The 136,775-nt window shown below is 43.1% G+C and overlaps 4 protein-coding genes across 18 annotated transcripts; 2 read left to right on the top strand and 2 right to left on the bottom strand.

The window, feature by feature from the left end:
• The first annotated feature begins 617 nt into the window (after positions 1–617).
• On the top strand, positions 618–11,439 carry EEF1AKMT1 (EEF1A lysine methyltransferase 1). Of its 4 annotated transcripts, none has more exons than XM_042866962.1 (5): positions 618–668; positions 6,703–6,856; positions 7,683–7,765; positions 8,456–8,736; positions 10,219–11,439. In XM_042866962.1, exons 2-5 carry the CDS (start codon positions 6,707–6,709, stop codon positions 10,344–10,346), a joined length of 642 nt encoding a protein of 213 aa, XP_042722896.1. In that variant the 5' UTR covers positions 618–668; positions 6,703–6,706; the 3' UTR covers positions 10,347–11,439. The 4 variants fall into 4 exon arrangements, with proteins under 4 accessions (XP_042722896.1, XP_042722898.1, XP_042722897.1 ...); XM_042866964.1 differs by lacking the exon at positions 618–668 and adding an exon at positions 1,949–3,040; XM_042866963.1 differs by lacking the exon at positions 618–668 and adding an exon at positions 1,949–3,048.
• Positions 11,440–16,519: 5,080 nt separating this feature from the next.
• IL17D (interleukin 17D) lies at positions 16,520–18,202 on the bottom strand. The gene has a single exon (XM_042866965.1). The coding sequence runs from the start codon at positions 17,598–17,600 to the stop codon at positions 17,256–17,258; it is 345 nt and encodes a 114-aa protein (XP_042722899.1). The 5' UTR covers positions 17,601–18,202; the 3' UTR covers positions 16,520–17,255.
• Positions 18,203–27,302: 9,100 nt separating this feature from the next.
• Positions 27,303–61,818, bottom strand: IFT88 (intraflagellar transport 88). 11 transcript variants are annotated; one of them, XR_006178073.1, is made up of 25 exons: positions 61,600–61,818; positions 60,594–60,656; positions 59,491–59,547; positions 57,445–57,508; positions 57,284–57,353; positions 56,249–56,339; positions 54,653–54,757; positions 53,718–53,820; positions 52,943–53,057; positions 52,614–52,845; positions 50,934–51,004; positions 50,470–50,556; positions 48,731–48,830; positions 47,574–47,660; positions 46,744–46,930; positions 46,034–46,142; positions 43,704–43,854; positions 42,498–42,613; positions 40,874–40,956; positions 39,359–39,424; positions 37,500–37,606; positions 32,265–32,325; positions 31,469–31,673; positions 29,265–29,392; positions 28,272–28,355 (listed from the first exon to the last, which is right to left on the bottom strand). XR_006178073.1 is itself a non-coding variant. In XM_042866748.1 (24 exons), the coding sequence occupies exons 1-24, from the start codon at positions 61,687–61,689 to the stop codon at positions 27,574–27,576; spliced, it is 2,571 nt and encodes an 856-aa protein (XP_042722682.1). In that variant the 5' UTR covers positions 61,690–61,818; the 3' UTR covers positions 27,304–27,573. The 11 variants fall into 11 exon arrangements, 9 of the variants coding, with proteins under 9 accessions (XP_042722684.1, XP_042722682.1, XP_042722685.1 ...); XM_042866748.1 differs by lacking the exons at positions 29,265–29,392; positions 31,469–31,673 and adding an exon at positions 27,304–27,833 and having other exon boundaries at positions 28,260–28,355; XM_042866749.1 differs by lacking the exons at positions 29,265–29,392; positions 31,469–31,673 and adding an exon at positions 27,305–27,833 and having other exon boundaries at positions 28,260–28,355; positions 40,874–40,926.
• Positions 61,819–69,732: 7,914 nt separating this feature from the next.
• Positions 69,733–124,360, top strand: CRYL1 (crystallin lambda 1). Of its 2 annotated transcripts, none has more exons than XM_042867091.1 (8): positions 69,733–69,839; positions 71,824–71,931; positions 78,881–79,007; positions 95,825–95,986; positions 99,421–99,615; positions 109,015–109,120; positions 119,939–120,045; positions 122,057–124,360. In XM_042867091.1, exons 1-8 carry the CDS (start codon positions 69,808–69,810, stop codon positions 122,168–122,170), a joined length of 951 nt encoding a protein of 316 aa, XP_042723025.1. In that variant the 5' UTR covers positions 69,733–69,807; the 3' UTR covers positions 122,171–124,360. The 2 variants fall into 2 exon arrangements, with proteins under 2 accessions (XP_042723025.1, XP_042723027.1); XM_042867093.1 differs by lacking the exon at positions 69,733–69,839 and adding an exon at positions 70,560–70,593.
• The last annotated feature ends 12,415 nt before the right edge of the window (positions 124,361–136,775 follow it).

Here is a 136,775-nt window from a genome sequence, read left to right as displayed (position 1 = left end):
AAGCCGCACCCATCAGAAATGGCTGCACAGCCTCCTTTACCCTTCCATTCTTCAATTCTATCAGCCCTCTGAGCACTTTTTTTTTCCACCTAAAACAAAGCTGCACGGAATGCAGCACGCAGTCAGGTTCCTGTCCCTCGGTGTTGACATTCCTCCCCAGCACTGAGGTGGCAGTGCGCTGCCGCAGGGCCGGAGCTGAGCCCTCCAACGCTCAGCACAGCGCTGGGTATCAGAGCGCTCCAGCGGTGCCTCGGAACAGCGGCGCCTCTGGGCACATCCAGCTCTGGAGACGGCCGTGCGGTTTTATGCGGTTCATCTCTAAGCTGTGAATCGCTTAGTCGAGGTGAGGCTGTTTTGGAGCCTCTCGGAGCACCGGAGTTGCGGGAAGAAGGGCTCGAGCGCGCCTGCCGCCCAAGGCAGTCCCTCGGCCGGCTTCAGGCCGCGCTCCCCTCCTTGCGGGACAGCCGGCCGCAAAACAGCACGGGCCCACCGCCCGGGCGGCACGCGGGGCCTCCCCTCAGAAAGGGCGGGAAGGGGCGGGCAGAGCAGCGCCAGGCACCGCCCTCCTCCCGCGGAGCCGGCAGGGGGCGCGCGCCCCTCGGCCCACACGGCCGCGCGCGGCGCTGGGGAGGGGCGGGGCCCGGGTGCGCGGAGGGATCTGTCGGCCGGTGAGTGCAAGCGGGGCGGCGAGTGGTGCGGCCGCCGGTGTGCTCGTCCGCCCGCCTCTCGTCTGCCATGAGAGCGGGAGGGGCCGGGACCGGGCCGGCGTTCCTCCCGCGGTGCCCGAGGGCCTCTGCGGGCCGGGAGGCGCTGCGAGGCCGTGGGGCGCTGCGAGGCCGTGGGGCGGTGTGGGAGCGTCTGCCGGCGCCCGGCACGTTAATGCGGGGAGAGGAGGGGACGGGCGGTGCAGGACGGAGGTCGTACGTACGGAGCGATCCCCTGCGCTTCTGCAGCGCGGCTGTCCCGCCCGGCCGCGCTCTGCAGGCCGTCCGCCCCGCTGCAGCCTCAGCGCGCGGGTGTGGGACGCGGCTCTGCACGGCTTGTTGGTCACAACAACCCCAGGCAAACCTTCAGGCCTGGGGAGCAGTGGCTGGAAAGCTGCCTGGTGGAAAGGGACCTCGGTGCACTGATGGACAGTTGAATATGAGCCAGCAGTGTGCCCAGGTGGCCAAGAAGGCCAATGGCATCCTGGCTTGTATCAGGAATGGTGTGGTGAGCAGGACTAGGGAAGTCATCCTGCCCCTGTACTCGGCACTGGTGAGGCCTCACCTCGAGTGCTGTGTTCAGTTTTGGGCACCTCAGTACAGAAGGGACATGGAGGTGCTGGTGCAGGTCCGAAGAAGGGCAGCAAGGCTTGTGTAGGGCTTGGAGAATGTGGCCTATGAGGAGAGACTGAAGGAACTGGGGCTGTTCAGGCTGGGGAAATGGAGGCTGAGGGGAAACCTTACTGCTCTCTTCCAGCACCTGAAAGGTGCTTACAGCGAGAGAGGGGCTGGTCTCTTGTCACTGGTGGCAGGTGGCAGGACAAGGGGAAATGGCCTCAAGTTGTGCCAGGGTAAGTTTAGGTTGGATATCAGGAAAAACTTATTTACAGAAAGGGTTGTGAAGCACTGGAATAGGCTGCCCGAGGAAGTGGTTGAGTCACCATCCCTGGATGTATTTAAAAACTGTTTGGATGTGGTGCTCAGGGACATGATTTAGCAGAGGGCTGTTAGTTAGGGTAGTATGGTCAGGTTGTGGTTGGACTTGGTGATCATTGAGGTGTGTTCTAACCTGAGCTATTCTATGATTCTATGAAAAGCATATCAGCCAGGAAATGTTGGAATTATTAAGGGAAAAAGAGGGAATGCGGCAGAGAGCATAGTGTGGGAGAAGAGAGGAATGAGGGTTGATGAATACAGGGAAGCTCTGCTAAGGGACAGAAGCCAGGGGCTGTGGGGGGAGCAGCCCACACACGGCTGTGGAGTGGTGGGGCTGTATGAGGTGGGGTCACACATCAGTTCTTTCCCATGCGATAAGTGCCTGCATCTAGTGGATCCGGTAGCCATGTTCACTGCAAGAAGAGGTCGGGTTTCATAACGTGGAATTTGCTGCTGTGGGACATTATAGATCACTTTATGTGTATTTAAGGATACTGGTAAGGGTCTGTTAGAGAACTGCGTTCCCAGAATAAATCACTTCAGCCAGAAATGCCCTTCATGGAGAAAGATTATAGACCGGGAGAAGGCAGAGTGGGTCATTGTCACCTCTGCTTACTTGCCTTAGTCTCACTCTTTCCAGGACAGCTGGTTCTGGCTGTCTTCAAGATACTTCAAGAACTGCCAGCATCAACCCTTGTCTGCACTAGTGAAGCTTCTCTTTTGAACCTCTTGTTGTGGATGTTAATGAAAGTTCTCCAGAAATCCCAAAATGGAGCTGTTTTTGGACTGTGAATGCCCCAGGTTCACATCATCTTGTTCCTCCTTCCTTCCCAGTTTCGTTTTGTATGCAGGTTTGTCAGGCCTTCTTTTTTGATGTCCCCCTCCTGGGATCCCCCTAAGTGGCTGTGTGATGCTACCAGGCCCCAAAGCCTTGCAGCTGGTTGACAGACACCCCAGATGTTTGGGGAGTTTTGTTTCACTTTGGGAAGACCCTATGAAACAGATGCACATATGGCCTAGCACCTCTCAGTTTCTTCTGGCTGCACCATGCTAGGAGGATTGTTGTGGTTAAGTTACTTTGGCTGCTGTACTTAATATGCTTTGTCCTGTCAGCCCCTCTTGTGAAATTTGGCATTCTTGTACATTTGGCAGTGCTCAGGTAACTTGTCAGATCCTTGAGCAAAAGCTGAGCTTTCTCTAAATTGCTTTTCAGATTTAAAGATCTGAACACTTCAGAGGAGAGGTCTTTCTGTGTCAGGGTGATTTCTGTTTGGAGCAGGACCGCTGAGAGAAGTCTGCTGCTCTGTGTGCCTGCTTGGCTGCCTGCTGCTGGTGGAGACCTGGGCCTTGGATCCTTGCATTCAGCGGCTGGAACATGAACAGAGCCCCTTGCTTTTCAGGTAGCAAGGCACGTGTCCAGCTCTGGAGTAACTTCTGTCCCCTGATGGAGACTTGTTCACCTCCAGCCAACTCTCCTGATGCTGTATCGCTGCCCAGGTTTTCTTGGCACATGTTTCGTATGTCATCAATGACAGGCTCTGTGCCTCAAATGCTAATATGGGTGGCTTGGGAAAAATACTGCTATGTTTTATTCAGTTGCACACTGGCCTTAGTGTTATCTGTGCTATACTAGAACAGTCTTTTCTGAAGTTGCATGTGCACGTTTTGTATTTGTGGTAAGAGATTGCAGGAGCTAACAGCATCCTTCCTCCCCTCACAAAGGTTAACAGCACCAGTTCCCAGTGGCATTAATATTTCTTGGCCTTCCAGTAGTCTTTCCTTCCTCCCTTTAGTTAAGGGACATTTATTGCAATGAGATTACTTCTTCAGGGTACCATAAAGGGTGAGTACTGGAAACTGGCAGAGCAGTCACATTTCCCTCTGCTCGTGCGTGCATCACGCAGTATTTCTGCATTACACAGTTGATAGGGAAGCCTGACCTGCAGTCACGAATCAGGTTGAACTCTCCTCTGGCAGAAAAGTGGTAGTTAGTCAGCTGTAGCACAGCCTGGAGGTAAAAGTTCTGGAGGAGCAGCTGCCTGCTTTAAGAGAATTTTTGAGGTAGCTTTGTAAATACGTGTCCCACCTTGTGCTGCCTCCTGAACATCCCTCCTGAGTGGTGCTGCGGCTCTGGAAGGATTGACTGCATCTTCTGTAGTTGTGGGGTAAGCAGTGATGCATGGACATGCAGCCTCACCTGGCTGGGTGAGTGCGAGTTTCCAAGCTTCTGCTGTAGGAGCACAGGCACATCTGTGCACAGGAGCTGCACTGTATTTCAGAGTGCGGGTTTCCAGATGTCTGTATGTTCCTAACTATGGATGGACTGAATGTACTGGGGCACAGAAAGACTATGAAAGCCCTTAGGAATTTTTGAGTGAGTTAATTTTTCCACAGTGTTCCTTCTGACTTTATTTTGTCCCCACTTCAGGGCTTGGCTGTGTAAAGTTAGAGTATTCATACATGAGAGCTGGAAACCAACATTAAATTGTACGGTTGCTCCTTAGCCAAAGCAGTGGAGCCTTCCGTGCTGCTACTTCCACTTGACATTATTACCTCTTTTTCGTTGTTATTTTTTTAAGAGTTCTCACACACAAGCAGTGCATCCACCCAAACAGCTCAGCAGCCAGCAGGGGCTCAGCTGTGCATGGACAGGGCTCTGCAGGCACCTTCCCCTGTCCTGCAAACTGTAGGCTGTGGGGTGCAGTGTGTGGTGTTGGTGCAATTCTCTCTGCTCATTCAGTGAGTCAAGCTGCCCCTTTGGAGGCCAGCAGCATTCACATAACAGTAAATCAGACGAGACACATCACTAGCTTTAAACTTCGTATTCCTGTTGATCATGCTTAGAGGCACTGTGGGTTCCTCTGCTTCGTCCCATCCTTCCTCAACTTTCAGGGCTGTTTTTGGACTTCAGGGCAGCAATGTGTGGGACGGCTGTGTTTCAAAGTAGTAGTGCCTCCTGATCACTTGAAGCCAAAGGAATTTACAGGTCTTGTTCTCATAAACTCACTCACTGTAATAGTTCTACAATGCAGTTCATGCGCATGAAAACATCTTCATGCTGATGACCTGAGTCAGTCAGTCACTGCACACAATGTGTGTTCATTCGTCCAGGCTGGATGTGGCTCTGGGCAGCCTGGTCTGGTGGCTGGTGACCCTGCACATACAGAGGGGTTGAAACTAAATGATCATTGTGGTCCTTTTCAACCCAGGTCATTCTATGATTCAGAAAAGTGTTTCAAGTTGTGGAAGTGCTCCAAATAGGTGGGCCTCATCTGCCCACCTATCTGCCATGTGTTCCGAGTTACCTTTCCTTGCAGCCTCACAGTTAATTGCTGCTTGGTTCCTGAAGCTTTACTACACAAACCAAAAGGAAGATTGCTAAAAAGGGGCTAAAATAACGTGTAGAAAAAAAATGCCTCTACTTGTATGCCCGCCCTTCCACCAAAACAATGGATCTTAGCTTCTGTCAGGGAGAATTTCATTTCACGTGTATAGATTCAGTCTTTGCAAAGGGCCAGATGGGCTCATTGAGCATAAAATCAAAATTTCAGCATTTGACTTAAGAATTGCAAGTTTGCATCTGTTTCAGCTTCTTAGCATCAGAGCATAGATGCGTGCTTGCTTTAGGCATAACAGCACACCAGATTTCTGCATGTGTGACACACTTAATTAAAGAGAAGGTGAGAGATGAAAGGTAATTTGTAACGTTTGTCCCAACAAAAAATGTCCTTGTACAGGGCCACGATGCATGTTAGCAATATGCGTTGTCAAGCAGTAGGAACAGAAGGAAGTGCTGTGTCGTTCCCAGGTGGGCTGGCTTCAGCATCCCTCCATCCATCCTGCAGGAGGCAGGCGATGGGCTCTGCGTCGCAGCACCCCGCGTGCTGTGCCCTGTGCCGCCAGAACGGCACAGCAGTTGCTGCAGTGTGGAGGTGAGCTGTGGAGTATTTCAGCAAGCAGTGAGAAACGGAGCTTTAGGAAATGCCCTGAAAGCTCTGCAGGATGCACAGCACGGAGGGCAGAGCAAAGCGAGAAGGCCGTGAGCATTGCAGCCTTCACTGCAGCCAAGGATGGAAGAAATGTGAAGCGTATTTCCCCCTGGAAGTTAGCTGTGGTTCAGGGGGTGCGCGTTGCTGTGGGACCTCTCACATGCCCAAAGGAAGGGGCACATCTGCTTTGAGTTCTGTTGAAGTCATTGCACGTGTATGAGTTCGTGGAATGAGTGCAGAGCAAATTAGTTTCTTAAGAGAATAAATTCGAGTTTCACAGGCCCAATTGATTTCTGCTTGTCACCCTCGCTCCACGAGGTGGCGGTGCCTCTGCTGGGAAGGACGGAAGGCAGCAGCGCTCAGCTCCTGCCCCTGGTGCGCTGAGCGGCACCGCGGTGGCGCCCGGCTGACAAATGTCTGGCAGTGGCTCTGCTGGGTGGTTTGTACCTCGTCCTTCTGACATGAGCTCTGTCTGTGTTGGGCACACAAGACAGTCGTGCAGTGTTAGCTCATCAAAGCATCCTCTTGAGCATCTGGTCTGCTGCAGGTTTGTAGCATACAGAGGAGGCTTGTTAAAGTGTGGGAGGTGAAGTCGGGTGATCCTCGAACACTGGTTTATTCATTTGGAGTCAAAACTGTGACTTTACAACGTGGCAAGAAATGATTGACAGCTATCGTTATGTCTAGGAGGGAAGGGTAAATATTCCAAAGGATTTGCAACATCCATTAAAGCTTTTTTTCAGCAAGCTGATACAAAAGTGGTGTTTGGATGCAGGGTATGCAAAGTGTCATGACAGCATCCCTATAAAAATACAGACCACTTCTGTGTTGTGCAGAAAGGAAACAGCTCCTATATTCTCTCTGGAGACGCGCTCTTTGCATTCTGCCTCTGACTGGTTTAAAGCTGCTAAGCAGAGGAAGCATGCTGTGCCCTGTAAGGCTTTCCTAGTTGGCTGTCGTGGTGTCAGGAATGGTGTTTTTTTTTTTTCCTTGGGAAAGCAAGCTGTTATTAAAAGCTTCCACCATTGAAAAGGGTTAATATATATATTTTTTTCCTTCTGGGCAATGTCTAGGAAAATGGATGATGATGATGATGACGTTCCCCAGCTTTCATCCCATACATTGGCTGCCCTCCAGGAGTTCTATTTGGAACAGCAGCAGAGAGAGGGCATGAAGACCTCCCAGGGGTTTAATCAATATTCTGTTGGCTCAATAGAAGAAGACTGGGTAAGAAGCTAACCTGCAGCAAATGAGGCACATTGGTTTCACCAAGCTTTCTTTTGTGGGTAGATAATAAAAAGGCAAACACTTGAGGTGTTCCTAGAGTGGCCAGGCTGTTTGTGGATGTTAACACTGTAGGGTTATTCACTTTAAAATTAAGTCAAGTCAATTACATGAAGAAAGGGAATAAAGTTCCAGTTCCAAACAGAATCATCTGTTTGTTCACCCTCTGGAGACTGAACTCCAGCCTGGTGTGTGAGGGCAGTGAAGATTGTTCCCTAGGTTTGAAACAACACACTGTAACAAGAGGAATGTGCTTTCCTTCCACGTGTATTTCTGCTTGTGTTTAGTTTTTTGGTTGTGTGGGTGGATGCCTTGCTGCATTTTTTTTATCTCACAGACTGACTTTGTCTCTGAGTTTGTTTTTTTTACTCCTCCTGTTTCTGATCTCATTTGCTACTTTTATCCTTCATTTCCTTCTACATTGTTGTTTTTCAAGTTGTTTTTTTTTTTTTTTTCCTTTTCCATTGAAGTAACTCAATTTAAGCACATGTTTATTTTGCACTTCTGCATATTGGGTTTGAACTAACCCTGCCAATGATTGGTTCTCCTGCTACCATAGGTAAGTGCTTTAGAAAACACACAGTGCAAGCTGCCTGCTGTCTGTCCTTGGGTTTCAGAAGTAAAAAGCTTCTCTAGAAAATGTCACCTTTGTAGTTTGTGAACCAAGAAGTTGCAATGGATGTGGGTTTTCTTCAAATAGGGCTCTCAACCCAGTTGTTCACAATCAGGAGATATGATGTTGCTTATAATTGTGTGTTATTTTTCTCAGCAACTGAGCCAGTTTTGGTACAGTGATGAGACTGCATCGTGCCTGGCTAATGAAGCGATTGTGGCAGCAGGAAAAGGTGGCAGGTAGGACTTAATAGCTACCTTATGGGTTTAATGTGTCTTTTCTGTAATTGTTCCATTTATGCAGGGCGAGCATGCAGTGTAATTCATTACTTTTTGTACCTCATCTTCCTTTGCAGGAGGTTGCAGAAATGCCTTGCCATTACTTAATCAGTAGTTCTTACTGAACTTGTTCTGAATTGCAGTGAATGTTGTAGGCTCTGCTGGACAGAATCATGGAATCCATAGAGTTGGAAGGGACCTTTAAAGGCCATCTGATCCAACCCCTGCCATGAACAGGGACACCTACAGCTCCATCAGGAGCTCAGAGCCCCATCCAACCTGACCTTGAATGTCTCCAGGACCGCAGCATCCACCACCTCTCTGGGCAACCTGTGCCAGTAACAAAAGTTTACTACGGATCTTTTTTTCTTTTTTTTTTTTTCCCCTAAAAAATTCAGTGAGCTCCAGAGCACATTAATGACTTCTAATTCTTTTTTCTATTTTCATACATTTCTGCAGAACAGATGGAAAAACTTTTCCCTCTTAGTTCTGCAAGGATTTTCATTTGAAAACAAGTTTTCAAATTACCCGGGGCAAATGTTTAAGATGTTTTCCCACAGCAGCTCTGAGAACTTATGGCACTGTCCTTATTGTAATTATTTTTGTTGCCTTTTGAACTCAGCATTTTGATATTTTATGTGTCTTTTTCAGGATAGCCTGTGTCAGTGCACCCAGTGTGTACCAGAAGCTGAAAGAACAGGATGGCACAGATTTTTCCGTGTGTATCCTGGAGTATGACAGAAGGTTTTCTGTGTATGGAGAAGAATTTATCTTCTATGATTACAACAACCCTTTGAACTTACCTGAACATCTCCTGCCGCACAGTTTTGACATTGTGGTAGCAGATCCACCCTATCTGTCCGAGGAGTGTCTTCAAAAAACTGCAGAGACCATCAAATACTTAACAAAAGGAAAGATTCTGCTTTGCACAGGTACAATTCATAAGAATACGTAGATGGCCAGTAAGCTGCTCTTCTGTCTCCAAAGGCAGACGTATTCAAGTGAGAAGAATCCCAACTCAGTAATACTCATCCATAGGTAATTCTGGGGAGAATTTATGTCCAGAAGAGGGTACGCTTGTACTGCTTTAGTTCTGCATTTACTTTTCATTGAGGATATGTGTGTTGTTATGATTAAAATCTGTACCCTTTTCTTACTGTGTTATGAGTTTTACTGAATTGTTGAAGAACTGTTGAGATCCCCCTGCAAAGTTCCAAAACGTTTTTCTCTTGTGAAGGAGACATTCTCTAAGATTGTATTGACTGAAATTCTGGCTGTGTCAAACACAGGTGCGACTTACTGTAGAATTTCTGATTTCCTAAGCATGTCTGTAGCTGCAAATTTTCAGCTGCTGAATTTAGCAAGATCTAAGGTAAACTAAATAGAAAGACAAGTAGGTTAGCGTGGCCTTTGCCTGGTGAAATGGGATGGTTTCAGCTGAGTCTTCAAAAGAAAAACAAGAAAAAGACAACTTTTTTCTTTTTCTTTTCCATATCAGCTGCTCCTCACTGGTCAATATAGCAATTGCAGTGTGAACGAGCACTGGAAAATTCTGCCATCAGTTCAAATAATTGGTTCTTAGGCATCAAAATGCAGCAGGAGGAATTAAAAATTGGTGATTACAGCAGTGAAGCTGGAAGACTCACTGAGTGCATTTGCAGGCCTTGTTTGTGAAGATGCACTCCATAGCTTTAAGAAGCCACGAGCATCTGCCTCGGCTGCGGTGGTTCTTAAAGCTGTAGCCTTACAGTCAGACATCTGAAGACATTCAAGAAACTTTTGCAAAACAAAATCCGAAGGACAAAAACCCTCTGTATGTGCAATTCTGGGCAGCCAACCAAGTAGGCAAAACAGAGAAAAATGAAAATAACATGTGGACATAGAAAGTCTACTTCTTTGTTTAACTGTAAAAGACAGTCATGCATAAAAGTAGTTCTGAGAGATTTTTTTTCCTAAAATGGATAAGTGGGCCTTCAGTTTACACAATTTGACAAATACTCTTCAAGGAAACGATTTCTCAGCGTGGAGCCATAAATATCACACTGTGGTTTATTTAAATAAAATAGTATGTGTAATCTGTTTGCATTTCCCATGCTCCCCACCATGAAATTTCTCTGCCACGTAGCAGTAAGATGGAGTTTGCGTTTCTCTTTTCAGTGAAAGGGGCACTGATCTTACCCCTCTACCTATTTTCAAGAAACTTTGAGGATGTTCTTCCATTCTCTCATGCTTAAATTGCACAAAACTTCAATTGTTGAAGAGACAGTTAACAAAGTGACAGTGCAGCTGCTTTAAGTCTGTTCCCTAAAGAAAAAGGAGGCAGGCAATTGGGAGCTATAAAAAGCTAATAAAAAGTCCAAACATTCTGATATGGTTACTGTTGTCTCACCAAGTACCTGTTGTTTTTGGTGCAGGTGCAATCATGGAGGAACAGGCAGCAAAGCATCTTGGTGTGAAGATATGCAAGTTTATTCCAAAACACTCTCGGAATCTGGCTAATGAATTTCGATGTTATGTGAACTATGCTTCTGGACTGCACTGATTCTTGGGAGAAGATCTGGAACTTTCTCAGAAGATCTGGAACTTTCTGAGAAGATCTGGAACTTTTTCAATCAAGTTACTTTGTATTTTTTCTCAGTGACTCACAATGCTGAAACATTCCACTCCAAGCAGCATTTTCTGGGCTAGAAGTAACCAACACAGGATGATAGTGTTTCTCTTTTAAATGTGTGAGCATTTGCAAGTGTTGTTTACCTTACTTGTTAGGTAAGTGGGGACACAAACAGTGCAGGTTCTGCATAATGGAAACTTCTTCATTAGAGTTCCATTCCAACCAGTAGTTTTTACCACTGGAGTACTTTTCTGTGACCTTTCTGAAGTGATTTTAGCTGGTTGGCCTCTAACGCCACGTAGGTGCTTGCCTGACAGACATCAGATCTGTCAGCTGTGTCAGCCTGCTGACTTGGTAGCTAGCAGATGATTGAAAGAGCGTGAATGTTGGTCTCCCCTTTCAGAGCTGTTTGTTCTGAACAAGATGTGCCCAGATTCATTATCCAGCAAGCTGATGTTTTTGTAAAGAATAACTAAAGGGAAAACGCATCTCCTTCTGGGTAGGTCTCTCCAGTTGCTTTTTAGAATAATCAAAGATTTGCCAACTAAGATAAGACCTACTATCTATTATTGTCACCAGAGTGGCTTTAAAAAAAAATAAATGCAGAGGTTGTTTCACCTTTTATAAAGGTTTTTCAAAAATCCAGACTTTGTTTTTGTAGAAGATGAGATCTATTTTGTCAGCAGTTGTCACCATGTAAACCTGCATACATGTGTCGTGCTTGAAAAAAGTCGTGTTAAACATCTCTTTGCAGCAGTACAGTGCATTTATTTTGCAATACAGAATAAACATGAGCAACAAAAACTGATTAACTTGAAAAACAAACAAGAAATACCCAACTAGACTTTTGTATTCACTAGCTAAGCTTATCTCTAAATGTTGGTATAAACCTCACGTCTCCTTGAGAAAATCACAATAAGGATTCACCCCCTAGACAGAGCTTTACTTTCAATAAGAATGCTGTATGTAAGTCAGGTAAAATCAGCTTAAAATACAAAATAATTAATAAAAATGCCACACATCAGCCAGTTGTCTAAATCAGTGCTTCAGACCGTGTCCATGGATTCTCTTTGAATTGCTCCTATTGCTGGCTAGGGAATACTGCTTGTGTAGTGACCTGACTCGCACATGGGCAGCAGATCTCGAATCGCCGTGGATCTGATTAAATGCAGTGCCCGCATTTTCAGCGATTTCAATATTGATAAGCTAAAGATAATTTACAGATCTATCAAGTTTGTAGTTCCAAGAACAGGTCTTTTTTTCTGAATACCGATTTTCTTCTTGGTCTTCTGTTCCACAGACAGAAGTGTTAGGAGTACAACAGAAATTGTTGGATCTTAAAAGGCCGACGAGGTATAACGTTTGTAATAAATTCCTACTGTTTCTAACAGGCAAATATTAAATTTTATATAAAAGAGTTTGGCTGTATTTCAAGCAATTTCTGTCAAAGTAGGTGCTGCATTAAAAAAACTTCAGCAGAGATGGGATTGTTGATAGTAGGACCCTTTTAGAGCCAGTTTTCTTTAACCTCCTGGCTACACTACTGATGTGTTTTTGGGTGAAAGCTGATTCGTGAATTCCAAGGCACTCCAAAGTTTTTATCATCTGTAAGTATACCAAACAAAATATACGTACTTATCTTTGTGTAGCATATTAGATATTGGATTTGTGTAGAAGGCTAACGGAAGTGTTGCATCTACAAAATGAAGCACCTAAGTATTAGAAAATCTATTTTATGAAAGGGATAAGCTTAATTATCCTTTTGAGGCAAGAATTCTAATAACATAGAGGTCATACTCATCTTTCTGTGCATGTGTGCTGTTTGGATGCAGACTGTCCCATCTGTAGAGTAAACAAATGTGGAGAAATATTGTAGATGAAATATTTTTACAGTGCTCAGAGAATCGTGCTTCCCAAGTTGGAGCTAAAACTGGATCCTAAATACTCTTCCCAAGCCACTCTTGCTCTCCTCTCCGCTTTCCAGCAGATCTGTTCATGTCCTAAGACTTTTCCCCCACATTGTTTTCATCAGCTGCTTCCCCACCCTTTACAGTGCTCCTGAGATTCTTGGCACCAGTTTTCTTTCTTTCACTCCTGTTGGTTTCTGTCACAGGGCTGCTAATGGATACTGTCAGAACAGTGCCTGTGTGGTAGAGGAAGAGCTCAGCAAGGCTGATCCAAGAGTCGCTGCATGCCTATGGCCAATACCTGTCAAACCAAGTGATGCCCCTGCTGTTAAGCCCAGTAATACCAGAATTCTCCTTGAAAATTCCTGCCCACAGGTGACACACAGAGCTGGGCTTAGCTGTTTTCCAGGAGCCTGAGCCATTGCTGTTACGTGACCAGTTTGAAAATAAGAAAGCAAAGCAGTGTTAAACACGTAGGCATTGGCATAAATCACAGCTGTGAACTGTTTTGTGTTTATTACCATGCCAACTAGATGGAGGCAATGCAATATGAAGCAAATCCTGAAACTTTTAACTACACAGAGGCCTCAGATGGGACTTTGCTAATTTCATCAGGGACGCATTTGTTTTTCTTAAAAAAAAGTACAACTTTGAGTTGTACCAAGAAACCCAGTTTGCCAAATAACTGCTGCCTCTCACACAGTGGCCAGACAGCTTTGAAAAGAGGCTCTGTGAAGATGTGTGACTGCAAATGAGGGTACTTGTAAATTTTTGTAGAGGCAGTCCACAGAGCAGCCCATTATTCACCAGCTTCCTTCTCCCAAAGCTGGTGAGGATGGGCAGCTGCCCAAGCAGAGCTTGACTGGTGGCATTCACAGTGTTCATCAGTGATAGGTGGGAACTATTTTTCCTGTATTCATTTATGGGGAAGTTGCTGTGTTTCTGAAGCCACAAAAGTCTGTAGTGAATTTGTACTGTATGCCAATGCAGTAAGTTATGTAACAGCAAACATCTCTTTTCTGGAACAGGATTATCAGTGTCATGTAGCTCTTGGCTAGGTTTATTACAGGTCTCTCATGGATTACCTCTCTCTCGGTGAAGCTTTCAACATGAAGCCATTCTTCCAATGCTGCCAAGCAGCAGGACCTCTCAGTGCCACGCAGCCATGTGCCAGTACACCGTGTGACACCTGGCAGAGGAAACCTAGCATTGTGCACATGAAGGGGCAGGTGCCATGGCTATCTGCATTGTAACACATGACAGCTGAAGCCTTCATTAAACTCTAATTGGCATTACAGTGTTGTGCTCATCTCAGAGTCACACAGCCAGCCAGGCTTCGTGCCTTCGCCCCTCAGTCCAAGTGGGAAGCACCCGCTGATGCTGCTGCTCCATTTCTCCTCATATTCTGCAGCTTCCTTGAAAGGAAGTGCTGCAGAAACAAGTGGTAGCTCACACCACCCAGCAGCAATACGTGCTGATCTCCCTCCTATAGTTACAGCTGCTCCCTAATCCCAGAGAAATTAACAGGCAGTTATATGTTCTGAGAGCATGTAATCGCCTTCTTCCCTCTTCCCCTTACTGCTGGCAATCTTGTGCTTATTTGCAGCTGCAGGCCACTGCCTGGTTATGCAAACACCTTCTTGGAATGATGGGCCAGTAAACCAAAGCAAGGATCTCAGGATTTTCTCAGCCTTCCTGCATGATACGAATTTTCCAATGTATCTTAAGTGATACTACAGAGAAGAAAATAATTCCTTTACCAAGGATATTGTTCCATGTTTTGTGGCTCCTAATGAATTCCAGGGACAACCTCCTTGCAGGAGAAGATTTTCCTGGCACAACAAAAATTTTCTCAAATCAGCCACAGCTGCCAGATAGTTTCAGCTTTGAATTGTTTGCATTTATTGGGCCTGGAGTTGGTCCAATGAGGCATTTTGTGTCTGCCTTCTGTCAATAGTTTGTAAACCTCGAAGCAACTCCAATGGACTTCCCTCCCCCTGTGCAAATTAAAGGCAAGGCTACAGCAGCTGTAACCAGAGGGCTAAAAGCTGGAAAATGTCACACCACAGCTGAAGTCCAACTGATATAAATCCACAATGTGATGAAGTCTTAAAGAAAATGAAAAACAATCCAAACAAATGCAAATTACATTTAATACTCAAACTTTTCCACATGAGTAATGTGGAGAGGGTTTATATATGGAAGGGTATGATGAAGGTTAATAAATGTTTGCACAGCTAATAGTTCTTGATGTTAAGTATTAGGAAACAGTTGTTCAATCACAAATTATTACCAGTTGCTCACACTGAAACATAAACACCACTTTCAAGAGACACCTAACTGGAAAGCTGGATCAGAAAGCAAACTGGCTCAGCTAGAAAGCCTGTCATAGAAGAGAAAGAAGATTAAAAAAAAGGAAAGGAAAATAGCATGAGGTTGCCTGTGACCATAGGAAGCTTTCTGCACTTGTTGCACTATGAACAGAAGGTCACCAATATGCATAATCCATTGATCCACTGAGGTTTTGCAGTTCTCTAATACTTTCCTTTCAGCCATCCAATTCCTGAAGCTTTATGTAAGCTGAAGCATCTGTTCTTCTGTACTGACAAAACCACTGGTGTTCCATTTACCTGGTGTTAGCCCGTGATTCCCACAAACTCCCAGAATATTTTCCAGTTACTTGAAGAAACTCAAACTGATGCCATGAAATGATGGCTGCAGGACAGTTACAACAAAATGGGAGCTTTTTTTCTCTCTGTGTCACACAAATAAATCCACAGATGCTAGTTAACACATTTGTTGAAACATGGATCTGTGTATCAGAAGGATGTGGTCAGTCACACTGATTTTCTGGAGGACAGTTTTTAGAAGGAGCTTTGTTTACTTTGTTGTTGTTGTGGGCTACTTCTATTGTCTTTTGCAATGAACAATTTGTTCAGTATGTTATGGAGTCTGAAGCTCCATTTTCATCCTTCCTGAAATATGTGTGTGGAGAAAAAACACTGTGTTAAACAGTGAAACCTTTAAGGAACTGCTGAAGTATCATCTAATGCGTATTGATCTCTGCAAGTCTGCTTCCTTTTGAAACCCTCTGTCTTTGATTAGCACTTCCCTTTTCTCTGGGGATGAGAAGTTCTTCCACATTAGGAGGAAAGAAAAATGGCTCTATCAGCTTCAAGTATTTACATTCTCTGGAGAACAGGTGAGCACCTTTAATTGCTGGCGGCAGCGAGGCAATTAGCTGTTCTCTGAGTCCAATGAACACTTTGTGGCCTCTTTTGAACCTTCCTTTGAGAATCTCCTTGTGATACAAGTATCCACTCTGAGGAGACATGAAGCTAAGGTATAGTAATAAAAAACACATCTTTAAGAAACAGTTACATACTTCAATCTGACGATGGGATGGGAATCTTCCTTTTATTGGTTCCCAGAATTCTTGAAGTTCTTTTAGGCTTCTTAGACAGACTGCACTACGAAAATGCCATTATGCCATACTGAGCCATAAAGAGCACGATCAATGATTATGCATCAAGACAAGGAGTTAGCTGATTTTCATTCTCTGTTTAACTTGTTAATTCTGTTTAGCTCATAGACTTTCCATTCTGCATCCAATGACACTCCAAAGGCATGTTTTTGTGAAGGATTGAGACTTTGTCCTCCATGGCCCAAGCCCAATTTTAAGATTCTTGATGTAGCAAATGCCTCGACACATACTGTATTTATTCTATTTTACAACAATTCATTCAACTGTAAAAGATACTCTCTGCTGTTCATTTTGAGATTTATCTCACACTTTGGTGACTGACCTTTCTACAGGTTGTGGTCATGCAAGCTACCCGGTTAGTCCTTACCATCATTCTCTAGACTAAGTCAGTCTTTGGTCCCTCATTGTGGAACTGCAAGTTTTTGCTTATTGACAGTCTGTAGCTGAGTCTTGCCCCCACGTTCCTGTAAGCTGCAAGATGAAAGGCTGAATGCTTTTCTGCATGGCAGTGTTTCCACAGGTGATTGTCTGCTGCTTGTAACATGGGAAAACTGAGCAGAACTAATTGTGTAAGTTAGTTGTATTTAACCAGTTTGGCTTGGCTGTGATTCATCTCAATGACAAGAAAAACATTTTGGCCTTTCAACTTCACTGAACAGTTTTACCTCAAGAAACTGTTAAGAAGTTAACAGTGAATGAAATCCAACACAGAATTCTTGGGATCCAAACTCTGTTTATTCTAATGGATATTTTCCATTCAATTAGCTGTAGTCCACAATGGGGAAGTCCACTGCACCTTCATCACGTTCTAGCATGTTTTTTTTTTTCTAACCCTTTTGTACCCTTAGCAATTTGGTGAGTTTAAAAACAGCTAACTCACAGAAAGTTGTTTCATGAATGACTCCAGCCCAGTGAAGGTCCCCATGCTGTGCTGTATAAACAGACAAAGACATAACAGCAAAAAATGCTGCTTTGGGTTGACTTGACATAAGTCAAGTATTTTTAACTGTATTTTTAACTGATGTTTTGGCATCCGGACAAAAGCTATGTGATCTTTATATAAAAGTATTTAAAAGTAGAGTATAAGTGATTCCTGAATAATATCTACAACCAGCAGTCTGCTATAGCAATAGCTAGCATTTCTGACTATTGCATCATCTTCTAAAATTTACTGTGAATAAGTATGGATAAAATGTTCCATGCTAAGGAAAGGAAAAAAGCTATACTGGAATTTGCAAGAAATACTCACTTGAGCTACAGAAGTTCTTAATAGGAATTGTCATCGCTAATGATCTGAGCAACTGAACAGAATTTTCCATCCTATAACTGAAATAACTGTAAGCAGAGAAGCAGCATAATCTGATGCGTTTCTCTGCTGCGCGCAGTTTGCTGAGGTGGTGAAATAGTGACGTGAAGCCAATAACGCACAGACGACTCCTCCCATATTCTTCATTCCGACGACGGCTTGTTCTGGTTTACCAGCAACTTCATTTCTTGCTTGTCTATGCTGGAATTTACGCTTTCGGCCTCCTTTTCTGGCTCAGGCACACACGTGCAGCCCACTGGGATGGTGACGTAGTCTTCTGTGTACACATAGCGGCCCCCAGCGCAGGAGGAGGTGCGGCGGAGGATGACGGTGGGCATGTACACAGGGGTGCTGCGGAAGTGAAAATTCTCCTCGCCAAAGATCCCCATCAGGCAGCCCTTGCACAGACAGTATGCTTCAGGAATGTATTTAGGGTATCTTGTGGGGTCATATGAAATTCTACAGGGAAGCAGATAATAAAGATTCATTAGCGTCTCTCTGCATATTCATCTGGAAAACATTACTATAAAGTTATTTGACCGTAAACATTCATATAATGTTTTGGGGGATTTGCTGCCAGGATAAACAGCAGTAGTTGTTGCTGTCTGGCTTCTTCGTTGAAAAACTGAAAGAAAGAGCACAAACGACTCATTGAACTGATCAAGTCCTCCAGAGCCTGCTGACGTATGAAGTGACTGCCTTCCCAAAATGCAATTCAGGGGTTTCAACAGAGTCAGTCTTGCACTTTGGACTGAGTGAGAAACTAGAGTATTAGAGAAGACTTGGACACTTCCAAACTTATTATCTGCCTTGAGTTCTCAAAAATGCACTACAGATACTGTTAACATTCTTACTGTTGACATGATTATTTAGAATTATATAATTTAAATGGAATTACTTTGTACAGTTCTTTCTGCAGTAGTTTTTGCTCCCTAGTATGCCTAAGGTGTTCAGGGTTGTAAAGGTTCCTTCCTCTTAAAAGTAGAACTGAGCATTTCTTTGCCTTATTCACCTCTGTAGTTTCTGCCTCTTCCTCTAACCACATAGAATCATAGAATCACCAAGGTTGAAAAGACATCTAAGAGCATCCAGTTCAACCATCCACCTATCACCAAATTTCCCACTAAACCACATGCCTCAGTTGCCTAAACATTTCTTGAACACCTCCAGGGACAGTGATTCCACCACCTCCCTGGGCAGCCTGTGTCAGTGCACGACCACTCTCTTGGAGAAGTATTTCCTAACGTCCAACCTGAATCTCCTCTGGCACTATGTGAGGCCATTCCCTCTATTACTAGTTATGTGGGAGAAGAAGCCAACCCCTAGCTCACCACAACCTCCCTGCAGGGAGTTGTAGAGAGTGATAAGGTCACCCCTGAGCCTCCTCCAACAAGAAAAGGTGTGATAGTGTGGTTTCAGGTTTATACTGATCCTGATGGCCTTATCGCTCACGTTTTTAGCAGAGAGCAAAAGCTGGCACAGTCAGGTTGTTTTTTGAAATTAAAAAAAAGAGTATGAGGCACTAAAATGAAGTGTGCAGCCACAGTGCATATTGTGGTGACGATGTACTTGTTCCTCAGTTCTCCACCCCCTCTTCCTGCTTATACTGGAATTGCTGGGAAGGGCCATAACTTGGATTGGAAGAGGAGGTTTTTTACAATGAGGATGGTGAGGTGCTGGCTCAGAATGCTGCATCCTGAGACAGTCAAGACTAGGCTGGTCGGGGCTCTGCGCACTTGATGGAGCTGTAGGTGGCCCTGTTCATTGCAGGGGGGAGGTTGGATCAGTTGACTTTAAAGGGTCCCTTCCAACTCAAATGGTTCTATGATTCTAGGATCATTACAAAAACAAGAATTTTTCACTTCTATTTTTGCAGTGGCCATATATTCTGGATTCTTTATCTTTTTAAGAAACTTGATTTCCTTGCAGTGAAATGTGGCCAGTTCTTGCATAGCCAGACATCTGTGATGCTGCTGATAGGTTTTGCAAAGCTGCTCTGTCCCATTTACACTTGCTTACTTTCCCCAGGAAATACCTTTAAGTTATAGGATCTCACACCAATGTGCAATGAAATGTCTGCTAGCCAGCAAAAAGAAAGACAGTGAAATATGGTTGGTTCTCCTGTGATACATTCCTATTTCAAACTCAAATGTGAATAATTTCAGTGGCAGAATGTTAAAAACACGATATTTCAAGCCAGTGGTATTTCCTATGCTATATTATCTCTAGCACCTGGTTTATGATTACTGGAAAGCACAAAAATGCTTCTTGATGCAAACACTGCAATTTTCACTAATAACAAGAGAACAGAGTCAGCGGAATCATGGACTGCAACAAGCTTCCCCCTTCTGAATTCTCACATGGAAAAAGTCAGGCACAAATTAGGTTTTCTGGAAAGATGGTGTGGTGTGGTTTTCTACTGCCTGTAGTAAAATCTCTTATATTCCTAAGTGTGGAGTAAGTACCACTGGTCCATGAGATGAGGACTGAAAGGAATCAGTCACAAATGTGAAAATGAATCCAAAATGTAAATACAGTTTTGCATCCAGAGCAGAACTGGAGGGCTGAATGCTCTAAGTAATTAAATTAAAAGCTATACTGAAAGGTTCTGCATCTTCAGCTCAAATTTCCCGACAAAGACAACCTAATCATGCAAGTGTATTTTGTGTCCTTCTCTTGTCTTTATGCACAGATCATCAGTTTGTGCATTCAGCGACCACAGCCTCAGCTGCTGCAGGTTGATGTATCTTCATTATTCCAGTCACTACAAGTTCATTTTTTAAGTCTTTTGGAACAGGACAAGCATGTTTGACAGTGTTCAACAAATGGACAAAAAGTGTACTCCAAGTTCCCACTGACTCCTTCCTACGTGTGGTAGAATTTGCACCAAATGGGTGGACACAATAGAATTTGCCCAGAGAAGCTGTGGATACCCCATCCCTAGAAAATGTTCAAGACCAGGTTGGATGGAGCGCTGGCAATATGATGTAATGGCTGAATTAGAAACTGGCAACCCTGCCTGTGGCAGGGGGGTTGGAATTGGATGACCTTTGAAATCCCTTCCAACCCTAGGCACTCTATGATTCTGTGGATCAGGTGAAGGTGAAGGATGACTTGAGATCTGCAACTTCCCACAGCAGTGTCCCCTGTATCCTTGTGCTAGGTGCTGTACCACAATTGCAAACTACACAGACCAAGCACATAGATGCAGGCTGCCCCTGGCACTGAGCTCGAGTTGTTGTATGCCAAGCTATCTCTCCCTGGCCAGTGGTCCTCATCTGCAAATGACCAAGCAGGGAGCTGTATGGGGCTGCTACATTTCCATCTGCTGGAACAAGCAGCAGGTTTGTGCTGAACTGGAACTGCTAATGAAGTGTGACTAGTTCTAGGCTGCTTTTACTTACAGCCCTATGAGTGTCTTGAGAGCTCCCAGTGAAAAACAAACTTCCTGCCATTTATGCACTAAGCCTGGAAACTCAAGAGAGACCCTGCTGTCAGAAGCAAAACTCTTGCAAAGCCTTTGTCTCTCTTGCCCTGTATTGCTACTTCAGATGGAGTATTTTTTAATAATATTAGCACTTCATAGTCTTCAAGCTTCCAAATCCAGCGGTCAGATGCTGTGCTGGATTAGGCAGGCACGGCTAACTTCAGAAACCCACAGCTGGCGTTGGGCAATTCAGTTCCACACGCACCACGCTTACTACCTGCATATAGAACACACTGAGCACAATGCAAATGAACACCTGCTACAGAGATTTACATGTTCTGCCAAGGGTAAAAAAAACAGTTGTTAGCTCCTAATCTTTCAAGAGTACAACGGGACAATGATCTGAATGTCACACCTCCAGTACCATCCAGCTGCTGTATGGACGGGTACTCAGAAAAGACAGCAGTTCTGTGTCCCCCAGTGTTCTCAGCCTCAGCTGCACCTTTGGGCCATGCACACTGTGCCACACACAAAGGCTAAATCCTGGAAAAAGTCTTGGATAGGGTTCTTGCAAATCACTGGATTTTTATCTAAAGGAAAAATGTGTATGACTTCATTTCCAAAAGCGCTGTAGTCAGGTTTGGCCATGAAGACAGGCCAGCCTGTATTACTTTTATTAACATTTTATGTAAAAGTGAGCACTAAACTAAGGATCACAGAAACACAGAATCACAGGGGTTGGATGGGACCTTGAGAGACCATCGAGTCCAGCCTCCCTGCAAAAGCAGCTATCCTGTAACAGGTAGGTGTCCAGATGCGTCTGGAATCCTGCCCTTCTGTTCTGCACTGGTGAGGCCTCACCTGCAGTACTGTGTCCAAGCGTGGAGTCCTCAGTATAGGAGAGACATGGACCTGTTGGAGTGCGACCAGAGGAGGGCCACAAAAATGACCCAAGGGATGGAACACCTCTCCAAAGACAGGCTGAGAGAGCTGGGGCTGTTCAGCCTGGAGAAGAGAAGGCTGCAAGGTGACCTGGGAGCAGCCTTTCAGTATCCAAAGGGGAGCTACGGGAAAGGAGGGACAGATTCTTTCAACAGGGTCCGTGGTGAAAGAACAAGGGGAAATGGCTTCAAGTTTAAAGAGGAGAGATTTAGGCTGGATATAAAGAAGAAGAGCAGTGAGGGTGGGAGGCACTGGAACAGGTTGCCCAGAGATGTGGTGGATGCCCCATCCCGGGACACTTTCAAGGCAAGGCTGGATCAGACCCTGGGCAACCAGACTGAGCTGTGCATGTCCCTGTTCATTGCAGGGGAGTTGTATTAGATGGCCTTTAGAGGTCCCTTCCAACTCTAAGGATTGATTTTAGGAGTCTGTAAATACCTCCATAGAAGGAGACTCCACAACCTCTCCAGGCAGCCTGTTCCAGTGCTCTGTTACCCTTAAAGTAAAGAAGTTCTCCTGCATGTTAGTATGGGACTTCTTATGTTCAAGTTTTAAATGGAAACTTTCTTGAAAAGCAGAAAAACCAAGCTAGGCAACGTTTGAGAAAGGGACCAGATTGCACTGGACTTCACCATCAGATGAACATAGGCAATAGGAACCAAATCTCAAGGAACTCACTACAGAAAAGAAGTGTAAGATGGAATCCTAAAAAAATGGTGAGAAATTCTGCCAGTTATTTCATCCTACTGTGTTTCAGTAAACAACCTCCCGTGGAAATCGTTACCTCTATGCAGAAGTTCTTTATTATTTTGCTGGCAGTAACAAAGTGCTGCATGAAAAATAAACAAAGGAGGACTACACTCTGGAGAATCTGAAGCTCTAATCCTGTCTCTCAATTCATGAAGTGACCCTTTAGTAAAAAACGGGGAGGCTCCAAGAGAGACACAGAAGCCGTAAGACTTGGAAATTCAGAAATAGGCATGATTTCTTGACTACAGAGCTTTTGTAACTCTGCCTTTCAGTCCTAGGCTTGAACGCTATTATAGCCCTCAAACAGCAGGCAATACGGTCGATGAAAACAGCTGATTAATGGAACAGCACTTGTGCTAGGCAGCAAAGCTAATGGAATCTGAGCTCAACGCTGTCTCCCACATCTTTGTTACGAACCTTAGTGTGGGACAGATGAGTGCACAGTGAGAAGGAGTGAGAACTGGCTGACTGGCAGAGCTCAGAGGGCTGTCGCCAGTGGCACAGAGTCTGGTTGGAGGCCTGTAAACAGCGGTGTTCCCCAGGGGTCGGTGCTGGGTCCCATCTTGGTCAACATCTTCATCAGTGACATGGATGAAGGGACAGAGCCCCCCCCCAGCAAGTTTGCTGATGATACAAAGCTGGGAGGGGTGGCTGACACACCAGAAGCCTGTGGCTCTCATTCAACAGGACCTGGCTAGACTGGAGAATTGGGCAGGGAGGAAACAGATGAGGTTTAACAACAGCAAGTGTAGAGTCTTGAACTTGGAGAGGAATAACTGTATGCATCAGTACAGGTTGGGGGATGATCTGCTGGAGAGGAGCAGCAGGGAAGGACCTGGATGTCCTGGTAGACAACAGCTTGGCTATGAGCCAGCAGTGTGCTCTTGTGGCCAAGAAGACCAATGAGATCCTGGGGTGCATTGAAAAGAGTGTGGCCAGCAGGTCAAGGGTGGTGATCCTCCCTCATTTCTCTGCCCTGGTGAGGTCATATTTAGACTACTGTGTCCAGTTCTGGGCTCCTCAGGTAAAAAACAACAGGGATCTCCAAGAAAGAGTCCAAAGGAGCACCACAAAGATGGTAAAGGGCCTGGAGCATTTCCTGTGTGAGGAACGGCTGAGTAACCTGGTTCTGTTAAACCTGGGGAAAAGAAAACTGAGAGGAGATCTTAGCAATGGTTATAAATATTTAAAGGAAGGTGGGAGGCAAATGGGTGAGGCCAGGTGATGTGCAGCAATAGGACAAGGATGCATAGCCTCAAACTTGTACATAGGAAGTTCCGTACTAACATGCAGAAGAACTTCTTAATGCTAAGGGTAATGGAGCAAAAAAGGTTGTGCAGTCTCCTTCCGTGGAGCTATTCAAGACCTCTCTGGATGCCTATCTGTGCAATGTACCATAGGAAAGCTGCTTTAGCACGGGGGTTAGACTCAATGATCTCTTGAGGTCCCTTCCAACACATGCAATTCTCTGATTCTGAGCTTCATGCTCCCAGCTATACACCAAACTCCTGTGGCCATTGGGATGGAATTTCAGTATCAGGCAGACAAACTTGCATTTTACTCCAACTTCTGCTGAAATACCAATGGACAGCTGCTGCCAGCAGCAAGAGTTTGGACCAGACAGTTCATGGTGCAGTCCACATGCATCTCCTGTATGCCTGGGTTGTAGCATGCCAAATATGACTTAAGTCTTGTTAGTTGTGTAACCAAATTAAGGATCGAGTAATAGAAAGCAAGCTGCAAGCACAGAACAAAGACAAAGAAAGAATCCACACAAAGATCAGTACTTTCACCCAGTCAAAGCTAAATCTTTCACACTGAACAGAATGACAAACTCGGATTTACACAAGGAACAAGTTACACACTGATCTCTAAGTAACGTATTTGATTTTAATCACAAATGCTGATATGAAAAAAAATCCAGTTGACATGAGCTGAACTGACATGTGAGCAGAAGAATGACAAGAAACAGCATTCAACAGCTGGGAGCAGGTGTCTGGGGAGACGTGTAGGGAAGGTAAGTGCAGCCAGGCTTGATATCCTCATTATTAATGATCTGGAATAGGGAGTGTAAGCAGCATGTTAATGAGATCTGCAGATGGTCACAACAGGAACTGCTGCAACACCAGTGAAGACAGAATAATAGCATAGTACATCTCGGACATTAAAATGCAGGCCAAAAATAAAAAAAGATTTCTGCATGGAGCAGAAATCAACAGTACGGTATATCTTCACTGGCAGAAAAAAAGCTGGAGGACATCAGGAGATGCGGGAGCTGTGCAGGAATTCTCATGCAAGTCTGAAAGAGTGAAATTCACGTTTGAGGCGTGTGCCATTGTGGTGCAGAGGAAGCACAGGAACACAGAAACACCAAGGTTGTAAAGACCTCCGAGATCACCCAGGCCAACTGCTCACCTGTCACCCCTATTTCCACACTAAATCACATCCCTCAGTACAACATCTACATGGAGAGGACCACTTGCTCTTCTCACACAACACTGGCTGACAGCACTTCTGGCCATCCACCAAACAACCCTGGCAGTCCCAAGGAACAGCAGCAGGAAACACCTGGGACTCCTGCAAGATGAGCAAAGGGCAGCAATTTGTGGGGAAAGACTGAAAGAATTAAACGTAGGGAGGCTGCTAAAGTTCTCTCACACAGGAAAGAGCGGTACGCAGATCCTCACGATACCCTTGCCATGGAGAAGACATGGCCAAGATCGTGTCAGAGGAACTGCCTGTCCACTGACAAGGTGCACTGCGTCACAGTGCGCTTTCATGAGGGCCGCGTGTCCTTTTTGGAGATACACAACAGCTCTGAAGGCATCTGGGAGACTGCTGAGGGACTGAACGGGCTCAACAGCCGTCCTCTGAACATGGTGCAGCACAGCTGCTTCTGCGGGCGCTCCTCGGCTCTGCCTGCACAGCCTGTGAAACAGCAGGTTGTCATCATCAAAGCTCATCGCTCTTCATAAAGGGCAATTCTGTCCTGCACGCTTTCCAAACGCATCTTGCAGCGTCTCACAGCACCAGCGATGAAGGAGAAACGGGATCTGTGACTGGGCAGCGTTCTCTGTGAAGCACGAGAGCTCCCACTGAAAGGAAACACCTGCCCAGAGAGGCCGAGAATGGAACCCCCCGCTTTCCACAATGAGCCACGTTCTGCAGGCAGTGCTATTTGACAAAAGCGACGCACCAATACCTGAGTTTTGCAGGCGGGCGTTCATCACCCCGGGCGTTACGCACGCTTCGCTTCCAAAGCTCTCCGTCCGCTTGCTTTGTCCTACTATTTCTAACAGCACTTCGTTTCGGAAAGCCTGACGGGGCACATCGGCCGTGTTCCTCTCGGCGGGATTACCTCCCGAGGAGAAGCGGGCGGCGGCCGCGCCACACAGCACACGGGCAGGGCGATCGCTCCGAGGAGCCGTGCCGAAGGCTGCCGGACGTACGGCCGCACCTCACGCCTCGGGCTCCCACCGGCTCTCCCCGGAGGGCTCCTCACGCCGCCATCGCCCGGCACCCGCCCGTCGGACCCCCCCTCGGCGCCCCGTCCCGCGGCGCAGCCCTCGGGCCCGCCGCCTCCCGGCCGCCGGGGCCCCGCGGCACCCGCGCCCACCCGGAGCCCGGCCCCGCCGCCTCCCGGCCCCACCCGGCGCTCCCCCGCCGCCCGTCGGTCACCTGTAGGCCCAGGGCGAGGCGCTGCGCAGGCTGACGGGCAGCCGGAACCTCTTGTCGCCGCCCGGCCGGGCCCCCGCGGGGCAGCTGGCGTTGCGCTGGCGGCCGGGCGGCTCGGGCGGCTCGGGCTGCAGGGTGTGGTGGAAGGCGCCGAGCATGCCGGCCGCCAGCCGCCCGTACAACTGCTCCAGCAGCTCCTCGGGCCGCTCGCCGCAGCTCCGGGGCCGGGCCGGGCGTTTGGGCGCTTTGGCGGCGTCCGAGCGGAGCGGGAGCAGCGCCGCGCACAGCAGCGCCGTCAGCACCTGCAACGGGCAGCCGTCAGCGGGGCCGCCGCCCGCCGCCCGCTCCCCCCGCCCCCCGCGCCCGACCCGCTCCCGGCCGCGCGGCCCCCGCCCGCCGCCCCTCCTCACCCGGCCTCGCTGCATGGCGCCGCTCGGGCCGCTCGAGGAAGGCGAGGGGCGCGTGCCGCTGGCTGTCTCCCGGCGGAGGAGCAGCTGGAAACGCGCCCCGCGCCTCGCCGCATCTCCCCTGGCCTCGCGTGCCAGCAGGATCGCGGGCGTTCACGGAGGAGGCGAGCGCTCCGGCGGGGAGAGAGCCCGGCCCCGAGCTCGGAAGGAAACGAGCAGCGCGCGAACCGCAGAGCCCAGCGACGGGCTCGTGAAACACAGCTTTATTGTGAGGCGCGCTGGAGTCGGTGCGCATCGATCCCTCGATGATGGATAAGCGCTGTTTCCTCCGAGAAGGCAGCTAAGGCGCTGACGTGCTTTACCCCTCCACGGCCTCGCATGGAAACCGTGCCGCTGCGCTCCTGGCAACAGCTGAGCCCCATGTGCGCCCTGCACGGAGCGGCACGGGCTGCCCCGGCCTCCTGGCCTCCCGCCTCGTGGCGCTGCCCTGAGCACGTGGCGGTTGGTCACGCACCTTCATGGGGCTCTGTGACCTCAGAGCGATCAGATCCCTGCGTACACAGGAAGGGTGTTCAATACATATTTATTGGTTTGATCGACACGTATCCTAGGAAAGAGCGACGGCACAAAGGAGAGGAACCAACCGAGGGATTGATGAATTCAAGCTTTATTGGCAGACAGAGTTTGGAGACTGTCCCACAGGAACAGCGAGGGCCGGCGGTGCGGAGCTCTCCTCACCGATGGAGGGCTGCAGGCTGACACCAGCAGTTGCCGCGCTCCGGTCGTGTCCCCGTCCTGGCCTACAAGACAAAACAGCCCTCCACCACCACCTGTGCCCAGAGGTTGCTCACACTTGGTGTCTCCGGACACAGGTGCGTGACTGGGATGCAAGAGCCCCCCCCGCCGTCCCGTCTAAGATCAGCCCTAGCTCCTGCCTGTCCTGTCTCATAGCAGCCCCAGCCCCAGGCCCTTCCCTCCCCGATCCCTTCTCACTTCAGCTCCCGCTCCGCTGCTGCCCGCTCTGCTCTGGGCTGCTGGCTCGCCGGCAGGGCCCTTTATATACCCGCTGGGGCGCGTTCCACTGTTCTAGCCTTTGTGACACTGATGCCGCATCGCCATGGTGACTGAATAGCAGGCGCTGGTGGAAGGCCCGCCCCTCACCTGCCTGCATTGGAATCTTCGCTTTCTGCAGTTTCAATGCAGGAGTCAAATAACCCAAGCATCACTTATTTGTCACCGATCGTAAAACACACTGTAGCTTCAACTCCAAAGAGTTTCATAGACGGTCCCATACACACAAAGTGTTTCAACATTTATTTCTTTAAAACCTGGTACAAAACCACCCTGAAGAAGCTCTGCTTTGCTAAAAAGGAAAAAAGATTTTGAGTGGACCCCATGTTTTTCCGGAAGCAAATCCTCTCCTAGTTCTTCATCAGCAAAGTCATCTTCCTCTGTTCTTTTCCTTGCTGCAGTTTTAGGTCTTTCTGCTTGTGGGCCAAGTGGGTCTGTGTAGGAAGCGTCTGGGATTCAAACAAGGACATTTGAAACTGTTACCTGCAAGTACTTCTGGCTTGGTTTTAAACACCTCTAATCAAGCAGGAGACTGCTTTCTAACATGACACGGCTGTCAAGGTATCTTCTTTGAAATGCAGACTAGAAAGATCACTGAAGGAGAAGAAGATACCACATTTGGATTTTTAAGATCTTTTTCCTGACCAAACCTTGCAGCAGAAAAACAGTATCATTGGGCCACGTTCCTTAGTACCTACAGATCCTTTAAAGGGAGCTCTGAACAATGAAACTGACGGCATTCCTCACGATTATTTCATGGGGAAAACGCTTTCCTGATTGTGCAATTATTACACTGCTCTTCCAGTAACATCATCTTTCTCGTTCCCTTCTCTTTGAGGGTCTGGAAAATCGCATGGCATAAGATGCCCACTTGCCTATTGCTTTGCTGCTGCTGCTTTCATAGGGTTCACTTGTTCCAGGCAAAGCTTTCAGTCTGGCACTCAGCCTTTCCCCTTTGCTACCAACAGCATCTGGAAGGCAAAAAAAAACAGTGAAAAGGCAAGGAACTTGCTGTCATGTGCTGTGAAATCGTGATACAAGAACAACATAACCTCAGCTTTCTTTCCAACAAGATTTAACGAGACCATCCTTTCATGATGGAGGCAGTACTCAACTGTAACAGTAATTATTAAAACACAACAGTCACTGTGTGTGATGTTCGTTTGGAGTAAACATATTCAACTCTTTCTACTTCCAGTGCTGACATGTCAGTTGCTTACAACCTAAAGTAACATGCTGGAGCTAAAGTAATCATGATACACATTAGCATGGTCACGCTGCATCCACTTCCATTTATCAATATAAAACATTGGTTTATATAAAACGTTGGTTTAAATGGTTGGTTTTACATGGCAGAAAAATTAATAAAACAACATGCTGCAAAAGTAATCCTATCTTGGAATAATGCTATTTGAAGGAGTGATCCCTCTAGCAAAACAAATTTGTTACATTTCTGTTTGTCCAATTTAGGAAGATACCCATGCGTCCAACAATCCAGGCCATTCAAGCCAATATATTTATGCTTATACTTTAGAAAAATGCCATCACCTTCAATTGCAATGATGATTTTAATGCATCAGAAATTGAACATCACACAAAGGACATAGATTAGAATTTTTAGTTTGGCAGTCGGCCTTCCTGAAATGTTTGAGTAATGAAGCACACAGTTAGCCCATGCTTTTAAAGACCATAGAAGTTTCACTAAATCCAGAATGTACTTCAGTGCAGCCCTTGGCACCTTTCACATTTGGGATGAAGGCACCATCTTTGGAGAAGAAAGGGCTTTGGTTGCAGTTAACTAGCAGGGTTGGACTAGATGATCAGCAGAGGTCCCTTCAAACCCCTACAGTTCCGTGATTCTGTGACCCAAAAGAACAGACCTGTTAGTGTGGCAGCCAGAAGATGATGGAAAAACTTTGAAAACAATGCTTCCAAGCGGAACTTTTCACTTGTTGAACACAAGCTGTTTCTGGTGGATCAGTTAAGCCAATTCCTCTGGTGAGTTCATCTGCAGCAAACAAGATGTCCACATCGTTCAGCTATTTCCCACATGTATGCAAAAAGAACTTTCGTATGCACAGCACGCAGCCAACAGAACCATCCCACAGCAATTTGAAATTAAGGAGGGATGAACACGCACACAAAGACTAGAAAATCATAACAATCGTGCAGTTCTTGCTGCAGAGTAACAGGAATAATCTTTTGCCTCAACCACAGCGAAGATTAGTTGGGATGCTTAGTGCCCTAATATCCATAACAGGCTTGCCTATTAGTACAAAGAGATTCCCATGAGGTGCTAAAGGATGTCTGAATACCGAATGGTTGCTTGGGATGGACAAACTCATTTCTTCTCTAACATCATCAAATGAAGTAAGAGCCATCTCAACTCTCCTCGTGGCTTGTTTTTTTCCCCCCACATGCCTCTGGCTAGGCTTAGGTACCAGGCAGAGTACAAAATGCTTAGCCTTTCATCTACTGAACCTATACTGACTGCTTCTTTGGGCTCCTGTCCGAGACATCACGCCGCCTCGTGTACAACTGCCCTCTCATCTGGTACAACACTTCCCATTCAGAGAGCAGGGCAAATGCAGAGACCAAGCAAACACTGCCACGGTAAGGTGTTCCTTAAGGTCATACTTTCACTTATCTATGAAAGGCCTTATGGTCTTCAACAGTAGAAATCCCTTACAGCAGTAAAAACCATAATGTCCAGACTTCCAAATGCTGGCTGTTAGTATCGCAGCTCTGCTGAACTCAAAGAAAGGGTGAGAACAAGGAGATTATTAAAAAGGAAATCTGGGACAACTGCTGAAACTTGGACGTGCTGTTAAAAATCCTTCAGGTTTTTTTTTTTCCTTTTTCTTTAATCACCAAAAATGTTAAAGGTATGTACTGATGCAATCTCCTTCTAATGTGAAGGAAAAAGATCACAAGCCATCAATCTGATATTCACGTAGAGAAGAAACTTTTCGCGCTTATCGAACAAATGTGTTCAGATGTGGGTAAGCACTTCAGACGTAATGCTTCTTTTCCTCTCACCACACAAGAGTAGGCTTTATACTGACGCTCACACACATGTGAGTTTTTTGGGTCCATTTCCTTCCACTCCTTGCACTGTCCATGCATATTCTATTTGTAGTCTTCAAAGTATGCTTTGGTGCATCTCGTGCTTCTTCTGTGTTAATTCATGTTGACAAAGCAAGGTTCTAAGCACACACCTTGCTGGCTTCTCTTTCAGCTTCCTTCACTGAGCACTTTTAAGTAACATTTCCTACAACAAGGAAGTCTGAACTATTAATGCTCCTACTACAAGTACAGGGGAGAAATACTTGCAGAAAGAACTTCTCCTAGGGATGCCAGGCACAGGGCTGGTAAGAGGAAAGAAAGAAAAACACGCATCGTATCTAAAATACTGGGAATGCATATGCACTTCCATTAGCTAGCAAGTACTTTCATTTAGCTACCAAGTCATGAACTAAGCATGATTCCACGCCTCCGTGGAGTCAGTAATGATGACAAATCTCCCGTGCCATGAAGGAAAATTATCCCTTTTGGTCTTGGCAACAACACTGTAAGAGATGAAACTCCAAACGTGTACAAATGTTTATTTTCTGGCAATGAAGACAGCAGTATTTCCAATGCGCATTAAGATCTTGAAATAAAGTAATCCTCATTTATACTTCACGTGCGTCTCCACGCAAGCTGTTTGCAGACACTTCTTAGGCTGAAAAATACAGATTCATAACCCAGAAATAATGCCAAACACTGGCTAAAATGATGGTTTAGTCTTTGGCTTTCCCTTCATCTTCCTCAGCACACGGTAGACAAGCTACAGTGTAATCCTTCACGTTGTTGCCACAACTTCTTCACTGATCATGTTCCCCATGTCAAAAAGATGCCATGCCTTTGACTCCACTGAGATACAGATAGATACATGTATAAAAATATATATTTATCTAAATACACACCATACAAGATGCATATGTATGATATACAGACATACATACACACACTCACCACAACTTTTAATCAGGAATCTCAACAAAAATTTTATTCCAGGTTCAATACAGAACCTTCTTTGTACCTCTGCTTGTTTTCCGAGTTATTTCCAGGCAGGCTGGATCTTTGCCACTGACTTCATACAACAGAGGCTTCTCAAACACACTCTTAATACAGGCTTGTTCCCCAAATGCTTTTTTCCATTCTTTCACAAATTTGACACTGTATCTTGAGCATCACATGAAGAATTACTGCTAGGACAAGTTCGAGGTCAGTTCTGAGACTGAATGCTGTAAAATAAAATGAAAGCAGAATAGCAAGGAATAATTTCCTATCTGGGTCAAAATGGACTTTTTTCCAGCTGGCCAAAGTAGCCACAAGTCTGGTAGCTTCCTCAGAACAGCAGAGGGGAGCAGTCACGTTTAACAGTATTAATGTCTCAGGATTTAATAATGGAAGGGAAAAATCATTAGCTCTGCAATCAGTCGACTGCCTAGTGAGGAAAAGACTGCACAGGCAAGCGTCCAGATTTGCCTTCCTACAGTTTTACATTTAGGAACCTCAGCATTGTGGATCTCTGGGAGCAGAGAGACTTCACAGTCAAGAGAATGAGCTTTTCTTCAAGGAAGCCTCCAGCACTTCATCTCTGCCTTACTGGGAAACGAGAAAGAAGGAGCAAGAAGGTACACAGAGGTCTTCCAATTACAGGGTTGGTAGCACAAAATACTCTTGAACTCGCAACAAACACTACTGGATGATTCCTCAAGGCTTGGTTGTGTGCATTTATAAATGCAAGCAGGTTCCACAAACATTTTAAGACAAACTATTTTCTTTCAAATCCTGACAAGCCCGATAGTTAAGCAGAGGCATTAAGTACTTACCTCCACCAGCACTTCCTTCCCTGCGGTTACGTGCACTGCCATCTCTGCCAGATTTAATGGGCTGCAGAACAGTGGAACGGGTTCAAAAAGAAGAGAACAGAGCCCCCATTCACTAATGTACATTAGAAATAATTATTAAAAACCCCACCTAGCTTATTACTAAAACAGAAGAAGAACATTAAATGGCGTTTATCCTACTGCCACTAATAAACTCTATGTTTTCAAAGCACAGAATTGTCCCCAAATCAGTGTTAAAGCCAATGTTTATGTAAAACTAGAGTCCTGTGAAATTCAAACAGACCATCTCAACAAATTGTTTTTCTTCAGATACGATTTATACAAGGAACGTGCACAAAAAAGTAGTTCAGATGAACCCCTGTGAAGTACAGCTGAAAAAACAGGCAACGTAGACCTCCTTGCATGAGTTCAAAGCAGCCTCTGCTCATTAATGTCTTGCAAATCCTGCAGGCGTGTTGTTATTGTAACGTTTCAAGGGAGGTGGGGAAGTAAGGAAATGTATGAAAAGAACTATTCACCCCTAGGTCTGAAATTTTGAATGCCTGGCGTGGCACTGCAATGTACAGCAAAACTTAAATTGCCGTTGAGTGTTAAATGTAAGATGAAGGTGAAGGCAAACACTTCAAAAACTACGTTTAAAAACTCGGCTCTCTTGCTCAGAGGAAGGTACCATCAACATCTTCCAGCCGTGTTTCCTTAGAGCTATGTGAAAACTCTGACAGTTCATCAAAGCAATACCTCTGCCTCACATGGCAGAAATGGCTTCTCTTGGCTAAAAACCAAAGTTCTCATACACACATACTGTCAGTTACCAGGTGGCACATCTCAGAAAGGGACTGCTCTATGGTCAGGCACAAATAGTCAGCATCTCAAGCACTCATCTATCAATACAAGTAATCTCTGTATCCTACAGAATTCAGATGCTGCATGAAACGTGTGCACGCTACTGCATCACGTGCTCAGGACCATTACTGCAGCTTCCCTCATCTTTCACCACAAGAGTAACGTGGAGTCTGGCAAAGCTGGGATGACACAGACGTGAAAGAACTTCCAAGCTTCTCGCCAACAGAAAAAGGAAGAGCCTTTAAATCAAAATGCACAGGAGTCAGACAGGAAAGCAGCATGCCTACCATGAAACCTGGAATGGTGTTGGAACTATCCAGCCTGGGACCAGAATCCTTGCATTTTGTATTTATTTTGGGAAATCTTCAAGTCTGGAATATGTTCTCTCGGTTCTGGGCTAAGTATTCCGTTCGCGGTCCAGCGCTTTGTGAAAAATGTTCAGACTTCCCAGGCAGTGAAGGACTGACAGGAGTCCAGCAGCAGAAGTTCAGCTTTTGTCTGTCAGAGGGAAGCTACATGATAGTGCCCTGGTGGTATTTTCATCCTTGGACTTTGCTCCCAAAGTGCTGCAGACGTACTAAAGCTGAAGCGCACGACTAATTCCCATACAGTCCCAACTGAGTAAAAAGCAGATACTTGAAACAGGCCCAGTCATTTCTACCCCAAAAATTTCTCTCTCAAGACTGCAGAAGAAAGGTAGGTTGGTGAGTCCAGATGTAGATGCCTGAAGGTCAACACAGCAAGTCCCTGCCGTGTTTGCACCGATCGTCACTTCACACCACACCCAATCAGTCCCACTTTTTCAGTCATTAAGCTCACTCAAAGGAAATAAATGGTTATGTATGTACACGTGGGAGCCAAGGAGGTTATGTGAACTTTTACATTAATACCTGTCTTTTTTTAAACTGAAACATGAAAAAGAAATATTAATGAAGTAAAACAAAACAAAATAAAAATGCATGAAGGTTAAAACAAAAATCCAATGCTGTGAGAGATGGGGAGATAAACTTCTATGGTGAATGAAGCCCACAGATGTTCCCAGATTCTTGTCTGGAAGTATTTAACAACTTGCCCGTATTTCAGACCGAGTGAAGAAAGTACTCCAGAATATTTATTTTAGTATAAATGCCATGTGGATATACTTATTCTGGCAAAACGGTGCCAGAACAGCAAATTTTGATAAATTTCCATGCAGATACAAAGTCAGTGTGCAGACTTTGAAAAGCAGGTATCTTACAGTGGCATTCATCCTTATGGTCTTCACTGTGTGCAGCTGATAAACCACGCGTTAGTTGAAAATTGTGAGCAGGGATTGAGTTGTGTCTGGTTTTGTTAACTGAGACCAGTGCTCCTACTGGAAATCTACACGGTGAGATATTAACACTTGATGATTTTGCAGCTCAAAAACATATGTGCATATAAGTGCACAAATGACAGAAGGAGTTCCTTAGGACAAAAAGACCAAGTCATTCCCAAGGCCACATGGCAGGCAGAAGAATAACCCTCCAGAACAACAAAAAAAACCCACCAGAACCAAATCAGGGGATGGAAACCCAGATGTAACACCAACAGCAAAAAACAGCACTGGTGTTGAGACTCTGTCTTGCACTACTGGATTCCACTAAGATCTCTATCATTCACTTACTACTCAGTGAACTTAACTCAGTGCAGTCAGAATGAAAAAACCCAACATTTGATGCATAATTCATGCACTACTGAACTCTCAGTTTTTAAATAACTTCAACAATATCATCTTTTCAATATTTACTGGTAGCTTTTTCCCCAGCAGACAGTACAGAAATACATCCGGGAAATCTCAAACTTCCAGCAGGAAATAAGCATGACAAAATTTGACAAGAGATTTTTTTCCCCACGTATTTAATTATCAATTTTCTCAAGAGAAAGATTTGTCTTGCCTTTGAACCCTCAACATTTGCAGATGTATGGTGCATAATTAAACCTTCGCTGGTATAAAAAAAACAACACTGGAATTCTATGCCAAGTATGAGATTACCTCTGCATCTCTAGGAACCTCTCTCTCACCAGTTAAGGTAACCAAGTATTTCATAGAATTGTAAGATGGCCTGGGTTGAAAAGGACCCCAATGATCATCGAATTTCAACCCCCTGCTACATGCAGGGTCCAGACCAGGCTGCCCAGAGCCACATCCAGCCTGGCCTTGAATGCCTCCAGAGATGGGGCATCCACAGCCTCCTTGGGCAACCTGTTCCACTGCATCAACACCCTCTGAGTGAAAAACTTCCTCCTAATATCTAACCTAAACCTTCCTGTCTCAGCTTAAGACCATTCCCCTTTGTCCTATCACTGTCCACCCTCGTAAACAGCCGTTCCCCCTCCTGTTTATAAGCTCCCTTCAAGTACTGGAAGGCCACAATGAGGTCTCCCCAGAGCCTTCTCTTCTCCAAGCTAAACAAGCCCAGTTCCCTCAACCTTTCTTCATAGGAGAGGTGCTCCAACTCTCTGATCATCTTAGGGGCCTCCTCTGGACCCGCTCCAAGAGCTCCCCATCTTTTCTGTACTGCCCCACACTGACCTGGATGCAGTGCTGCAGATGGGGCCTCACAAAGCTGAGTAGAGGGGGACAATCACCTCCCTCTCCTGCTGGCCACCCCTCTTTTAGCGCAGCCAGAACACAGTTGGCCTTCCAGGCTGCAAGCGCACACTGCTGGCTCATGCCCAGCTCCTTGTCCACCAGGACCCCCGAGTTCTTCTCCACAGAGCTGCTCTCCAGGAGATCTTGCCCCAGTTTGAATAAATACCTGGGATTGCCCTGACCCAAGTGAAGCACCCTGTACTTGGCCTTGTTGAACCTCATTAAGTTCACATGGGCCCACTTCTCCAGCCTGTCCGGGTCTCTCTGGGTGGCTTCCCTTCCTCCCAATGTACCAACTGCACCGCTCAGCTTGGTGTCATCCATAAACTTGCTGAGGGCGCACTCGATGCCACTGTCTGTGTCACTGATGAAGATGTTGAAGAGCACCGGTCCCAGGACCGACCCCTGAGGGACACCACTTGTGACCGGCCTCCACCCTGACACAGAACCATTGATCACTACCCTTTGGCATTTAACCCTTTTGGTATTTAACTGGTTTCATAGCTGAGCGTTCCTGGGTACCGCACTGAGAATTACTGCAAAGAACTCTGGATATCATGGACATTGAAGTGAGACTGTCTAGCAACTAAGGAAAGCCTCTTTAACACACTTCAGAGAGGTCTCAAACCAGAGTTTTCAGAATAGGAATATCCGGCTATCTGCTTTATTTAATGATGCCATTATGAAAGAGACATGGATGAATACTAGCCCCACTATATTTGACCCCCCAAATTTGCAGACTGCCTTCTTGTGTTCATTTTTCAAAAAGCATTAAGGTTTACATCACAGAAAATCCAAACCAACATACTTCAAATTGCCCACCAAGAAGGCTTGTAGCATAAAGCTGGAATCCTTCCAACAGCATTCCCCTGTCTGAGTTCTTTTCATTTTTGAAATGCTCCACTCTACACGTGCACACTTAGACCCTCTGGAATTGAAGTAAAACTGCAGTAACTAAGGATGTTTTTACACATTATCCAACAATGAAAGGGAGCCAGTAAGTCTTACTAGCACAACATAAATTAGTTAAGACTTTAATGTGCCCTAATGTGACGATGCAGTTTGCAGACAATTCACAAAAGAAAAAAGAAAATAGAAAGAGCAAGCTTGAGTATACTGCAGCTCCATAACACAGACAATGCTTTCCAATTAAGAAGCTGATTTTAAGATCTTACCTTATCACAGGAATAACAAGAAAATGAAGAACACACACTGCTCTCAATGCAACACAGGTTGTGATTTCATACCTTTCAAAGCCTGTAGCTTTCTCATGGAAATCTTCTTCCGTTTAATATTTGCCACTAACATAAATGATGTACTTCATATTTATGTCACCTGCTAATGTCACAGTCCTGTAATAGCAAGAAGGAGTTCTGCCACATGGAAAAATTATTGCACTCTTCTCTCTCTCTATAGCTGCATTATTACTTGGCTGGTAAACATACTTTTCACACTCTGGCAAAGAAGTAGGAAAGACGACATTCCAGAGGAGCTGAATTATGCGTGTGGCTCCAGCATTCCCAGCACAGCCACATAACCCATTTTTCACTAGTATTTAGAATCACAGAAAACCCAGTGCTCAACAAACATTCAGACAGATTTAATGCTGACCGCTCATGTAAAACTAAAGAACCCAAACCACCAAACATGAGCCCCTCCATGCCAGGAATTTCATACGTATTTTATTTGAAAGTGCCATCAATACTGTCTTAGCTTTGTCTGTGGTACGCGGTCCGTACTGCAGGAAGAAATAGGCTTACCTGCTCTCTTATCTCCTTTAATTTTTCCACTTTCTTCAGTTTTGTCAGATACTCGTGGACTTCTTTCAGTCCCATATCTGTGCAGAGACGAACTAAAAATCGGAGGCCTAATTGAAGAACAAACCACTGTGAGAGAAAGGCTTACAAGCAGCTCCAACTACAAATGCTCCCTCCCCAGACTGGACATACTGAATGGCAGCACGGACCACTGCAAACAGCTGGGAATACAAGGTGATGCCAGTCCAACATCACTATGCAAGTTACGATGCTGTGCACAAATGCAACACTTTCTGTGATGCAGTGGCTATACCCACAAACAGTGCTAACGTCATCTATGCAAGCTGAGGATGCAAAACATGTTCAATTCCTTCAGCTCAGAAAGCTTGACGAACATTTTGGAAACTGGAAAGTATAATGGCACCAACTTATTACTGAGGAGCCACTATCAATAGCATTTTCTTAACAGTAATTTTATACGTGCCAAGTGAATCACAATGGTTTGCTGCTTTTTGGGTTCTTTTGTTGCTCTAGTCCATTTTCCAAATATCAACTCTATAGAGTAAAAAACACAAAGAGCAAACAGAACTGCACAATGCAAACAAAAGGATCCCTAAAATCAGTCATTGGAGATGCTGGACCAGACTCTTGAAACATCGATGCAATTCCTATGTGTCTGTGTATGTGTATGTGTATGTGTTCCTTCTGCCTCAGAAGAATGTTGACAAGTAGGACACAAGCCACTTCTCTCAACTTCTTTCACTTTTTAATTACACTTTTTCATTATTATTTTTGCACTAGGTTAGTTTTCTGCTGCTTTAAGGGAGCTGCAATTGTTCACTGAGGGATCAGGTCAGTATCAGAACAGCATAAGGAAGAAAGCTGGGAGCATACGGCCGGAAAGGGAAGAGTGAAGAACCATTATTTCTGCAGTAGAAAACTCTCACATCAGCTGAATTTCTTGTCCAACTGCTGCCTCAATTTTCTAACTTGTTGAAACACCATTCAGAAAAACAGTGGCATTTCTAAAAGTTTCTCACATACTCCAAGCGACTAATGAGAACCTGACATTTTGCCTACAACCTGGGGAAGCCCTACTACTGAATTGATCTTGTACAACAGAACTGCATGCTTCCTCTTAGAAGCACATTTGTTAAAGCAGAACGATACAATTTTGTTCTGAAATACAGTGAAAGCTCTTCCCGTTTCAATGTCAAAGCGTAGGCTTGTTGGGGACAACCTCGTCGTTTGCAATTAGTACAGCAGTGTGAGATGGAGGAGGATGTCACGGCAACCAGTCACAGGCCCTGTGTGCTCCAGGACTTCATCATTTAGACTACAGGTGTGACAGCTTCTGTAAAACATCTTTCTCGTCCAAGCGGTTTCCTGTAGCGCACTATGCAATTCTCTAAGGATTTCCTAGAGACTATTTGGCCTACTGCACTTAGGAGCTCTCAACCTCCTTTTGGAAGGACGGGCTTTGGTAAAAATTTTACTACACCTTTTTTCCTTCTTGGATCTGGAAATTTACAGCAGGAGTTCCAGCTGGTGGGGACCAGAAGTCAAAATTACCACAAGTAATTATAAAATGTAGCAAGTAGGCAAGAAAGTGAGCTCAGCCAGTCAACTACAGTCAGCTCATTTCCATATTTCTTCTTCAGCAGAACCCCAGTACTTCTTAAATCCCATCTCTGTGCTGTCACAAACAATAACCGAATACGGGGGCACAAGCTGGAACAAAAATGTTAGTTCAAAACAACATCTGGGCACGAAAACTACTTACATCCTATGGATCACCAACAAACAGATTTAAGGTAACAAGGTTTTCTTTGATGGTTGTACCACTCAATGAAACAACTTACATTCAACGTTCTCTGGGAATTTTTGGTGAATGACTTTGTACTTCTCTAGAGCTTTCTGGTAGTTACCTGCAAACAAAACAGACGTCTCCTACCAACGTTACCACATATTCAAAAAACAAGAAAAAAGAAAAAAAAGGAATATCTGAAGAGGAATACATACAGATCGACAGCACTGCTTCTGTTCATTTTAATACATGATTTAATATTGTAAGACCAAACTTGAGGAAACCAAGCTTAGCAATCATTAAATACTACTCAACAGCAAAAATTGAAAGCATCTGAAAAGCGTCCAGATTATTCTGTGAAAAATAGTTTCCTGATTTTTGCCCTTTTTCTGCCTGCTAGAACCCTGCTGTCCTGTGGCACATTAGGTGCATCCTGTACACGTGATACATCCTTACCTACATAGGATAGATAACACATCTAGTGCCTATCCAAGGTTGCAGATGGATGGACTGCTCAAATAGAAAGGTGGAACTGCTGAGCTCTGCTGTGTTTCTTTCAATCAGAATACTTGCTTATGTCTCTCCCCTTCTCTTCTGCCCCAAAAGTGGTTTTGGCCAATCTAGTAGCAAAGTAATTAGCCTTCAATTTGGTTCAGCTTGATTAGCATGCAAAGGACTGACAGTGCTTGTGAATCTAAAAATTCACCTCCATGATATCACTGACCAAAACGTTTGTTCACATCTCACTGTTTTTATTTTCCTGACGTGAGACAGAGAACAACTGAATCTGCTCTGTGTTAAACATGATAAGCTGGAAATTTTATCAGTGACTCATGAATGAGGTAAATAAACTGCCAGGATTTCTTTACTGGGAAAGCAGTTAATCTGCCTCTACTTCAGTGGCACTGACTGCTATTAATTCACTGCCTTTCCCAGGTCCTGCTCCTTTTGCCATTGCTGAGTTCAATAACCAGAGACAATCCCTAATTTCTTCAGAGATCCAGTGCTGCAGAGTTCTAAAAAAGCAGAAGGAAGAGTGACCAAATGGGACAGCTCAAAAGGCGAGTCAAGGTGATGTGATGAAAGAGCCTAGATAGATGAGGCACTTTCCGTTTTGCTTATGGACACGTAATGTTCCCAGTAAGAAACTGCACAGTAAGACTGTTTGTGCAACACATGTACTACTGAAACACCTCAAAAATTACATCTCTTGTTGAAAACAAATGGGAATTAAGCAACTTCAAGATCTAATGACTATGTTAGATCTGACGGTACGACAATTAAAGCGCTCTGAGCAAGTAATTCATGCTGTTATATCCTTATTTTAAGTACTGAAGAGCACAAGGAACGTTTCCTGCGTAAGTCAGTACAGGCATACTTCTCACACTTGAAAGAGAAGTCCTGCTTTATTGCACACACACAGAAAGTTTACAACAAAATAATACATTTTAAACAAGATTTAGCACCAGAACTCACAGGAGACAGAAAAGATCAGAAGAAAAAAACAACATCAAAACATCAATCAAAACAAAATTTCTCAACTCACTGCAGAAAATGTTCCTGAACTTACCGCTTCTCCGATAGCAACTGGCAACCATCAGCTGCCACTTCACTTGGGTAGGTCTGCACATCAAGAAGACAAAGTTGGGCACACTGTAAGCACACAATAAATAGGCAACATATTCTGCATAGCATTTGTAAAAACCTACTATGAAACTCCTCTGAAACATTCCACCCTAGTAGAGACTCTTCCTAGCAAGCAGCTCACCTGGTCAGTTCACACACAGTATATTTGTGTGTCATCTTCTCCTGTTCAGGGCTCAGGTTACTAGATGTAATTTTATTTCCAATCAATAACGATACTTATTCAGCAATTTATATCCTGACTTTCATATTTATCAATTAACACACTTAGATGATCTCAATAACAAATAACCACCCAAGTATCTGTGCTGTATTCTTTACTAATAATGGCAAAATCCCACAGAGAAACCATTTCTGTATGAAAGACAGACGATAGTTGTAGATAACCATGTAGAATTTCATATGTCATTCAAAACCACTTTGTAAGGTCCTGTATTTTGACTAAGCTCCTGTCCTCTGACTAAGCTTTTTGCATCACTTCCAGGGGACACGATGCCTTACAAGGATCGACTACTGCAGCACTGATTGCTCTTCATGCTACCTTTGCCATTTGCACACATTTGTTTGCTGCACCAACTGGTTGACCTGGCTTTAGTATTTTACTGCACCTATAACTGCACATTTTTATATCCTTCCCTACACACAGTCGAGTTGAATTACTTTAAATGAAAAGCTGGATTGACAATAGAATCGTATGAACAGCTTCCTACAAAAATAAGAGTTTGAAAACAATTTCATGAGGAAAGAAGGAGCCTCAAGCAGAATGGAAGAAAGCAGTCTGCATCTGAGGATCTGCATACTATCGGTGCCATTTCTTCAAGCTGTGAGTCAGACTGACATTGAAATCAGGAGCACAGTCTTAATTTGATTATTTAGAATAAGTTAATGTGATTTCTCAATGGAGCAATGCGTCTGTCTCACAATCTCACTTTTCTGACTTAGAACACAACGCACAGCCTACAGGCCCACGTTCTTAAGTACATCATGTGCTGCTAAAGGAGCATTTCAGTAACTTCAAATATCTGTATCGCAACCAATTTGATTTGCCAACTCACATCTGCTACCCACTGTCAGTTCTGCATTGCACACTTCTTACTCATGCACCTTATTTGTAATACCATTCTTCTGATGGGAGTCGAACTTAGATGAAAAGGGAAAATGCAGCAAGAACATTTAGATGTACATTCATCTAAACTGTCAATTCCCCACTGCCTGATAAACAGAAAGAGAACAGTTCACAGAAAGCCACAGAGAAGGAAGCCTTGGTGTCTTAGTAGAAGTGCTCCCTATTGCATCGCTGTGTTTAATGACAGAGGATAGAGAAAAAAGGTTCTAATAGCTAATACCATCTAGGGCCCTTTCTTAACATTGAAATAACACAGAAAAAAACAAAAACACCACATAAACAAACAGAAATTTGGGGAAATTTACATGGTGTTCCAAAACAGTTTGCTCTGATACTTGCTTACAATACTAAAGTTATCTCTGAGTACAATCATGGATGTCTAATCACAGAATTTTTAAATAGACATAAAAGAAGAATTACTCACAGGATAAGTGCTGCTCTCTCAAAGTACTCAATGGCTTTTTCACAAAACTGGGTGTCAATGCAATAGGCTCCAAGCCATTCAATGACCTCAATGTTTGAAGGGAAATAACGGTACGACTGACAAAATGGAAGAGGTGAAAGAAACACAACTGTAGTGATAAACAACATCTGTATGTCACTTCTGCAATATCTGACTCAAGTGTTTCATTCCCCAGCTGCCAAAAATACGTTCTATGTGAATGCAAGCAGTGTACTACGCTCAGCAATCCTGAGGAGGAGGGAAAAAAAACACTATGCCGCGTTTTCTAATTACAGAATGTATTTTACAAGTTACCTGAGATAAGTCTGTCACATTTTCCATCCAACCTGACTTGAAGTACTACTTACACAGCCTGCAACAGCTACGATGTGTACTTAGATCAGGTCTATCTGTGAACACATTACCTACAATGGTAAACAATGCTACCTAATACAATTTCACACTCAAATCATTCTGATAGAAAACTCACCTACAAGCATACTGTTCCAAGAAATGCATATGTGTGTAAAGCAGATTCTTAGAAATCTCCACTGAAACAGGCACCAAAATTACAACCATGTACAACTCCACCAGCACTCAGAATTGCAACGCTGCTCATCCTCACTTTACATGTACACAAAAAGAACTGCTGCACTACAAAATGGCTTCTTGCCTTATTCCCATTTCAGAAACCAAAGCATCTCTAGAAATCACAGCCAGCTTGAAAGGAGAGAGGGTGTCTCATTTGAGGCAACTGTGCATACTTAATGCCTAGCAATCAAACACAGACACATAGATTGATCTCCATATCCATCACACAGGTACACCTTCCAACTCATGCTGTCAAGTTAAGCACCTTTAAAATCACATTGATTGTATCCACTTCTAATCTTGAGTGTCAGAGTGAGTTTTAAATGGAAACTGTTAGGGCCCAGTGTAAACAACAACCACTTGGGAAAGAAAAGTTGGAGGTCGTATGCCAGGAGGAAACACAGACTGAGCGCTTCCTTGGGACCTGACTACAACAATTACATTTTGTCAACTACCTGCAACCCCCACCTGACAAAGGCCATTCTTTCTTCTTTTGGATGACATTTTGAACAGTTTAAATCAATCAGTCGTTAACTTGACACAGAAAACTACGGCACTGTTTTCTTCAATTAGAAGAAAGTAACAGAAAGCAAATACCTCATAGTAGTAATGATAGGCTTGGGATTTATCACCTTCCTTGTCATATAATTTCCCTAGTTTTGAAAGCACATGTGGGTCAGTTGGTACTACACTGATCAACTGCATGAGCCACTCTATGGCTTGATTGGGATCTTCCATGATTTCATAGCTGAGTTTTCTTCAGTTAAGGAACAGCATTAGGAGCACAAGGAACAGCAGTGACGATTTGCCGAGCGGTGCAGTGGACACAATACCAGGAAGGGAAGTCATCCAGAGGGACCTGGACATGCATGAAAAGTGGGTGCACAAGAATCTAAGGAGGTTTAACAAGGCCAAGTGCAAGGTGCTGCACTCGGGTCAAGGCAATGCCAGATACGTATACAGGCTGGGAGAATAACTCCTTGAGAGCAGCCCTGTGGAGAAGGACTTTAGGAGTGCTGACGGATGAAAAGCTGGGCATGAGCCAGCAGCTCATGGGAGCACACAGCCCAAAAGGCCAACAGCATCTTGGCCTGCATGAGAAGAGAGCGGGCAGCGGGAGGGGATTATCCCCTTCTGCACTGCCCTTGCGAGGCCCCACCAGGAGTACTGCGCCCAGCTCTGGGGCCCCCAGCAGAAGGGAGCAGCTGAAGTGGCTTCAGAGGAGGGCCTCAAAGACGATCCAAGGGCTGGAGCACCTCTCCTGTGAAGACAGGCTGACAAAGCTGGCCTCATTTAGCTTGGAGAAGGCTCCGCACTGATCTCGTTGCAGCTTTCCAGTAATGGAAGGGAGGTTACAAGCAAGAGAGGGACTGATTTTTCACACTTTCTGACAGTGACAGGACAAGGGGGAATGACTATCAGCTACAAGAAGGGAGATTTTCGTTAGACATTCGTTTGTGGATGTCCCACCTCTAGAAGCATTCAAGACCAGGTTGGATGGGGCCCTGGGCAGCCTGACCTAATGGCTGCCAACCCTGCCCACAGCAGGGGGGTTGGAACTGGATGATCTGTAAGGTCCCCTCCAACCTAAGCCATTATATGATTCTATGATATTTTCTTCATCATCAGCAAGTATCTTTTGCCGAAAACAAGAAAAATAGATCAGAGGCTTCAGCTGCTCTTTCATCGTAAAAAATAAATAAATAAATAAATAAATTGGGCTTAGTTGTAGCTTTGATGTCAGCCAATAATTTCACTTCTATTTTAATAAGAGTCAAGTGTGAGAATCATTTCTCATCTATTTCTGACCTTGACACTTGAGTTTCTATTTTGTAATACATCATTTTGTCCTTAAGTAATTGATGAAGCAAAAGTGCTATCCTTAAGAACAGACTTTTGCCTACCAAGAAACCTTCTGCTGTATGGCTAAGGACAGCATAGGAAATGTTGAATTCTGGCCCAGACTACAGAAGCAGCTTTGATTTTCACGAGGCCTACAGCACGCTCTCCCCTCCTCAGCCACACAGCAGCTCCCACCTGCAGTACTCTGAGCTACAGCTACTTCCAAACACAACGTTAAAGTTTCTGCTGAACCCTGTCTCTCATGGAAGAAGCCTGCAATCACTGTTGGAAAACTATCTCACGTATCTGCGGAGCACAGAAATTCTCCATCTGATCCAATTGTAGCGTATGCTTTTGTGCATGGGCGAGGCAAGAAATACAAACCATAATCCTCTGGCATTTTTGGAGGTTGCTGACTGTCTCATCTCTTACTTTCATTCTTAAAAGTGCACTGCAGCAATTGGAATCTGTTCTGCTTTAGGGACAGTTTTATTAGGGTTTGCACATGCTCAGAAACACTGTTAAACAATTTTCAACTACAGCATACCCCTGGTGATGTGTGAAGCCAAAACATAACCCACCCTGTGCTTGGCTTTCCAATCTGTTTCTGCTTTTGCAGCGCTGGGAGACAATTCCTTTCTTACACGTACCACTAGCCTCAGCACAGCTTCCCAACAGAACAGCACTTTCATTACACCTATTATTTTTTTCTTTAAGGCTTTATCCAACTGTGCTTACAGGTCTGACATTATTATCAGAATAAAATCAGCTGCATTTTGAATACTCCAGGACATACTTTAATACTGACCGTCAGTGTTGAGCTATTCCCTGATACACACGCTGATTAATGCAGCAGGAGCAGCATTCACATATTTCTCCACTTGCTTCACTGGAAATGTCACAGAAGGTTTAAGTTCCAGCCTTGTATTAATAAATATCACACAATCAATCTATGGACAGTCATCCTAATCATAGTGGATGCTACAGTAAATTTCTTAGTCTTCCTGACATGGCTTAAACACGTATTTCAGCTGAAATGAGTTCACCAAAGGCATCATCCCTCATCATGACACAGAAAAGGATACATGGCTGCTATTTGGTGAAGGACCTGAGCACTGTTTCCAAGTATTGCATGGAGTTTCAGGAAACAATCCAAAGCCCCATCTATTCTGTTCAACTTCTTGTGTGTTAAACCTAACAAATAAAAATAAAAAAGGTGACAACGTAAGCACAATGGGAAAAAGATGGATTCAGCTCATTAATTAAGAGAAGAACCAGGAGAAATAAGTAGGGACATGAAAGCCAACAGCACTGTAACTGCCTTGACACCAGTGATCTCTATTACTTCCATCACCCTTACAGTTCTTTAATGCTTTCCGCTGTTATAACATCAGGTGATGAAGGCAAGGAACACCAAGATGAGCAAAGACCAAGAACACAACTCATCTCACTTTTTGAGCAAGATGAATGAGGAAAAGGAATGGCTCCCAGGAGCACAATGCTGGTAATGGTTGAATGCTGCTAAAATGAGCAGGGTTTGGTAGATAGGAATATCTACGTCCATTTTGATATACAAAGTGACTTACCATCACCAACTGGTAATTGCAGATGAGTTCATGGTTTATTTTTTGTAGAAGAGACAGGAAGATCATAGACTACTACAACATCAATTACTGAATGAAGTCCTAACAATTACCATACATTTATCCACAAGCAAAGTATAAAAGCCAGATTCTCAGAAACACTAGCATTACCTTTAGACAAAAACTCAATCACAAAAGCATGTTTGGCTTACCAAGGTTATACAGTGCTTCAGTGCAAGAGCAATCATTCCTGAGAGCCTCTTTATAAAACTCAGCTGCTTTTTCAAAGTCTTCATTTGCAAAAACAGTATTTCCTTTGTTAGTTAGTGCTGCTGGGTTGTACCTATCAGAACTGACAGCTAAATCTGCATAGGTTGTTGCTTGTGCCAATTCCTTCTCCTATATGAACAAAACCAACACTGTATTAGTCATTTCTCAGTTAGTTTTCCTGCACTTCTGGCTTCTCATGGGTACCACGAGAGTAGAATTTCAAAAGATTAAGCATGACAAAAATTACAGACTCTTCAAGCTGAAAATATTCCTTATGTATTTCAATAATCTCTTTAAAATGTCAGAGAAATTAGCACTTGAGACCGGCCCTGCCATTCCCTTCCATTCAGTCTGGAAGTTTTCACTGCTGCAACACTGAATGCTTGTTTAAAAACAAAAGACAAAAACAATCCCTCAAGCCCTACAAATTCCACACACAAACATATCTGACTAACCTACATACTGCACACGTCCCTGAAGTTCAGACAGGGGCTTCGGGAGACAGGCTTTAAATGCAGGAGGTGAACTTCAGCACAGATCATACTTGAGGTCTGCTTCTGTGGCCTGGACATCAACCTCACCGTTCTACCCAGCAGAGCAGACAGAGGACATGCCCCAAACTATAGCCACAGGAACGTGTTCCAGTAGGGCTCTTTTAACATGCCCTTTCCTGCTGTTTGTGCAGGTTTAAATCAACACAGAAATTGCTACAAAGACACAGACATTTTCGCTGCATCAGGTTTGGTTCCTCACTGTTGAAGCACACACTTACCAAATAATAAAGGAACGAAAGGTTTGTTGCAGCTGCACTCTTTACTCTGCTGTCCTTTCTCTCAAACATTTTGAAAGCCTCCAGTGCCTAGAAGCAATTCAGAAACTGCTGAATTCCCACTGAAGCAAACACCACAACATTGAGAAAGCACACACTGAGCACTGAGGAACAAACGTGCAGGGGAGGAGACAGGGAGGAGAGGAAAAACTCCAGAAAGCAGAAGAGCTCAAATACACAGAAAGGAAGGTGAACTTAAGCGCATGGCCTCGCACGCATCCTTCCAGGTGATGGGAAGCTGAAAGATCTTAGACCATGACAGAGGTAGTGAGATTCAGCTAGAATTTTGCTCTGTATCATCTCTCCTATTCCCTGCCACTCATGCTAACTTGGACTGCTATGTTCTCCTTTAGCACTGATTCCTGTCACTAACTGGGAAAAACAACCTACAAAGCATGGGAGAAGGAAACTGAGCAAATCCCATCTGAGTTCTGTTGTTCAGATGAAGGTGTTTGCTAACTGCTATCACTTCAAAAGGAACTTCCTTCATAGGCAAAGAGATGATGAAAACGTGCTCTTATCCCTTGTCCTGATCTGTAAGAAAACTGATTAAAAGCAAGAAGTGCATTTGACTTAAAACTTCCTACGAAAAGATGCCGTGAGACAATAACAAAAGCTGGAACCTTGGAAGCTGTGCTATAAATCTATACACACCTTCAGTGGCAATTTACATGAACGGTAAAGGACAGCTATACCCAAAATTACACTGTACATACGAACAAGAGACTGGTAACAGTTTGTGCCATGAGATCAGATCAGCATAAAATTCACCAGCAGAAACTGCCCTCAGGGCTCCAGTAACTGCTCTGACTCCATCTGCGTTAATTGCACTCACAACTTGGACAGCCAGGAAAGTCCTGACAAAGAGTTCAGGTGTCTTAACTTTGAAGTGAACTGCATTCATTGCAACTTCTACAGTAGACATTTCACTGAGATTAACTGTTCTCTCTCCAGTACTACGTTACCTTCACGAGCAGCATCAATACAATCATGGGGCTTGCCTAAATTGCTCCTACTGTTGCTGAGAAATGTGCTGCGGCCACATAAGATGTCTCTGACAATACCATACGAAAAAGAAAGGATGGGAAAAGTTACTATACCTGGTTAAAATCCCGTTGTCTCAGATAAGTAGAGGCTTTATTTATCTCCAGGTCATTGGCTAACTCTACGTAGTGGGAAGCTTTTACTGCTTCAACACACCTGCAACAGAAAGAAATCTGATGCACAAAATGTATCCTGGCAAAAGCCACTCCAAGGTAAACTCTTCCTGTCAGTTCCTTTTCCCAAAGGGGTTCTTAGCTATTCCTTTTTTTTTTTTTTTACAAAGGCAAAGGGCATTTCCATTAAAAACACTTTAAAACACATTGTGTTCCCATAATCTACCTCAATAACACTGCCTCTGCTTTCTTCAGTCACTTGCCTAAATTTCATGTCATTTTCCAACCCCGAGTGAATGCTGTCATACTGATTTCTTTCTGGAATCCCACGATTATGTTGAGAACTCTATGTAAGAAGCTATGAAATCCAAAGAATATTTGTCCCTACTTTATTTTGGTAAGGAACATTCACTTGCTGAGAAGTACAGTTAGTATTCAGAGGACTCAAACTAGTATCTGGGAAAACAAGCTCAAAATGCTGGTTAAGCTGAGATCTACAACTTCTTTACAGGACTTCAATACCTCAGCCTCAAAGGGGGAAGAGAATCTGTCCTGACACCCACCCAACAATTCCACACATCTCACTGCAGAGTTCTTTAGTCAGCCAGAACAGGTATGAAAGACAACATTCTACTTAATGGAAAGCGTTTTGTGGAGTGCATGAAGGAAAGTGAGCACCTGACAAACTGAAATAAATGAACTGTCTTAAGATTCCTTGAAGCAGAAAACAAACAAACAAACAAACAAGCTACAGAGCAAACAAATCGGCCTTCCTAAGCATATGCTAGCTTGCAAAGCAACACAATAATGTTCACAATACATACTGCTCTGGGCAGTCCAAAGGCAGAAGCTGGGAAATGACTGAATTCTATGATATACAATCATCAGACACCACCTTGTGGGCTCTGGCAGACAAAGCACGTCTTCAGTGGGAGAGATTATTTCACCATTCCATCTTAGTGTAAGTTACCTAGTTAATGAACTAGAATTATAGGCCCCTCGGTGTTTGTAAATACTCCTAATTGGCCAACAAAGGGCAAAGCAAGGAAAGTTTCCTTTTCCCATCAAACTTATTTCACAGATTGAAATTCCTAATTGAATTCCTAATTGAAATTGTCTTTTTTTATTTTTCCTTTCAAGAAAATAGAACTCTGATGTAACAAACACACCAGAAAGCAAAAGCTAAGCTGTAAATCCAAGGAGATGTTATCTCACACGTACATACACAGAAATATTACAGTTACAAATGAAAGGCAAATAAACGTTCCTAACATGTCGATACCTGTGTTCCATACAATGACAAGCCTTCACTACGTTGCCTTCTAACTTAAAGACCCATTGCCATTGTGCTCTGTGTGTACATGGACATCATGTCTGCTGAGACTTTGAGCAGGCTCTGCAATTTTCAAACTCAGCTCCATTGGACAAAGCTTCCCTTGTGCTCACAGCCAGCAGATTAGAACATATTTCATCGCCGACTTTCACTGATGCAACACAATTCCTTTTTAAACACAGAATATGCTCTGGTTTTTTCTCCACTGCATTACAGAGCCCAACTGAATACAGCCTGCACCCTACCCTTGTGATGTGCAGCAAACTGCACTCTCCAGAGCCCTCACGTCCATAACCAACCCCAGACTGGCATGCAGGTTAGACAGAAAGAAGCCGTGCTGAGCTCTTACCAGTCATAGCCCGCAGCAAAAGATGGCTCAAGGACTGGTGCTATCAGTTTAGCAGCTGCCATGATATAATCCTCTGCCATGGACTTCCTAAGGTAAAACAAACAAACACTAACCAACTGTAAAACCAACACACAAACACGTCACAATTTCAAAATCAGGTATGCAAGAAATAACCAAACCTTGCTCTTGCCCTTTCCTGCACTCGGGAGACAGTCTGACAATTCAATCTAACCTGCTGCTACTACTGCTGCCTTGTACCTTGACAATGCTCTCACTTCTTAATGTTTTCCTTGCCCTGCACACGGTAGCCTCATTAAACAAACAAACAACAAAAACAACAACCTGAAGCTGCAAGTTCTAAGCAGCACAACCCACCACATATGAGGGAGAAGGCTTATTTTTAATACTTTCAGGAACAAAAACCTACAGCATCACAGTCAAGAAGGAACAGACTCCACTATTACCTCTCACGTTCTATTTGTCTTAAACGGTCATTTTTGATGGCTTCAAGCAGTAGATTTGTATGTGGATCATCCTGGAAGGAGACAAAAGACCTGTAAATAGTTATGCCAGTACACATGCATCTTAACTTGACTGTAAACATAAATAGATGCAGATTACAGCATCTACGGTGTTACTCACTTTCCACATTTCAAAAGCTGAACTCAATTTAAAGCATTCATAACTATGAAACCTCCAGTTTGACACCACAGCTACTTTCATCCCGTCTCAGCGCTCAGGCACGAGGCTCATGGCTCACACTGTGGCTGCTGATAAGTGCAGTCAGCCTCCCATGCATCAGACTGGCAAGGCTGACTGAGAAGCCTGCATCTGCATACCAGTGAGAAGTCTCACGTGTCTGAAAATAAGAACGTGCTTCAGCACTTGCTGAAAGGCAGTGCTGTGCAGCAGATGGAGGAACTGCAGCACCTCGTCATTACAACAGCTCACACAACTGTCTTGCAGTTTCCCTCACATATGTACATTCCTATCATTTCTGACAGAAACACACAGAGGTGAGGTGCTAGGCATTCCTTGCTGATTTGCTAGAGGTGGATCACAGATGCAAACAAAATGAAGAACAGAACAAAACTTCATTCCTCTGACTACTTCATAGCAAAACAGCAAACTTGGAATGACCGTTAAAACTGTACTAACCTATCCTTACAAAGAGCATCCAGAATCCAGAGCTCTTCTTCCAATCAGTGATGTTACATAGCCTTGAATTGACTCTGCAAGTGTTCAGTGATCCCTATTGCTACATAATTCCCATATAGAAATCATATCAACTATATAATAAAAAAATATACATGTAAAAAAAACTTAAGAAATTGTATCTATATGTATATCAATAATAATATAATCAAACATAATAATATATAATACAATCATGTATCTATAATAATTACTATTATAAAATATAAAACGTAGTGTTTCACATAGTAAATGTTATTTGCTAGTGCTAGGTGCTACAAAGCAACAACCATAGTTGAGTTGCAAAGGTCTTTGATCTTCAGGATTGAAAAAGAAGCTATGTGAATTTAAAAAAGGGATTGCTAAGGGAATATAAAGTGTTTGTCTTAATCTTTCTGTAAGCAGTCCCTTTAAAAAGACCCTAAACCTATTCATTATTTTTCCTTTCTTTATATCACGAACAGCTGGTTTCATGCTAAAAAGGAAGTTCAGTTACAATTCTGTGCTATCTAAAATAACTATCTGTACACTTCACTTAAACCTTCTCTATGTTAAAAAGACAACTGTATTACAGTTTTATTAGCATTCATATAACCGGCACGAGCTCATTTATTTGTTCCTCTTGTTTCAACTTACGATTCAGCAAAATGTTAAATAAATAAAGGATGCAAAGCAATGAGTGAGCCTAAAAATCAGCCCTGATGAATTTCAACAAAACCTTTCAAGAGATTTTATGTAGACTGTATCTTTTGAGGAAAAAAATACTCAAACATCCTCAACATCTTTTACATTTCTGAGTGGTGCTGCCATGTTAAATTCATCCCAGTAAAAAAATGTTACTTTAGATATGCACATACACATCAGCTTACATATTTGTATAGTCAAAGCATTCAACATCTCTCCCTCTTCCTCCTGATTTATTATATATTATTTATTTAGTTCAAACTTACATTTGGTGAAACGTATTTGTCATCATAATCCACTTCCAAGGGAACCGCAATCAGTTTTTGGAATGCTTTTTTCATTTGTTCGCTGTCTCCAATAGCAAAGTAACATACGAGCAGGTTGAAGCCTGCCTTCAGGTTTGGGGACAAGCTCATTATGTGTTCAAATGAAGAAACGGCATCCATGTACTGGCCAGTTTTAATAAATGCAACTCCAATATTTTGCATTATTTTAATCCTAAGCAAAGAAATCAGAGCTAGGTTACTCTTTTATTAACTATCATGCTGTACTCCAAACTTTCATTTCAGAACTGTGCTGAACAGTACAAGCTCACCTCATGTCTTTGTGGACACTAGGAATCTGGTCTAGAGCCATGCGGTAGAATTTGATCGCTTTGGAATAGTTCCGCTGTTTTAAATATATATTTCCCATATTGACCTTCAGTCTACCTGTCACAAGAAGTCCATGAGCTACAATCTTTTAAAGCATAGTTACAGCAACTTTTAAAACTAGTTGAAAGGGAGATCAGAACTTTTTTACTAAAATCAGTCTTCGTTACAGTCATCCTTTAAAGGAGCACAGCAAGGAAAAGCCTCCAGGTAACTCTGACCAAGAAGGAGATAAAATAATAGCAAAACCTAAAAAAAAGACTATCAATGTAAGACACGTCTCTCATTTTTGATTGTGAGCAGAGGGATGGACTAGACATTTATGATGGTGTGCTCCAGGAAGGCAGCTGTAAAGAAGCACCTCAGAGAAAGAGGTGGTGGAATCTGCAGGAGTCTCAAAGATGCCCAAAACTTTGAAGGAAGATTTCAAAAAGAGCAAGCTGAATCAAAAGAAAAAAAATTAATATCAGAGTAGACAACATATTATGTTCCATGAGCAAATGGTGTATTTGACTCTGTGCTCTGTTATGGAAAGAAAAGACTGCATGAGCTGAAAGAGTGTTAACCACACTAAATTATATCAAGCCAAACAGTATGAGCATCCAGCACTCATCCTGGCAGATGAGAGAGCTGAGGTCTCTTTGAGCCAACACACACAGATGAGGTCCTGATTTTGAATGCATGAGTACCAATTTTTATTCATTTTGGTACAAAACCTACCTCCATTGTTGAACATCTTATTCTTCACTATAACTTGGTAAGTGTTTAGTGCTTCAGCATACATTTCATTAGCAGCATACTGACTGGCCAGATTGAAAAGAACCTAGACCAAAAAAAAAATTATAGGTATGGGAAAAGAATGTTCTTATATCAACTGTAATAAATTTGAACTCATAGTAGATACTTTCAGATAAATTTTACCTAAGAAATATGGCTTTTGCCAGTTTTAACTTTCCCATCTTTAATGCTCCTTTGTTCTTTAAGATAATACTCAGAAACAGTGTAATTTATGACTCCCAACGTGTGGAAAATGGTCCTTCACAGTTTAAGAAGAGAATTTTTTGAACTGCTATTTCAAAAAAAGAGCTCAGTTGGAGTCAAGTAAAACATCCCCAATATTTATCTCAGCTTTACTGGAAATTTCTCTGTGAAATAAGCAACTGAATCTGCCTAACTTGTTACATTTACCACTTTCTCTACAGCAAGTCAAGATACCAATATATTTTTTGTTATAATATGTTCCCTGATGGTTCAAGATAAGGGCCATGTTTGATTCTCCTGCTTTCTTCTCCTTTGTATTCACACATTACATTGCCTACATACTCATTTTGGAAGTATGGAGCTTACATTTACTGTATTTTGATATGAGCTTTTTTAATGTGATGAGCAGCTGGAACGTCCCTGGGTGTCCTTCAACTTATACTGACTATGTGATGGATTCCTCATCTCTGGAGGTATTTAAGAATGTGTGGATGGGGCACCACAGGACATGGTTTAGCATTAGGACTCCGTAGGTCGGGTTGATAGTTGGACTTCATTATCTTGAAGGCCTTTTCCACCTTAGGTGATTCTACAATTACAGCATGCACATAGCAATAATGAAACGCCATTAGCTACCAGCATACTTTAGTCATTGAAGAATTCTAAGTACTTACTGAGTAAGTGAGATCTAAGTTGATGCTTTCTGAAGTAGCAGTTTGTTCACGTTGCCTCACTAATACTCTTTCCTTTCTTCCAGCTTCTTTTGCTTTTTCCAGAGCCTTAAATTAAAAACTGAAATTTAGTGATGCCTCAAATCTTACTAACAGAAGACCACAAAAATACATCCAAAACAAGTATGAAAATAATATACTCATGTATCTTTTCTGTAGTCACACAAGTGTACACAATGCTTGAAAAGTAGCACTGCGACCCACAGAAATGTGTTAGTTAGCAATAAGCAGACATACAGTTATCTAGGTCAGCTTAGTTGCAATACTTTTACAGCAGTTACACAGTATGTGTATATATATACACATATACAAAATAGGCACCATAATCACAAGCATAGAAATGTTATTCTACTTGTATGAATCGTAGAAACTGCATATAAATTAAGGGTGACAAAAATGATTAAGGAACTGAAGCATCTCTCTGTAAGGAGATGCTAAGAGAACTGGGACTGTTCAGTCTGCAGGAAGCTCAGGGGAGGATCCCATCAATGTCCATAAACACCTGAAGGGAAGATGCCAAAAGGATGGAGGCTCTGCAGCTGAGTAGTGCCCAGTGCCCAGACAAGAGGCACAAACTGGAACACAGAAGGCTCACCCTGAATACCAGGAAGCACTTCTGTGCTGTGTGAGTGATGGAGCACCAGCACCAACTGCCCAGAGGCAGTGGAGTCTCCACCTCAGAGATCTTCGAAAGCTGCCTCAACACAGCCCTGGGCACTCTGCTCTGTGTGTCCCTGTTTGAGCACAAGTTGGACCAGGTGACCTTCCAGAGGTCCCTGCAAGCCTCAGTTATCCTATGATTCTAAACAAAGAGCAGGGCTGTGTGTTTCTTAGCAGGTCCAAACTGTAGCTAAGACAACCCACGCATTCAGACAGCTGAGGTAAATGATCATCTACCTTGACAACATCTAAAGAGTGATTCAAAATGGTGTGAATTAGACTGTGGATAGAAAACATTCCTTTGTGTCAGACAAAAGTACACCAGTTATTAAAAATGATAACTTGCCCAAATTGCTTAAACTCACTAAATATATCATAATAAATGTGAATAAAATTATTTATTACTTAGCCTCTAACAACTGTAAAGACACACTGCATCTGCAACAGGGCAAATGCACTCAAACTGCCTCCTGGAAAAAGGTCCATAGCCATCTTCAACTGCACCTAGGACCTTTTTGGAAAATGGCCTGGGTCAAAACTGTAACAGTAAATATGCAAACCTAAGCTCAGGAATGGGTTGATTCACAAATAAAGCATTGTGTACATCAGAGAGTGTCATTTTCCTGAGCTGTAGTAAAGCACAGACCATTCACAATCTGTCAGAAAACTTGGAGCTCTAGTCTTCTCAAATGAACATGGGAATTGATCAGACAAAAAGGCCTTTTGGTCCAGGATCAATATTGAATGGTATAAAGCAGTTCAGAAGGACACTTTATTCATCTTCTGCTCTAACTCTACTTACACTCATTGCTTTACTAGACTTCTCATTATTTGTGTTCCAAATAATAACAAATGAAAAAACAAATCCAGAATAAATACCAATGTCAAGTCTCCACAGCTGTTGGCAATGCAACTTTCTTCAACCAGTTCATTCACTTTTTTTTCTAACTGCCTAATCTTCTCTTCTGAGCTAAAATAAACACAACAAGAAAAGGATTGACTACCATTACTAATATATTGGCAAATACTTAAGCTTTAAGGCAGCATATTCTGAGTAAAACAAGACAACAATACTTCACTACTAACTGGTTTTTCCATCAGACAACTTAACGTGAAACTACGTCCAAAGAACCTTCAAAGATATTACATTCACACACACAGAGACCTAGGAAAACATAAATTCTCTTATGAAAAAGGGACAGACATGCAAATATCCTACACACGAGTTGTTGATCTGAAATAATGACAGTACAAGCAGATGAACTGGTGAAACTTTCAAATCTAATATCTAATGAAAAAAATATTGTATTAAAAGCAATTAATTGAAATTCATCTGCATATATAATTTTAAAGTATACACAGATTTTGCTTTAAAGTTCTTATTTGTCTGTATTTATTCTTCTCATTTAAACAAGCAATCATTTCAGTAGGATTCCCTACTCCTAAATGCATTTAAAGAATACAAATGTTGTGAAAAGCTCACCTACACTCACAGCAGACTGCAAAACTTTCACAACTTCAGTTCTAACTCAAGTGTTAAGGCCAGATAGTGACTAGGAAGAAAGAGCAAGCAGACTCTGTCTGAACTGCATGAATCATGGTGCCCCTTGCCTGTGATACACTTTTATAACACTCTGCAATACTATTTAGTATCACAGCATTCATGTGGCAACAGCCACATCCAGGCTGCTAGCTACAGCTGGAACCAGAAATCTCTGAAAGCAGACTTTCCTTCAAGGCAGTACAACTACTCCAGAGAATCAGGTAACCATGCAGGTAAATGTTTGTGGCTCTATTCCTCAAAGTTAAGTTTGGCCTCTCAAGGTTTCACAACTGCATGCATGTTTCTAAGCTCTGCTGTCAGCTGCTCTTTGCACTGTTAATGCTTTGAAATCAGAGCAAAACTGAACAAACCTGTCTGGATTTTTCATTTCCAGAGGTGGAGCAGGACCTCTTGCTTGGCCAAGAGGATCAAATAAAGAACCTGCAAAATTGAGAGTACTGAAAATTTCAGAGTACTGAACACTGTAAAATAACATCTTCCTCTGACAGCATGCAATTTCTACAGACTGTACCTCTGATAGCTGCCTTAGTGTAGCCTGCAGCTTGTACTGCTGTCATTGGCCGAGAAACCCCATCCTTAAATAAAAAGAAAGAAATATTAAAAGACACATCATGGACAGCACAGGCAACAGTTACACACTAAGAAACATTTAAGCACAAAAAAATCAATTGTTAACACATCAGTAAACTCAGTATTTTTAAACTGAGTATTTTTATTGACCTGCCTCATCACCATGGCACTGCCTGATTTTCTGGACTTTAGTTTGGATATTGGCACCATTTCTATGTGGACTCTACTTGGTTTGCTCAGATACTGTTGGGTGATGCCAGGTTGGTGATACTCCTGCACTGCTCAACAGGCGATCTCCTCTTGGGATCTTGGCTTGCCTTCCCTGAGGGAGCAGCCCCATTCCCAGCACTTCCAGGTATGTCCTATATCCCACCAGGGCTGGTGCAAGGGAATAAACAGTGGCAACTCTCTCTCCTATCACTAAGTCAGTAAGTTTAAGGATGGTGTGGAAAACATTTGGTATGTTGCAGTAGTTTCTTATTAGAGTATAAATGCGTAAGAAAAATGAAAAACAGAATTCACCTTTCTTCCTACTTCGAAAAAAAATATATTCATTTGCATGTCAGGAAGAGTTAAAAACAATTACAGTGACACTGTCTCCAACCAGTGCTCAAATAACATGCTCATCCAAAGCATTACACTTGCCATAAGATGCTTTCAAAAAAGGAAAAGCTTAAATAGTGCCATCATTTATATTTAATGCTTATTTGAAACAAGAATATTTGCATTCAACCTAAACACTTAGCAGAAAAATACCACTGTTCTGAGTCAACACAAAACGTAAATATTAAAACTTTCATCTGTGCTGCTCCTGTCACTGGTCTTCCCATAGACGAACTTAAAGTTGTCTTTGACTATAAAAATAAGTAACTTGTTTGAAACTGGCATTCAAAGAGCATTATAAGCCTATAAGAGCTGTGCATACAGAGTTTCCCTACCATTAAGTTTTAAGAGATGACTAAACTCATAGAAGTTCTTATTCATGTACATTATTCACGTGCAATACACTTGAGCCTGGCAGACCTGAAGACATGAAACGCTTCAGTTAGCACAAATTCACAATACTCTTTTTATGTATTTGGATATTTCTGCCAAACCTTTAAAAAATGCAAACTGTATAAAGGCAAGATAGCAGCACTTTCCATTATTAAATTATTGAAACGACATTTAATCATTACAATTCACACATTCTTAAGTCTCGCACAAGTAATTTATGTAAAATTCTGCAGTAAAGTTCTGAATACAGCTGATGTAAGATTAGAAACTATAACTTGTCTGCTTTATCTATGTTACGACACTCCGCACATCCTCCAACCATCATTTTCACTGTAAGCAGTGAAAGGTTTTTTTGCGCTTCACTATGAATCCTGGTGAGCAGCTTGAAGTCGTACGTTCACACAGATCATTTTACAATAAAGACAGAAATACTTTGCAACTGCCAGTGGGTGCCTTTTCCATTAGCTGACATGCCACATACTGTCCTTCTGTATTGCTGCTAGAAGTGTAAAGTAATAAACATCTGAAATAGTAGTAAATGCTAAAAGGTTGCTACACATGCAATACAAACACACAAAAACAAAAGGCTTCAGGCCATGAAAAATCATTCCCCTAATTTCCACCCACAAGGCCTATGTTACACCATTTTACCCACTATCCACCACATATATCATTTCTTTTTCCTTCCCCCTCTCTGTTTACACAGCAAGGATTGTGGTGCAGGAGAAGTGAATCTGCAGAGTGAAACAGGCAGTACCACAGATGGGATGATGCTCCAGAGGTTTCCAGTTCTATGGTGGTCCTGTGGACAACTGATCCACTTCTGGCTGGAGCCCACTAGTTCTGCTTTGAGACAGGATTATTTTATTTAGCTGCACTCAAAAGAAACTTGTTAGCACATTCCAAGATTGGGATTAAATGATAAACTTAATTTGTGAGTAATTTTTTGGTAAATACCTCATTTTTTGTTAAACAAAAAACAAACACCTACCCCAAATGCAGTATCTATAGGTCTTGAAGTTGCTGTACCAGGAATTTTGGCTGTCACCTGAGTGGGAAAAATAATTAAAAAAAAAAAAAAATGCAGCAAACAACTGTATGAGTTAATTATTAGTCTTTTTATATAGTGAATTCATAGAAATAATGTTTTAATTGTTACAGAAAGGTGTCCTGTTGTAGAAACACATTATTCTGGCAAATAACAAAAATTCCTTATTTGCTTTGTCTTCCAGCTTAACTCCAGAGCTTAACAGAACTGATACTCCACTAATTTTTTTACTTAGTTTTCACACAAACAACTGAAAATTGTATATACATGCTATTAGTGGACAAAAAGATAAGAGATGCAATCTTCTGCTGAGTACTAGAGCTAAAATTAGGGATGGGACTCTAGAGAACTTCTCCTCTACTGTAATATCCACAGAACCCAAAGGCAGGACCTGGGAAAACAAAGAACTGCTCGCTGTAGAAGATCAAAACCAACCAAGGAACCTGAATGCACATAAGCCCATGAGATGCATCAGATCACCTTAAAGGAATTGGTAGATTAAGTTGCTAAGCCACTCTCAATCATATTTGAAAAGTTGTGGTGATCTGATAAAGTTTCCATTGTCTGGAAAAGGGAACAAAGGGCTTTACAAGGGGATAAAGAAAGACTTGGGCAACTGCACACCTCTCAGTCTCACTTCCGCGCCTGGCAAGAACACAGAGCAGATCTCCCTCAAAACTTGGCTAAGGAACATGGAAAACAGAGGGGTGGCTGGTGGCAGGAGATATGGCTTCACTAAGGGCAAATCATGTCTAACAAATCTGGTGGCCTTCTACGATAGGCATTTACAGACACAGCGAGAACAGCTGATGTAATCTACCAAGACCTGTGCAAAGCATTAGATGCTGTCTGGCACAACATTCTTGTTTCTACAATAGAGAGGCATAGATTTTATGGGTGGATCCTGGAAGCACTCAAGACCAGGCTCAATGGGGATTTGGGCACCCTGGTCTAGAGGAAGTTGCCCCTGCACACTGCAGGGTGGGGGTGGAACTGGATGGTTTTTAACCAAACCATTTTATGTTATATTTTTATAAATTACTTACAGGGGGTCTTCTACCATGACTTGTTCTTGCTGCCTGTTGAAAAGCTGTATCATTTTCTAAATCCTGTAAAGAATAAAATAAAATAAAACTTTAAATCACAACATCCAAAGCCACAATCCCAGAACACTATGACTACTGAAAGCAGATAGGTAAAAAGTTATTCTTCTTCCAAAAATACTAAAACTAGAACTGAATTACAGGTCTTATTGACAATAAGTAATGACTGCATCTGCTCTTATTTTAGAATAAGAAGTGTAAAAATCAATTATTCCATGGAAAAAAAAAAGTAACACTGAAGAAGCAGAGATTAAGTGATGAAATATAACGTGATTTCTCTCCTTATTATTAGCACTATTTCTGAATTTTAACTGACATCAATGTCTGCCACACACATGCATAAAGATATCTATCTGAGGTCAGACCGAAGTTTCCATGGACTGTGGTATAGGGATTTCATGCAAGTTAGCAAAAAAGTCTTGTGACTTTGTGGGACTTGGACCAAATGAGACCCCTCACTCCCTCCTGTTGTTCCAATTCCAGTATATCAGAAGGTTTCAGTAACTGGTCTGTAGGGTTATTTTGCTACCCCAGATGCTCTACAAGTTGGGCAGGGACCAGCAGAGTGGGAACCGCATTTTCACTCCCTTCAGCTCCAGCACATTAAGAGATGGATGACCTGTTGATCGCTAAGTATCAGGAAACTTGCTGCTGCACACTGAGAAACACTACAATGAATGCCCATACAGCCTCCAGATAATTAGGATTTCCTAATCTTTATGGCACGTTAGACTTGTTATGAGACACGCAAAAGCATTTTGTTGGTACAGATAAACGATCAGAAAGAAAAAACTATTTAAAGAGACACTTGTGAAGCTTTGTATTTATTGCAAAATGCAGAACGTTTCACTTCAAAGTGACCCTGCACATTACCACACTCGTGTGTTTTTATCCCATATGCAAAAATTGATACTCTGCAGGAAAAGCGGGCAAGAACAAACATTTTTACCTCTGTGTCAAAAGTGGGATTATAATCATTGTAGCCAGAGTAAAGATCATCCTCGTCTTCCTCAGGAGCTAGGTGCACGTTCTGCATCATTCTTCCTCGAAACACCAAACGCGACAAACGTGTTGTCAGGAGGAGCTTCAGCAGGTGACCCCCGCCAGGAGGATGCTCTCCCGTCCCGGCACAGCCCCGCGCCGGCCTGGGGTCCGCCCGCTGTGTCGCTGCGCCCCAGGCAGAACCGCTCCTTTCGGCGGCGCTCCTCGGCCGCGCCGCGGGGGTTCAGGGCGTCACCGCGAACTGCCGACGACCGCCCCGCTCCTGCAGCTCCGAGCGCTGCGCAGGCCGCCCGGCCCGGCAACACTGTCCAAGCGATTGGGTGAGGACGCGGACCCCTATAACGCACTGCGTTCAGTTGCTACGAAACGTACGGAGCAGAGCGAGCCCAAGCGGGCTCCGAGCATGCGCGAGAACCTAACGCATGCGCAGAGCCGCCACCGAAGCCTGGCGCCTGCGTAGCGCTGCCCGCTGAGAGGGGGCGTTTGCGCCGAAATGACGGCGCAGAGAGAGGGCGGGAAAGAAGGGTAGGGGCGCGGGTTGTGCTCGCCTGCATTGCTCCTATCCCCGTTCTTCGTCGTGGGGATAAAAACATGCCAACTCTTACCTTGTTTCCACAAATTGTACACCAAAAAAAGTCTGCTATTCGGAGTGCATAGTGGACCATCTTTTTGATTGGAAATAACTGGGCTGAAATCCTGTGGGCTTTTGATGTGGATTACTGTTGATCGCTGAGCTAAACTTGAACTTAAATTCCTTCCTTGCTGCAGGGCTTACTTTGGCCTCATCCTGCAAAAACTTACACGTACATTTAATTTCCTGCGTTAGGTTGTGCCTAATTCCAGGACGGGAACCTGTGTGAAGGAATAGAAAGATGCATCATACAATAAGCATACAAGTAAGTTCTGTTCACCCCTCTGCTTTCCTCAGCTTCTGAAAGAGGAACACAAAACCACTGTGAGCGATGGTGGTCTTGGCAGACAGCTTTCCGTGGGATGAGGATATCCTAAATGGAAAACGATCTGTTGTGTGCTGGATGTTGCTTTCCTATATCTGGAATCCAAAATCTGACAAGTGCCAGCTGGCCGGCCCACAGCAAATCCTTGCATTCTGGGGACAGGAGGGATCCAATGCTCTGTGGGAAACAAGGCAGACTGAAGACCTCTCAACATGACTGCAGTGTTTTATTTTTTTTGAGAGAAAAAGGTTTCTGAGGCCAAATGTAAGCTGCCCCACCTGCTGCCTGCTGCTGAGGGCATAAAAAAGCCTGTAAAACAGTACACAGGGTATCCTAATGATACTACTATCCTATGATCAAGGTTTGTGAGCATTACACAACACTGAGCCTTTCTGCTGCTCACCTTTCAGCCTCAAAGTCCTTTCAGGAGAGATAAGGCACAAAGGATATCAGTGAAAGTTCTTTCTACTCCAGCTCACGTGAGAAACAAAGATAACATAAAGTAGTATTAAAGCATTATCACTGCTTGCACTAACTTGTTTATGCTCCATGCATGAACTGTTTTCACACTGAAACTTAAGACGTGAGTCCTTTGGACATGAAAATTTCTATACCTGGCATTTCTGGAATATAAATATTTTACTGAGTAAAATATACTATGTGGGGAAAAAAATCAGGTGAATTACTTGCTACAAATAACAAACTTCAACAGAAAAAAATGCACACATTTCTAGTTCTTCTTTTGTGCCTCTGATCCCTCCCATAAAATTGAGCCTATGGTTTAGATTTTCTGGTTGTTTTCTGACACAGTCAGGCTGAGCAGCAGGTACATGCTGTGGCAGCAGCCCTAGCTTTGCTACTTAGCTTGTCCATCTCAGGGGTCTGGGCATACTGTGGTGCTTTAGACCAGTTCTTTAGGGCACTGGAGAGAAGTGACAATGCTGGTGCATCTATCTTGTAAATGGAATAGTGCCAGGACATAACTGGAATCTGACCATGACCATTTTAAGCTTCCTTGCCCTCCAAAGCAGTGTGTACACATTCATACCAGCTGCTGAAAATTGTTCCTAGCCTCTATTACTTCCCAATCCATACTGAGAACTGGGAGAATGGTAATTAATTAACACTGTAACAGGATATGTTAACAGCAAAGGCTGTTGGCTCCAGCATCAGAGTGGGCTCTGAGGTCAGGAGTACTCCCTAGCTCAGCTCTTTAGGTCCCTCAGTCTATGCATAACAACTTGAGGGTCGTAATAGGCTTTGTTTACACTTCTAAAAGCTGTATTAATCTGCCTTTTTTTTCTCTATGAAGTACAAGTAGACCTTAATGCATGAAGATTTAACGCAAAACCTCAATTTTTCCATTTCCTCAGAAGATTTCACAATCGGGAAAAATCCTTAGCAGTTTTTGGCTAAATCCTGGCAGTGATTTGGGTTGTGCAGTTGACCCCCCTCAAATACAGCAAGCAGCTGAAACATTGTAAGATACATAAGATATATATAGATATATATTTGCTGTTGTTCAGTTAGATATCAAGACCTTAAGTACCTGATCTGATGAATTCAGTGAAACCTGAAGGAGATCATAAAGATATGCTGTTAAACAGTACTAATGTCCTAGAAGTTCAATAAATACACGGTTTATCTGTCTTTCTGCTGCAGTAACATTGCAAGTAAGGACTCAGGCAAACTGTTCCAGCACCTGCTAACTTGGGTTCAGGGGTTACTGGCCACCATTTGTGTTGTAATCACCATTCCTGTGCACCCTACCCCTGATCTGTGGGTTTAACTGTTTGTCTGCCCAGCTTCTATGGTGTGGTTTTGATATATTAATATATATGTATTCTTAATGGTCTGTATTTATCCCATTAAAATTTTATAAAAGTTAATAATTTTCTAATATTCAATCCTTGACTGACCAGATGTTCAGAAATTGTCAACTGTCGCATGGGGGCACTTCAGGTTAACATCCACTGCATTTAAACACTTCTCTTGAAACTAATGGATCTTGTCTGCATACCTTTAGAAATTTCTGAGAATAAAGAAAATGAAGAATGTATTTGAAACACTACAAGCTGGAAGACTGTGCAGAGGAAAAGGACCTGGGGGTGTCGGCCAGCGCTCAACTGAACATAAGCCACCAGTGCACCCAGGTGGTCAAGAAGGCCAATGGCATCCTGGTTTGTGTCTGAAATACAGCCAGCAGAAGCAGGGAGGGGATCCTCCATCTGTACTCAGCTCTGGTGAGGCCACATCTCGACTTCTGTGTTCAAGTTTTGGGCCCCCCACTACGAGACGTGGAGAATCATAGACATTGAGAATCATAAAACCACTCAGGTTGGAAAAGACTTTAGAGATCGAGTCCAACTATAACCTAATCAAACTACCCTAACAGCCCCCTGCTAAATCATGTCCCTGAGCACCACATCCAAACAGTTTTTAAACACATCCAGGGATGGTGACTCAACCACCTTCCTAGGGAGCCTATTCCAGTGCTTCACAACCCTTTCTGTAAATAATTGTTTCCTATTATTCAACCTAAACTTACCCTGGCACAACTTGAGGCCATTTCCCCTCGTCCTGCCACCTGTCACCAGTGAGAAGAGACCAGCCCTGCTCTCGCTGTAGGCACCTTTCAGATATTGGGAAAAAGCAATAAGGTTTCCCCTCAGCCTCCTTTTCCCCAGCCTGAACAGCCCCAGTTCCTTCAGTCTCTCCTCTTAGGCCATATTCTCTAAGCCCTTCACAAGCCTTGTTGCCTTTCTTTGGACCTGCTCCATCACCTCCATGTCCTTTCTGTACTGAGGTGCCCAAAACTGAACACAGCACTTGAGGTGAGGCCTCACCAGTGCTGAGTACAGGGGCAGGATGACTTCCCTAGTCCTGCTCACCACACCATTCCTGATACAAGCCAGGATGCCATTGGCCTTCTTGGCCACCTGGGCACACTGCTGGCTCATATCCAGCCAACTGTCCATCAGTGCACCGAGGTCCCTTTCCATCAGGCAGCTTTCCAGCCACTCTTCCCCAAGCCTGTAGGGTTGCCTGGGGTTGTTGTGACCAAAATGCAGGACCTGACACTTGGCCCTATTGAAACTCATGCAGTTTGCCTTGGCCCATCAATCAATCGATCCAGTGTATCCAGGGCATTGAGGCCCCAGAATGCGTTCTGAGAAGAGCAATGAAGCTGTGAAGGTTCTGGAGCACATGTCCTGCAGGGAGCACAGGATTTAAAAGACACCCACATCAGGAGAACTATTTTGTTGATGGATATTTCTACCATTAACAAATATAATTCTATCTGGTTTTTCTAAATCATGCATTTGTATAGTTGTTGTTTTTTTTTTTTGCTATGAGATTTCTGATTCCTACAGATATTTAAGAATCAGCATCTTAGCGCTATTGGTAATAATTGCATCAGACCAGCTACACTGTAAACAGCCACCTAAGCTAACTGCACAAATTGCTAGTAATATTCAAAATTATAGTTTCAATAACAGCTTGATTTTAAAACACACTGATTATAATTATTGTGCAAACCACTACTTAGAACTTCACAGGATAGGAAAAAAATGATTAAATGAAAACTATTATTTAAGCACATTTTATTTCCTGAAACATTACTATCATAGCAACAACGTACCATAGTCAATTACAAAATAAATGTACTTTCTGATTCTGCTGGTGAAAAGTAACATATTAAAAAAGCCTAATATTTAACAAGGATGAACTGTGGCTCTGTTTTCATTCCCTGCCAAAAGTTCAGACTAGGACGTTCAGTATTTTAGAGACATGTGATTTCTTTCTTTCCTGTGTGTGGATTCACACTCCCACCTCTTCCACATTCTAACCTCTCTGGCTCCCAGCAAGCAGTGGTTTTCACCTCCTCTGTGAGGCACGCTTGAGCATGCTCAATACACATTAAAAACATGGAGGAGGCAATTTTGGAGCTCCCAATGTGTTAAATTAAATCTGCTCCTACTGCTGCTGGACCACAAAAATGAATGTAGAGGATGGTGAGTGTATACTTGCTCCACTTGGGCTTTTCCTCTTGCCAATAATAAGCTTTACTTTTCAGCCCCTAATGGAGCGTAGAACTTTTCACCGTTTCTTGATCATGGGTTTTTGATGCCTGTGGGCTGGAGGCATCTTCTGTCCTTCCCATGTGAGCTGCAGAAGAGGGAGGAGAATTACTGTTGTATATTTTAGAGGCCCCAAGTACTAGACCTAAAAATTCTTATGCTGCTACACAAAAGTTAAACTAATGTTGTTTTCTTTCTAACCACGTTGCGTTTCCTTGACATACGCTAATTACAACTTAATTCTATCTATTTTCTTTTCTTGCAAATCTCTCTTTCTCCTCTTCTGATCTAATGATGTGTTGGCAGCTTGGGCTCATTAGAGTGTCTGGTTATCAAAAACAATAAGGAATAAGGCTGTTCTTATGCTCTAATAAAATAACTAATGTAGAGTTATGTGGCACTGTTACTGCTACACTGATGGTAATAGAACAGGTCAGATTTCATTCCCATAGATCTCTTGTTTTGGTCACCAACAGAACTTGTAAGCCACATAACTGTTCTCAAACTCCTGCACTAACTCCTCCTAACTTGTTTGATTGAGCTCTTAATTTCACTATATCACTTAATCATAGGGGTTGGAAAGGACCTCTGGAGATCACTGAATCCAACCCCTTGCTAAAGCAGGTTCCCTACAGTAGGTCGCAAAGGAAAGTTTTCACATGGGTTTTGAATGCCTCCAGAGAAGGAGTCTCCACAGCCTCTCTGAGCAGCCTGTTCCAGTGCAGTCACTCTAAAAGAATATTTTTCCTCATGTTCATGTGGAACTTCCTGTGTTCCAGTTTGTGACTGCTGCCCCTGTTTGCCTCCTGTTTGTGACTGCTGCCCCTCATCCTGTTGTTGGGCACCGCTGAAAAAAGCCTGGCCCCCTCCACTTGACACGTGTCCTTCATATGTTTGATAAGATCCCCTTTCAGTCTTCCAAGGCTGAACAGTCCTAAGTTTCCTAGCCTTTCCTCCTAAGGGAGATACTTCAGGCCCCTCATCATCTCTGTGGCCTTCTGCTGGACGCTCTCCAGAAGTTCCCTGTCTTTCTTGAACTGAGGAGCCCAGAACTGACACAGTGCTCCAGAAGTGGCCTCAAAAGGGCAGAGTAGAGGGGGAGGATCACCTCCCTTGACCTGCTGGCCACACTCTTTTTAATGCACCCCAGGAAACCACGACCACAGGGGCACACTGTTGGCTCATGGCCAACCTGTTGTCCATCAGGACACCCAGGTCCTTCTCCACACAGCTTCTTAACTTGTCTATCACTGAGTCTTGCTTTTGTCATAAGGCAACTTCAGATATAAATATGCATCTCAGTATATTGAGATAACCTGTAAGTAATTCCAAGTGGGAGTGATAATGATCCATGTTTCCAAAGTCCAAAATACTTCTCTTTTATCTGGGAACTTTTTTTTCTTTAAGTAAAAACTTGTGTACACAAGGCAAATATACAGAGCTTCAATTACACTTCGGCTAGACAAAGTACTTTGTAATATGTGCCAAGTCATGCAATTTCAAATTAGTCTTTAAAGGTGCGAAACTGGTATTTGCTATAGTAATAGAACAATGCTTCTGAGCCATAAACTGGCATGGCCAGGTTTCCTGCACACTGCTGCCCTACTTCCTGCAATCTTGAGGACCAGCGGCCTGCACTCAGCTCCTTCATATCCCACCTAATGGTAGCTGCCATGTTACAGATTCAGTGTTTAGGTGCTGAGGTCAGAGAGGTTGTAGTTTGGTTTTCTTTCTATCTGCTGTCCTATGGGTGATCATCACGAGACCTTTAGGAATTTATACTTCTGAGATAGCTTCCTCCTTGTTCAAGTAATAAATGGGGAGGTTGGTGGCCCTGCTTATGGTAGGGGAGTTGGAAATTCATGGTCCTCAAGGTCCCCTTCAACCGAGGCCATTCTGTGATTCTAATGCTAGTGAGGGGGATAGATATTGACAATGTGATAGATATTGACAATGTTCTGTAGTTATTACGTAGGGTTTTTTTGTTTGTTTGTTTGTTTCTTGGAAACTAAAAGAAATGAGAGCCAAATTGATTCACTGACATTCAGTAATTATGAAACACATATTCTGAGGGGAAAAATTATTTTCAATGTAACTTCCTTTAGTATGCCATTAACACAAAACTTACAAGTGGTTCTCAGCTATGTTAAGTGTACGGATCTTTGGGAGCAAGTAAACATTTAAAATCTTAATTGCTATTTCTTTTCAGGAACATCCAGCATAACAGAGCCAATATAGATGAATGGGAACTGCACAGAATAAACAAAAAACAGATAATGCAGCACTCCAGCAGAAATTATAGGGGCGTCAACTCTATAAGGTTGTAGAATCACATTCTTTCAGAATACAGAAAAGTTCTCATGGAAAGAAACAAGGTCAGCAAAAATGCATCATCAGAACTCAGGAAGAAAGTATTTTGAATGATAACGGTGCTTCCCTAATGAATAAACAAAGCATGGAATTAGCTTTAAATCTGAACATCACCTTGGAATCCAGAGCTTTCTGCAGCCCAAGCACGATGGGATGGGAGGCAGCAGCTCCCAAGGCCCCGACTCACAGCTGGATGAGTTTCAGTGGGAGCTGATGCGGAACCTGAACAGCTCTGAAGCTGTGGCTCTGGTACTTTCTGCCAGTATGGTAAAACTGAGGTCTCTGCATAAAAGCAAGAAGCTGGCCGTGGTTCAGCTCGCCTGCACGGAGGAAGGCCAGGCAGACCGTGTCCCGGCAAAGGTTGCTCTTGTCCTGAAGGTGAGACCCCGCCTGCCGTCTCACGGCGCTGCCCGTGGGCTACCGCACATAAACGTCCGGGCAAAACCGCCCTCTCGACGCGAGGGAAGACGTCGTGCCCATCCTCCCTCGGGCCGCGCGAGAGCCTCCCTCGAGTGCCGGGGCGGCCGAACGCAGCGCGCTCCCTCCCGTCGGGGGAGCGAGGGCGGCCGGCCGGGCTCGAGGAGTGGCCGCTGAGGGGCGCGGCGCGCGGCCAATGGCAGAGCTCGTAGCAGGAGCCAATGGGGGCGGCCGTGACATGGCGGGAGCCGTGGGTGGGGAGCGGGCGTTTTTTAAGGCGCTGGCTGCGCCCCCGGCTGTGTGGTGGTTGTGGTTGTGCGTCCCCCGAGCATGGAGTCCGCGCGTGTGGCGATCATCGGCAGGTGAGGGCTGCCCGCCCGTCCGCGGGGGGGCGCTGCGCGCAGAGGGGCCCGGCCCGGGGGCGCCGGGCCTCGGGGTGAGGGGTGGCCGCCGCGCCGCAGTCCGCAGCAGCGAGGGTTAGCGGCTGCGAGCGGCGCCGCGGAGAGCGGCTGCCGGCTGAGGCCCCGCGGGCTGCGGGCGGTGCCAGCGGCCGGGAGGCCTCTGTGCGCCCTGGGGCACTTCCGTAACGAACGGCCTCCTGCGGTTCTGCAGCAGCGCTGCCTACTGTGCTCCGTCCCGTTTCTGCGCAAGTGGAGCGCCGGTGGAGGAGGCTGAGAGCTCGTAAGAGCCAGGAGCGTCATTGACCTGCTAGGCTCCTGCAGCGCTCTCACAACACGCGGCGGTGTCTCTGACTCCCGAGTGCATTGCTTCACCCACTCCTTGAGCTCAAGCCGACGACCCTGACTTGACCAGAGCCGCGGGGCGTTCAGTCGCGCGCGGCCGCCGGAGCTGAGCGGCACGTGTCCGGCACGGCCATGTGACAGCACGGCCCGCCGGCACCGCCGCGCTCCGTCCGCCTCGAGGGCGAGCAGGCGGGACCCCGGGGTGCCGCGCTTCCTTCTGGGCCCCGGGTGACGGCGCTTCGTGTCCGGGAGGACGGCCCGGGGGTCATCGCTTCAGCCGCGCGTCGTGCTGGCGCTGTCGCGTACAGCAGGAATACTGCAAGGCTGCTTTCTGCCGCCGGGCAGCTGCGTGTGCTGTGGAGTTCTAAAGAAGGCAAATCTCACAGTTCTAAAAATCTATGTGAATAAAAATAAAACTTATTTTGCTGTTGTTAAATGTTGATTTAAATAACCCTTATTCAGAGTGCAGTTTGAAGAGGTGTTACTAGTTTATAAAGGTATTGGTAGCCCAGGTATGCTTGTTTGGAGTTCAAGTACTCCAGTGCTTTTAGTTGTCAAGTGCTCGCTAGCTGGGGGGCTGCTGTAGCTACCGTGGCCTGCACCTGTCTGTTGTAAGTGCACTTATTCTGTAGTTTGCTTGAGAGATGCAGACTCTTCTGTGTGTGTTTGATGTACAGTTTAAATTGTATGCTTTCAGTGGATAGTGCTCACTCAACAATACTAAATGTGAAGTTTCACTTTATTTTTGCCTCAGTTATTTCCTCTGACTCCTACTTTTTCCCCCAAAGCTTCCTATTTTGTTCTCTTTTTGTTCTACTTTAGATAAAGCCTGGATGTGTTCCTATTTTTCTCTTCCTTCTTTTTGCATCTGGCTTGCTGACTTATCTGTTTATTACACCCCCCATCGTCCTTTACTGTTACCCTCCTGGCCTTTCCTTTTCCCAAATGCCAGAGGTTGTTTAAGTTTAGTGTTACAGGGAAGGCAATATGGGAAGTGGTAGAAAATGCGTGTAATGATCAATGCTGTCACTGTGACAGTTGTGGCTGTGGAGTTCTTCTTGCTGGGGCTGTGTTTTTTTGTTTTGTTTTGTTGGGTTTTTTTTTGTGATGTGATCTGAAGTTAAACTTGCTGCACTGTGTCTCAGTGCTTCTTTCTGAAGAAGCTAATGCCCAGTAATAAAACTACTTAAGTTCAAACCAGCATTGCTTTGATGTAATACAATTATTGGTTACTACACATTTCTCTGTAATGGACCCCAAGTAATGTGGTTCTTTGCACCAGCTCCTAGGTTAGGATTACAGCTGACAAAACTACTGATGCTTGAATCCATCGTCCCAAAGTAGTGGTTTCTACTCCTTAGAATTCTGCCCTCCTTCTTTTTTTAATTCCTGGTTATCTTTCTCCCAGCTCTCAGAAGCTGCTGTACAACTAGTGAAGGATATTTCTTTGCTCAAGAGAGAGATTAGTTTCTTATTAATATGTAACTGATCTTTAGATTAAATGCTGGAGAATTCAAACTCTGGTTTAGTTCTTGAAGTGCTCGTTGGACTCCAGAAGAAAATACTTTTTTAATTAATTGGTTAATATTTATTTCTTTTTCAGTGGACTCATTGGTCGCAGCTGGGCCATGGTGTTTGCTGCTGGAGGCTTCCAAGTGAGACTTTATGATATTGCACAACAACAATTAACAACTGCACTGGAAAACATTCGGTATGTCTCCTGAGTTGCTATCGTAGAATCGCTTAGGTTGGAAGGACCCTAAAGCCCATCCAGATCCAACCCTTTGCCATCAACAGTGCTGCCACCCACCAGCCCAGGCTGCCCAGGGCCCCATCCAGCCTGGCCTTGAGCCCCTGCAGGGGTGGGGCACCCACAGCTCTCTGGGCAGTCTGTGTCAGTGCCTCGCCACCTTCTGAATAAAGAATTTGCTCCTAACGTCTAACCTAAACCTCATCTCTTTTGGTTTAAAACCATTCTCTCTTGTCATATCACTACCAGACTGTGCAAATGACTGACATTGTAATGAATCTGTGGGATTTCTGTAACTAGGAGTGAACAGTCTCATTATTCGAGGAGCATAGATTTTGAGCATTAAAGAAAGCATTAGCATTAAACTATGACTACTGTTACTATCAGAAGAACCATGTTCCCAAATCTCTTAGGAGCTTAAGTTTAGATCCAAGTTCTTGAAACCATGTTTTCTGTGATTAGGTTATCTATAGACTATGATTAAATACAGGAGTGTAAGGTTTTTTTTCTGTACAAATGCAACAAAAGGTGGTTCAAGATGCAAAGAGGCTCATATGATTGCTAAGGAGCTGTACTGTAATTACTAGTTTAATTAGAAATATTTTAAAAAATTTGAAGCAACTTTTTTGGAGTCCTAAAAGAAGAGGTAGCTAGTTCTACTGAAGACACAACTACTGACCAGTTACAGTAGAGGCTTGGAAGCACTTTAAGAAGTGCAAATTTGAGGGCTTGAGCATGAGAAAAGTCGGTGCTTCAGAGCAGTACACCCCAACCCTTTTCTCTGATAACCCTGTTGCACTGTGGGGAAAGTGGCATTGTTTGGGAATGTCTGAGAGCTGTAAGTTCAAGTCTTGCCAATCTGTTTCCCCTCCCTGAGCTTATAGTGTCTTGAAGTTGCATATGTACTGAGTGACTCTTAACCATATTGCTTCCAAGTATTTCTCTTAACCTTCCCTTGAACCTGTGTAAATCTTTCTGTGAACTGCTTGCCAAAGGACTTTGTGATGTGCAGGTTTACTGCTCTCTGCATGAAGAGCTATTCCCTTTTGTTTGCTTTGAACCTGGTTTCTCAGCTGCTTTACTTGGCCACTGGTTCGTTAGTTAGAAGGAACAGTGTCTGACTGGTCCTGTTCACCCTCTTCTTGCCAGTCCTGAAATCTAGTCTGTGTAGGAGGGGGCATGCATTAATAGATTCTGTACACAGCCTTATATTGCTTTACCAGCATTTAATTCTAAAGTTCAGATTGTTTGATCATAAGTATAAAGCACAATGTTTCAGTGTTCCCTGCCCCAACTGCTGTATGGCAGCTGGTATAGACATGAAGCTTCACCTGAAAAAGGGTTATGGCATGTTGCACTCTGATTATTTTGAGTAACAAGGCTCGTATCAAGGAGGAGGAAATTCAGAAGCCCCTTGTTGAATTAGTTCAGTTCTTGGAGTTTGAAGGTTAAGCAGTATGCAATTTTTAGTGAGATTTACTACTTATTTAAAAAAATAAATAAATAAAAATAGTGGAAGAGGGGAAAATCTATCTTGGAGGTTTGTCTTTGTGTTGTTTTTCTTTCTTCAAAACTCTGCAGGTAGATATTAGTCAAGCCTAACATACTTATTGCACTTGCAGAATTGCTGTCATAGTAGTATTCACAGTAAGATTGTAGATTATTGAGAATGGAAGGAGTTCTGCGTGCTACTTTAGTGAAGCTGGCACTCATCCCTATTTATTCCTTGTCTAATAGCAGAATGAGGACTTCAGTCTTCTGAGGTTTTCAGCTTGGAAAAGAGAAACAAATTACTGTGTATAGCTGTGTGGAGAGCTATTTGAGGTGTGTCAGTGTACTGTTCTGTGCCTGTATGTGCTGTTCCATAGGAGTTCGAGGCAGGTTTTGCCCTTTACATAAGGTGTTCTTAACTCAACTTATAATTAACTTATGTATCTTGGCTGTTCTAACATCTTAGTTAAAAAGTTTAGTTCCAGAAAAACATGGCTTGTGCTCTTGTAACAAATGCTATGCAGTTGTTGTTTTCTCAACCAGTATTTTAATGATTGGATCTGTGAAAATACAGTTAAACTGGAACATTCTTCTGGCACTGATTTCATAGTGTGCAACCTGCAATAAAACTGTTTGCATTACTGAGGTGATATTCTTATAAGAGCTGGAACTTCAGCAGATCCTGAAGGCTCATAGAGGAGAGCAGCAGGGTCTGCCTGGTGAAGTTGAGTGACAAAGCCATTGGTAGTTACTTCTCTGAACTTGTTGGGATTTGCTTCCTGGGAAATTTTTAAAAGATAGTTGTGGGTTGTTTCTGGGTGTGTGGTTGTCTGTTGTTGTTGTTGTTAGTTTGTTTTTGATTCAGTGTTGAAAAGAGTTTTGTTCTTTAGTCTGTGACTTAGAGTATGGAGCTACTTCAAAATATTAAACAGTTCGAAGGAATGTTTTTAGCTTTTCTCTTCTAAACTAAGAGAAGGTCTGAGTAGTACAAAGCACTTCTATAAGGAGTAGAAATGAGCTACTACGTGATTCACTTTTGGAACATTGGTTTAATTCATTGTTCTGAATCTATACAAGCTGTGTAAGAAGTGCACTTCAGGATTCCTTAGCCTAGTGGATTTAGGTCTCACAAAACAGCAGGTGCACAGATCTGCAGGACAGGCACAAGACTAGGATGGACCTGCAGTTGGTGATGAGGGGCTGCTTTTATCTGTGTGGAAATTCTGAAATGTGTTCTGCACTATTTCCAGAATGGGTGCCCGAAAATGAGACCAGACCTGAATTTGCATCTACTGATGCAAGTGGAAACTTGTAACAGGTTACCAGGATAGCAGTAGACCAGATAGGGAAAGGAAAGTGTGTTTACTAAGGCCTAACTTGGTGTGGTGGATTCACGGCCTACCTGCCTGCTGACATGCACGTGGTGCCCTGACACAAAGAGTGACTTCATGCTGGATTGAACTGGGTGTACCAGTAGCCTCATTAACCAGCGTCTGTTCTAATGGAACAACCTTTTTTCCAGGGGGGGAAAAAAAAAAAAAAAAAATCAGCTGAACAGCTGCATGCCTCTTCACCTACTGAAAAAAACCTGTAGCAACCTGCCCTAGAAAGTGTAACTTTTCCTGTCTGATACTTTTTCTTCTGAGTCCTTGTGATTCTGGTTTGCAAGATTGCTGAACTTTAAAACAATGATAAAAAGAAAAACAAATAGTGCGGTGTTCCTGAAATTAAACCTAAAATGTACCATGTAGTGCGTGCTACCCTCTTGCCCATTGATTGTTGTGTAGATTTCTTTCAAATAGGTACTGTGTTACTATTCTAAGAAGAATTATGTTGCTGATAAAGATAAAACACAGTGGAAATGTTGCACTAATAATAAGGTAGTGAGGCTATAGAAGGAATACTGTATGGAAAAAGTGGATGGGAAGTTTGAGACTGGTCTAATTGTTCCCCCATGATAGTCTTAGAACTCCTCCAATCACTGAGAAAGAAAAGTTTCCAGGTTCTTTTAAGGAGCTGTGAGGCCTGAAGCTGGGTCGCTGCTGTGTTGGAGTTGATAACTCTGCTTTTCAGAAGTTCTGCATTCAGAAATGTGTTGGTTTCCTGAGATGTGAAGGCTGGGGAGTTTGTGCTGAGTAGTGGTCTGGGGCTTGTCTGCTCAGCCTTGTCTGGGTGGTCACATATTCATACATGTGCTCTGAGCTTGTGCTGAACTGTTTAGGTTTGGAAGCTGTAGGGCTAAATTAATTTAGGCATGGTGGCTACTTCCATTCCCTCCAGACCTTTCCCCTGCTGTAGTAATAATAAGAAAAAGACTGTTTAATTATTGGCATCACTTCCAAGGCCCTTCTTTAAAACCTTCTGCAAAAGGTGTTGTCACCAAGAGCATCACAGGCAGTTTGGATCCAGAGTGTTGCTATAGATTGGGTGCCCTATTTTGAAATAAATACTGGTTCAGTTCCCAGAATAATGTTGACATATGCAGTCCAGTGCAACAGTGAAGCGCTGGAGATAGGCAGTGTTGAAGTGTGGGATCTCAAAAGAATTAACATTTTCTTCTGAGTGTGAATTTATCATTCTCTGAAGACATTATGGACATACTGAGTCAAACTTTTAAAGCTTTGCGTGCGGTACAGCTGTAGTGTGAAGTCATGTGGTGTGTCCTACAGCGGTGACTGCTTTGTCCTTAGAGTCTGTGCACGTTCTTGGGGATGATGACCGTGAAGTTGAAGCTGCTCTGAATAAAGTCATCCAGTAGAGGTCAGTGGTGCACTGCTGTGTACGTTAACCAGTCTGTTACAGTTTAATACGTGTTAAGTATTGGGGAGGCTCCCTGCCGTTGCTTATGCTTCTGTGGCAATGTAGGACCCAAGAGGAATTTAAGTAGAGTTTGGAAACATTTGGAAAGCTTAGAGTTCATCTGTGGAATAAGACAATCACATTGTCAATAAGTGTATTAGTGAAAGTGGAGAGAAAAAAAAAAAAAGCAATAGAACAAGGAGAAATGTCGTCATGCTCAGGGAGGATAGATTTAGGTTAGACAGAAGGAAAAAAAAATTCTTTTACAGTGAGGGTGGTGAGGCATTAGAACAGGTTATATAGTGATGTGGTTGATGCCTTGTCTCTGGAAACTTTGAAGATGAGGCTGGCTCAGACCCTGGGCAGCATGGTCTAACAGTGGTGTCCCTGTTTATTGCAAGGGAGTTGGCCTAGATGGCCTTCAGAGGTCCCTTCCAACTCTAAGGATTCTATGATTCTGGTAGTTATGACCTTTTAATAAAACCATGTTGGAACTAGTAGAGTTTAGTTATGTTGTGTCCAAGAAAACAATAACAAATCAGAATTTTATTTCAGTATCTGCAATTAGATAGTTGATTTCAGCTCAAGCTGAATATTTGAGGGCCCACTGAATCTCTGAGGTTAGACTTGCTTCTGTGTAGTTTAATGGGAACTAAATTGTCTTTGTATAAGTATCTTGTATCTTTGCTAACTTAATACTGTGATTGAAATGGCTCGTTTTTTGCTGTTTTCTGTCAGGGAGAAATAGGTACTTCTATCGTAAAGATGAGACATTGCATATTTGAATACCAAGAAAAAAAATTCAAAGACACTGTTTTCCTCTCTGAAAGAGAACTGAAGGTTATTGTCTCAGAATGTGCTGAGAGGGTAGGTGAGATTAACTTCCTTCATTTTATTTAGGGAATCTAGGGGAGGAAGTTGAATAGTAGATCTATGAATTCAACATTTATTGACAAGAGCTCTAAATAAAAGGATGGATTGACAGAGTGTGAATGTATTAGCCCATGTTGTCAGCAGGCAGCCTGAAAAGCACGGAGTAAAAGATGGAGACAGAATGGCCTTCACCCCTCTCCCTCTTCTGTTAATTTAAAATGCTGCTTGGAAAGCTGTTGATGGGCTTCTCACCCCAACTTCATACAGCGGCTGAAAGCTGAGGTGCAGTCAATCCCTGTCTGCAGTACCTCTGCTTAGGGTAATGCTGAAATGCTGCCTTGGTGTAAGTGCTGGGGTTGGATTGGAGAGGAAGTCTGGAGCTGATGCTACCCTTGTTCCAAGGCTAACTGCCTGCCTGACTTCTAAGCATTAAGGGCAGCGTTTGCCTCTGGCTGCTGTAGTTAATATAGGAAACATATGGGGTCCCTGTCTCTTCTGAGGTCTCTGGGTACAAAACTAAGTCCAGTGGTACTGTCCCAGAAATCTCATGCAGACTGTCATGTGTGCCCTTGTGTCACAGTCACTTAGGGAACATGTGATGGATCACTAATTGTTTCTATACTCAGCTGAGTGATATTTGTAATACAGGAATACACTTTTTCTTTCTTTTTTTTTTTTTCTCCCCCAGGCTGTACAGTTTCTATTTGCTGTGACTTTTCTACCCTCCAGCTGGGTGCCAAGTGCAGTTTACTTATTGTGTAAGGCAAGCACCAAAGAGAAACCAAAGTTTTGAAAGTAACTTGGTAGGGAGAAGAAAGTATTTATTTATCCCCTCCCCCCCGAGACTAACAGCTGAATTTCTTCCTCTCTTCAGAATGAGCAATTTTTGCCGAATAATAACAAAGCTATAGAGAAGTTTTGAACTGAAGCAACTGATAAGCTTAAATGTATTAATGGTCGTATCAGAGAGCTTCAGGTTCATAGTGATCAGATGGTCTAATCCCACATAACTTCTGTGAAAATTGCACTTCTCAGTTACTTGAACAGTTTTGAAAATGGCTTGCTTGCTTGCTCTCAGCTTTTGAAGGTTTCAAGCTGTAGAGACTTTCTCAGGTGGCTTGTCCAAATGCAGTAGTGATGTGTACCTAAACGTTCAGTTGAAGCTCTGGCCACCCAATTTATTAATTACAGAAATTTTCAGACACTCTGTAATCATTACCTATGTTAGGGGGATTTTTTCCTTTTTTTTAGGAACATGGAATGCATCTGTTTGTGTTTTTTTTTTTTTAATATGGTTAAACAATGATTCTATAGTGAGATGTCATAATAAAAGGGCTGTTGTTTGTAATACTAGAGGAATAAAATAAAAGGTACGCTAAACTTAAGGAGAAGCTCTTGCTGATCCTGCACTAGTAAAAACAAATCTGATGTGGTGGCTAATTTGGGATGAGGAATAGACCTTTTAGCTGCCCAAGTACAAAGAGAAGAAAACTTGTTGCAGGAAGGAGAGGCAAGCAGAGATAAAGGACTGAAATTAACCGTTATATTTCTGACTATATATGCAGTGGCATGACAAATAGTGTGTCATTACTGCGTCATTAAGAAGCTTTTATTGAAAAATAGTAATAGTAGTGACTTAAAAATGATAACTGTAGCTAAACGTGTTTAGCAAACAAATTTGTTTTTAAAATTTGTTGTTTTTTTTGTTTTTTTGTTTTTTTGTTTTTTTTTTTTTAAATTTGTTTAGCAAACAAATGAAAGAGCTGGAGGAGTCGGGATTCCTGAAAGGAACTTTGAGTGCAGAGAAGCAGTTGGCTCTCATCAGCATCTGCACAGACCTGAAGGCTGCATTAGAGGGTGCTACTTTCATTCAGGTAAGCAAATGTTTGACAACTCCTAGCAAACAAGGAAAGATGAAAAACTGCTTGCTGTAGGTGGACAGTGAAGAGTTCAACACCCCATCCCTGTAAGGAGGTTTGTGTTTGTTATGATTAAAATTCTTTCCAGCCAGGAAAGAATTCTTTGTAGTTTTTCTGCTTGAGAATCTTTGCAAGTTTATTCTGGGTTGTGTTGGAAAAAACTCTCAGCTGTAAGAGAATTGTTTACCTGTATGTGTAACAAAGACTGTACCTGTTAGAAAGAAGAATATGGGGCAGGAGATTCTCAGGGGAGGGCTTATCTATTGGACAACATCATACATTCTAGAGCTAGGAAGAAGATTTCTTCTTTAGGTATCTAGAGACAGCAAATATGGCTATGCCAAAGGTAACTTCTGTTCTGCTGTCATGGAATGCAGGCCTCTTCCTGCTTGTGCCCTCATGCAAGAACTGTCTCTGTCACAACAGCTTGTCATGGGTGCTATAAAGAGTCCTGCACAAAGAGCTGAAATTGTAGCTGAAATGTATCCACAGCATTAGAGTATTAAAAACAAGGTTTGTAGACAGCACCAAATCCATGCTGCTAAGTAACATTTGTTTGAGGAACAAGCTAAATTAGTGGACTTGACAGTTACAGAATCACAGAATCACCCGGGTTGGAAGGGACCCCAAGGATCATGTAGTTCCAACCCCCCTGCCTAGCAGGGCCACCAAACATACACATTCAGATCAGGTTGCCCAGGACCCTGTCCAACCTGGTCTTAAACACGTCCAAGGACGGGGCATCCACAACCTCCCTGGACAGCCTGTTCCAGGGCCTAACCACTCTCCTAGTAAAGAACTTCCCCCTAACATCCAACCTAAATCTTCCCTCCTTCAACTTAAAACCATTTCCCCTAGTCCTGCTGTTATCAGCCCTTCTGAACAGTTTACTCCCCTCCTGGGTGTAGGTTCCCTTCAGGTATTGATAGGCTGCAATGAGGTCACCCCGCAGCCTTCTCTCTCCAGGCTGAACAAGCCCAACTCCCTCAGCCTGTCCTCATAGGGGAGGTGCTCCAGCCCCCTGATCATCTTAGTCGCCCTCCTCTGGACCCTTTCCAAAATCTCAATGTCTTTCTTGTACTGAGGGCTCCACACCTGGACACAGTACTCCAGATGGGGCCTCACAAGAGCCAAGTAGAGAGGGACAATCACCTCCCTGTCCCTGCTGGCCACCCCTCTCCTGATGGAGCCCAGGATCCCATTTGCCTTTCGAGCTGCCAGAGCGCACTGCTGGCTCATATTCAGTCTCTCGTCCATCAGGACCCCCAGGTCCTTCTCTGCCGAGCTGCTCTCAAGGACCGCTCCTCCCAGCCTGTACAGGTGCCTGGGGTTCTTCCGGCCCAAATGCAAAACCTTGCACTTTGCCGTGTTGAACCTCATCAGGTTCACCCGAGCCCAGCCCTCCAGCCTGTCGAGGTCCCTCTGAATGGCATCCCTTCCTTCCACCGTATCAACCGCACCACTCAGCTTGGTGTCGTCAGCAAACTTGCTGAGGGTGCACTCAATTCCCTCATCGATGTCATTAATAAAGATGTTAAAGAGCACCGGTCCCAAGACAGACCCTTGGGGGACACCACTTGTTACTGGCCTCCACCTGGACATAGAGCCATTGACCACCACCCTCTGTCTGCGGCCTTTCAACCAATTGCTTATCCATCGGGTCGTCCACCCATCAAATCCACTTCCCTCCAATTTGGAGATGAGGATGTGGTGGGGGACCATGTCAAAGGCCTTGCTCAGGTCCAGGTAAATGACATCGGTCGCCTTCCCTTCGTCCACCAATGCTGTTACTCCATCATAGAAGGCCACAAGATTAGTTAGGCATGACCTTCCTTTGGTGAAGCCGTGCTGGCTGTCTCGGATCACATGCTCATTCTTTATGTGACCGAGCATGTTGTCCAGGAGGATCTGTTCCATGATCTTCCCAGGCACGGAGGTGAGACTCACCGGCCTGTAGTTCCCTGGGTCCTCCCTGCTCCCCTTCTTGTATATGGGAGTGACATGACCCTTCCTCCAGTCGTTCGGGACCTCACCTGACAGCCACGACTTCTCAAATATGATGGAGAGCGGCTCGGCAACCACCTCAGCCAGCTCCTTCAGGACCCTGGGATGCACGCCATCCAGCCCCATAGACTTGTATTCATTCAGTCTAAGGAGGCACTCTCGGACTTGCTCTGCCCTTACAGTGGGGAGGGATTTACCTCCTTGGTCCCCACATAGAGGTTTGGGGATGCAGGGTTCAGGGACGTGAAAAAGACTAGAATCCTGGCCACCAGTGAAGACCGAGGTGAAGAACTCATTCAGCACCTCAGCTTTCTCTTCATCTGTTGAAGCCAGTTCTCCTTTTAAATTTACCAAAGTAGGTACGCCCATTTTGGCCTGTCTCTTCTGGGCAATGTACCTGTAGAAGGTTTTCTTATTGTTTTTCACGTCCCTTGCCAAGTTCAGTTCTGCCTGCGCCTTGGCTTCCCTGATCCCACGTCTGCAAGTCCGGACGGCGTTCCTGTACTCTTCCCAGGTGACACAGCCTTGTTTCCAGAGCTTGTACACCCCTTTCTTCGCCCTCAGTTCTCTCAGCAGGTCCTTGCTGAGCCAAGCCGGTTTCCTACCTCGCCTGCCCACTTTCTTATTCAGAGGAATGGAGACCTCTTGTGCTTCCAGGAGGGCATCTTTGAAGAGCCGCCAGCTCTCCTCAACATCCTTGTCTTTGAGGGCAGCGCGCCAGGGGATCTTGGCCAGCAATCCATTGAGTAGCTTGAAGTCTGCTCTTCTGAAGTTCAGTGTCCTGGTCCTGCTCTTTGCCAGGCCCACATCGCTTGAGATCACAAACTCAACCAGGGCGTGGTCGCTGGAGCCCAGGCAGCCTCCAACCTTGACGCCTTTGATGATCTCCTCGGCGTTGGTGAGCAGCAGGTCCAGCAACACTTCACCTCTGGTCGGTCTGTCCAATACCTGAACCAGAAAGCTATCATCAATGGATTCCAAGAGCCTTCTGGAGCTCTTGCAGCTCGCCGTGTGGTTTTCCCAGCAGATGTCCGTATGGTTGAAGTCCCCCACCAGGACAAGAGCCCATGAGCCAGACATCTCACGCATCTGGAGCAAGAAAGCCTCATCAACAGCCTCCCCTTGATCAGGTGGTCTGTAGTATACCCCTAACACCAGCTGACCTATATTTGTCCCATCTCTAATCCTAACCCACAGGCTCTCAACCTGTTCCTGACTGCTTCTCGTAGGGAGCTCCTCACAGTTTATCCAATCTCTGACATAGAGAGCAACTCCCCCACCCTCCTACCTCGCCTATCTCTCCTAAAGAGTCTATAGCCGTCAATGGCAGTATCCCAATTGTGGGAGTCATCCCACCATGTTTCTGTGATAGCAACAAGGTCATAACTTCCCGAATGCATCACAGTTTCCAGTTCCTCCTGCTTGTTACTCAGGCTGCGTGCATTGGTATAAAGGCACTTCAGCCGGGCTATCCGTCTCGCCACCTTTATAAGGGATCTAGGATCCCCTAGAACAGCAGCATCCCCAGCATCCCCCTGCCCTAGTCCTTCCCTATGCACTCTGCCATCATTGCCCATGGAGTTTGGTATAAGCCCTCGAATGACCCGTTCAACTCCAGTAGCCCTTATTTTGTCCCCTTCCCCCTTCATTCCTAGTTTAAAGACCTGTCAATGAGTCCCGCTAATTCTTCAGCTAAGATCCTCTTACCCCTCAGGGACAGGCTGCATGCATCAGCAGCCATCATGCCAGGTGCAGTGTAAATTGCCCCATGGTCAAAAAAGCCGAAATTCTTGCGCCTGCACCAGCTCTTAAGCCATCTATTGAAGAGTTGGGTATTTTGGATCCTCTCTGTACCTTTCCCTGACACCACGGGCATAGAAGAAAAGACCACCTGCACCCCAGCTCCTTCAAGTATTCGCCCCATTCCCCTGAAGTCTTTCTTGATAGACCTCAGGCTTTCCTTATCAAGTTCCTCGCCGCCAGCCTGAATTATTAAAAGCGGGTAATAATCTGAAGGCCGAATCAACCCAGGAATTTTCTTTGAAATGTCCCTGACCCGTGCTCCAGGAAGGCAGCACACCTCTCTGCGGGTAGGGTCGGGACAGTTCATGCTGCCTATCTATTGGTATGCTCACTGACATAGGCATAGTTAAATGAGTGGATGCACTAGGGATCGTTTCTGGAGTAAAGCATAAATAAGTCTGCTCGGACTTGGCACCTTCTACCTTACAGGGTTGCCCATTACTATTCCAGTGTTCATTAATTGTCCCCACACATTCATGTACTGCACTCAGGAGTTTACAGTTCGTACTGTATCAGGCTGTAAAAATCACAGTTTGATCAGCTTCAGCACATCCTTAATCATAATTTTAATCAAACGGACAGACTTCCAGTCCTTTTTCCTCTTGCCAAGCTGGCTAGTTGAAGGGGAAAGAATGGGAGGTAAAGCAATGCCTCACAAAGAAGTCAGGATGTGAATGCACCACAATTTATTACCTTAGTACACTGCTTTGTGTTCACTTCCCTTTCAAAAGGTCATGAAACTGTTTAGTGTTAACCCAATAGCTTACTTTCTCATTTGTATTAAGCTTAGAGTTTGTCAGTTCATAGTTTCCACATATGTATTGCTTACCTCTACTGAGTTTAATCTGCAAATTTATTGTCTATTCACTCAGTCTTACAGAATCCTTATGCGGATGTTTGCAGTAGTAATGACAAGGATCAGCTTAATTCTGTGAGCTAACTCACAAACCTTTTTACCTCTGTGAAGCAGCACTGGTCAGCATGTTACATTGAGTAAGAGCTGTCTGCCAGTTACTGTCCGTTACTGAATCTCTCACTAGGTAACTTTCTTGAAAGCCTTTATTTTATTACAAGACTTCTGGACATACGAGCTGACTGCATCAGCTGTGTAATTGATTGCTGCATTCCCTCCTTTAGAGATTTCTCTTTGAAAAAGTTGAATGATTCTTCCATGTTTATTTAAAGCACATTCAGTGCTACCCTTTTTTTAAAAACTGCTTAAAAAATAGAGACATAAGGCCTACAGGCTCAGTGTTTATGTCTTCCCTGAGTCTCCTTAGAAGTGGCATCATGCTTGCCACTTTCCTCCTCTTTGGTACCAAAATGTACATCTTCAGTTATTTCAAATCAGCAGCTGTATATTCCTGTTACTGGGTTGGGTATTGTAGCTATACCAAAACTGGGTAGCGTGTTCCAGTATCTTGTTTTTTGGTTATCCTTCCCTTTGTCTGTGATTTATTCTGCTTCTTCGCATTTGAGACAGATGCTGGGAGTTCCCAAAAGCAGGGCTTCAGTGTTTGCAAGGGTTAGAAAGGGAAAACAGAAGTAGCAAAGAAACTCCTGTTCTGTGTGCATTTTCTAGATGGCCCCTCTGTACTTGCATCCTCTTCTAGCCCTATGCATTCCTTTTCTCCATGCATTTTGAAGAAGGAAAATATTTTTTTTAACTGTTCCTTCTATAAACTGACACTTTTTGTGCCTTTTTCTCATCTTTCCTTGGCAAACTTATCCTTCACAGCCATGATTGTCAGGTGCCATTTCAGCTTTGTCAGGTCTACCTTCTTGGTTCTAATAGGCTCTTCTTTATGCCTGTTTTCTTTTATTCTTTCGAACATTTCTTACAACTTATTATATAAATCTCTGTTCCCTCTATGCTGTCTGTTAGTGTCTGATCTTCCTCGCTGCCAAGTGAGCATCTCTGCACAGGAATTCTCAATTGCCCTTGACTGTCTTCTGAAGCTCTGTGCAGCTGTCGTGGAGTCACAGTAAGATTTTTGAACAAGGGCCTGCATACTGCTTTAGATAAAGTTGGGGCTGCATTCTTTCCCCCCCATTCATGTTCTCCTTGATCTGCTTTTCTGTGAAAAGTCTTGGACAAATGTTGCAGAATCAGGATTTTCTATTAAAACAAACCTATGGAAGTCAAAGCAGGATGAACTTACATCATCTTGCTTAGGATTTTTCCAAATGAGTTTTGAACATCTCTAAGGACTAAGACTTCGTCTCCAGGTAATTTGCTGCAGTATTTCATTACCCTCATTATGATGCTTCTTTCCTACTATCAAAGTGGAACTTCTGTTCTTGCAGCTTTTGTCTCTTGCCTCTCATCCAAACTCTATGGAGCTTTGAGAAGATCTAGCTTCTGGGTGCTCTCTTCAGGTAGCTGAAGACAGCAGTGTTATACTGATAGTGTCTGAATAGAATCAGTCTACCTGGGGTGCTATCTTATATTCTTTTACTCCTTCCAGTGCTACTCAACATGTTGTTGTTAAGCATATACATAAATAAAGTAGCTGCAGTGTGCCAATGGATAACAAGCCTTAAGTGTGAGATGCTGTTGGTGGTGTTTGTATCAGCTTATCAGTTTCAAACTATAGCATCAGCTTTTGGCTCGAAACAAAGTGTTATCAAATAGGTAATGTAAGCAGGCAAATTATTTGAACTAGGTTTTAATTTGTTCTTTTAGAATGGGGGTGGGAAGAGAAATGGATATAAAAGAATTCTCATTCTACGTTCATAGCTTTACTTCAGCAATGAGCTGACTACCTTCTGGCTGAACCTTACTGAACTGCTGGAACTTGACCAAATAAAGCTTTGAACCTAGGAATACAAGATGGGACAATGGTAACTTATGGGGCAAGTGTATTGACCTTTTTATTGGTTACTTAAAAACATCATTTGTGTTAATCTTGGTTGAATATAAAGGGCTTAATTTTCTGGTCTGATGATAAAATCCTACTGATTAACTTGCCAGAAGACTTTCATGATATCTGCATTTCTTTACACTAGATCTCAGTTGGTTAAAACTTAATTTCTTTTCAAATTCGGCCCTTAATAGTGTAAGTCCATCCCCAGTTAAAAATATATACATATATATCCTTGATCTTCGTGCTCCTTGAATGAATTCTTGTACTGAGCCTTCTGTGGGTTTGTTTGTTTGGTGGGTTTTGTTGTTTTTTTTTTTTGTTTTTTTTGGGTTTTTTTTTTTGTGTAACATAAAATAAATGGCTTATCCTATAAAAATAAATTAAGAAAAAAACATAGGGAACTTCTGGAGTAGCATTAATGAAGACACAAAAGTGAAAAAGATGCAAAGAAGGACTGAAAAGAAAATTCAGAACAGTAGCATCGTGACCATCTGGAAACAAGGTATGATTTGTGTATTAGTTTGTCTTCCCTATCTGGGCTGTTTTTATGAAGCAACCTGTTGTGATAATTTGGTGTGCTTTACATCATCTTCAGAAAGAAATCAGTCTTTTTTTTTTTTTTTTTTCCCTCTAAAACATGAGTATTCACTCAGAAAATGATCAAATAGAGTTTCACTTCTTAGAGTTTTCTTACACTACTTAGAAAGCAGGTGGAAGTCTCTTACCATAAATAGCACTACTTCTTATGCTTTGTTCTATTATTTCTGTTACTGAACTCTTCCAAAGTTTATTAGCTTTCATGGGAGGATGAAATGACTGGTTGTTGGTAAGATCTTATGTGTGACACTTGAGCTTTTGTGTACTCTGGCATCAAGCAGGAGAATGACTTGGCTCTAAGGGCCATACTTGCAATGAGCTGCAGGGCTTGGCAGGGTCATTGCTGGGGCTGGAGGGTTGCAGAGGGGTCCTTGCTGAGCCATGGGACAAAGCAGACTGCAAGGGGATGAAGTTAACCTTAGTCTACTCCAGTGGAAAGGATTTGTAATCCTCACAATACGAGGTATTTATTCTTCTGTCTTTTAACATAGCTCTGTATAAAATGCCCTAAAGCAGGAGTTTGGTTTTTTTTATGTGGATTGTTTTCTTTAAGGAGGGAAGGTCTCTTCTTGTTCCCTTTACACCTGCAAATTCTTTTGCACTGGTGGCAATAACACTAACAGATGTTTTAGCCTAGTTTCCTTTAGATCTTCCTGGCTATTTTATCCCTCCCAGTCAGAAAAAGAGTTACCACCTTATAAACAAAACAAAAAACTTTCAAAGTATTGCAAGTGCCTCACAATGGGCTATCAGTGTTGACCTAGGAGTCTTGACAGTAGGTCTCTCGTGTTCTGTCATTAATTTATCTTTGATACCAGTTTCTACCATTAGTGTTTGTTCCACTTTTCTGATGGCTTCCAAGGACTTCTTCTGGTGATGAGCAAATATAGCTGTTTGCAGATGTGCAGAGATGCCTACTGTTGCCCTGAACCTGTAGGGTAGAAGACAATCTTGATTTGGAAGCTGTGTTAATTCCTACATACATGAAAAGCTGCTGCAAGGCAGAGTGTTCAAGCATTTCAGTAACACAGTTTTTTTTTGAGTCTGCTATCTGGTCAGCTTGGAGCACTGGACAAACAAACATGGGTCTGTTTGCTCTTAGTTGGGCAAATGTAACCTTAGGCCTGGTTTTACCTTATCTACTTTAAACACTGATCTTGAGGCACCAAAAGTTGCATTTCAGCCTCTGACGTAGCTGGTTCTAGGGATTTTGATCATCTTGCCATCTTTGTAGATGCTGGGGGAGAAAACTCTGTGATTTGAGGGGTTGAATGACTCTGATCACAAAGATCTGCTGTAAAATGCTTTCTTGTCCGTGTTTGAATTGAACTGAAAAATGATGTTTGAATAAGCGGCTTGTGTTGCTTCTGTGATGCTCTTACTGAATGGACTCTTCAAATTTTTCTAACATTTACTCTCAGCCTCTGTGTGTATCAACTGGCATTATTGACTATTGCAGGTTTGAAAATAGTCTTCATTGCCATAATTGTTATCTTGCCCAGAAGTTAACCCTGTTCCTCATGTTCTTTCAGTGTTCCCTGGTCTCCTTTCAAGAGCTACATTTCCATTGTCTTTCTTAGATTTCTTCCCCTTGTACCTTTCTCTTTTTCAGGTTGGGTGGGATCGCTGTAAAAGAAGAGAACAGATTCTTTGAATTGGGATGTGGGGAGGAGGGTATCCATCAACCTTATGTTAATATCTTGTTGCCCTTCCCTAAGGGAACATAAAAGATGCTCATCTCTCCTATAGCAACCTGATCATCTTGTCTATTCACCTCTTCAAAGCTTTGCAGAATACAGCAACCTCATGAAAAATGGTGGTTGTCTTCATTGTGTGATACTGACACTGGGTGAGGCAAAAATTCCCTTATCAGTATGCATTTACAAAGTAAAACAAAAAAACCCAAGAACAACACCATCCCAAAAGCTCCAAAATCTTCAAGTTTTGACTCTCATTTAGGCAACGTAGTTCTGCTTTCCCAACTTCTGCTCCCTATTTTATGCTAACTAAAAGTTGAACAGACACTTGTAATTCAGTCAGTTGTCCTAAAAAGTGTACGATGGCAGTAACTTGATAGTATACTGCTCTAGTTCCTTAACAGGGTATGTTTCTGAACTGTAGGAAAGTACAAAATGTTTCCATTGAAATGCTAGATTTCACCTCACTGTAGTGTTATTTATTTGTACGGTATCATGTGGTAGACAGTCTTTTGTGTCTGTCAAGAGCTAGTGATTTGAAGCATCAAATTTCCCCTAGTGTGAACTCATACAGTCAGGACACTTAAGTTATCATTTTATTAGATTTGAGGTCGGTTATAGCCACAAATTCACTCTTAAAGTTACAATTTTTATAGGTATCTTAACTGGTGACAGTGTGCCCCTCAGAAGTGACTCATCTGTTGGCCCTTCAGTTATGGCCCTGCTGTTCTCAGCCTTCTCTTACCCTGGACTTACAGGATACCAGTTTGGGTTCAGCTTTACGGGATAATAAAAGGGGGGAAAAAAAACAAAAAAGACTTGATTGCCCAGGTTGTGTGATTTGTTTGAGGGTAACAGGAATTGTTTCATAACTAAGGAGTCTTTTGTCTCCAGACATGTTTTGTTAGTGATCAGGTATTTGAACATGTGCTTAAAACCTATTTTGGAGGGAGCTGTGTACCAGGTGTTTAGAACACATATCTGCAGGGGGAATGGGGGCTGACAGCCTGTTGGGCTTTGGTTCCCTGGTTTATATCCCTCTTGCCTGGGTTCCTGCTCCTTCCCTGCACATTTCAGGGTCAGTCTTCCTTGATCCTGTCCCTTGCAGTTGTGCAGAGCCAGGTACTCCCCAGTGGTCTTAGCAGCTGTAGGTTCGGGTTGTAGTTATACCTTGACATATCAATGTTGTAAGAGTCTTTTGGCTGTTTTTAATCTTCTTTATTCTAACTGATCAGAATACTGACACCACTCTGAAAGATGGCCAATAGCCTGGGGCCTTGCTCCGTGACAGCTGTGTGCATCTCTGTTTGTACTGTGTCCCAAACCCAGCTGATGGTGTGCATGGATCTTCTGTCAAGTGGTAGTCCTTACCTTTACTTTTAGGTGAGCTTAAAAGCACTTCCTAAAAGGAGGCTGAAGTAAATATATTTTTCCCATTATGCAGTCTTTGCAGTCTGAAATGATACTTTATTTGACACCTTGTTGTAGTTAATATACATAATCAAATGGTTGCTTCTCTATTTGAGGAGAGCAGAACAAAGTATGGCATAACCTTGAAATCTAAAGCTGTGAAGCATTTGAACCCTTTCAGCTTTTGTCATCCTCAAAGTAGAGAGATTAAGACAAAGCTAATGGTTTGGTTCTTTTCACTTTTGTGAAAAGAACTTTGCACTGCATGTTATTTGCCTAGGTTTTCCTATCACTTGTTCAAAACAAGCCATGCTTGCAGCTTTCCAAGACCTGCATGTGTGGTCCTGTCTCCTCCCTTCTACTTGTTCTCTGAGCAGTGTGTTAATGCCCTGTCACCGTGGCCACTTCCACTTTTTACTGATTTGTGAAGTCAAAAAACATATAATCACAGTACTTACGTTTAACCACAGCTGTAAGGCCAAACGCTTTGGAAAGTCAGTGTAAGAATTTTAATAAAGTTGGAAAGACCTGATGGTAATTTAATTTTGGGAGTGCTAGGGCAGGAGACAAAAGTTGCTTTCAACTCTGTGATCTGCACTTTTTTTTTCTCCCATCAGTTCCATGCTTGAGGAATTAACATTGATTCACCTCAAAGTGTAAAAGGAGCATGTCCTGAACTGTGGAGTGGGGGAAGACTGTTCTGTCTTCCTTTTTTTAACTCTGTTATGCTTTCTTATGGAAAGAAACCTTGAAGAAGCTTAAAGGTTGTCTGTAGAATCATAAAATCACAAGGTTGTCCAACTGTCCTTTCATTACTCTTACCTAACCAGAGATAAAGTAGTAGGTAATTCACATAGGTATGAAATAACAGAGCTGGAGAAAAACAATTTAAATCATGCCTGAGTGATTCAGAAGTTACAAGCAGCAGTTCCAAGTTAGAAAAAAATTTGGAGTTGTCCAACAGTTCTCCCAAATAATCAATGCTATATGCATTTGCAAAGGAGAGGAAAAAAAAAAAGAAAGAACCACCTGCAGAATATTGAATGTCACTTGGGAAGGGATGAACAGTGAGTGGGAGGTTATAATTTTACTTCTATATAAAAAATGTTGATGTACCTACAACTCGTATAGGCTAAACCTGCAGAGAGTAGTCGTATCAACCTGGATGGATGGGAACTGGAGAAGGTGCAGAGGAGAGCAGCTGAAATGATCGAGGGCCTGGAACCCTTTCAAAGAAAGCACCACTTTACACTGTGGGCAGCAAATTGCTGAAGTTTCCTGCCACAGGACGTTGTGGTTGTAGAATCATAGAATCACAAATGGAAATTACCTACAAGATCATCTAGTCCACCCATCCTCCCGTTACCATTGCTACTGCAAGCTACTAAACCATATCTCACAGCTCCTCATCCAGATGCCTCTTGAACACTGCCAGGGATGGCGACTCCACCACCTCCCTGGGCAGCCATTCCAGTGTCTAACCACTCTTGTGGAGAAAAAGTTCTTCCTTATGTCTAACCTAAACCTCCTCTGGTACAACTTGTGGCCATTTCTTTCAGTCCTGTTTGTTGCCTGGGAGAAGAGGCCAAACCCTTCTTCATCACAGCCTCCCTTCAGGAAGTTGTAGTGTGCAGTAAGATCTCCTCTGTTCTCCAGACTGAACAATCTCAGCTCCCTCAGCTGTTCCTCATAGGACTTGTGCTCCAGACCCCTCACTAGTTTTTTTCCCTTTTCTCTGGATGTGTTCCAGGGCCTCAATGTCTTTCTTGTAGTGAGTGGCCCAAAACTGAACATGGTACTCAAGGTGTGGCCTCACCAGCGCTGAGTACAGGGGGATGATCACCTCCCTGCTCCTGCTGGCCACACTATTTCTAATGCAGGCTGGGGGTGTATTCTGCACAGCATCCCAGACTTCCAGATCAGGGCGTAAAGTGCCCTGAGCATAACTGATCTGCCTGTTAAGGGCAGATGTAAAGAAGGCATTGAAAACCTCAGCCTTCTCCTTATCCTCAGTGGTCATATTCCCCGCTGCATTGAGTAAAGAATGGAAATTTTCCCTGGTTCTTCTTTTACCACTGATATATTTATGAAAGGATTTCTTATTTTCTTTTATTTCAGTGGCCAATCTGAGTTCAAGTTGGGCTTTTGCCCTCCTCCCTGCATTCCTTAACAACTTCCTTGTAATCTCCCCAAGTAGCCTGTCCCTTCTTCCAGAGAACATAGACTTTTTCTTCCAGAGTCTCAGTAATAGTTCCCAGTTCATCCACACTGGTCTTCTTCCCCTGTGGCTTGCCTTACAGCATTCAGGGACAGCCTATTCTTGTGCCTTTGAGATTTCCATCTTGATGACCATCCAGGCTTCCTGGACCCCTTTACCCTTAAGGAGCCCAAGGGACCTGTGCTATAAGTGTCCTGAATGGATCAAAGTCCACCCTCTTGAAGTTCAAGATAGCAGTTTTGCTAGTCACCGTTCTGACATCTCCAAGAGATGAGAATTCTACAGTTTCATGGTCACTCTGCCCAAGAGAGTCCCCAGCTTTCACATCTTCCACCAGTCTTTCTCTGTTAGTGAAGAGCAGGTCTAGCAGGGCATCACACTGGTAGGCTCTCCTACCGGCTGCATAAGGAAGCTATCTTGAACACACTCTAAATGTTCATATCATCAGATTCACAGAACCATAGAGCCTAGAAGGGACTTCTGGAGATCATCTAGTCCAAGCCCCTGCTGCAGCAGTTTCCTTAGAGTAAGTTACTCAAAATTCCTATAGGAATTAGGCAGAATTCATCTCTCTGAGCTGTATTCATATTATTTGGTGCAGGGAGGATATCACCCTGCAAAATTTTAGACCATTCATCTTTTAAGCTTCTTTCTGGAGTCAGCAGTTGCTTTTTATTAGTTACTTTCATTGTTATTATGTAGATTCGTTAAATAATATGGAATAATGGCATTTGACTGGACAGGCGCTCGCTGTAGTTGAAAGAGCTCTAAGATCTGTTTCATTTAACTAAATTTCCAAATCTCCTGTTCACATCTCTTTCATCTTCTGTCCTTATATGGATAAAACTAAATAACTTAATCCTTTCTTTATGTAGGTGTATGCAAATCAGGTGTTTTAAAAATACATCCCTCTATAGTGGTTTGAGAAGTTGGAAATAAAAGAACTATGCCTGAAGTCTTTTCTGTCTTCTTTTCAGTGGATTATAGCTGTAGAAGATAAGTTATTTGTATATGGGGATTAGGTGCTGAAAAGCAGCTTTTAGAGACATAGATGTCTTTCTGCTCTTTGTTTCTTAATCCTGAGAAGATGTTCATATGTCCAAAAGCTGACAGTCTGTCCCAGTGGGTATTCTTTGTGTCCCAGGAGCTCTGGTTGGGTTTCACCTGTGGGGGAGCTCAGTGTCCTGAAGGTTTCTTGTGATGTCTGCATACCAAGGATTGCCATCACCTGGCCCTGGAGAGTGTTCTATGAAGGGCCTCAAAGCTGACAGCTGCATCACGGCCCTTAAGAGAGACTTACAATGCTGTAAGTGGTGTGCATAAATACAGGAATGGAACCAGAGTTTGTGGTGAATTTGGAGATCCTCATTTAAGTGCTCGATGTGAAGAGCATGTTTGTAGCAATCAAAGTGGGTAAGCAGCTCACCTGCTGATGAAGCCCTGTTGAGTTCAGTGGAGACTGAGAAGACAGAAATCCAGAGAGTGATTTTCTACCTTAGTCATGGCGTGGGCTGTTGGACTTTACTGTTGTCTTGTGGCTGTGTTGCTCCCAAGGATAGCGCTGTGAGATGTTGTAAAAGGGCGTTGCTGAATGGTTGATAATATTTGACTTTTTTGTGTCAGCTTAAATCTTGGGATTTCAGTTCATGCTCTTATGCTTGTGCTGCTATTTTAGTACCATTGTGTAGCATTTGGTGCTTTTATGTACCATTGTGTTGCAGTGCTTTGCTTCAGGCAATGCTTTGCTTCTTAACCGCAGTGGTAAACACGTAGTCTTGGCAGCAAGTCTAATTGCCAGTGCAAGGAGAAAGAAGATGTTCTACAAGGAAAGTATTTTGGGGAGTGTTTCCTAGAGGGAGGCGGATTGCTTCCTTGGCATATCCAAGAGTGGATGGGAAGAACCTGGAAAGATGCCAGCATCTAGTGGAAGTAAATGAAATTGCTGTGCTCAGATGAGCGTGGGTGTGTGTGGGAGCGCAGGTGGCATGGTGGAAAGAGCCTGTGCAAAACCACTTGACTTAAACAGCTAAAACTTCTAAGCTTTACATGTACTGGCATTCATTTAAGGGGTTGAGTCATATGAGGGCAGATTCTCTTTAGGGGTGGCTAGACTCTATCTGGATATGGGTGGATGTGGTATGTGCTTATCTTTGTGCAGTGCCTTCAGAGTTCATAGTGTGGTCAAGCAGCTGTTGTTTGCTGAACAAATAGTTAATACCTGTTGTCTTTAAGTCGTTAATACAGCATAATTATTCCAGGAGGTGGGTTTTAAAAATTAACAGCTGTCATATTCTGATCAGGCTGTTAAAGGTGTCTGATACAGTAAAAGTCAAGTTAGTAGCAGCCTTGTTCAGGTGCTCAAGCCTCAGAATAAAGGTGTACTGTTTGCTGCACATGAGAAGTGACATCCTGCCTACAAAAAGGGCACAGAAATATTCAGTGTCACTTAAAATGCATTCAGGTGTGTGCTAACCTTCTTAGCACTGATTCTTTGAGGGAGACTGAGGTGGCTTTAAAACCGTATCTTATCTTTGTTTGATCTTCTTTTTCTCAGGGTAAGCAGGATGGCTTCAGACCTCTCTGGGCTCAAAAACTGACAGTGAGTGAGGTTCCTGTTTAATAGATTGTTTAGAGCATTATTTTCCCTCTGTTCTTAAGGGAATTTGTTTCTCTGAGAAAATAATTGCATGCTTGATGAGGATAGAAACCTCTTTGCAGTGGTCCAACAACGTGAATACAATTGTGATGCTATATGAGAAACTTCAAGCAAATGGCCCATTCAGAAACCTTGCGTAATCATGGCAGGTTTGAGTTTCCAGCAGATTTGAGTTTGCCTTTTTGATTATCATCTGATGTGAGAGGAGGCTTAGAGTTTCAAGTTCTCAATAAGCCTATTCAGTGTGACCCTTTTATTAGCCTGAACAGTATCTGCAGAATTCTCTTCATCTTTGGCTTTACTAAAAGAAACTATTTAAACTTAACTAACAAGCCAGGATCCTGGAATTAGGAGCAGAATATCACTTTGTTTTGATAATGCCATCTATTACTTTGGTCTCTATCTGGAGTTCTTAAATGACCCTGTTTATCTTTTCAACATCATGGAACTTTTAGTACTGTCCCTTACAGCTTGCTTATATCCTAATAAGGCTTAAAATTACTTTTAACCCTTTTATATCTGGCCTGATGGAAACTCTGGCTCTGGGCGATCCTGTCTGGTTCAGCATAACAGGAAGGATGGGATGAAAGGCTGATACATGGGGAAAAAAAGTAGGTATTGTCTGTGTGTTTTAAGGGGAAAGCTGAAGTCGTGGAAGTTTGGAATTCTGTTTGGATTTTTTTGAAACACTTTCAGGGGGTAAAAAAAACAAACAAAGAATCCAAGCAGGCTGTCCTTGTCCTGGTCAGTCGGAAGTATTTCCTGTTGATTCCAGGATTCTCTGTTTTCCCACACCTTCATTGCTCCCAGATTTCTGCATGTTCTCCTTCAAGCAGCTCCTGGGGATAACTTTTAACATTCTAGAGATTGAATCTGACTATTGACTCATACCTGTGAAATTTCATACTGCCATTCTGCAGAGCTAGACGTGTTCATTAGCTTTGTGAGAAGTTTTGATAGTATGCATTCTTTTTCAGAAATCTTTCTCTGGGCTGAAATAGGTTGAATAACTTTTTGAGTATGGCAGGTATTTTAGTGCAGACTCTTAGAGTTAGTATTCTTTGCCATGGTTGTGGGAACTGCAGGTTCATCTACTTTTGAGCTACATATGTTCATTTTCATCTTGTCTGGAAAAGAATACTGGCTTACCTCATTTGGTGTTCTCTTAAAAACAATCAAAAACAGTGATGAAACACAGGCCTTATTCCTCTCTACTGTGTTACATCTGTGCATCAATAGAAGTCTATACTGTATGCAAACCAGAACAATCTGTTTTATGTTCAGTCTGCAGTGATGTGTGGTCATCTCCCTTCTGCTGTAGAGAACCTCCTGGACTTTCCCTTTGTTTGTATGCAGGAAGATATTTTTGTGTTGTGGCTTACTGGTGTATCCATGCTTAATTAAAACTGGCAGTTTCTATGGAGTTCTTGTATTTTTAGTTGCATCACTGAAGCCTGAAATGCATGGATAAGTGCTATTAATAGAAGTCTACTAATACTGTTTCTATGTTCTTATTTCAGGAATGTGTTCCTGAGAACCTGGAACTGAAAAAGAAGATTTTCAGTCAGTTGGATCTCATTGTTGATGACAGTGTTATCTTGAGCAGCTCAACCTCATGTCTCTTACCCAGCAAATTGTTCACTGGCCTTAAACATGTTAAGCAGTGTATTGTGTCGCATCCTGTAAGTATGATGGAGTGTACTGTTCTTATAATGGTATTAGAAGTATTTAATTTAGCGGCATCTCAAGTTATTTCTTGCAGACTGAGAGAGGCTAGAGGATATTTTGTGTACATGGCCTGAATTTTCAGTAATGCTTTAGTTTCATCATTCTGTGAGCAACAGCGTATATTAAATCAACAATATGCATGTATGTTTTGTACCACTAGCTCAAGATACCTGCCATTTCAATTCTTGCACTGATATTGTTGTGCTATTCCAGCTACTGGGTCTCCGAATACAGGAAGTATGTTTTGTTTTGTTGACCAACCCATAAAATTCCCTGTGCTCTTTTCACAGTGCTGCTTTACTATGAGATCTCTATAACAACCTAATGCTGCAGAGTCAAAACGCTTGAGCTGTTCCTTTCTGACACCCTTCCACCACTGCCTTTTTGCCTTGGGGTGATTGATCAGAAGGATTCTGTCCAAATAATCTACTGCTTTTTTTTTTTTTTTTTTTTTTTTTTTTAAAATCCTCTTTTAATTAAAAGAAGGAAAAACAAAAAAGACAAAGATCATAGAATGGCTTTGGTTGAAAGGGACCTCAAGGGTCATAAAGTTCCAACCCTCCTGCCACAGGCAGGGCTGCCAGCTGCTAGATCAAGTACTAGATCAGATTGCTCAGGGCCCCATTCAACCTGGCACCACCCAACTACTTCCATGGACAGGGCATCCACAACCCTTCTGGGTAACCAGTTACAGCACCTCAGCAATCTCTCAGTAAAGAGCTTCCCTTTGAAACCTAATCTAAATCACCTTTCCTTTAGTTTAAAACCGTTCCCCCTTGTCCTATCACTACCTACCCATGTAAAAAGTTTATTTCCCTCAAGTTTATAAACTCGCTTTAAATACTGGAAGGCTGCGATGATATGTCCCTGCAGCCTTCTCTTTTTCAGGTTGAACAAGGCCAGTTCCTTCAGCCTATCTTCATAGGAGAGGTGCTCTAGTCCTTGGATCATCCTCATGGCCCTCCTCTGGACCCTCTCCAAAAGCTCCACATCCTTCCTGTGTTGGGGGCCCCAGACTTGGATGCAGTACTCCAGCTGGGACTTCATTAAAACAGAGGGGGACAATTGCCTCCCTTGCACTACTGGTCACCCAGGATGCCATTGGCCTTCCACGCTGCAAGCACATGCTCTGGCTTATGTTAAGTTTTTCATCAACCAGAACCTCTAAGTCCTTAGCAGGGCTGCTCTCAAAGAGTTACTCTCCCAGTCTGTTTACATGTATGGGATTACCTAGACCCAAGTGCAAAACCTTGCACTTTGCTTTGTTGAACCTCATTAGATTCACAGGGGCCTACTTTCAGAGTTTATCAAGGTCCCTCAGGACGGCTTCTTTACCTTCTATTCTGTCAACTGCACCACTTAGCTTGGTGTCATCAGCAAACTTGCTGGGGATGTGCTTGATTCCATCATCTATGTCATTGATAAAGATGTTAGAGAGTACTGGTTCCGAGACAGATCCCTGGGGGACACCTCTGGTGACTGGCCCCTATCTGGACATGGAACTGTTGACAACAACCCTCTGGCTGCGACCATCCAACCAATTCCTTATCCGCTGAATTAGCCCACCCTTCAAACCTACATCTATCCAATTTGGAGATAAGGATTGGTGGGGGACCATATCAAAGGCCTTGCAGAAGTACAGATAGATGACAAAAGTTGCCTTTCCATTGTCTACCAATGCCATCACTCCATCATGTAAGGCCACCAGATTTGTCAGGCATGACTTTCCCTACGTGACTGCTTCTATCTGGAATTGTTTTTCTGTTCTATTTTGATCTTATTAACAGTCATTAAAATTCATTTGTTTTTTGTTTAGACTGTGTAGTTATGTCACTTCTCTTGTCTAATTCTGTGTGTTTACTTTACCATATCCCTTCTTAGCTTTCATTTTGTTAAGCTTTGTAAGGTAAACTCTTCTGCTCCCTTAAGAATGGCTTCACATTCCACATTTCCTTTCTAATTTTTAGGAATTTTTTTCCTCTGTCCCCATAAATTTAATCTGTCTTACCACTTCTGGTTTTTACCAGCATCTACTATCTATTCTTACAAAAACTGTCCTTCTCAGTTTCCTCAGCATGGTTGTTAACACACCCATGCACTCGCTATGCCAAGCCCGTGAAATAGAATATTTCAATAAGATCTCTGTCAAAAGTAATCTTGGAAGAGATTTGTATTGGCCTCAGCCTGGCTTAAGAGTTAACCTGTCTTCCTTCTGAAGAAACACTGCAATGTACCTAAGAGTTAGAAAAGCCTTCAGAGAGCTTATTGGTGCTTGTAGTGCTTCAGGCCATGCTGAATTGCCTGGCACCTCTATGTCTGTAATGGCATCTGTCACACCATGGAGATTTGTGGTGGCACTGCCGAAGAGAAAGAAGTATGTTACATTAGGGCAGACGTGAGCATGCAGCAGGTCATGTGCTGGTCAGACTCTAAAAGAAACTTGTAAATACTGAAAAGAGGGGAGAAAACCAACAACGCAGAGGAAGGGTTGCTTACATGTTGCTGTGATTAAGTCTTGTATTTACATTTGCATAAGCAGAGTTGAGAGCAGTTGTCCATAAAGGAGCATGGTGAAATAATCAGTGCTTAAGTGCCATCCTTTAAATGTGAATGTTACTTCTGCACGTCACTTAATCATTAGTTACATCTGTCTGTTACTTGGAAATGAGTACAAGAGCTGTATTTAAGGCTTTAAGATGGCTGTGTAAGGACTGCTGCTTCTCGAAGGAGGCAACATTGTCTACTGCAGCAATACTGACCTGAAGAGGTCAGAGGTGTTCCTAGGAGGTCTTGACCTGATGAGAAATACAATTTGGGAAGAGTTAGGGAAGGATAGTATTTGTTTTTTTGCTTTTTTTTATAGCAGGTACAGTGTTTGAAGGTAACCTGTTCTATGGCTTTTTGGAAAGTATATTTTATGTGATATCTATTGATATGGTTATATTTATGGGGCTGGGCTGGCAACAGCTTGTGTTGTATTGCACAAATGGTTTATAGGAATAGTTTTGTTATAAATTTCCTGAATATCTAAAAGGAAATACCTTGTTTCTTTAGGGAAGACAGGTGGTGGTTGTTTTACAACAAAAAACAGTCTGAATATTGGAAAAAGATCTGTTAGTTCCAGGCAGTATGAAGTCTTCTAGTGCTGTTTGGCTACTCTTGTTCTTACTGTAGCTCCATAAACTTTGCTAGATTTAATGATAGAAGATCAATTCAGTTGTATTATTTTTTTAACTGAATTGGTGAATTTGCTCAGGCTCTAAAGATCAGACTTACCTTGCTTACTGGAAAATATCCATATTATTAGATAGCTATAAAGATGCTTTATATTAACTCATTTTCTTAGTCTGTTGATTGTTGACATTCTTCTTTTGTGTTTCTTCTTCAGGTAAATCCACCTTACTTTGTGCCACTGGTTGAAATAGTTCCACATCCAGAAACAGATCCTTCTGTTACAGAGAGAACGTACGCTCTGATGAAGAAGGTTGGACAATCGCCTGTCAAATTAAACAGAGAAATTGAGGGCTTTGTTCTGAATCGACTCCAGTATGCAGTGATAAGTGAAGCCTGGAGACTTGTGGGTGTATGTATATGTTTTTTCCAATTTCTACACACGCTTTGTTGAGACAGGTGGGATTGTATATTTAAATTTCCTATCAATTTGTCTTTTTTTAACCTGTACCATATGTACACAAAAATTAAAGTTAGCACATAAATTAAGAGCAGTAAGAAGTGATGTTGGTAATAAATAACAAAGCTTGTGAAAAACAAAGTGATATGATCTTAACAACTGTCCTTTATTCCACTTTCTTTTTAGAATACGATTTTCAAGACAATCAAAAGAACAATGTTAAAAGCTCTGAAGTCAAAATGCTGAATTTCATTTTTTCTAGGTTGTCTCATTACTTCCTGTTATTTTCTGAATGTTGCTGGCTTATTTTACAGTGATTATTTTAAAATTATTTTAAATGGTCTTCTCTTTGGCCTTTAAAGAATTGCACTCAGGTTCAACAGTCATTCGATACTGGTAGGTAAAGACAGATTTCCCCTCCTTCCATTCTGACTTTTAGCTGAGTATCATCTATTTGTGTCACTTCATCTTTTCCCACGTTGCATGTTCTGTGCTACAAAGTCTGATCTTTCATCAGAAGTAGCTGAATTATGACACTGGTGGTATTTTGTTGGGAAGAGATTGAACTGGCAGAGTATGGCTGGCTTTTCTGTTGAATTGTTTCTGTTTATTTTCAAGCTGTTCAAAAGAACTGTACTCACATGTAGATAAAGATCTCAAAACTGAGGTAATACTAACATACAGCGTTTGTGGTTGTAAGTGTGACTGTATTTGCTCTTTAGTTATGGAAAGATAAGCATGCTTTATGGGCTGTTATGAGAAAAAAAGGGTGAATATTTAGTATGAACCTGTGCCTTCAGTATAAACCTTTATGGATGATTTCATGTGGGTGGTATTATGTTAAAAGTAACAGAATAGTACTTCAAGCACTAACAGGTAATGATAGTCATCTAAGTTTCTAAGTTGCTCTGTTTTTGTTTAATTTTATTGCATTTGAAGCAAATAACACATTTCAACTGTAACAAGTTTAGTTTCATTTTCATGATAAAAGTCTAGACAGAAAACAGATATCAAAGGTGTGTAGTTTCAGCTGTGTGACTTTAGGCTACGCAGCCCCTTTGGTGGAGGGAAATCACCCAGGTATCTTCCTACTGTTCCACTGCCAACGTAGTTATTTTAAGTCATGTACTTTTGGTGCTTTCTGCTTTCAAAGTGAGGAAAAACATATTTCTTGGTTTGGACTTCTAAGTCACTTTTTAGTCCTTATCATTGGAGTTAAAATGTTGTGAAAACATCAGCCTTCTACAACCTTTGAGAGGCTGCTAAAATTAAAATTTTACTCAGTGTTTTTATTTTGTTGCTGTGTAAATCCACACTGATTCTCTCTAATAGCAGAAGTTTTTACTACTTGAATTGTGGATGGAAGTTAATTTTCAAATTTTATTGGTAGTAATGGTAACAAACTCTGCTTGGCCAAAATTATCCTATTATTAACCCTTTTGCGGATAGGTAGGTAAATCTTGTGTATTAGATTTGGAAATCTAAGATATTTTGAATGCAGAACAAAGTCTTTCCTATGAGGTTGCTTATGAAACCATTGGGATTTTAATGCTAATAGTTGTATACTGCTTTTGACTGTTGTAAAAGAACAGCGAAACAAAACCATAAAGTGTAACTTCAAGCACACTTGTTCCATTACTAGCTGTAAATTGAGCAAGTATCTGTGTACCTACAGTTACTTTTCATAAACTGATCGATGTTCATATTTCTGTTTGAAGTCTTCTTAGTATTTTAATATGGTGAGTAATTGGGGAAAAATACATTGTTGATGGAGAGCTGCTATATTTGCACTGTTCTGTATAAATCCACTGATATATAGCAAGGACACAAATAGTCTGGGTATAAGTGCCATGTATGAACCAGGAGAGAAACACAGCAGTGGTTTTAATTGTTTTGAATCCACTTGAAGAGATCTTAAATCAGCTGGTTTATGCTAATAAATGTCTGTCTGTGAGGACTTGGAGGTATGAACTTGCAAGTTCTCATCTGGGTCCTCACTCAAACATTTATAGCCATAGGAGGGAGAGCAGTCTCACACACACGTGCTTGCACAGATATACTTTCGTAACAGTCCTCTTCTTTCCTTTTTGTATTTTAGTCAGCTGATCCTGCTTATCCCAGGAACTAGTTGAAACTTTTGGTAGAGTATTTATACGCTATTAAAAGGGTATTGGTGATAGATATGCAGGTACAGCTGTGCTAATAGCATTAATCTGGAAATCTTTATCAAGAATATACTGAACAGCTTGCAGGGTATGTTTTTGTTCCTGACTGTAGCTTGGTACTGACAGCTAGCCTCTTTCCTTCAGCAGTGTTGTGATGAGATGTGTGAGGGAGGCATGAGGCAGGAGTCACACGACAGGAGAAAGACTCTGATACAAAGCTACAATTGTGTTGCCTAGTGAGGCACATTTGAACACAGAGCTGCACAGAAAGCAAGCGCTGCAACCCCAAAGCCTTTACTGCTTACTCTGAATTCAAGCATTAAGTGTAACTGCTTGCTGGATTGTGCATTGGATTCATCAAATTCTGCCACGTAGGCCTAAGAATAGAAAAGGCTGTTAGCACAGCCAGAAATCTGAGGGAGCCCTATCAGCAGTTTGGGATCAGGCTCAGTCTCTGCATGGTGATCAAATTGCACAAGGGCATGGATGCTGGAGCAGAGAGCGCAGCATAATTTAGAGCAAGGTTTCTCGCTACAAGAAAGACATTGAGACCCTGGAGTGTGTTCAGAGAAGGGCAGTGAAGGAGTGGAGGGTCTGGTTGTCCTCCAAGACAAGGCTTCTGGGGAGCGGCTGAGGGAACTGGGATTGTTCAGTCTGGAGAAGAGGAGGCTCAGGGGAGACCTTATTGCTCCCTACAGCTGCCTGAAGGGAGAGTGTGGTGAGGTGGGAGTTGGTCTCTTTTTGCATGTAATTAGTGATGGGACTAGAGGCGGTGGCATCGATTTGCACCAGGATGTTAGGAAATACTTCTCAGAGTGGTCAGGCACTGGAGTGGGCTGCCCAGAGAGGTGGTAGAGTTGCCATTCTTTGAAGTGTTCAAGAAGCATTTAGATGTTGTACTGAGGGACGGAGTTTAGTGGGAAATAATGGTGATAGGTGAACAGTTGGACTTGGATGATCTTAGAGATCTTTTCCAACCTTAGTGATCCTGTGAAATTAGCAATGAGAAACTTGGATATTAGAATTCGGGTGCTTGGATATTAGAATGCTGAAGGTGTTGAGATCCCCAAGAGCATGCATGGGCTGGGATTTTGAACCTGGGCCCAAATCAAGTGCTGTGAATGCAGGACTTGGCAAAGGGTGGGAATGGCAAGTAAAGTAAAAGAATGAAGATAGATTTGGAGGCATAAAAAGGGTACAGTTGAATGCTGAGAACTGTGGCCAAGCAGGTGGTTTGAAAAGTGGTTTTAATACAGAAGTTTAACTTTCTAAGAACTTGGTAACAAAGGCCAGAGATTCATTTATAGGCCTATAAGTAGGAATGCTCTCCTTTGAAGCAAGAGTGCTGCAATGAGATGTTTCATTTTGGATCTCAGTTGGTCTTCTGTATGAAAAGAAGTCTTACTGAACACTGTTTTGACTCCCAAGTTAGAAACGCTTGACCAGTGCCAGTGTATGTGGCAGAAACTTTTGGTGTTGATTGTTTGTCTTATGCTCCCCATTTATTCACTGAAAATGCAGATACAGGGCAGATTCCAGTTGCCTGTTTCCATGTCTATTTAAGGTCTCGTGTCTGAGAACTTTCTGGAGGACACAGGACTATCTAGTATGTACGAAACTGAAGTTCTTGAAAGTTGTTTACTTGTATTTTTGATTCTTTAGTTGCGCAGCTTGTTTTAATGACACTAAGAGACATGGTATGATGACCATGAAGAACCTTATTGCTCTAATCTTCCTAGTTTTCTCAATTCTAAATTTTGATATTACAAGGTTGGAGCTAGGAAAATAGCCTGTAACCAATAGCAGAAGAGTATCTCAGATCGCTTCCTCTTTTTTATTCCCTGTTATCATTTATTTACTTTCTCACACTTCTTTTGGCAGTGACCACTGGTATATCTGATCGTGTTTGTAATTTGTGAGAGCAAATTTCTATTTGCTTGGAAAGCATCCAGTGCACTACTGACGCTATTATTTTTGTACCTTTAAGAGTAGCTTGGGATTATGTTTCAGAAGTTTTAACTAAATAGTTGGACTTTTCTTTGTTCTGAAGATAGCTTTGGTTGACTTGGTTCAGAAAGTAACAACTATGCAGTTTCAGCAACACATTAGACTGGAAGTCACAAACCTGAATATAATGATCTGGGAATGCCCTTTTACTGTGAATTGCTGATTGGAAGCTTTGCATGGTAAAATATTTTTCTGAGCATCAGATGAAATTTTTAAGGGGATGATGAAAGACAGCAGGAAAAACAGTGAGGAGAACATGGCAATTCTTCATCCCTGATCTCATTTAGGAGTTCCAGCTGCTTCTAAGAACCTGCTAAAATCAGTTTGCAAGATGAATCATGTAATACATGTCTTAGGATTATTTGTTTTTCTCTGTATAAGCTTTTGGTACTGTTTTCATAGAATCATAGAATCACCAAGGTTGGAAAAGACCTAAAAGATCATCCAGCCCAACCGTTCACCTATTCCCAATAGCTCCCACTAAACCATGTCCCTAAGCACAACATCCAGCCTTTCCTTGAACACCCCCAGGGTCGGTGATTCCACCACCTCCCTGGGCAGTCCATTCCAGTGCCTGACCACCCTTTCTGAAAAGTAATACTTCCTCATGTCCAGCCTGAATCTCCCCTGCCGTAGCTTGAAGCCATTCCCCCTGGTCCTATCACTAATGACACGAGAGAAGAGGCCGACCCCCAGCTCACTACAACCTCCCTTCAGGAAGTTATAGAGAGCAATAAGGTCTCCCCTGAGCCTCCTCTTCTCCAGGCTGAACATTCCCAGCTCCTTCAGCCTCTCCTCATATGGCCTGTGTTCCAGATCCCTCACCAGCTTTGTTGCCCTCCTTTGAACACGTTCCAGGGCCTCAATATCTTTCTTGCAGTGAGGGGCCCAAAACTGGACACAGTACTCGAGGTGCAGCCTCACTAGTGCTGAATATAGGGGAACACCTTTCTACAAAAATGGTGTTGGTTTTTGTTTTTATTGTTTTGTTTTTTTTTTTTAAGTGATAATAGTGGAGACTGTAGACCGTGAGAACTGGCAACACTGCTATTTAAGATTTTTCTCATTAATCTATTGGGAAATAGGCAGTCATAGCTTGGCTGTGTGTCTATTCTGTTCATTTTCACAGTCACACACAGAATCACAGAATGGCCTGGGTTGGAAGGGACCTCAAGGATCATGAATCACCAACCCCCCTCTCCCCCCTCCCCTCCCAGCCACAGGCAGGGCCACCAATGCCTGCATTTAGTACTAGACCAGGATGCCCACAGCCCCATCCAACCTGGCCTTGAACACCTCCAGGGACGGGGCATCCAAATCCATTTTCACAGCAAGAATGTGCATTGGCTTCAGTGCCTAACTTAAGGACCTCTTCCTTCTCAGGTGACTAGCTTGGAAGTCCTTAAATTCTGGCAAGAATTTAATTTTCTAAATTTCACAGTTCCAAATTAGTTACTATTAATTGGATTAATTATTCAGAATACCTTTACAAAAAAATCGTATATAAGGTGGGGGTTTAAAGACATAGCTGTGGTGTTCCATAAAAAGGAGATATCGTAAAAGGAAGTTCCAAGGCCCAGGGAGAAAAACAGTGTTGATCCTAAAGAGGTTCTTACAGGGTAAAGTGTGTGAGAGTGTTGTGGAAGAATATAGGGCCAATAAAGTGAGATGTGAATGGTGCAGGATGACAGATTCCTCAGACATGATGAAATAGAAGGAGAGACCTGGTAGAGAGATCTAGGAGAAAAGTCATATGCTTTGAATGACCAGATCTGATCAGGGTTTGGATCAAAGGGGCTTACTTGACTGAAGTGATAGGGAAGAAAGGGGTGTAACAAATGCTTCTGAGAGAGAGCAAATGTAATAGTAGCAAGCAGAGAAAAAGGACAGGATCTTAGGAAATTCAGAAGATAAAATGACAGATCTGGAGATGGAATTTGTGGTCAGCAGAGTCCAGGATAACTCACCATGCATGTTGCAGTTACCTGGACAACGTAGTGAATTGGTAGCAGTAGAAAAAATATTTTTTTTGTCCGTGTCATGTTTTATATTATTACATGCCAAGTCAGTGACAGAAGTTGAGATGCAGGTGTGACTCACAGATGTTAAAGGCTGTTGATTAAAACCAAGCAGGTTGGTCAGGGCCTAAAAGTGAGGTGGAGACCACAGAACCACCACAGACTTCTGGGAAGGAGAACTGGGCCCCTGCCTCATGAGGAGCACCAGCGAAATACTGCAGGATAATACTGTAGCATCACAACTGGGTAAAATCTCCAGGGATGTAGGATTGTGGAATATAAGTAGAGTCATAAGCAGCCTGAGGGATCCTGATACAGTCTGGATCCTGATGTTTGACTGGCCATTGGACTTGCTGAGGATTTTGTTAGTTCTGTTTTAAATTAAGTTCTTTAATTCTGTAGCTGTGAAAGTCGGCTTCTGGTGAACAAGGTTTTAGTTTTAACATACATCCTCTTCTCCTTCAGCAGTGCTTAAGGGAAAGGCTTACAGGAATGGTTATGCAGAGGATGAAAAATCCCCTTAGGAGAATTGTTTCACACCTAGATTTACTGAAACAGAGTTGGAAGACTTTCTTGCTTGCTTCTTAGCATAAACACCAGTCTTTGTGGAAGACACCTTGCTGACCTTGCACCCACCCTGCTGATTCATTCCACCAACTTATGATCTGAACATAAGTGGGAGTAGTTATCCCCTAGGGGAAGACAGTCAAACTTGTTTCTCATTTATGTGTTTTTCATTTCTGAACTGAAAAAAGCAAAAGGCTTTTCTTTAAGAGAGGCTATATGGCAAAGAAAAGGTGAGCTCACTCTCACTTGTAAGAATAATATTATCAGAAGAAGGGAATAATTTTTTTCATTTGAAAAATAATTTACAGTGATTCTAAAATATTTCAAGAGTTTCACTTTGAGCCTGTTAACTTCAAAAAACAAACAAACAGAAAGCTATAAGCATAATACTAACTGCTACGGTGGTTCACTGCTTGTATGGAACTCGTGGTTAATCTTCTGTCCACAAATCCATGTCAAACAAAGAAAAAAGTCATCAAGCACAACTTCACCAGTGTAACTCATTGTTTGGATGAAGCACTCTAAGCAGAAGACTGCTTTTGTTGACTTTGGTATTCTTGTTAAGAGAAGTTGTGTTGCTATTTCAGGAGAAAGGCACTGTGCGTTTTCTGAAAGCTTTGTTTATGAAATGAACACTGGTTCTGTAACTTGAATGCTGAGGCTTGCACACAGCCATGTCTTTGCACAGACCTTATTTTCCTCTAAGTAGGTTACTATGCCTGTGCCTTACTTGTTGAAAAAAATAACGCTTCCTTATCCCTGCCATTGTGTGCCTAATTAAATTGTTGCCAGAGCCGTATGTTGCAAATACAGTGGGTTGATTGTGGTAATCATGTTATCTTTTTGTTTTCAAGATAGATTTCAAAAGTCACCTGTGACAGTGATTCAACCAGGGTTAGTTTTGTTAGGAGCAATCCCTACTAACAGATTGAGACTTGGGATTGAATTTTATAAAAGGTTCTATTTCAACTTGAGATGGTAAAACTTGATTTCTTTGGCCAGCTGGGAAAGTTAATTTGGTTCTTGGCTTACCATTTTCTTTTAAAGTAACAATAAATGATGTGGCTGACAAGCAAAGGAAGACACTGTGGATGGGATTCAACTCGTTTAAGATGAGGTTTCTACAGTGTAGATGTTGATGAGTTCCAAGCTTCTTACTCATTTTTCAGAGGTTTCTACAGTGTAGATGTTGATGAGTTCCAAGCTTCTTACTCATTTTTCAGTGGGGGAGGACAATTAGGCACTTCTGTAACACAACTCATCTGACCTATTCTAGATATATGCTTTAGGATGATGATTTCATTTCTCTCCCTAGTGATCACAAAGAGCCTAGATGTCTATCTCAGATGTCAAAGTCTGCAGCAGGTCAGGACTCTAGCTGATCACGTGTGATGCAAAGGAGAGTGTCAGATGTGGTCCTGAGTAAGGGAAAGTTAACAGAGAATGTCATATCTTGGCCAAGCAGATTGGTACAAGTACAAGTGTACTTGTGTTGTGCAGCTCCAAAAGGACCAAGAGATCCTGAGTAGGGAGAACACCTCTAGACAGGTTAGGAAGGCAAAGCAGAAACAGTTCAACAACTGTCTCACCTTAACAACCAGAAGGAAATGCTTTTGTGTCCTTGGGAATAGAGGGGGAATTCTTACATCAGATAAAGCTCAGTTTCTAGAAGTTATAATTTGTTCAGCCCTTTCCAGGAAGTGGAAAATCAACTTCATATAATAAATATTTTAAGTAGAGCTGTAAAGTAGTGAAACAGTGGCATATTTTTAGTAAGTCCTCATGTTGCTTGTCCTAACCTGATGGTGGCGTTGGCTTTCCTGTACATGACGCAGTGTGGGTGGAACAACAGCATTCAATTTTTAACTGGAGAAATTCTACATACTCTCTGTCCTGCCAGCTCTGAGAATTGAGTCTGGCAATGAACCCAAGAACCTGGGCAGGTTGAGGCTGGGCAGGTTGAATGTTCAGTGAGTTTTTTGGGAAGGAGTGGCAGCTGCTTTACTTGCGTATTTGGTCCCAGCCTTTTTTTCAGGAGGCCTCAGGGTAGTACTGGTGCTGCTCCCCCATTCTACTAATTTTGGAAAGTCCTGAACTAAGAAAACACGAAGGGAGCTGCAAGATGCAGCCAGAACTTATGTATTTGAAAGTGCAGATAGAGAACTTGGATTCTGGTATAAACTGTTCATGGTCACGTGCTGTGTTGCTCTCTGGCTCTCTAAGCAAAGGATGCATTGGCTGACATAAACAGATCAATTTAATTTTAATACATGAGTTTTTGTAAGTAGTATCAGACAAACTGGTGTGTACAGACAGTTGATATTATAAATAAAAAAAGCAGTGTATATACTTTTTTTTTTAAGTGAATTTGGGTTATGAAGTGCAGCGATCTTAATAATGTGTTTTAAAAAGTGAATTAATGTTTATTGTGAACTATGAGACAACTTGTATAACAGTTGCACTTCTCTGGCAAACACTTCTAGCCTCAATTTTTAGTACTTCCTTAAAAATTAGTTTTAAATTATATACAAGAAGCAGCCAGTTCTGCATTAAGACTCAGCATTCACAAGTTTTCCTGTTCTCCTGCTACTTAGGAAGGAGTAATATCTCCTACTGATCTAGACATTGTGATGTCTGATGGACTGGGAATGCGATATGCGTTTATTGGACCTCTGGAAACCATGCATCTTAATGCAGAAGGTAGGTAGTTTAAAATGAGACAAACGGGGGAAAGGCTTCTATTGTGTAAGTCCCTGGAAATGTTATACAACAAACTGGGTTAGGTCTGCTGCTACTATGACTTTTCTCTTCAGACTCTGATGATGAAAAAAGGAACACGTATAACATTCAAGATCAGATGGAAGGAAATGAATGCTGACTATTCTGTTGTAAGCAACTGGATGAAAACTGAATCTAATTGAAACACCACCTGTGTTCTTTATTTTTCTAAGATTTCTCCCAGTGCTTTGCCAACGTTGCTGTACGCATAGTTCAGAACTGTCTGAGTGTCAGGAAAAGAAAGTATTTAAAAAGTTTGTTTGATAGTCCAGTGTAAACAGCGACTTTCTGACTACTGTGTGATAGAAAGAAGCACATCACAGGTGGTCCTGCAGGAGAGAAGGTTGACAGAAAAATTACTTTCTTGGCCATGTAGATGAGCATACATGCTTGTATTCTCCAAAAGGCTTGTGAAACAATAGACCCTGAGTAGGGGGAGCACCTCCCAGCAGGTTAGGAAGACAGTGTGAGTGAAACTTGCTTTCTGTAGATGGCTTCCTCTTTTTTGCAGAATTTGTAGGCTAAGATCCAGTGTGAATACAGCTGGAGCTGGCTTGCTTTAGGCTGGCTAGCATGAAGTGAAACAAGTTCTGCCCACAAAATACTGTGTATACAAAGTTGATTTAGTTAAAGCAATCAGGTGGTAGACCAACATCTACCTTGCGTAATAAAAATGGGCTTTGTACGTTTCTGGAAATTGTACATATGAATCCAAGCTAAATAAAAAGTTAGCTACATAAAATGTAATCAAAATCACAGGTTTGCGATACAAGCATTTAAACAAATTGATAAAGCATGAATGATCTTTACTTCCTAACTAAATACATTTTTTGTTTTTCACTTGTGCTGTATCTTTTTCCTTTTCTCGGTGGTCCCTGACATGGTAGGACCCTGTCCCATTGCTGGATCTTTTAGGCACTGCTGCAACATATAAGGATACAATAATAAAGATAAGAAAGCAGAATCATAAAATACTAGTGTGCAATTAGAAGTGTTATTTTATGTCCCCTTGCTGATTGATTGCTTGACACAAATTTATGTCTCTTGAGGTTAACTTGCCAATTGTGAGATTAGTGTGATATTATGTGTTCTCTAGCAGAGGCTTTCAGTTGTGTTTAGTGCATTGCTAGGGAAATGTCCCTCTCCAAGTAGAGGTGTCTTCCTAAAAGCTTCTGAGGAGGGAAGCTTTTCAATCTTCTCTGTAGTGATTTCAGACTTACTGTCAGTAAAGCATACTGAACAGAACATATGCTCATTGCATGAGCCTAATCACAGCAGTCTACTTGGAGTCTTGCAGTCCAAAGTCGTCCAGTCCTTGCACCCAGCTCCACTAACCTGCCATAGCATCCTCTGGAGGGTTCATCCATGTGCATGTGGTTCTGAAAGAGTAACTTGTTAAACAGCCTCAAATAAAACATAAAAACATTTAAAAAAAAAAAAATTAAATACCAAAAAAAATTAAATCAATTTTAGATATTGAATCATTCTTGGGAATCCTTTATCTACCATATTTTATATTTTATTTGGTGAACAAAATAATTGGTTGCATAGTTGCAACCTGGTAATTGTAGTCAATGGCTTTATGTCCAAGTAGAGGATGGTGATGAGTGGTGTCCCCCAGAGGGACTGTCTTGAAAGTGGTGTTCTTCCATTTCTTAATCAATGACATAGGCAGCGGGATTGAGAGTACTTCCCAGCAAGTTTGCTGGTGACACCAAGCCGAGTGGGGCAGGTGATACTGGCCCTGGAAAAGCTTGAGGAATGGGTCCTCATGAACCTAATGAAATTCAGCCAAGTGCAAGGAGTTGCTCTTGAGTCATGGTGATCCCAGATATGTGTACAGGCTGGGAGAATATTTTCTTCAGAGCAGCCCTGTGGAGGAGGGCTTGGGGGTCCTGGTGGACCAAAAGCTGGACATGAACCAGCAGAAAATTCTTGCAGCCTGGAAGGCCAACAACATCCTGGGCTTCATGAAAAGAGGGGTAACAGCAGGGAGAGAGTACCCCCTGCACTGCCCTTGTGAGCCCCAGCTGGAGCACTGTGACCAGGTTGGGGACCCCAAGCACTAGAAAAATGTGGAGCTGTTGGATTGAGTCCAGAGGAGGACCATGAAGATGCTCAGAGGGCTGAAGTACTTCTCCTATGAAGATGGGGTGAGGGAGCTGGGCTTGTTCAGCCTGGAGAAGAACAGGCTTTGGGGAGACCTCTTTGCAGTTTTCCAGTACTTATAAGTAGATTTTAATCAGGAGGGAGGCAGACGTTTTACACAGTCTGATAGTGATAGGACAAGGGGGAGTGGCTTTAAACTAAGAGAGGAGATTTGGATCAGATGTGGGGGAGATCTTTCACTGTGATATTGATGAGGCGCTGATGCAGGTTGCCCAGAGGAGCCATGGATACCCCATCCCTGGAGATGATCAAAGCCAGGTTGTATGAGACTCTGGGCAGCCTCAGCTCAGCTTTGCCCACAGCAGGGGATTGGAACTTGATGATCTTAGGCTAGGTCTCTTCCAACGCAAGCCATTCTATGATTCTTTCAATTAAAAATGACTCTCAAATAACTAGTACAGTTACTAACAAGGTGTTTTTTGTGTATACTCAGTAACTTTGATCCTGAAAAGTATTGCTTCACTCCCAGTCTGGCAACCAAATATTCTCTGAGTCTGGAGCTGCTCCTGTTTATGTGCTGGCAGTATGACTCAAGCTGTTGCTCTCATCAAAGACATTAAAAATTGTCAGCGTTGCTGATGTCAGGACACACAATGGCTTACGGTCATAGTTCTGTACCACTGCCAACTTCTTTGCCCAATATTGCTTCCCATAGTACAGAATAGTGGACCTCACTTGCCCAGGACAACTCTTTCTGATTCATTGTGGCAGTTAGTGTCTATTTTTGAGCAGTAGAGAGAAATGGAGGTAGGTACATCTTCTCTACTGCTATTAGCCTCCCCAACATCTTTACCTTTCTAGCCTTCCCACAGTCTTAAACTCACTGCTAATCATTGTGGGAAAGGTAGTAGGGATTCAAGAAGCGTGAGAGCTCCTGGAAGGCCAGGAAGACTTCCTTAAGTGTTGTGTGATGCTTTTGTTTGGTTTTGGATAAAAAATAATATTCCAAGGATTGATCTATTGATTTTTGAAGTCGTGTTCATGTGAGATGCCATACATCAGAATCTTCCCATGATCCTCTTTTGTGCTAATGCTGGGCTTCCTCCATGATAGTTCTTGTGTCCTTTCCTGCATATTCTTAACTAGTCTTAACAAAAGTTGTCATTTAGGCCACCTTATATTACCAATTAGTCCCTGCATGAGTAATAGAAATTTTGAATATATAGATGTGAGCCAGCAGTCTTCAACATGGAATAAAGTGACAATATCAAGTCATTAAAAGGAGCAGAAGCAGTAACTGTAGAACTAAATGGCAATAGGTATGAGGGCAGACTTTTTTTTTTTTTTTTTTTTTTTTAAAAAAAAGCACATTCAAATTACTTAACATTCTAATATTGATTGTTCGTTTAAACATAAATTAAATAAATTAAATGAGTGTTGATTTCATAGAATCAACGAATGGTTTGTGTTGAAGAGGACCGCAATGATCACTGAGTTTTAACCCCCCTGCTGTGTGCAGGGTCACCAGCCACTAGACCAGGCTGCCCAGAGCCACATCCAGCCTGGCCTTGAATGCCTCCAGGGATGGGGCATCCACAGCCTCCTTGGGCAACCTGTTCCACTGCATCACCACCCTCTGTGTGAAAAACTTCCTCCTGATATCTAAGCTAAACCTCCCGTCTCAGCTTAAAACCATCCCCCCCCCTTGTCCTATCACTGTCCACCCTCGTAAACAGCCGTTCCTCCTCCTGTTTATAAGCTTCCTTCAAGTACTGGAAGGCCACAATGAGGTCTACCAGGAGCCTTCTCTTCTCCAAGCTAAACAAGCCCAGTTTCCTCAACCTTTCTTCATAGGAGAGGTGCTCCAGCCCTCTGACCATCTTAGGGGCCTCCTCTGGACCCGCTCCAAGAGCTCCACATCCTTCCTGTACTGGGGGCCCCAGGCCTGGATGCAGTGCGGCAGATGGGGCCTCACAAAGCTGAGTAGAGGGGGACAATCACCTCCCTCTCCTGCTGGCCACCCCTTTTTTAATGCAGCCCGGTAAGCTGTCTTTTGACTTGTCATCTTACGGTTTCACATGGCAGTATCACAACAAAAGCTGTTAACTTCCTTTACAAGCAACAGCCGTAGAATTGAGTAGTGTCACTTGACCTGTTTACTTATTATGGGATTATGTCAGCAGACACAGTGTCCTTTTGCATGTGTGCCGATATAATTAAAATATAGTTTCATCCACATTTGTCACATAATCTTCGCAAACTTCACTCATTGACAGAAACTGTTTCCCCATGCCAAACTGTAAATATAGACAGAAACTGTTTCCCACTGCCTACCCGTAAGTATACTGAAGAGGGTCTGGCCTCAATGAGATTTTATCTCCTGGTTCTTGAATTGTCACTTTCTTTTAAACCACTGGAAAAAAATGAAAAATTATCTGTAAAAGCAGAAGCTAGGCCATAATCTATGGTGTTTCATATATCTGCAACGAAAATTCGTGTATACTTAATGATTGGCTGTTTTAGATCAGTTAATTTATTAGTGTGTTATTTAGTGAGCTATAATTGTAATTTAATCTTGGTCTAAACCTGCTAATACTTGCACAAGAGCTGGATAGAGGGAAGTTGAAGGATCTGTGTTGCTTTTTTTGCATCTTGCATTTATCAAAACACCATTCTAGGTTCATATTCTGCCTAGCCCTCATTGTGAAATTTGTGTAGTTGTCTACGGAATGAACAGAATGGAAGTGGGCATGGATTCACGGTCCTTAAAAGTACAGTTCTTTTGTACAAAAAGCACAAAGCATCAAAACAAAAGAGGGGGAATCATAAGCCATAACTGTAAGCAAGGAGATTTGTTTTCTCCCCTGACTTGACAAAACATAGCCAAGCATTTATCTTAATTACTGTAGACATATGTGCTGGCTAGTTCTAAAGTGTAGATTATTTTCATTGCCACATCCTTTGGAACAAACCAAGCTTTAATCCATTTCAGAAACTGTTGTGCTACAAGCAAGTAAGGAGAAGGTGCAAAATTCTGCAAGTTAAGGTAGTCAAATCAAAGAAAAGGAGGACTGCCTCTGTTTCTTCATTCAGACACATTCTTGTTTTATGTGGAATTACATGCAGATGGTTTTCTTCAAACCTACAACGCCTAGAAACATAATACCTCTTTCAGCAAAACAGAGTTTGGAACATCTTTACTTGGACATGCCCTAACCATGACAAATTCCTCCATGGTATTCCTGAAGTACACCTCTTCTGTTCTTATCTATAATCGTCTTCAGCCTTAACAAGTGCAACCACTTCTGAAATTTTACCTGCTAAAATCACCCCACCCCAGCCTTCTCAAGTTGTTGATGCTGTTGCGTCAGCAGCTTGACTATCTTTCCTTCTCTTTTTGAGTCACTGTGTATCTTCTGAATATGTTGTTCAAGTTCAGAGTAGTCAAGTTCATGCTTCTATCTTTTTTCTCTCGCAAATATTTCAGTGCCTTCCTGCCAGACTGGTTTACCAAGCTAATTTGCTCGCATCCTTCAGCCTTCATGCCTGTTGCCTTTCTTACAAAGAAGACTTAGCATGCAATAAGCTGTTACTCGAAGATACTTACATGTAATAATGCTTGAACAAACCTACCTTTTATATTGTCAGGTATAACCTTCTTTTTTCCTATTAATCCCATTGCCTTGGTATTTAGGACCCCACCTCTGAGGAGGACTTCTAAGAGCAGCAAAGTATTTTTTGCATGCTTCTAAACTAAATGCCTGTCGAGAGTTCCTTTTCCTTTCTCAGTGTCCCGTTCATCTTGATGATGCAACTAGAGGCATTTCACTAATACCCATGTTTGTACCACACCAGTGGAAGTCCTTCAGGTGAGCACTTGAAAACCAGCAGTGGATCTTATTCTTCCTATGTAGTTGGTATAAAAGAGGCTTGCATTTCCTCTTGGGCAAGATAGATATGGGCAACTGAGAATGAACATCCTCCTCTAGCTTGTGATAACCTGTTCTTGTAAATACACTGTACAGTCAAAAAATGTTGGGTGGAACAGGGATGTACCCCTTTTCATTTCTGTAATCTATACCTACTGCTCCTTTAAACACTTTGTTATTCACTCCTCTTCTTCCCCTCTTCAACACAGTTCCCACATGTGGTGGGATGAATATTCAGGGAACTCCTGCCCTCCCTGGGGGTATTTCTGTTCTGTGGTTATGGTTCTCAGGTGTCTGCTGCAAAATGTCTGCCTTCTCCCGCAGCCCCTTTTCTCCAACATGGATGAGGTGAGTGTAAAAGGAAGAGAGAGGTTTAGACAGAGGAATGGCAAGCCATGTGGGCAAGTGGAAAGTATTGCTATCCCTGTGCTGTAAGTTGCTTATCCTTTTTTGTTGGAGATGCAATTTTTTTTCCTGGCTGAAGATGGGACACAGCACTAGGTGCATGGAAAGCTGGTGGCCTCATGTGCCATCTTTCTCCTGTTTTTCCAGCTTCCAGGTGCACCAGTTTTTGTCTCATACTGCTTATTGAGTCTAATTCATCAAGCTAAAAGTGTTACCTGGGGAGTATCAACAAGGATTAAAGTTAGAGGGATTCTGTAGTACTTGTTCTCCATCTTCTTGTCCCCCATTTTCTTGTCCCTGTGCTCCAGTCAAGTGCTTTTCTCATCCACCTTTGTTTACAGCCCTGACCTTTGAAGAAACTCGTAAGTCTGAAGGCCTGGAGTCAAATATTTGTCTTTTTGAGTTTGCAGTTGCAAAGCAAAGTGACTTTTCCAACAGTATTTTCCATTGTTCAAGTGCCTTCTTAAAGCTAGTAGCATAGGGTTGATCTTTACTTGCATCAGGTCACACATTGCGTTGCTCCACTGAGATTTTGCACTGGGAGTGCAAGGTAGCTACTTTGAAATCTGTTTGTTTGTTTGTTTGCCTCTGAGTGAAATCATGAATGTATTCTAACTTTCAGTGTTTCCTTCTCCTAAGACTGAAAGCTGCTTGCACAGAGCATTCACCCCTGTTTGGCATGTGGTGTTCATGCCTTGCTTGTAGCAACGATGTTGAGATGAACTGTAGTGTTGCCGCTCTTCTCTACATCCATAACATTTTGGTTTTATAGCTTTTCTTATTTTGATGGCTTTGCATAAGGCTTCTTTTCATTCCTACATTGCATGCAATGAGTGAATTGTATTAACCAACCTGCATTTGGCATGTCTGTGTTGCCTTGGTGAGATGCACCCACCCAGAAGCTGTTGCGATTCGTTCAAGCTGCAGATGAGTTGCCAGGAGCTCGATTTGTAAGATTAGCTGGCTGAGTGAACTTCTGAATGCCATCTCAAGCACAGGAGTTCACATCCACCGGGTAAGCGAATCAGCCAAGTCCAAAGATTCCTCTACCCAAGCTATTAAGGTTCTTTCCTTAAACTGAGGCTCCTGAAATACAGAGACTTCTCACCTGCCTTCTCCTGACTACACTAGAATCAGAAATTCTCAGATCTATAGTGTTACTGCCAGGCTTACCTGGTGATTGTGAGCATGTTTCTATTAGCCTGAGGAAAGTTACTGATCCCAAACTTTTCAGCACTGGTCTAGGTGTCATTTATCTGTGTCAGCTGTTTAAGCACCAGAATAACTGGTAATTGACACTGCTTCATTTACCATTCCTTCAATTACTAATTGCTTGTGTGGATTTGCTTGAATTGCTGTATTTGACTGAATCCATTTCTTCTTTTCTGGTAATTTGCAAGTGAGTTTGCAAAGTGTCCACATAGTTCTGCACTCCAGCCTCAGCAATTTCTACTTCTGTATCTGGGAACTTTCTATAGTGTTGCATGATATGGGGGCAAATGTTTTGCTCAAACTCTTCAAAATTAGAAGAAAAAGCTCACATGAACAAGGTAGAATGTAGATACTACCTTCCTGTGGTTGGTGCATGAGTGTCATCTAGAATATCCCTGTAGGTTGTTCCAGATTGGCTGCAGGTGCAAGTCTGTGAACCCAGTTGTTAGGAGGTAACAGACCAGCCCTTTACACTAGTGGCAGGACATGGCAGTATTCCTAGAAGTAGGGGTCCTTTGCAGAGTTTTTAGGCAGGAGGATGATCTCTGCTTATTCTCTCAATGGAAGAGATAGAATTGGATCATGGCAGTTCTGCAGTTAATGCTTCTCTTCCCAAATGTTTCTGACGCTTCCATCAGTGGTATTTTGGAGCCCACTAGACAACTTGAATGTTTCTGGCTACGTATCAATCAAGATAACTGAACAAAATACAAAGTTTCCAGGTAACTAGTGCACTGATACACCTATATGACTAGATAGCCTCTTTTTTTCTTTTCTTTTTCTGCTAGAGAAAGCCAAAACATGCCAGAGCGTGTTGGAGGAACAAATGTGCCCCTTGGGTGGATAACACAAGGAAATAGATTGACAAAATGCTGACAGGAATGCTCTTGGCACGAGACATGAGTTCAAGCTACTTAAGAAGGCTGCTCTTTTTCTCAGTTTCCTTCTTTCTGATACTGTTTCTAATCCATTTTTTAAAAAGGGTTCAGTACTCTCAAATCTTTCCTGGTTACTCTCAAGCAATGGATGTGTTCTCCCAGCTGTTATAATGTCAGTGCCCATTTCCTAATGAAATTGTCTGTCTTTTGAAAGTTCTTCCACCAATTGGTCCAGAAACAACCGTGTTCTCCATAATCTTACTGACCTCAGAAGCCATTTGGAATGTGTGTACTTCAGCACTTTCAGGCTATGAGGTATGCTGAGCACTACAAGTGTTAAATAGTTTATGATTCATGGTTACCAGTAGTTGGAGGTTTCTTTCCTTCATCCACCTTCAAGCTCAATCATTTAGGGTTAGGCAGGTGTGACTTTTATGGTATTCATATCACAAATTATTGCATTCCAGGGAACTGTCTGCAAGCTGTTTGGGAAAGAGAGTACTTAATGACTTGGCCTAGGATACATTCTGTCATGTGGTACTCTCTTAGTTTTTCCTTTGTTTTGTGGTTGGATAAGACCATGGTGAGTTTAAGCTCATGCTTCTCAGTTCATACAATCTCCTGAGCCCTCGTATGGTTGGTGACCATCACTACTTTGTCTTCAATAGCTTTGTCTTTGCTTTGATAGTTAGATAACAGTGAGAATGAAGGGCAAAAATTCTTCTGTCTCTGAGGTTCTCAGAAAAGGAGGATAATCACAAGGTTCTACAGGATATTCAGAGCTTCCCCTCTCAAGTTTAGTGTTTTCACTGGGATAATGGTTCCACGCCACATCCTTACCTCTAAATAGGAGATTTGCTAACTACACTAAGCTGGGTGGTGCAGTTGATGCACGAAGAAAGGGATGCCATCCAGGGGGACCTGGAAAAGCTTGAAAATTGGGTTCTCATGAACCTAATGAAATTCAACAAGGCTAAGTGTTGCACTTTGGTCAGGACAATCCCAGATATGTGTGCAGGCTGGAAGAACAATTTGAGAGCAGCCCTGTGGAGAAGGGCTTGAGGGTTCTGGTGGATGAAAAGCTGGGCATGAGCCAGCAGTGTGCACTTGCAGCCCAGAAGGCCAACTGCATCCTGGGCTACATGAGGAGAGAGGGAGCCAGCAGGGAGAGGGAAGGGATTATCCTCCTTTGCCCTGCCCTTGTGAGGCCCCAGCAAGTGTACCACATCCAGGCTTGGGGTTTCCTGCACGAGACAAATGCAGAGCTGTTGAATTGGGTCTGGAGGAGGGTACTGAAGAAGTTCAGAGAGCTGGAGCATCTTTCCTGTGAAAACGGGTTGAGGCAGCAGGGCTTGTTCAGCCTGGAGAAGAGAAGGCTCTGGGCAGACTTCATTGCAGCTTTCCAGTACTTGAAGAGAGCTTATGAACAGTGGGGGGACCAGCTTTTTACACAGTCTGGTAGTGATAGGACAAGGGGGAATGGATTTAAACTAAAAGAGAGGGTGGTTAGGTTAGGTGTTCTGATATAATTTCCTTGTCAAATTAGCCAGCTTTATGGCAAAATGTGTTTGCTCCACTTTGTCAGGTGGATCACAATTTCCCCTAGCATTGCCTTCACTGACCTTCAGAGATAGTCCTGTTATCATAAAAGCCAAATCCCTGCGGTCATCCACAGTTGCACAACAAAGTACTGATCTGCAAGAATCTGTCTATTCTTCCTCAAACTTTGTTCCTTCGCTGGAGACCACCATATGGTGATTTCCTTGCCTTTGACTCTTTCCCCTCGAGCTTTGTTGCAAGGTCACTAAATAAAACCCATAAGAGGGATGCTTCAAATGATACAATGCATACCAAGCAGAAGAGGAGAGGTGAGAGCACTCCTTGTGTGCACTAGCTGGGGAGGCTTTCTGGTCTAAGGTAACAAAGCACAAGTATAACCACTGTTAGGTACTGCACCCCTCACCAGCATTGCCTGTTGGTGTGTAGCGTTTATTGGTTTTGTAGTGAAGATGTATCTTAAGTGATTATTCCATGAACCTTAATGAAAATGCAGCAGATAGAACCCATTTTTCCTTGGTGGTAATGAGCTGACTTAGGCATAAGAGCTCACCTTTTCTGGATTCTAAGTTAAGACAAAGCTTAAGCACAGGTAGTTTTGCACACTGTATTTAAAGTAGGAATTTCTGATCATTTCATTCTTATTTTAGGTATTTCAAATTATTGTGAAAGATACCGTGAAGGTATGAAACTTGTTCTAAACACCTTCGGACCGGTTCCAGAATTTTCAGGTGAAATTGAGCAGAAGATCAGTCAGGTAAATATAGAGCCAATAAATGCAATGGCATTCACAACAAAGAACGTTAGCTTATACATATGTATAATTTCAATTTACTGTTAGAGGTATCTGTACTCTGTTTCTTGTTTGAATGTGCACCTTGAGCGAGAAGATCAGTACAAAATGTATGATTATCTGAGTCCCTTTTCAGAGCACTTTGAAATACATCAAAGGAATATGATCAGGTGAGTAACGTTATTACTAGCCAGAGGAGTCAGCTTTAAACAGCTGTGGGTTACAGACATTAAATCTCTCACACAATTTCTTGTCATGTCTGTGCTACGTCCTTTGTCATTACATGCAAAACTCCAAGTTTCTCTTCTTATACAATAGCCTTCCTCCCTTTGTCTTCCTCCTACTCATCTTGCTGCATAAACCCTGTAGTTTTCTTCCTCCAGCTGTTCTGTTGTTCTTTGTGTAGTTAAAAACTAGATCTCTGGTCTGTAACGCATACAAAGGCATGTTTACCTCAAGCATGTGAGCAGTCCTGTAAGATAGCTTATATGCACAAAGATAAGATGTGTTTTAAGTGCTATGCTGTATTGGCACCCAGTTTGTCTTTCAAGTTTCAAACCTAACAACTTGTTTATACTCACCATGCAAGATATTATGTGCATCCATAGAAAGTAGCTAAAGTATTGCCATTTCCTTATTCTACATTTTCATAGTTGTCTTTTTTAATACTTTGCTAAAGAACATGGATGTGTAATGAATTGATCTTGATTAAATGTCACAGATTAATTCCCTATATGCAGTCACTCTGGAACATAGCATTTTTCTGCCTTTTTATATTAATGCAGCTTCAACATCTGCTATGTTAAAAGGGAAAGAGTGTTTTTTGTGCTCAAACAACATAGTCTGCTTATAACAATCAACAACTGAGAGTTGTCACAAGTAGAAGCTTTTGATTGGGATGAAACAGTTTGGGTTTCTTTATGGAATACAAGATTCCACTTCAGTATCTGTCTTTGTTTCTGCATTTGTTTCTGTGTCTGTTATCTAAAGTCATCAGCACCAAAGATGGGTTTGCAAGAATCTTCTCACAAGAGTAGAACATCTCTTACCTTATTCTTTTGTCTCTCCCACTGATTTTTCCTGGAGTGACTGCAGCTTGCCAGGCATTGGGAGCAGCACCAAGTTTTCTTCAGCTTCTCAGCACTTAACCTTTAAACCTAAGACCTCGGTTGCTGTTTTGACCAAGATGACCTTATGATCTCTATCTCCATTTTTTCTTGGGAAGAAAATCTGTTACCAATGTTCTAGCTGGCCTCCATTTAATGCCTCTTGTTCTTATTTCAATGATAGCAGGTACATCTGGGCAGCTTTGTTTATGCACTCAGAAACAGGGTTGGTTTTTCACCCATTTAGTTACAAATGTTGTTACCCACTGGTTTGTTCAGGCTTTTATCTTCAGATCCTGAAATAGTGCTCTAATTTCTCTCCCTCATTTTCCAATTAAAAACTAAAATCATAATTCTGGGTTTGTTACAACTCTTCCCCTGCCATTAAATTGCAACAGGCACTCCTAAAATAAATGTTTGCAACAAACATGGTATTCATCATTACATTTATTAGGAGCCAGAAGAGAAGCCACAGCCTTGAACACGCATACATGGATTTGGCTTAGAGCACGTATTTAGCCACATAAAAGGCCAGGTGGCCTCCTTCCTACTTCATAAAGGGTTGTTGTCAAAAAGATGAGACAGTGGCTGTGTGGGCTAAACGGGGAAAAGAAGCTGATGCACCAGTGTTTCTGTAGGCACCTTCACTGCAGCCTTCAGATCAACCTTCTCCAACAGGAGCACTTTTCCCATGTCTGTTGACTGATCTTCAGTCAGACATGAGGAATTAGTGGCCTATTGCTTTTGATAGATTACATTGCACTTTGTGTTGAACGTTACTGCATCTGATGATTCCTGAGAGCAGGAAAACAATCCTGCTTACTACTCACAAAGTAAGTTCTGATTCTCTCTTAAATTTTCTATTTCAGGCGATGTCTGAAAAAGTTCCAGCTGTTCCAAAAAACCTCGGTGCCAGAAGAGAGTGGAGAGATGACTGTCTCATTGGTCTTGCCAAACTGAAGAAACAAATGAAATCTAACTGAGGGACAGCCTGTCTTACAGGACAGACCAAACGAAGAGTGGTTCTTCGTAAAATGTGGAGATTTTTGGTCGTGCAGAAGAGACCAAATGTGCAAGCAGTGATGTGCACAAGTGTAGAGACAAATGAAATATTTGGTCCAAATTTGTCGTGACATAATTAACAAATAACTGGAAACAGCTGTTAGAAGTTCAGTTAAAACTGTATCAGATCATTATATATATATGCATTGGATGTGTAAGCACTAGGTAGCGTTAGCAATATTAATACTGTGCAATGCTGGAACGCAATCATATTTTAAATAACACATTTTTCAGCTTGCTTTGAAATTCAGCACTTGAACAATTATTTGCTTATGCAGGGATCTGGAATTGGCAAACATCAGCTGTTTGTCACTGGAGAAAATGAGCCCTCACTACCAATCGGAGTGGCAGTGAGGTTAATTAGTAAAGCACTGACTGCAGATAGGAGGTTGTGCTAAGCAGAGAGCAGGTTTTTTGACCAGTGAGCTGAGACCTCAGCAGCACTAAGGGTCACTTCAGATTAGCTCTGTAACCATTCCACAGTGCAGGGGAGAGAATTGTCATCCCTGGCAGCGTTCAAGGCCAGGTTGGATGGGGCCCTGGGCAGCCTGATCTGGTGGTGGCAGCCCTGCCCGTTGCAGGGGGTTGGAGCTCGATGATCCTTAAGGTCCCTTCCAACCTAAGTCAGTGATTCAGTGATTACTCCTTCTTCCCCCCCTTTGGTGCTTCTGTACTAGTGTGATGACCTGAATGTGAGTAAATGGATCCATTCTCATCCCTTCCCCCTGGTTCAGTAAGACTGACCAGACACCCGCTTGGTTCTTCACACAATGCACTTTGATACCCCTTTGAGTCTTTGCCCTAACTCGAGTCAGGGGGTTGGTGCTGTCGTAGGCATTGCTGCGCAGACGTGCTCTAGGAGGCTTGCCTGTGAGAAATAAAGTAATTTGATTAAAAGCTATTTTGGGAGTTTATAGAGTATAATGGATTTGTCTAGGCTTTCCCAAGCAACTCTACAACCTTATTAATTGTCTTGGGAAATCACCTCTGTGTTCCTTGTGTCATTATCAGAAGCAATGATTGTTTACTTAGGACTCCTCTGTAGACCCCAAGTATCTGATACTTTGCTGCAGAGAGAGAAAGATGCAGTGGCTTAGATGTAGCACTTTAGCCTTATTGCTGTCCCTCCCTCTAGGAGGAGGCACAGTGGCTGTGTAAGGATGGAATGTATACCTGAAAGCAGCAGTATCTCCGGCAGCTGCACTGGTATGCTTCAGTCCACGTCAAGGTTGTCTTACAAATGTACGTACCATGTAATACAGCTGGATTTTGAACTTAGCTGGCACGTTGGGGCATTATTGTTATGCAGATAATAAGAATAAAATGTAGCAGTGCATTGCACCCGCACTGCTTGAGTTCAGCATTTCTGACTTTGTGCCAGCAGGTCATGTAACTTGTGATACAGCACAGATTCTGAAACGCTAAGCACTCGTTTCAATGAAATGCTCAGGGGCATTTCAAGGCTTGTTCTTTACGGAAGGTGCAGACACAGAAACATGTTACTGCAGCTCAGTTAGTTACGGTGCTGAGCAGCAAGAATGTCTGCAGGAACACACCAGTGCTGCCTCTGTGTGATGACAACGAGCGAGACCTGAGATAAGTTGCGTTCCCTGATGCATGTGGTAGGCTGAGAGCACATCTGTCTGTTCAGCATGGGATGGGGGTGTGACGGTGACTTGAGATTGTCCTACATTAATTTATGATTTGTGAAGAGAAAGGAGGATTTTGAACTCAGTTCTATCCCAAAATTGAATTAAAATTGTCAGGTTTCTTCTATTGCTTTTCATTGCCACAGTGACTGGCTCAATCCTCATTAACCATCTGAAGTTGGGGAGGTCAGCGCCCACACTTGGTGCCCTATTAAGCAATAGTGAATTAATTTTGGGAATGATTTCCTCGTATTATGTATGTTTTTGTATTTTGGGCTGTAGATGATTCCAATTACTTTCAAGATCGAACCTGTTTCGTTAAGAGCATATGGCATTGTCATAATTAATTAGCTCACATTACTTGTGTTGATTCTGAGATATTTTAAAACCTGATTGTGTCTTGAAAGATTTGCTTCCATTTTTATTATTGCTTATGAATAAAAGCTTTTAATGAGAAAGGTACTAAATTCTGTGATCCTTTCTGATACTCCGCTGGTAGAATGAATCTACATGTTCTGAAACCAGTGCCCTGGGAAGATAAGTTGTGGGAGTAAATGGTGAGAATCAACATGCACCCTCCTACGGTTCTTGAGTGGTGACCACTGGCTGCAGATTCCCTTGTTGCAAGGGAGTGGTTTTCTGTCTGAGACAAAGCTTTGGGAAGGCACAGGAATGTGCCAGACCAATGGTGTGTGGTGTCCCAGCCCCTCGGTGGGTCAGGTGCACGCAGAGCTCGCCTTGGAGCACCGCATCCCAGGTGGGGTCACAGCTACAGGTCAAGGGAGAGGCTTGGAGAAACATGTGTTTTAGCTGACATTTGCTTGGGATTTGAAGCACGCCAAATTATTAGTTGATAAATGCGACAACAACTGGAAAACATAAGGAAGAGTTGATTTGAGTTGAGGTCGACCTGGCTTTCCTCTTCCAAGAGCTTGTACCCTATGCACAATGAATCCCTCCCAGTCCGCAGGAGAACAGACTGCGCTCCCTTCCAGCCTCAGCTATCTGGATTCCAAGTTTCCTTTGATTTTGGCCTATGTTATGTCAGAAATGTTACTATGGCTTAAGTCAGCTAATTCCAGAGAGTGCATATCGATTAGTTCAAATGATCACATATTGAGGGTTTTATAACTTAAATTAAATTCTAAATGACAGAATAGTTTGAATGGATTTTTTTTCATGCATTTTCCTTGCAAGCTAAACAAGAGGTCATTACGTTGGTGCAACTTTTTGTAGGAACTTCCTGTAGAATATTTGGACCCCCCAGCAGTGCCAGGGTCACTGCAGCCAGTGAGGGATAAATGCAGCATTCATGTTTGGCAGCATCCCCCCTCCCTGGGGCTGCCCAGGGCAGATTCCACCTCTTTGCAGAGGCAGAAGGATGCCGTGGGAGTTCTTCACAAGGTTTGCTCTCAGGGTTTGAATTGGCTTTTTGGGATGCAGAACCCCAGCTCTTAGTCCTGCTAAAAGCCTTTTTCTTCTCCCTTGATTTTAGCTCTTCATTCTTGTCTTCTCCCTCCTCTCTGTCCTCTCTCTTCTTTTCCCTTTTCACTCTTGGTTCCTTACAATCCATCACTGACTACTCCCAGAGTATTTAGCTGATAACCTGCAAGGAACTGCTAATAGGTCTGTGCAATTGGTCTACTAATTGGATGCAGAAGAATCCCTTCTGGGGAGCAACTTGTCAGCAAATTGCTTGTGAGATATGAATCCTGATTCTGTTAAATTAATTGGCTTAATTGCTTTCGAATTCATGTTACTCCTTTTATCCCATTATTTTTTCCTCAGATGCAATAGACTTGCTGTGATAGGTTGCACCTGGTGTGTTAAGAGAACTTTTAACACCAGTAGTCCCAGAAAGTTGCAGAACTGCTCCAGCCATTGTCATATATGTATTCTATTTGATTATCAGCTGAAGAAGCAAGGTTCAAGCAATTCTTCTATGGTAAATCATGGGATATTTTGGAAGAATTCATCATGGGGCTTGTTTTTTACGTGACCACCTCTTTTTAAACCCTGTGTTATGTTTAGTCATTACACCTATAATGACTTTTTGAAAAACTGTCTTTCTTGCACTGTGTTCTTCATTTCTTATTTATTCATTTTCTTGTTCAGTGTGTTTTACGACCTCACTGCTTCTTTCTGAAGTGCAGTACAATGTGCTCATATCAAAGCCTTTGATTTAACACTGTTAGGAAATTACAGCAGAGCTTTTGTGTAAGATGAGGAAGAAAAGGCAGATACAGGGAGATACCTGCACCTGTACCTGTCCATTGGAGGAAACCCAGCTCCTCCTACTCTTCTGAATGTTGTGGAAGTGTTTTGCATGTGGTGAAATGGGAGCAAGAAGCTATTTCTGTAGTTATTCTTCTCTTGAGTACTGATGATAGTTTGAAAGTTAGCATGAGACCATTTTGTGCCTGTTGTATTATCAAATTGGGATGGTATTAAGAGATAACACAATGGACAACAACTTTGGGACAAAAATCAATCATGTTTCAATTGGGAAGCAGGATAGTGCTGAACTAAAAGCAGGATAAAATAAAAAAATATATATTGGTTTGAGACAATGATGCGATTGTGAGTTTCCAAAAGGCAGATGTGATATGCATCAAGTGCTTCTACAGTTACAGGTCAGGCTTACATTGCCACAGCATGGAGTCTATGGATTTGTAGAATGGCTTGGGTTGAAAGAATTCTCTCAGTCTGTACATATATGAGATTGCCTTCACCCCAGTGCAACCCTTTGCACTTGGTCTTGTTAAACCTCATTCAGTTCACTTGGGCCCACTTTTCAAGCCCGTGCAGCTCTCTCTGGATGGAATCCCTTCCTTTCATTGTGTTAACCACACTGCTCAGCTTGGTGTCATCAGCAAACTTGCAGTTGATCCCATCATCCATGTCATTAATAAAGATATTAGAGTGCTGGTTCCAAGACAGATCCCTGGGGCACCACTTGTGTCCGGCCTCTGCCTGGACATAGATCACAACCATTGACCACAACCCTCTGTCTGCGACCACCCAACCAATTCCTTGTCCACTGAGCAGTGCACCCTTCAAACCCGTATCTCTCCGATTTAGAGATACAGTGCAGGACCATGTCAGAGCCCTGCACAAGTCCAGCAAGACGTCGTTGGTTGCTCTCCCTTTGTCTGCTGATAGTGTCAAAAGAGTTACAAAAAGGTCTCTGGAGAAGCTAGCAGGAACAGAGGTACACAAGATAGGAGTCTGGAAGGCTTCGAAGCAAAAAGTAGTGACAGTAGATAAATGAAATGGGAAAATGAAGTGGTCTTTTGTTTTCAATAGCCTACAGTTCCGAGTAGTTTCACAAGTTAATTTGTCCTTGTTAACCAAAGGTAAGTAGCTGTGGCTGCTCAGGTTCTGCTGCCCTTCCATAAATCCTGCGTGTGGTTGTGCTGCCAGCAGGGTCCTCTGCTTTGTGTGTGCACATGGGTGTGGGCTACTGCAAATCAAAATGAATAGAAAGGCAAAAACCTTGGGATATTCTGTTGTTCTGAGGAGCTTCCAGCAAGGGGAGCCATGGCTGGCTGGGACCAGCAGATTTTGCTCATCAAACCCTGGTTTGATGTCCTGCGGTTGTGAGGAAAACATCTGCCATTCTCATGGAAGCAGGGTGAATCTAAAGGAGAGCTTTGGTGAGGGCATTTTTTCCACAAAATTCAGAGGACTGTTTAGCCATACATCAGACCACTTAGGGTTTTACCATTTGCAAGAAAACCACATTACTTTATTCCTTACATTACATTCAGAGAACTTATCCACAGGTTTGCACATTCCTCAGCATTTGCAGTATTACCTGTAAGTAAAGTGCTGTCTAACACAGAAAGATCCAGAACCCATACCTAGGTGTGGATATAGAAGATCTTCATGCAGTTTTTCAGTGGTTTTTTTTTTCCCTCAAGGTTTTATAAATATACATATCTATATAAACGTATAAATCAGCCCCAGATGGGACGTTCATTGTGTTTAGCTTATACCTGGGTGATGGGTACTGTGCACTGGCCAAAGTCTCCATAGGAGTCCAGCAACTCCATGCTGGCACAAGGACAGGAGATGTTTTCCAAAAGACATTAAGAAACCTCTGTAATTTAAACCATTGTGAAAACCTGCCTTTGCATTTCTGATGTGTTTTAACATCAGGTCTTGCGCTTGTTTTTCCAATAGCACAGCAGTACATACTTTCCAGATGAAGCCACAGTTGCCTGTTTTTGGACTGCTTTACACAGATAATGCACCGCAGCAACACAATGGGAGCATTTTGTGCAGTCCAAGAAGACAGTGAGGAGGCTGCAAAATCCTTGCTGGCGATCTGACATGACTGAAGGAACGCCATTGTCACTCAGCTAGGAGGTGCTGGGAACAGCTCTGTTGAAACTGGTTCTTTTTTTTTTTCTCTTGCCTAATAACGGTTTATCCATTAATTAAAGCTGGCACTAGCAGTGAGAATGATCTACCTTTGTGCTTCATTGCTGCAGTTACCTCAATGAAAGCTTTGGTGATTTTCAGGTACAGTGAAGTTCCCGTGCGGTTTCTCTCCCCGCTGTGCCACTGCAAATGTTTTGTTTTCTTACAAAGCTCTCCTAAAAACTTTACGTGGTGCATTATGCTTGCTGAGTTCTTAGTAATAACAGAGAAAGTGTTAATGTGCAATGACAATTCCTGATACCATACAAAGAAGGCAGACAAAGAAGCACCAAGTTTTGTGCATCCCAGAGCACCCGGAGAGCACGGAGAGATTTTCCGATACCACTCAGCAGTGTCATTTCAAACCCATAGAGAAATGGGAACATTTAATCGTGCCATTTCAAATGTACAGGGTGGTGGAAATGGAGAACTGCATAACGAAGCAGTTTAACTGAAAGGGCAGTGCTCGTGTGTGAGCTGTATTGTAAGGAGCTCATGGAGCAGCATGAAGTACCTCTGTGCATTTCTACAGACCAGAAGCACATCCTGCATCGACTTTTGGTTTTCTCTTTTACAAAGAGTGGTGGCCAACATCTCCTCACATGGAGCGCTGAGCCCAAGGGCCTGAGGCAACGGCGTGGAGCTGTGTCAGGGGAGGGCAGCTGGGGGCGAGGGAAAGGGTCTGCGCCAGAGGGCGGTGGGCATGGAACAGCCTGCAGCGGGCACGGCCCCAGTGCCGGAGCTCAGGGAGAGTTTGGACAGAAACAGGGTTTGAATGTTGGGTGTTCCAGTGTGGAGCCAGGGGTTGGACTCAATGATCCTCGTGGCTTCCTTCCAACTTGGGATATGCTACGATTCTATGATATGCTTGTAGGAAGTCAGCAAAAGGACCTTCCTTTTGCCCCCGGTGCCTGGCTGTGCTGGTGCAGGGCAGTTCAGTAGATAGCCAGTATGAGTGGCCTTGTCCACAGCCCTGATTTTTGTTGTGTTTCTTAGGTCTGATGGGTCCTGCTGGACTTTCTGTCCTGTTCTTATGGTAACAGTTTTGCTTGACAATGTTTAAGCAGCCCAATCTATCCAAACCAGCTCTTCAGAAGCCTTTTGCATAGCACAGAATGAATGTTAATAGTTTGTCTACATCATCCTGTCTTCCAGACTAACATCAATTTTTTTTCCTACTAAGATACTTTACCTACAAAACCAAGTGATGTCAGTCTGTCCTAGTACTGCTCTTTTCCAAGTTCTCTCTTCTATGATCCCTGCTGCAGCATTTCTGACTTTCTCTGATGCAGGTTACCCCAGCTGCCACCCATACGATGGCACTATTTCTGAGTGAGGAAAGCTTACGAACTTGCTGTAGAATGAATATTCATCTTATCTGGAGCATTTGGCTAGTTTGCCAAAACGTGTAGTTGTAGGACCTTCTCAGGTGGTCATATCAAAGGCTCAGAAACTTGGGCTGTCATAATTAAAAGGCACAAGCGATCACCACTGTTAATTAAAGCCTACAAGAAAGACCAGATATGACCATAATCATGGTTTGTGGGTTATGTGGCATAAAAGACAGTGATAATTTGGAAGTTGCCTAATTAAGGCAATGTTGAGAGATTTCCAGAACAATATATGATCATCTTGTTTACAAGTTTAATAGATTTAATAGTATAATATGAAAGCAGAAAGACCAGAACTGCGTAAAGCTCAGTTGCCATTGGTAGCGTGGATAAATTATCATTAAGACCATTGCTGTCTCACTTCTGGGAACACACAGTAAGTTCATTCACAATGCGGAATGATTGATGCGCATTATTCTGGTTGCATCTCATGGATCCTCCTCCTTGGGTACATTTTCTCACAAAGTTTATTTGGGCAAAAGAAGACTATGTGTTTTCCAAATCTTTTTTAATATATGGTCCTTCCCATGATATTTGAGTTAATGTACCCTCATCCTTATATCACAGAATCACACAGAATCACAGAATGGCCAGGGTTGGAAGGGACCTGAAGGATCATGAATCTCCAATCCCCCAGCCACAGGCAGGGCCACCAATGCCTGCATTTAGTACCAGACCAGGCTGCCCAGCGCCCCATCCAACCTGGCCTTGAACACCTCCAGGGACGGGGCATCCACAACCTCTCTGGGCAGCCTGTTCCAGCACCTCACCACTCTCTCTGGAAAGAACTTACATAGTGCACTTATATAGAGCTTATATAGTGCACTTCTTTTTGTATCTTCTTCCTTTTTTTTCAAGCCTTCCCTTCAATTGTCATCCTTTATCACACAGCCCTGCTTTCACACTGCTCTCTTCTGATGACCCTTTTCTTTATTATTTATATTTCTCAGCTTCTTAGAGCATCATCTTTAGTTTCAAAACTACATAAAGAATTAACTGGTGCCCCGATGTTGTGCCAGCCTCCTACTCCAGTGCCTGCAGGAAACTGAGTTTGTGGTCATTACTGATTCTCTTTTATCACTCAATACGTGGGATCCAAACACAGACCCCTGGCCATATGGGCCCTGCATAATCTCTGCTGATGTCTCCAGAGCAACTTTTTGATCTTTCCTGGCAGCACACTACAGCTCCCCAGGAGCAGCTCAGGTGCCTGTTGGTAGCAACTCTCTGACTCAGGTTCCTCCTGCAGGAGCTCAGTGTACTACAGGAGGTGAGCAGTCAGAGTCCTCTCCTAATCCTCTCTGTTGACAGTAATGTTTGGCTGCTCCGATTTTATCTTTTGATACGTTCTGAGATCAAGCTACTCCCTTTTTTATGGCTGACTCAGCACTGACCTGTTGACGTGGTGGCTGCTGAGAGCATTGGTGGACTACCTCTTGTCCCAGAGTTTTGCTCATCCCTGTTTGAATCCACCAGTGCTCCACCTTATCAGCTTCCCACAGCTTTGAACTTCTGTAATTTCACTGAGCTCTGTGAAATATTTTGAACTGTCCTCCTGCCACAGAGCTCAGTGTTCCTTCGTTCTTATAGTGTGGAATTTAAAGAACAATTCTGCATTCACTATTTTTCTTTGAACTTGCTGGTGTCCCTCTCCAGCCTATTCCTCTTCCAGCTGAAGTCTTGGCCCATTTGGGCTCCTAGGGCCCACCATCCCTGGAGGTATTCAAGGAACATGGAAATGTGGTACTGATGGACATGGTTAGTGGGCATGATGGGGATATGCTGGTGGTTGGACTGGTTTATCTAAGAGGTCTTTTCCAACATTAATGATTCTGTGATTTCCTATTCAGCCAGCACAGTCCTTCCAAACACAACCCTTCCTTAGGGAATCTTAACCTCTGTTGTTACTTCAACTATTATTTCCTCATGGTTTTTACCGTATGCTCTGTGATATCCCCCAACCTCTGAGAAAACTTTTTTTATCAAATCCACAACACCTATTCCTCTTTTCCTTTCTTTTCCACTTTTGTTTAGAATTATGCAGCTCCTAATATATACTTCTCCTTTTAAAGAGTTTTGTTCTCAGTCTGGGCATGGGACCAGTTACAGCTGCAAATCAGAGCAGCGTCCTCCAATCCTGGTCAAAATCCCCTGTTCGTGTGCCAGGGAAAACCACAGAAGCTGGGCGGAGAAAGTATCGTCTCCACAACTAAACTGCAAGACGACTTAATTAAGGCAGATATATTAGAGCAAATTTTATGACAGTGTGTTTTCACCTTTGGCAATAAGCTAAGAAACAACACAACAGCCTGGAGCATGTCAGGATAGAGGAAGGCATGTCATGACGTGTAGTCATCCTCAGGTCTCAGATCCTCAGATCATCTTCCCCCTCTGACTGGGAATGGGAAACAGTCCTGGGCCACTCTGGTTGGTTTGGGTGGTTTTTGTCATTTCCATCTGCAGCCTTATACAGTTCCTGCCCTTCCACACCATCCTCACACTTTTCCCTCCCAAATCCATGCATGGATGTGTGTCCCTTAGTTTCCCCTTCCTTCCAACTGCCCACCCACTGCTCAGCTGCATCTTTGCATTTCTCCCCATTCGGTGTATCTTCCTGTGGAAGGAGTTTCACAGTCTCACCCAGAGCATGGGAAGCTGGTAAAGCCTGACTGGTTGAGCGAAAAACCAAACAGGTCTATCACCTGCTACTCATGCCTCCACATCTCCTTCTGCTGTCCATCATTTTGGCTGATCACCTATTTCCTTCTAATTAATAACTGGCCATCAGTGTTCTTCGTACACTCTTGGACTCGCTGCTTATAAAATAATTTAGATGTTTTTTAAGCTTTTACAAGATTGCACAAAGTTGATCTGAGGTGAAAATAAAAGCATTAAGAAAGTTTGATTCACAGCTTGGGAAGAAGAAATATTAGCAACCAAACAAACCATTTAGAGCAGTTGCAAGTGTTTTTGAGGTCTTTTAGGGAAGGTTTAGATACGCATCTTAGAGATGATGCAGGCATAGTTAGCACAAATCAGAAACACTTCATCACCATAAACATGCAAATTAAAAACAATTAAAGCATTGCCTAATGCTTAATGTAAGCACACACCCAGTGCTCATGCAGCTAACAATTAGTTTATCTAACAAAGAGACCAAGAGGAAGACCAAGAAAAAGATGAGGTGACACTTGATCACAGTAAGTAGGGATCAGCTTGTAGAAGGTGGTTTCAAAAGAGGTATTTGAAAGCATTTTGAGTGTCTATAAGAAGAAAGGCTCTTGGTAAACCAGAGGGCAAGTACTCAAGGAAGTGATCCAAGACAGAGCGGACATCACAGAAAGCTGTAAGCAAATATGTTAAAGCTACACAGCAGTAAAACAAAATTGTTACAGGAAAAGTATGAATAAGCCAAAGCTGAGACATGGCCATTGCACAAAGTAATGAAGAAATCACCAAGAGTGGATACTCATACCTTTTAGAAAGGAGAAGGCACAAAGGAAATGGGAAATAGGTCAAGATAGGAGGATGTGGGACAGTAACAGTAGGAATAAGCATCCACCTGCTCTTGGCTCTTAGTGCTCTGTAGCACATGCACAGTAACTCTAAGATAGATGAAACAAATAGAAAAGTTGAGGGATTTGCTACTTCTGGTGTCATAATTGACAGGAGAATAAAATAGAGCAGGCCACAGCTGTACAAATAGCAGGAGAAGGCTACTGAAACATCAGAAATTATCTCCAAAAGCAGACAGAGCACGGAGAGAAACCAACCAGCAGGTTCCACTGCCTTTTCCTGACTTTGTAGAGGGTGATCTCAAGACTTCTTTAGAGATAAAACAGGAGTCAGTATTGTAAGCGTTGGTGAGAGCAGCTGTCACTGGATTTACATCAGCTCAAAGGCACAGTGAGTTTGGACAGGTTGTCGCTGCCAACAGATGGGAGCTGGAGGACAGCAGGCCATGCTCATTCCTTGCTGAAGGCATTTGCTTCAGGACAAAACACTTGCGGGACAAGCAATAAATCATACAGACACTCCAATGGCAACCTTGTAGCAAAAAAATTCACAGAGATGACTGCAGTTCTCTAGGAATTGGGAAATTCCACTTGAGCCAGCGATTGAGGTCAAGCACTAACGGCAGTCAAGGAGATGTGGAGCTCCTTCACTTTCATGATTTTCTTGAGCAAGGATTTAGCATCTGGGGACTGGGAGAGGTATTCCCACTGTAGATTCCTTGACAGATGCATTGCATGAATAGTACTCACGTTTGAATTAGTGACAACACTCTGTTACCCTGAAAACATCAGGGATTTACAGCTGTCTCATCCACAAGTACTTCATCTAAGGAAGAGGACAAAATATTGTCATGCAGCAGCAGGAGCTCGCAAAGAACACACAAATACCCCGTGAGCAGGAGCTAGAAATGGCACCACCAGTTCCTGCATGGGTGGTGGCAAACAGAGACTTGGCTCAGCCGTGGGTGCTGGATTCACCTGGTGCTGAAACTGTTCCTCAGAACGTTTCTTTAGTGTCAAAGTGCCTACGTGCCCCAAACCCAGTGCAATGGGCCCATGGGCATCCCTCCTTGGACTGAGGGCGACTGCTGCAAGCAGAGGGCTGGGTGTGTTGGATGGGTAAACTTGAAAAAACCCCACAGATTAAAATTGGTGGTAAAACAAATAAAGAGAGCAGGCTGTGAGATAAGGGTACATCATGGGCTACAGATGGAAATTATAGAGGTGATATGTAAAGAATGTCCTGAATTAATCATTTCCTTTTTTGTAAATAACTCAGTGAATGTTTATCACTTAGCAACCTACACCATGATTTTTTTTTTTTACAAACCTGAACTGTTTCCCTGGGTATTATCTCTGTCTGGCTCAGCAAAATTACAGCAGCATCTCATTTAGCATTGCCTATAAGTACATGGAAATGGCTGGCGCCAGAAGTGTTATGAGTGATGCTTAGAGAATTGATATGATTTAGATGACAGAAAGCGAGGCATACTTAGTGCTCAACACTTTCTTATAGAGCAGTAATCCTCGCTTAGCTTCATGGATCTTATCAAGCACTTGTTCAAGCCAAGTCACAGCTTCTGCCAACAACTGTGCAGTGGATGGGTGATGCCACACGAAGCAGGCAGGGACCTGAGCACTGCTGACCTCAGGCCTCGTGCCGCAATGTCCCACTGCAGTCAGCCATGGGCAGCACAGGGCTGTGGCCTGTGGCCAGAGGAAGACATTGCAGCAGGGTTGTGTGAGTGCTCAGGAGGGTTTCTGTGGAAAAGCAGCCTCCAGCCTCTCCCCACGCTCCACGCCTTCTGCATTTTGGAGATGTTCCCCAGCAGCCAGACAAAACACGCTTTGTTGCAGAAGGAAAACTGATTTCTTCATGTCTTTGTCTCCACAGTTATTACAGTTATCACCTCCCTAAGAAGGCTTTATGCTTAGAGGGTTGTTTCCATCTTTGCTTCCAGCATTCTTTTCTAAAAGAGCTACCTTTCCCCAGTTTTCCCTTTTGCACCCGTTGGGCTGCATTACCCATGACCCCTGTGCTCTCCTCCTCACTTCCTCAAGGTCTGCAAAGTGCCATATCCAGACTGGGACCCACACTCCTATGAACTCATCCAGAGATTTCAGCATCCATTAAAGCACATCAGTTTCTGTGTTAAAGGAGCTATGACAACACCTCTCCCCTCCCAGCTAGGCATCCTTGGTGATCACAGTGATGCAAGCTGAGCATGGGGGTGTCCCCAAAGAGAACCCTTGCATACTGGCTGCACCTATTGCCCTCACTCTTGCACACTGCCATTTCCAGCCTTGTCCCAGTGAGCAGAGTGGGTGGAGGGCAGGGAGTGGATGATGAGTGGTTCCAGCCTCCTTCTCCTCTCTGAAATCTGGTGCCCAGCTCTTGCAGCCAGCATGCAGTAAAGCCAGGCCTGGGCTCTGGGTCACCCTCATTCCCCAGTCTTCCTTGGCCATGCATTTAGCATTTCCCTCCCTGCTCACATCCACCATTGCACAAACACTAGGCAAAGGCCTTGCTGTGAGGGGTCAAGTAATTTGTCATGGCCAGAAGTAATTTGTCAATTGGTCCAGAAATCTGGGGAAGAACAGCAGTAGTTTTATGACACTGTTATGTCTGGTGGAGAGCCAAGTCAGGACTGTGGGTAGCTGGTTTAGATTTGACATCCATTGGCTGTGTTCTTCACAAAGATCTTCACTCACTCCAGCTGACAAACAGCTCTGAATTTTCACAAAGGAAATCCATCACCCACCAACATTTGTAAATATCCTGCAAACTGCCCTCTCATGGTGTGAAATAGATGGAAAGACTTCCATTCACAGGCTCCCAGATACTTTTCTTGTCCTGCCTTGTCCCCACTAAGGTGTCCCTTCACTGCAGATGACAAAGCTGCCCTGGTGCTACTGCTGCTGGGGCCATGCCATCATGGTAGAGTGTGACAGGCAGCTTTTGTGCTGGGGAAGGTGCTGGTGGGCTCAGCACCTTGCTGCATTCCCCACCTGCAGGTTCAGCCCCATATCATGCCATCTCGTGGTTTCTAACCACTACAAGAGATTTCAGTTTGGTCTGATTCCCTGTGCAAGCAGTGAGCATGTTCCTGGCTTGACATAACCTACAGGTAGGACGGCTCCAGTCACACAGCCAGCATAGTTCAGTGGTTTATGTCCACACCCCTGTAGCATACGCACTCCAGTGTCCCTCAGGTCATCTTTCATCATCGGTTACGCTACAAATCTCTGTAATCAGATACGGTTATCAGAGCAACAGGGAGAATATTTACCAACATGCAACTTAGGGGGGAAAAAATGAGGAAGGATAAGAGAACTGAAAGTGGAAACTCAATGTTTTTCGAGGTACGTACCGCTGTTTGCTATAAAATGAATGTTTTGCTCTCGCACACTGGCAGTTCTATACGTGAAGCCATCTCATGCAACGTACTCTTTGTCTTCTTGTCTGTATGGTAATTTGACCAGTAGGGTTTTTGTTTCTTTCTTCTGCCAAACATTCAGCTCTTGTTTATGTTGAAGGAAGCTGCT

Source organism: Lagopus leucura, unplaced genomic scaffold (assembly GCF_019238085.1).
Source record: "Lagopus leucura isolate 7727_CA_CO unplaced genomic scaffold, USGS_WTPT01 Super-Scaffold_100001, whole genome shotgun sequence".
NCBI classification, from domain to species: Eukaryota; Metazoa; Chordata; class Aves; order Galliformes; family Phasianidae; genus Lagopus; species Lagopus leucura.
The sequence above is the reverse complement of the archived record's forward strand: the minus strand, read 5'-3'. Positions and strand labels throughout refer to the sequence as shown.

Coding starts and splice junctions, on each gene's coding strand:
- IFT88 (XM_042866748.1), bottom strand. CDS start 61,689: ATGATGCAGAACGTGCACCTAGCTCCTGAGGAAGACGAGGATGATCTT. Junction 51,005..52,613: donor ACAAATACGTTTCACCAAAT/GTAAGTTTGAAC, acceptor GTCTCCTTCCAG/GATGATCCACATACAAATCT. Junction 39,425..40,873: donor CAGTTGCTATCGGAGAAGCG/GTAAGTTCAGGA, acceptor TTTTGTTTGCAG/GTAACTACCAGAAAGCTCTA.
- CRYL1 (XM_042867091.1), top strand. CDS start 69,808: ATGGAGTCCGCGCGTGTGGCGATCATCGGCAG. Junction 79,008..95,824: donor AGGGTGCTACTTTCATTCAG/GTAAGCAAATGT, acceptor TTCTTATTTCAG/GAATGTGTTCCTGAGAACCT. Junction 99,616..109,014: donor AAGCCTGGAGACTTGTGGGT/GTATGTATATGT, acceptor CCTGCTACTTAG/GAAGGAGTAATATCTCCTAC.
- IL17D (XM_042866965.1), bottom strand. CDS start 17,600: ATGAATCTTTATTATCTGCTTCCCTGTAGAATTTCATATGACCCCACA.
- EEF1AKMT1 (XM_042866960.1), top strand. CDS start 3,085: ATGGAGACTTGTTCACCTCCAGCCAACTCTCCTGATGCTGTATCGCTG. Junction 3,138..6,702: donor GATGCTGTATCGCTGCCCAG/GTTTTCTTGGCA, acceptor GGCAATGTCTAG/GAAAATGGATGATGATGATG. Junction 8,737..10,218: donor AAAGATTCTGCTTTGCACAG/GTACAATTCATA, acceptor TTTTTGGTGCAG/GTGCAATCATGGAGGAACAG.